Source organism: Pogona vitticeps, chromosome 4, assembly GCF_051106095.1.
Source record: "Pogona vitticeps strain Pit_001003342236 chromosome 4, PviZW2.1, whole genome shotgun sequence".
NCBI lineage: Eukaryota > Metazoa > Chordata > Lepidosauria > Squamata > Agamidae > Pogona > Pogona vitticeps.
In genome coordinates this window covers 36,857,697-37,001,875 of record NC_135786.1, presented here as the reverse complement: position 1 = coordinate 37,001,875, position 144,179 = coordinate 36,857,697, and the positions used below count along the sequence as shown (strand labels likewise).

Below are 144,179 nucleotides of genomic sequence, written 5' to 3'. Positions count from 1 at the left end.
TAGCATACCAGTCTTCTGCACCTGTGTCGACATTAGCCCTTATCTGAACCCAAACAGGAAACAAGGAGGACTAGGAGATTCCCTAAATGACAAAGACAGGAAGGGAGGGGAGAGCACAGAAGAAGGGTTACAATGCTTCCCACCATGCAGAGCAAAAAGGATAAGTAGTAAGGAAACTAGCAAATACTGAAGCTTGGGCTGGAGCTTCAATGCAGCAGGAAGTTCATACAAGTTCTGTGGAGATGGTTCTGGCAGGCCCAGAGAGGAAGAATTTTGTTGTATCATCTCTGAAAGGTCTTCCTCAGGTGCTGGGCTGTGATGGCTGTGGTGGGATGTAGGGTGGAGGAGCTGTCAAAGGGAAAGACTGACTTTCAGAAATTGGCTGAAGACATTTAAGAATTTCAGAGAGCTGCAGATAAGATTTCCCCACCTCTTAGAATCAGGGTCCTTCAGTCCTTTGTGAAAGCATCCTGAACCAAAATCATCCGGTTACCCAAAAAAACCCAAAAACCCCAAACACCGCCCTTCTTTTCCATCTTGGTAACACTGTAGGACTTTGGAAAGTACTGTCACAATGGCCAGGGATACCAGCCAGACTTGTCTTACCTGAAGGGTTGTAGTATGGTGGCCCAGGTGGATACAGAGGGTACTGTGCAGCTGGAAATGTAGGGGGGTAGCCAGCCACAGGTGCATATCCAGGATGAAATGGTGCTGGTCCTGCTTTGGGATCCATAGGATAAGCAACTGGAGGCTGTGGTGGGTACCCAGACAGTGGGATCTCCTGACCTGGATCAAAGAAAATAGGCACTGTGGACATGTATTATACTGCACTGGTGCTGCTTCTCAGGAAGAATGCTAAAAGGGATGCCCCCTTCTACTCTATAAGAGGTAGCTACATTTCAGAGAGGCCGTTTTTTTCCCCTCCAGTTAGAGGATTGTCCCATCCTCTAAAACAAGCAGAATCCAAGCTTATGGGAGCTACTTTTCCCTAGAATCTCAAGGTTGACCACTCAGAACCTGCTATTAAAGATGTTGACAAAATTATTATTTTTTTGAAACTAGCATAAAAAACATCACATTGAATTTAAATTTTCTGACCCAGTTTATTGTCATATTCTTAAACAAAAGGAGTCAAAATCCATTCTCCAACCTAAGGCCAATCTCCCTAAGTGTTATCAGAAGGTCCAGCTCTACCTTCTGTCCATCCATGTTCTGTAATGTGCTCCTGGTGCTTATTTACAAGGGTAAATTCCCACATATAGTCTGACATCTAGTCATCTTACTGTTTCCAAAGACATCCCATGCACCTCTGCAAGCAATGCAACTGCCAAGTCACAAGGCTCTCTGGGCTGTAGCCAATAGTAGGCTAGCTTTAATGGATGGCTTAATACAGTTGTTCTCAATTGGTGTCACACGTACCACTAGTGAAGGTGGAAGGCAACGGAGATTTCTATACCGATTGCTAAAATATTTCTCTCCCTCCTATTCTCCAGCAAGTATGATATACACTACAAACAGCCTTCTTAGAAAAAGTGGACTTTTTGTTCCTATTCTGATGGGACCCAGATTTGTTGACCGAGTGGATGATGTGATGAAAGACAGCAAAGGCTGAGAACTCTTGTGGCTTTGCATTGAGTGCTTGATTTTCACTGATCCTGACCAAACAGTGAAGCCCCTCTCACCCAAGAGGCGAGAAAAAGCTCGGTGCCCAAATGTGCATAAGAAGATCATTGCAGAGGAGGTTAGAGAGCACTTGTAAGGTATGCAGTGTGCTGCAAACCAACTTCCAAAAAAGTCTTTTAGCCGATGAGTGCTCTAGGACTCCAAAGGAGGCAGGATCAAGGCCTGAGCCAAAATTTATAGGAGCTTTGTCCTCCTGGATCAGAACAAGCATCCACCAAGTCTGGCTCTCTATCACCCTATTTTGGTCTTCAGCCTCAAAGCATGTAGGGCTCAAAGGGGGTGGTAGAGACAGCAGCATGCATTTATGCCCTGCAGACTTTGGTGTGCTTAACATGAAGCTCTGGAAGCTGAAGAGCTCCCTTTTCTAGGCTGACCACTGAGGCTGTGGAAACATTGAAAAATATTTCTGGATTCCCTCCACAATTAGCAAGGGTGAATTCAAAGTATTTTTTTAATGATCACTCAACACAAAGTCCTCAGCTAGGACTTAAAGAGGGCGATTAGGGCAATCTGACCCACCAGATTAGTTCCAGAAGGCAATCTAGACCCTAGTGCCAATCCATTTCTCCACTCCTGTTCCAGAGTTCAGAAATCTGGATGGACTTTTCCCAGAATTATTTGCAATGCCCTGCATGAGTCTACACATCCAGTTACTGATCTGTTTTTAATTGCCCCAGATGTTAATAGTTTTCTCCACAGCTCAGCAGGGCACTAGCTCATTTTATTTATTTCTTTATTTTTATTTATTTACATTTCTCTGCAACTTTTCTCCCAATTACAGGACACAAAATGGGTCACAAGTTATTAAAAAGCAAACCAGCTAAAACCACAATACCCTATGACACTATAAAACAATTAAATATACAACAAAATTAAAACAATTAGAACTGTTAAGAGCACCTTAAAAACACATGGATACAGATACATGGTACCTGCATCAGAAATCTAGACATTCCTGATAGCCATAGCAGGTTTCACTGGGGCTTCCTTGGTGAAAAAGGTGTTGGCCATCACTGCAGGACCTCTCTTACCTTGATAAGGAGTCTGAATGTGATGCCTCCGTTGATACAAATAGCAACAGGAGCACAGGAAACAGCAGACAATGGTGGCAACAATGGCCACAAAGAGTATCACAGCTGAAGCGATGCCAGCAATTGTTCTGGGGCTACAAGGCACAGAAAGAGACAATAACTGGGCCACTTATACATCAGCATCTGACACTGAACAAGTCACTAGTGATCCTTCTAAAATGTATAGTTTTAATGACATAGAAATGAATAGATTAAGTGATAATGGGAAGAACTTGTATTCGCTGCATAAAAGAGGTGAACTAGACCAGTGGTTCTCAAATTGGGATCCCCAGATGTTCTCGGACTGCAGTTCCTAGAAGCCTTCACCAGTATCTGTGCTGGCCAGGATTTCTGTGAGTTGCAGTCCAAGAACATCTGGGGACCCATTTGAGAGCCACTGAACTAGACGTCAGATTAATTTTTCTATCCTTAAAAATCAACTCAAACCCCCCCCCCCTGCTCACAGTGACGTGTGTAACAACCACCAACCAGAAACTTATTCACGTTAGCTTTGGCTGTTTGTGACTAATTGATGAGGTTCTGAGGTGTTCCTCACATCTGTATGGTCACGTGCCTTACTGCACATCTGAGCTGTGCAAAGTATGGCTTTCTTCAGTTAGTTGATTAACACACAGGAAACACTTCCTTTTCATCCCAGCTCTTTTCAAAACTACACTAAATCTCCCCTGCATGGGCATCAAAGAGAGGGGACTCCACTTGCACCAATGGAGCACTCCTCTACTTTTTCAGCCCCAGTTTGGGGGGGGGAGCAAAATTAAGTTTAAAAAAACAGGTGGGAGAGGCTCAAGACTTTTGAACCCATTATCAGTCGACTGAGTCCACCAGAAGCCTACCTGACAGTAAAAACAAAAGTTTGAGCAGCCCCTATGCATTTAATGTAACAAGTAATTTATCCCATCTTGTCATCACATGATAACAAGAGGAATAGGTTGGTGTGAAGTCTTCTCCTGTCCGTCCTCTTCCTCAACTACTTTGGCCTTTCAAATGTGTCTGTAAGTCTCAATGCACAGCTTTCTCTCAATTCCCACCAGCCCTCTGTGCTTCTGGCCTATTCTTACCCAAATGTTCTGCAGCGGTTTTGCTGCCACTCCGTGAAGCGATTCCTGAATTCCATACAGCAGTATCGATTATAGCAGTCCCCGCAGCAGAATTTGGGAATGTAGCAGTCGAAGCCAGGATGAAAGGAATTGTTTCTGTCCAGGTACCACTTGCAGTCCTCATCAGCGGAGACTGCAGGGAGATAGTGCGGAAACAGCTGCTCAAACGACCACACACAAGGGTAGAGGCAAACCTGTTAAGAACACAGTGCTAGGACTGACTGTGGCCATCCTGCAGCTGTGTCTGGAGAATGTACCTGCGGACTGCAGTCCTCTCACAGTCTGCAGAACACACAAAAGCATTATATTTAGCCTGCTTTTCAGCCAGAAGGTCATAGACCAGTGGTGGGAACAATAAAGTCCTCCAGATGTTATTGGACTGTGACATTCAGCAGTCCTTATCAGTACACTCAGTGATGGAGGATGACAGAGGCTGCAATCCAATACTGACTGGAGGGTCAAGTTTTACATCATTGCTGTACCTTTTTTTAAAAAAAAATGTCAAGGTGCAGCAGAAGTATTCTCAAAGACATTCCTGGTTGGGATTATCTAAATCAGTGGTTCCCGGCCTTGACTAACCCAGGTGTTCTTGGACTGCAACTCCCACAAGCCTGCACCAATATCTGTGCTAGTGGGGGATTCTGGGAACTGCAGTCCAAGAACACTTGGGTTACCCAAGGTTCGGAACCACTGATCTAAAGCTATAAATCATTACCAGAACATATTATATTTGATTTAACTTTAATTTTGCTGCAGATACTGCCTATCAGGTAGTTTTAAAAGTTATACCTTTTAAAAGAAAATATGTTTTCTAAACCTTGGCTTACTAGCTCCTTGTCAGAGATGACAGCGTGTCTGATTCTCACCAACCAGTTCACTGGCTTGTGTCAGTGCTATTGCACTCATTTGTTCTGGAAAATAATATAAAAGTGTACCAGAAATCAACCCAATCACCCAGAATGGAAGCTGAGTCTCATACAGGGCTTTGTGGCGCAGTGGTTAAACTGCTGTACTGCAGCCAAAACTGTGCTCACAACCTGGGGTTCAATCCCAGGTAGCGGCTCAACGTTGACTCAGCCTTCTATCCTTCCGAGGTCAGTAAAATGAGTACCCAGCTTGCGGGGGGGGGGGGCAATGTGTAGCCTGCATAATTAACTTGTAAACCGCCCAGAGAGTGCTTGAAGCGCTATGGGGTGGTATATAAGCAGCACGCTTTGCTTTTTTGCTTTTATACATCCAAGGGATCAGGATCCATTTCTATGGCAACGAGGATATCAAGATACATATCAAACCTCCCTTCTAAGTGCAGTGAAAATTTCCTGTATGAGTACATGCAACTGGGTAAGAAATCTGCTCCCCATCACGCCCCTCATTCCAAATGTGTTATTGTAAATGCGGTGATCAATGGGGGGCCCTGATATTTTAAATGCTTAATTTTCCTGTCTAATCCAAGCAACACCACAGCTCCAGTTGTGCATTCAATTGGTTTGGCATGAAATATGAAGGGATCTGAAGGTTTGGGTGCCAGTCTCTCCCCCGACAATATCTTCATCCCTAATGGCTCTATGCTGAACCTTCCTGTACTGAGCAGACAGATCTAAAGGGGGATTCTACTTATGTTCACCTAAGCATGCAGAACCCCAATAATGCAGGGTTCCTCATGAATGGAAGAGCCATCCAAAAATGCAGACAATCATCTCTCAAACCTTCCTGCTCCATATGGGGCAGGAGAGGAATCAGTAAAGATATGCCAGGGAAGACACACACCAGGATATGTGTGGTACCAGGTCTAAAATATATAGTGGTGTCTCGACTTATGACATCCCAACTTAACGACCATTTCGAGTTACGACCAGCTCCGGTCACAAAATTTTGCTTCAACTTGCGGCCGGAGCTTCGAGTTACAACTAAAAAACCGCAGGGAAATTCAAATTGCTAACTGTTGGTAGGCGAAGAGGCTTCTTCTTTGTAGCTCTTTTGCCCCAACGGGTAGAATGAGTGCAATTGGAGGAGGCTTCGGACTGCCTGGTAAGGTAAGGTGCTGCTTTCTGCTTTTTAAAAACTGTTCTGGGTGGGTTTTGCAGCGTGGTTTTGGGCCGGGTGGTGGGATTATGTTTCTGTGCTGTGATGGGTCGTGCAGGGCTTGTTTGTTTTTTGGAGTTTTTTCCCCATTTCCGATGGGTCTTGAGGGGTTTGTTTGCTTTATGCTTTTTGGGTTTTCTTCCCATTTCTGATGGGTCTTGGGGGTTTGTTTGCTTTTGGGGGGTTCCCATTTCCGATGGGTCTTGGGAGTCTGTTTGCTTTTTGGGTTTTGGGTTTTTTTCTCCATTTCCAATGGGTCTTTGGGGGGTTGTTTGCTTTTTGGGTTATTTTCTTCCCATTTCCGATGGGCCTTGTGGGGTTTGCTTTTTTTGCATCTTTTCTTTCTTTTTCTTTTTCTTTCTTTTTCTTTTTCTTCTTTTTTTTTGCATTTCCGAAGGGTCTTGGACGGTTTGCTTGCTTTTTTGCATTTCTGAAGGGTCTTGCACGGTTTGCTTGCTTTTTGCTCTGCTTTTTTGCATTTCCAATGGGTCTTGCATGGTTTGCTTGCTTTTTGCTTTGCAATTTTTGCATCTGTCATGGGTCTTGCATGGTTTGCTTGCTTTTCTTTTCTCCCCCCCCCCCCTTCAACCAGAATGGATTAATTGCATTTCCGATGGGTCCTGCAGTGGTTTGTTTGTTTTTTGTGATTTTTTTCTTTGGCTAGAATGGACTAACTGCATTTCAATGCATTATTATGGGAAATGGTGCTTCGACTTATGACCATTTTGAATTATGACCATCTTCTGGAACCGATTAAGTTCGTAAGTTGAGGCACCACTGTACTGGCCATGTATATACACCATTTCCCACTTTCCTGGATCCATTAAAGATCTCATAAAATCTAGAACTGAATGGGAGATTATTTCTAGTTTCTAAAAAAATGTAGGTCCAACCCCTGTATGCCTCCTCGCCTACATTGTGTGAAAGCACCAATACTGCTTGTCTTTCATGTATATACCAGCCATTCAGTGTTTGAAGAAAGACAATATCAATTAAATAAATTAATTAAATAAATGTATTTATTTGACTGATACTCAGTCCTTTCCCAAACACTAGGTGGATAACAACAAGCTCAATTTAAAAGGGTATAGATTAAAAACACAAAAGATTATATATTAGAACACAATTAAACAAAGTATAATATTAAATATAATCAGATTAAAATAAATTTAAAAATATAGCAATAAAAAGTGCAGCATCCACTCGTTAAAAGCCCCTTTTCAGCAGCCAAATATATTTATTGGCTATTGAAAGCCCAATGTTCTTTCAAGAAATACCTTCGGCATCGTTTAGTCGTGTTCAACTCTTCGTGACCCCACCTTAGCCCTACCTGAAGTGTATCTCTCCCCCCTCCCCGGTTGCCACCTTTTCCTAAGTAGGAGAAGCAGACTAACAGCAGCAAGCTCACTTCTCATCCCTTTCCATCTTGTTTTTATCTCTACAACAGTTAAGTGAACCATTTTGCTATTTTGTTTATATTATCAGTTCCCTCCATTAATGGAAAACCTATGCTCTTATCACTATTCTCCTCTACTGCCTTATAAGGGCACTCCACTGCCTTGACTATGATTAACAAGCTGGAATTACTTGTGCTGCGATCCCTTGAATTTAGAAAGAAGTATTAGCTCCTAGGCCATCTCCATTGGTGAGACAGCAATCTGTCCTCAGACATAACAGAGCCACTCAGAAGACCTTATTCCCTGAATATAAGGTAGTAGCCTGCAGGTATGCACAAACAAATATTCCAAGCAAGTGTGGCAACCACTGTTCACATCTCTGTTCCTAGACCTAAACTGTTTTTCTTGCTAGACATCATGAATCACATGCCATTAAACAGATGCAAGGCAAAGATGTTAGAGACATCGACATGCCCAGTTCATGGAAACATGGCTTAGCATGCACATATGAAAGCTGTCACAGGAGAAAAACACAGACACATGGCGATCATGTTACCTTAGACCTAGCCATGGGTCACAGCCGTTGGTGGGAGGGCAAGGGAGAAGAAACTGGAATGCCTGTGTTCTCTAGATGTAGGTTGGGCAGCTGCCGTGGTTTTATATTGCCACCTAGAGTATCATGTGTTGGAAATCATACTCATGTTCCAAGTTCCTGCTCTTTAAAATGGGATCTTGACTTATGGAACATGATCAGCTGCCTTGGAATGGCCAGAAGTGCTCCTTACTCTGCTCCGTAAACAAATTGCAGTTTTACTAATGAAACCTGCATTGGCCGGCCAGCCCTGGCTCTTTGATCAGATGTCCAGTCTCACACTGCTCTCTGTTCATGACCTTTCAGCCACATTGCCAACCACAAACAATTTGGGGAGCTTACTTATTTTAGACACAGAATGGAACCTTAGCATGCAGGGTTATTCATTTATTTTACTAGTGAGGGATTCTGCAGAAAACTGCCCTCACATCAATCAAACTATACATATCTGGCTGCCAAGCTAGGCATTCACACCAATTACTCTAAAGATTATTATACACAGTTACACACCATATGTTGTGTATTAAATGAACATTAACGAATTTCATTTTTAACCACTGAACTTCTGAAGAAATTGTCATAGAAACCTGGAATACTCAAGTTGTTTTTTAATTTGCTTCATTTATCTCCTCCTCCTCCTCCTGTAACTCAGAGACATGTATACAATTCCACCCTCATCCCGCTGCACCTTTACAACAACCTTGTGAGATTAACCTAGATTTCAACATAGCAACTGGCCCCTTGGCTCAGTGAAGTTTATGACTGTGTGGATTTGAAGTTCCATCCTCCCAAGCCAAATGCTACTTTTAATTACAATTGGTCCAAACTTATTAGACATCATGTGCAGTTCAAAAAAGCAGATCCTGCAAGTATATAAGGATTCCCCGTAATCAAGCAGGGTGGTGTTTCAATACTGGACAGCATCTCAGAATGTGCCCGTAAGCTCTGGCAATGCATTCCAAATCAAACAATAATCATATGCCATCAAGCCAATTCTGACTTTCCAGGTTTTTCTAGGTACAGAATATACAGAAATGATTTTCCATTCCCTTCCTCTGGGACTGTGTGGCTTGCCCAAAGCCACACAGGCTGGCTCTACTTGCAGAAGGCACAGTGGGGAATCAATCTCCCAACCTCTGGTTCCGCAGCCAGGTATTGTACCTAAACCACTGAGCTACCTGTCAGAGTATAGAAATTTTATAAGCCTGAACCTGTATATGTGTTTCATTAACGAGCTGCCATTGTACACAGATGTGAGAGTGCTGAATCACTCTGGACATGATGTAATGACTTGAAACCAGGAGAAGACCAGGTGCAAAGCATGAAGTCACCTGCATTCTGATTGGACAAAATATGCCATGTATATGTATATAAGTAGACTGTGTGTTTGCTTCTTTCTCTTCCTCCACTATCACTTGCTGCCACGCATGCTGCCAGATTGTATAAAGAGTTCCTGCTGTGCTGTTAAGATACCTGCCTGTATATAACTGTAAATACGTGTAAATACAACTGTCTTGCAACACAAGAAGAACTGGTAAAGTGTCTTCAATAACTCTGCGTATTTCTACTGTTGCCAAAACCCTAACACTACCTAAGTAAAATCAAGGTCAACCTCAAAAGTAATGAACCATAATGAACACAATAAATAATACTCCCGTGCAAGGTGTTTTATTTCTCTTCAATGTGTCAACCCAGTTTCTTTTCCCCATAAAGCAAGCCTCTCCACCTTGTCTCACCCTCCTTCTTCCTGTTGGCACCCTGCACTGACATCTTCAGATGACTACTGACCAGGTGAAAAAGGAGAAATCACTTGTGTGGTTTTGAATCTTGAAGGCTGGGGAAGACACGAGACACCCAGAACATCAGGGCTGAAAAAACTGGGTGATCACAAGTATAGGATCCAAAAAGGGATATGGAAATAATTACTGAGGCTTCTGAAATGCCAAACCCGTGGGTTCACATTCACTTTGCTTGCTCATTGAGTCTCTCTCTCTCTCTCTCCTTCTTTTACCCACTTCTTGCACTTCAGATTGCCACTGCAGCATTCTGGAAGATCACAAGGGAGAAATGGTGCACAGAACCACCATTAGCACTGTTTTGTTACTGATTCTGCATTTTTAATGGGCTCCAACATGAAGCAGAAATCGTATCATCAGGAAAAGACTGAAGACAGGGCAATGCCAGCCTCCGCTTCTGACATGTAAGCTGTCCGTATGTGGAAATTTCAATGCATGGGCATCAGGAAATTATTTCTTGTGTGCATTCCAACCACAGAACTGCACATATGCCCATCCATCTGCATCTGCTCTCACAACTACTCATAAAACATACTTGCTTCTGTTGAGACTGTCAATTGCCTAGTTTAATCACTCTTTAGTGTCTTATATGGAGATACTGGCAACCACGAGAGAGGCTCCCTTGCAACACAGTCTGAATAATTCAGGCTCCTAACTCTAACTTTATTACTGCACTAAAAAACATCTGTCCAGAAAAGCTATTTCCATTACTTTAGTAATGGAAGGGCAGGGTTTCCATACAATTTGTTATGAGGGGATATATGTGTGAGGGCTCGACTTTGGGCTCCTTACTCTTTTCACACAAAAAAAAAAATCAAGAGATTTCTGTAGTTTCGAAACAGGTGAAATATTTATCGGATTATTTAACAAGTAACTAGTGTCCATTAATGTGATTCCAATGCTTTTCTCCTTCTGACAACGGGTTTTGAAGGGGTTTCCAATCATCACGTAGGAACGGGTTGCTTTCACTGGTATTCCAGACCCGGCCAGTCTCTAAGGATGTTGTCAGCTACATTCTGTCCCGTCTCACTTTCCAACAAGGGCATGGTCTCGTTGGCCCAGCCATCATTCCACATGGGGCTTCCTTCAGGTATGGAATCCTTCCAGGATCCTCCCTGTAACCCTTCCTCCTCATCTCGTTTATCCTCCATTCTAACCTTTTTTCCCCTCTCTCTCTCAACTTTCTCCTTTTCTTCTCTTAGCCTCCTTCTCCACTCTCTTGCCTCAGTCTCTCCCCAGTATGATGGTCTGGGGGGGGGGGAATCTCTCTCCTCCTCCTATAATCAACCTCTTCCCTGGGTACTCCTAACTGCTCCCAAGCCCCAGTCCAGGGATCCTCCATCCATATCCATTCCCAGCCTGGTGGTAACTGCTCCTTTTTTTCTTTTTATCTCTGCTGTTCTTACCTCAAATGGCACCCTCTTTTTCTGCTCTTTTCCCGCTGTTTCTCCATGAGTCTTTTCCATCTCTCTTTCTAGCCCATCTGTGTCCGTCCCTCACTGCTCTGTCTTTTTTTGGGCGTTTGGATAGGTTGAGTCTGTATCTCCTTCTCTTCAGTATGGAGCAGGGATGGCTCTCCAGCAAATGGGGTATCCCTCTCGCCTCCTGTCTCACAATATGGAATAGCATACACAGAAACAAAACATGTTTGCTGACCAGCAAACATTACTTTTGAGGAGATTTGCAGTTGTAGTCCAAAGGAATATTTTTTCTAAGTTCTTTCAGTTTGATAAGAAACATTCCAGGAAACATTGCTCTCAGACCCTGACATTCCACAGATTCACAGAAGCTTTAAAGAACATAGATTTCAGATTATGCCTTCTATTGGCCTCAAGACTTAAAGTGGGATTTTGTGGCATCCCCTCAAAAGACTGAACATACTTCTTTGGCGGCAATCAGGTTGATGTCCTTGTAAACTGCTTACCACTCTGTCCTCCAAATGCAAGCCCAAAAAGAAAATTTGGACCATGTATCCTCCTGTATTGCAGGATATAATAATGGTGGAGCTATTGGGAGACAATCAGCCTTATATTAGTATTTGCTATGGGCACCAAGGAATTACATATAAACTATTAAAGCATTTAATCAATTTGACAGATTATAAAATCTAAGAAGTCTTCCATAATCCCTAAGTAGTTCCACTGTAGGCGGAATTTATATATTGATATGGATTACTGTTACACTGCCTCCTACAGTACAATGGCACTTGCCTATAGGTAGTGAAGACTGAAATCACAAACAATGCTACAAAATTAAGGGCACGTATGGGCATTTTCATTGCCTGTCATGACACAGACATGTTTTGCAGGAAAGTTATTCCTCACTCAGTTACTTTGGGACTTGTTTGTAAAGGAAAATGTCTACGTTTCGATTATCTGTACCACTCATTTGGTGGGGGAGCTGGTAAAGACAGGGATACAGTTATTTTGCTGTTTAGTCATTAAGTCGTGTCTGACTCTTCGTGACCCCATGGACCAGAGCACGCCAGGCCCTCCTGTCTTCCACTGCCTCCTGGAGTTGGGTCAGATTCATGTTGGTAGCTTCAGTGACACTGTCCAACCATCTTGTCCTCTGTCGTCCCCTTCTCCTCTTGCCTTCACACTTTCCCAACATCAGGGTCTTTTCCAGGGAGTCTTCTCTTCTCATGAGATGGCCAAAGTTTTGGAGCCTCAGCTTCAGGATCTGTTCCTTCCAGTGAGCACTCAGGGTTGATTTCCTTTAGAATGGATAGGTTTGTTCTCCTTGCAGTCCAGGGGACTCTCAAGAGTCTCCTCCAGCACCACAATTCAAAAGCATCAATTCTTTGGTGGTCAGTCTTCTTTGTGGTCCAGCTCTCACTTCCATACATCACTACTGGAAAAACCACAGCTTTGACTATCCGGACCTTTGTTGGCAAGGTGATGTCTCTGATTTTTAAGACGCTGTCTAGGTTTGTCATCGCTTTCCTCCCAAGAAGCAGGCGTCTTTTAATTTCATGGCTGCTGTCCCCATCTGCAGTGATCATAGAGCCCAAGAAAGTAAAATCTGTCACTGCCTCCATTTCTTCCCCTTCTATTTGCCACGAGCTGATGGGAGCAGTGACCATGATCTTAGGGGTTTTTTTATGTTGAGCTTCAGATCATTTTTTTCCACTCTCCTCTTTCACCCTCATTAAGAGGTTCCTTAATTCCTCCTCACTTTCTGCCATCATCTGCATATCTGAGATTGTTGATATTTCTTCCGGCAATCTTAATTCCAGCTTGGAATTCCTCCAGTCCAGCCTTTCGCATGATGTCTTCTGCATATAAGTTAAATAAGCAGGGAGACAATATACAGCCTTGTCATACTCCTTTCCCAATTTTGAACCAATCAGTTGTTCCATATCCAGTTCTAACTATTACTTCCTGTCCCACGTATAGGTTTCTCAGGAGCTAGATAAGGTGATCAGGCACTCCCATTTCTTTAAGAATTGTTCTTGTTCTGAGTTTAATTCTGGTTCTGTTCCTGGCCTCTGAAGAGCAGCTACTTCTTGCTTCCATGCTCATCTTTAAATTATTGTCTTGTTATGGAAAGACAGAATTCTTTTAAATCAAGGGTTCTAAAACTGTGGGATGTGACCCACCAAGAGGGTCACAAAGTATTTTTGGGGCCCCTCCACAGTTGTTGTAGACTGTGGTCACCACGGCAGCTACAGCAAAGTCTCTCTCTCACAACCTGCTGCTTCATCCATGGGAGCAGCAGCAAATCAGCAAGGAGAAATGGCATCCAACGCTGTCCACTGGAGAAGAAGGGGTAGCAACAGCTGGGCAAAGCTTCACAAGAGGTGACAAGAGTACCAAAGCAAACCGTGCTACTTTGCCACAGTTTGCTGTGCACAGAAAAGACTGAGCTCCATCCCATTACCCATGAGGGGAGGAACTGCCTGGTGGTGATGGTAGGGCTGAAGTTTCGGGGTGCGCCGGTCACGGCTTGAAAAAGGTTGGGAAACGCTATTTTAAATATATACAAGACTTTCATAATTGCGACTGGCAGAGTGTAGCGGAGACCGTTACCAAAATAAATCCTTTGCAAATTTTGAAAACAAAGTAATTTAACTTTGCAACAGAGTACGGCACACAGATACTACATGTATACTCAAAACAACATTGTTATCATCTAGCTTGCTCCCTCCAAAGCTTTTTTTAAAAAATCTTAGTCAAACACCAAGGGCCAAAATAGAGCCAGCCAGCTTGATTAACTCCCACACATATCACTTGGAGATTTCCGGTGTATAGAGTATAACCACCATTACCAGGGAGTGGGACCTCTGTGTGGTGTTCTGTTTGGAGTAGTAAGTATTTTGGACTAAGGTTCAAGAATTCTGGTCAAATCCTCACTTGGCTATGAATCTCACTGAATGATCCTGAATCAAGCAGGCTGGCCTACCTCAAAGGGTTGTTGTAAGTATAAAATAGGAAAGAGCCATGTATACTTCATTGTGTGCACTGAAAGAAAGGTGGGATATAAATGCAACTAAAAAATAAATAGATGTGAACAAATCTGGGCAAATCTACAAATTGTCTCTGAAACAGTTTCTCTGAGTAATCAGCCATAAAATCGGCACTACAAGAGCGCATGGGTGGCTGCAAACAGCCTTACATTAAGTCCAAGAGCAGACCAAGGCGGGGGGGGGGGAACATAGCCAGCCTCAAGCACCATGAACATGAATGAAAACACTCTTGACCATATATTTTCAATCAAGAGCCACCTTGGGAGTCATTAAACATGATCTCAAGTGATGTTGCTCATGGACCTAGCCAAGGTTCTTCCGCCTCACTTTATTATTCTGCAATCTCGCCCCATTTTATTATTCTGCAATCTTTTTTCTGACTTGCCAAGGCTTTCTTCTCACTATCAGAACTGTCTTCACTGAAAGCAGTGGTTCCCAACCTTGGATCTCCAAATGTTCTTGGACTAAAACTCCTAGAATCCTTCACCACTAGCTGTGCTTGCCAGGATTTCTGGGAGTTGTAGCCCAAGAAAGGTTAAGTACCACTGGCTTAAGGGTTCCAGAATATGACATGCTTCTCAACCCTGTTCCCAAGCAATTTCTTACTCAATCCTTCACAAGGAGCTAACTACAAGCAAACCATGCTTATGGCTGCAAGCAACCACTGCCAATTCTATTATATTCACCATGGACATTCAAATATTTCTTTACCTAAGAAGGTGATAAACAGTGCCTTGACTGTTGCAAGAGGAACATTAATTATTCTATTAACAAACACACATAAAGCCCTTTTGGCTTAACAAGCTTTCTCAAGTGTTTTCCAGATTCATACAAGCTCCAAACCACTTTTTTTTCTTTATGTACATGGTTCAAACAGATGATTCATCTGTTATTAAAATGTTTTTGAAATGTTTTCATGTTTTTTGATCTCATTTGTTCTAATTTATTATTATTATTATGTGTGGTATTGTGAAAGACATTGAAAAATCTGAATAAATCTGTTATGGAAGGAAAACAAGAACCCTAGGCAAACAGCACTTGACTTCAGATGGAATTTCTTTTACCCAGCCACTAAAAACTTATGCTGAGTAGATGAGTACTCATGTCGTATATAACTTTTAGGAAATATTTCAATTAATTATTTGGACAGGAAAAGACATTTCTTTTAGAACTTGTAGGATGGGCCTATATAACATAGCATTTAAGATTAAAGTAACTAAGAGAGGATGAACCAACGAAAGAAATGGGTTTATGAGAAATAGGAAGGGCAATATAAAATGTTAGACTGTATATATGTTCACATTACCTAAAGTGCTGGTTCTTTTATGAAAAACTACCACAGGAGGATACAAGTCTAAGGAGAGGGGTAGGAGAGGGAGGCTCATTTAACCTGTTCTCTGTAGCCACCCTTTTATGTACAAAATTATCCCAAAGAGTTTTTTTTTTGTTTTGTTTTTTGTTTTGTTTTGTTTTGCATCTATGGAGAAGAAAAGCTTTAAGCAACAAACTGCAAGTTATAAAATGTATCATTACTCAGGTCCTATCCTGAAGATGCCTATATGTCAGGAACAGGGGGCTCAAAGGGGGAACAAGTCAGAAGGAGGGGCAAAAGGCAGGTCTGGCTCCCATATAGGACAGGAAATGTCAGCTGCCCGGAAAACAGGATGCTGGGAACAACTTCATGGTGCTGACACGGCTTCTTTGAACTCAAAACAATGGGCCAGTATGGAGATGGATACATGGTGCATAGACCCCTGAACAGTTGTTACTCTGTGAGCCTGGGATGTTCCTTATGCAGAGTTATGGTGCCTATGGTTATGTCACCGCCTGAAAAACAATAGAGAACTGTTTCCACAGTTGTTGGCCCCACCATGTTATTCACTTCTGCTGTTCTTCAGCTTCTGACCAGCGAATCTCATGACAAGTACATATGTATGCATGTAGGTAGGTATTCAAAGGCAGAAAAACACATAGTACATACTTCTGTCATATGTGTACTTTGGCCTCAAATGAACTTGAAAGAAGATTAGAAGGAGAGAACCAATGGTAATCATCAGTTTGCCAAAACAACAAAATTTAAGCACACAGAAGAAAGCACAGGAAGCTATGTAAATGAGTCAGAACAGCCATACTACAATTTACTTTAAACACTGCTGTGGTGAATTGTTGTATTAAAATGTCCTAACTGCAACTCTGCGCGCACTCTCTCTATCTCTCTCTCACACACACACTCTATCTCTCTCTCTTTTTTTACAGACTAATGTCTGAGGAAGCTCCATTAGAAGCATTTGGATTAAGTAGCAGGGCATGAGAATGGGCGGCAACACACAAATGCAAACTGATTATTTGTTAGATCTTCCTCATCACAATAACAGAGATCCTTCCAATGGAACAGTAGGTAACAAGGCCTTTCACTACAAAATGAAAGTTGTTCAGTAACTCATTCCCTTACTCCTTCCCATTTCCACTAAAAGTGTTATGAATATTTTTAAGTCTTTGTTTCTGACACCTTCATTATTTGTACAGAATGAAGAAAAAGACGGCTTTAGGAAAGTTAGAACAAGGAATAGGCATTTTCAGCTGGCGACAGAGGCACTATATGATCTTACATATTTCTTGATCCATGGCAAAGTTCTAATAGCTCTCCATCTGGTCGCCAAATGTGACATTTCACATGAGATGTGAAAGTCAAAATTGCACACTGACCTATTTGTTTCTTAACGAACTACAACACGAAGAGACAGCTTGCAAGCATCACAGATCACAGCCAACAAAGATGCTGAGACAGATGTCTCAAACTCAATGCTTTTCATTAGAGGCCATTCGGATAGTCATTTGTAAGTCACTGAATGACAATTCATTCAGCATGGACAGAGTTCCTACTCCAGTCCTCTGAAGATGCCGGCCACAGAGACTGGTGAAACGTCAGGAAGAACAACCTTCAGAACACGGCCAAAGAGCCCGAAAAACCTACAACCATCAGACAATTCATTATATTACACAACATATAGCAATGTGCATTTATGTGGGAATCAGTCCTTTCAATGGAGCTAGGACTGAAACCTTGGCAGTCTCTTATCTTGCTACCAACATTTCTGCCTCCTGCAAAGACCAAGTATCTTTGCCATGTTCATGTCTGTTACGCATATTAAGCAGAAGTACTAAGACTGTTCCACACGTTATTGCTGTGACTCTATCCTCTGAGTATTTTTTACCAGCAGGACTGTGATATATGAAACATGGCTTGTAACCTCTGATTGATTTATTTTTTTAAGAAAGCATATGATAACTCAGATGGCCTTGTAGTATACCTTAATTCCTGGGGAAAGTGTTCTATAAATTCATTGATCCAAAGATTGACTTGGAATATATTTCTACAATCTGGTACTCTCCAGATCTTTTGGACTTCAAAACGTATGATCCCTCAACATTGTCCATGCTAACTGGGGTTAATGCAAGTTGTCAACTAAAGTATCTAGTGGGCATCATGTTGTGGAAGGCTGAAGAGGTGAATATACTTGCATACACCTTTTGCTCTATAGGCTGATCTTCTCTCCTGTTTTATGAGCCATCGGGACACACCTAGGTTTTTTTTTTCAACTGATTGATCTGCCATCATTTGGGCAACTGAAGTCTTGGTTACACAGATACATATGTGGTATTCTTTCCCACCACACTGGTTCAATTCTGCAAGTTTTTCTGCTTGATTTCTGACACATCTGTTTGTCAGTTGTATGTTCTATGCCAGTATGATAGGAAGGCCAACACAACCTTCTCTCTGTGGCAACTCAGCCCGCCTCCACACAACATATAAATGGAATATTGCACTAATTGTGGGTACACTGAGTCTTGCAGAAAACAACACTTACAGATTAAAACAGAAGGTTTTTAAACATTATTTGGAATGTGGGGAATTAAATCCCTCTTTTGAAGTCTAAGGCTGAATGGCTCAGTAGCTTAGGTATCTGGCTGCAGAGCCAGAGGTTGGGAATTAATTCCCCACACTGCCTCTAGGGAGACAGACAGATCAGCTTGCACACACATGGGGAAGCTGTACAGTCCCAGAATGCCTCCCAAAAAAGGGAAAGGCAAATGCCTTCAGAATAATCTTTATCAAGAAAATGTTGAAAATGGTTGCCATAATTCAGAACTGACCTGATGGCACATAATTATTATTATGTTTGAAGTTCAAAGTACTGGAAAGAGACTACAGCTAGATTAAAGCACTGTCACCTGACATGTATTAAATTACTCCCTGACAGAAAGGAGCTACTCTTACCAGCTAAAGTCAACAGACTGTTACAGAGAGAATGCATACATTCATCACGCCAAACCAGTGGTGAAGGCTTTTCCTGACAAGACTGCACTCTGCACTTCTCTCTCCCCGAAAAAGCAGGAAAAACAGACTATAGTAGAAGAGCGGGAGAGCAATCAGGTTGTTTTTGCTTCTAGGATATGGAAATGAAGAAAGAAATGGGGGGGAAATTAAAGTGCAAAACTAAGACATTGTGGTCTTAAATACAATGGGTAATTAAAGGATCTTAAGAGATAACTAATTACACAAAGTGAATTTGAGTAGGCAGTCTGGTACAGCACCCTGGGGAGCGATGATTTTCAAGACTTGGGAATCAATTTTTTCATCACTGAGTTTTAGTGTATGATAATAGATCTATTATAATATTCTGCACAGTTATTAAAAATGGCAAGCAGTGGGAGAGCCAAGATTTACTTCACTTGTTTGTCAAGTATATTTTAGGATTACCCTACTGTTTGATGAGTCTCTGAGGCCAGAAAGCTACTTTTTCAGACTGTGGCTTTCAGAATCCAGTAGGCGCCATAAGTGGGTCATACTGGCCAAGGGGTTCTGGGAGGTGTTTGGCAAAAAAGTAAATTTCTAAATGGTGTTGGAGGCAACATATAAATACAGGTAATAAAAAGAATGAAATGGTTCAAGTTACAAGGAGCTGCCAAAGGCAAATAACAAGAACTCCATTACAATTGTACAACGAGAGTGCTGCCACACAAAATGCCTTGCCTTGAGTGCCTTAAAATCTCACATCTCTAGAAGATGAGAGACACAACAGGGCTTCCAATGATGAACTGACATTCTGGGCGCATTCTTACAGGGAGAAGTGGTCTTGCTGATCCTCTGGCGACAAGCCACTAAAGGCTTTATAGGTGAGAAACAACACTTTGAATGAGGCTCATAAACAAACCAGAAATCCATGCCACTCTTTCAAGACTGATGTCAAGTGGTCAGTAAAAGAGATGCCAGATAACAATTTGACCGCCCTGTTTTGCACCAGCTGTATTTTCTGCACACATTTCAAGGATACTTCCAGATAGAGAGAATTGAAATGTGAGATAATTAAAGCATAGATCACTTGACTGGATCCATTTTATTCGCGAAGGCTTTCACAACCGGGATCTAATGGTTGTTGTGGGTTTTTCAGGCTCTTTGGCCATATTCTGAAGGTTGTTCTTCCTAACGTTTCGCCAGTCTCTGTGGCCGCCATCTTCAGAGGACAGCACTGAAGATGCCGGCCACAGAGACTGGCGAAACGTTAGGAAGAACAACCTTCAGAATATGGCCAAAGAGCCCGAAAAACCCACAACAACCATTGGATCCATTTTCTTCATGATCTGGTGCATGAGCTAAAGTTGGGTTGAGGCACACTTGACTACTGCTGCCACCTGACTATGCAGGAGCAGCCCTGGATCCAAAATACCCCCAAACTGTACACCTAGTTCTTCAGAGCAAGCATAATCCCAAGACTTCACACAAGATGCCAAATGCACCTCCAAGTCTCTTTCATAGTATTTTCCCCAGACAAACATGGTTAATACAGGACAGTAAGTCTAGCAGGGATCACAGACTTTCCGAGAGGTACTCGTTTTACACTAAAGTGAAACTAAAGTACTGTATAACGGCAACTTGAGAATTCATTTCAGTGTAACCTTTCATGGATTACAACCCACATCTTCACACACACACACACACACACACACACACACACACACACACACACACACAGAGAGAGAGAGAGAGAGAGAGAGAGAGTATAGATGATGGGTGTGAGACTAAATGGAAAAGAAAACAATAAATGGCAGTGGCAGGTTAACACCTGGTAATAAATCTCCACAGTGACAATGGCATTAGAAAATTAAAGTATGATCTTGCCAATGGAGGCTCTGCAATTTACATTAAATAAAGGCAAATATAAATAGCTACTGGGAGGGGCATTTGCTTTAGTGATAGAGCACATGATTTGCACAGAGAAAACCTGCAACATTTCCAGTTGAAGACAACAGGAAAGGTTTCCCACCTTAGACCCTGGGCACCTGCTATGGGTCCAAGTAGACAGTACTGGGACAAATGGACCAATAAGAGCAAAATGATGTTCTCTGTTCATAAAGGTGCCCAATACAGATTGAGAACAGGACAGTTAATCAGACCGTAGGTGTTTATCTGCCAGTGTTAAACCTCTTCATGGATGCAAGACAAGGCACAATTCCAAATAAATATCTGACTAACTCCACGGTATGATCAGATGATCTCACTTTTCCATAAAAGAGCATTAAACCACTGCAAGCATGCAAATCAAGGCACAATTTTACATTTCTACAAATAGCACATATGTATTTTAAGAAGTCATCCAACAGGAAACATCACTTGGATCCCCTGTAATTATGGGTTAGCGTAATGCTCTAACCACAGACAAAAATAACTTAGACAGAACTGTCACTGACACACATGTCATAAGAAAAGCCCTGCTGGATAAGGGCCCATCTAGTATCTCACAGTGGCCCCACCACATGCCTCTGGGAGATACAACTAGATACCTGTCTCCTGATACCTCTCCCCTGCATCTGGCATTTGGTGGCACCTTCTTTTTAAACTGGAGGTTATGCATCCCTATCATGGCTTGTAACCTGCAATTGACTTTTGTCTCCAGGAATCTGTCCAATCCCCTTTTCAAGGAATCTAGGCCAGATGCCATCACCACATCCTGTGTCAAAGAGTTCCACAGACTAACAACACACTGGGTACCGAAATATTTTCTTTTGTCTGTTCTCACTCTCCCAACACTCAATTTGAGTGGATGTCCCTTCATTCTAGTATTGCGTGAAAGGGAAAAGAGCTTCCCTCTATCCACTTTATCCATCTCCTGCATAATTTTATACATCTCAGTCTTCTCCCCCCAGCGCGCCTTTTCTCTAGACTAAAGAGACCCAAACAGTGTAGCCTTTCCTCATAAGGGAGGTGCCCCAGCCCAGTCATCATTTTAGTCACTCTCTTCTGCACGTTTTCCAGTTCCACTCTGTCTTTTAGGTCAACTAGGTCAACAAGGCTGTGGCAAGGAAAGCAACCACACGCCAGCTATAGGTAGATGTATCTGCATCATTAGTGGCTCTGGAGAGTCAAGGTGGTGCTGAAAACAATGCACTAGACTAATGTCAAGTATCACTATAGCTGCATGAAAAGAAATACTCCCAGGGAAGCCATGGTCCATTACACACCTCAGGGAAGTTTACAAGCAAGATATGAGCACATTAGCATCATGCCACCTGTGTTTACCAGCAACTGGTACAGAGATCTGTGCTGCCTCTTATACCAAGCAGGTACTATATAAACTGCAAATATCACTGGAAGCTTTTCCCCGCATAGATTCCACTAATATGAATGAACACCATATTCTTCTGTCATTCACATTCATTTCAATTAAACATGCTCAGAAGTTTCCTGTGGCTTGCAAGATAGACTTCAAACCTCTGGCTATTTCCTGGCTGCTGAGCTCCTAAAACTAATTCTGGGCTTTTAAAAAAGCCAACTGAGTGACTCATGATAATTAAGTCAATTTACTAGTAAGCAAGTTAATCGATTCTCATTGATTCTTGCTCATGGTTCTGTTTATGTAATCCCTGGGTGATCAATCGACCAAGGCTGTGTCTCTGGTATCTGCTCCCATGAAATCCCATCATGAGCATCTCCATGTGAGCAAAGAGACAGACCCCAGTCCAGATTTGGAGGACTTTCCCGGAGCTGAAAGCCTGGAGAATCAAGTCGCTGTGCCAGCTTCCAAAACAAGCACACTGCAGTGAGTAGGCAGCAAACGGAAAACACCCGCCACCTACCTCCTCGGATCTAATGGGAATTAGAGCCTTGGAGGCGCATTATATCAAAACCCATGCGCCCCGCGCCCCGACAATCCCGGCTAAACCGTGTTAAATACTGGAACGGCAGGCTCAGAGGCACTCTCGGTGATTCCGTTACTGTGAAAGCTGAATTGGGGGGGGGGGGAGGCGGGACACTATCCGGCACTAACCCGGGATCCTTCCCCTTTCGCACAGCAGAGAGGGGCCCGCACGCGCCCCCGGCTTCCCAGCGGTGAGGCCCGAAAGGCAGCCTCTGCCGACGTCGCCCCGCCGCCTAGACCCCGGGCGGGAGGCGTCGGGCGGAGCAGCGCGCAGCCAGTCGGAGCGCCCCGCGGCAGCGCCACATCCCACCGCCCGCCTGGCCCGTCCCCGTCCCCGTCCCCTCGCCGGGCGCCGCGTCCCCTTCCACCCGCTGCCGCCCGCCTTACCCAGGGTTGCGGCGGCCAGGCTGCAAAGCACGACGCCCGCCAGGGCCCGGGGCCCCATCGCGGCGACTGCAGGCGCCTGGCCGAAGCCCGACGTCCCTCCTCCAAGAGCGGCGCCGCCGGAGGGAGCGAGGGAAGGCGGCCGCGCGGGCACCGAGAAACCGGATCCGAAGGGCCGGGGCGCCTCCTCCTCGTCCTCGTCGTCGTCTCCCAAGAAGGGAAAGGCGACGAGCGGCTCGTCTTCGCCCACTCGCTGGCGGAGCGGGGCGGGGGGGGGGGAGACGCCAAACCGCCCCTCTCGCTGGCACGGCCGGCCTCGCCGGGCTGTGGGGGCCCCTTTGACGCCCGCGGCACTCCCACCACCTCCGGTCCTCCCCCTTGGCGGACGGGCTTGGCGGAGAGGAAGAGCAATCGGGGGGCGCTGCCTTTCGCGGAGAGCCCCAAAAGGTGCCAAGCGAGCGACTCGGGCGCAGAGAAGGAAACAATGCCCCACTGTAGGATGGAGGGCTGGTTTGTTTCCTAACCACACAAACTCTCTCTCACTCTCTCTCTCTCTCTCTCTCTCTCTCTCTCTCAACACAGCAGAACAATCTGCAAAAAACAAAAAAACAAAAACAAAAACCCAATTACAACACCCACCAAGCTTTTGCAACAAAACATAATTCAAACCATGTGAGGTTTTCAAATAATCAGCACTGAAAAGCGATCTAAAGGACAGGGCAAACGCAGAAGGGCTTCACCGGCTGTAGGGTGCCGCCCCCAGAAAACCCGCCACAGCCGTTTCTTCAGCCCAGGCAGATACTTACCAGTGCTTTACTCAACTTAGAACTTCACAGGCAACCTAAACAAGGATCTGAATTTTATGTACCTTTGTACCCATAATATTTGGGCTACACTCTCATCATCAACAGAAATTTGACTTTGAAGTGTCTCTGTAGTGGTTTTGTGCAAATTGCTTCACCCTCCAGAAGGTGCACAATCTTGGCTACCTCCACTTTAGTCAGAGCATCTTACACCTAGACAATACCCCATATAGGATACCCTAATTAAATACCCTAATATAGCATCTGGCCCAGCATTATACACTGAGGCACTCATGATCTTCTGAAAACAATCATTTTATCCTTACCTGTAGAATCTTGAATAAGAGATTAACATTTCCACCCGTATTTCATTTACAAGATTCTCTAGTCTTGTGTCTAGCAAAGTCACATGAGAATCACTGCTGATATATTCATGAGTGAATGGCAGGGGCTCCTTCATGGATTGCTGCCTTGTCGTGGCGAAGGGGCTTGAGTAACTCAGAGAAGCTATGGACTATGCCGTGCAGGGACACCCAAGACGGACAGGACATAGTGGAGAGTTCCGACTAAACGCAATCCACCTGGAGTAGGAAATGGCAAGCCACTCCAATATCTTTGCCAAGAACGCCCCATGATCAGAAACAAAAGGCTAAAAGATATGACGCTGGAAGATGGGCCCCTCAGGTCGGAAGGCGTCCAACATGCTACTGAGGAAGAGTGGAGGACAAGTACAAGTAGCTCCAGAGCTAATGAAGTGGTTGGGCCAAAGCCGAAAGGACGCTCAGCTGTGGACGTGCCTGGAAGTGAAAGGAAAATCCAATGCTGCAAAGAAGAATACTGCATAGGAACCTGGAATGTAAGATCTATGAACGTTGGGAAGCTGGAGGTGGTCAAACAGGAGATGGCAAGAATAAACATCGACATCCTGGGCATCAGTGAACTAAAATGGACAGGAATGGGCGAATTCAGCTCAGATGATTATCATATCTACTATTGTGGGCAAGAATCCCGTAGAAGGAATGGAGTAGCCCTCATAGTCAACAAAAGAGTGGGAAAAGCTGTAATGGGATACAATCTCAAAAATGATAGAATGATGTCAATACGAATCCAAGGCAGACCATTCAACATCACAATAATCCAAGTTTATGCACCAACCAGCATTGCTGAGGAGACTGAAATTGAACAATTCTATGAAGATTTACAACACCTTCTAGAACTGACACCAAAGAAAGATGTTCTTCTCATTCTAGGGGACTGGAATGCTAAAGTAGGGAGCCAAGAGATAAAAGGAACAACAGGGAAGTTTGGCCTTGGAGTTCAGAATGAAGCAGGACAAAGGCTAGTAGAGTTTTGTCAAGAGAATAAGCTGGTCATCACAAACACTCTTTTCCAACAACACAAGAGGCGACTCTATACATGGAAATCACCAGATGGGCAATATCGAAATCAGATTGATTATATTCTCTGCAGCCAAAGATGGAGAAGCTCTATACAGTCAGCAAAAACAAGACCTGGAGCTGACTGCGGTTCTGATCATCAGCTTCTCATAGCAAAATTCAAGCTTAGACTGAAGAGAGTAGGAAAAACCACTGGGCCACTCAGGTATAATCTAAACCAAATCCCTTATGAATACACAGTGGAAGTAAAGAACAGATTTAAGGAACTAGATTGGGTGGACAGAGTGCCTGAAGAACTTTGGATAGAGGCCCGTAACATTGTCCAGGAGGCAGCAACGAAAACCATCCCAAAGAAAAGGAAATGCAAGAAAGCAAAGTGGCTGTCCAACGAGGCCTTAGAAATAGCAGAGAGGAGAAGGGAAGCAAAATGCAAGGGAGATAGGGAAAGTTACAGAAACTTGAATGCAGACTTCCAAAGAATAGCAAGGAGAGACAAGAGGGCCTTCTTAAATGAACAATGCAAAGAAATAGAGGAAGATAACAGAAAAGGAAAGACCAGAGATCTGTTCAGAAAAATTGGAGATATTAGAGGAACATTTTGCGCAAAGATGAACATGATAAAAGACAAAAATGGGAAGGACCTAACAGAAGCAGAAGACGTCAAGACGAGGTGGCAAGAATACACAGAGGAATTATATCAGAAAGATTTGGATATCCCAGACAACCCAGACAATGTAGTTGCTGACCTTGAGCCAGACATCCTGGAGAGCGAAGTCAAGTGGGCCTTAGAAAGCCTGGCTAACAACAAGGCCAGTGGAGGTGATGGCATTCCAGTTGAACTATTTAAAATCTTGAAAGATGATGCTGTTAAGGTGCTACATTCAATATGCCAGCAAGTTTGGAAAACTCAACAGTGGCCAGAGGATTGGAAAAGATCAGTCTACATCCCAATCCCAAAGAAAGGCAGTGCCAAAGAATGCTCCAACTACCGTACAATTGCACTCATTTCGCACGCTAGCAAGGTTATGCTCAAAATCCTACAAGGTAGGCTTCAGCAGTATGTGGACCGAGAACTCCCAGAAGTACAAGCTGGATTCCGAAGAGGCAGAGGAACTCGAGACCAAATTGCTAACTTGCGCTGGATTATGGAGAAAGCCAGAGAGTTCCAGAAAAATATCTACTTCTGCTTCATTGACTATGCGAAAGCCTTTGACTGTGTGGACCACAGCAAACTATGGCAAGTTCTTAAAGAAATGGGAGTGCCTGACCACTTTATCTGTCTCCTGAGAAACCTATATGTGGGACAGGAAGCAACAGTTAGAACTGGTCATGGAACAACTGAGTGGTTCAAAATTGGGAAAGGAGTACGGCAAGGCTGTATATTGTCCCCCAGCTTATTTAACTTATATGCAGAATACATCATGCGGAAGGCTGGACTGGAAGAAACCCAAGCCATTATTAAGATTGCCGGAAGAAATATCAACAACCTCCGATATGCAGATGATACCACTCTGATGGCAGAAAGTGAGGAGGAATTAAAGAACCTTGTAATGAGAGTGAAAGAGGAGAGTGAAAAAAACGGTCTGAAACTCAACATCAAAAAAACTAAGATCATGGCCACTGGTCCCATCACCTCCTGGGAAATAGAAGGGGAAGATATGGAGGCAGTGTCAAATTTTATCTTCCTGGGCTCCATGATCACTGCAGATGGAGACAGCAGCCCTGAAATTAAAAGGCGCCTTCTTCTTGGGAGGAAAGCGATGACAAATCTTGACAGCATCTTGAAAAGCAGAGACATCACCTTGCCAACAAAAGTCCGAATAGTCAAAGCTATGGTTTTTCCTGTCGTGATGTATGGAAGTGAGAGCTGGACCATAAAGAAAGCAGACCGGCGAAGAATTGATGCCTTTGAATTGTGGTGCTGGAGGAGGCTCTTGAGAATCCCCTGGACTGCAAGGAGAACAAACCTATCAGTTCTAAAGGAAATCAACCCTGAATGCTCACTTGAAGGACAGATCCTGAAGCTGAGGCTCCAGTACTTTGGCCATCTCATGAGAAGAAAAGAGTCCTTGGAAAAAACCTTGATGTTAGGAAGGTGTGATGGCAAGAGGAGAAGGGGACGACCGAGGATGAGATGGCTGGACAGTGTCTGCGAAGCAACCAACATGAACCTGACACAACTCCGGGAGGCAGTAGAAGACAGGAGGGCCTGGCGTGCTCTGGTCCATGGGGTCACGAAGAGTCGGACACGACTAAACGACTAAACACACAAATGGCAGGGGAGGCTTGAAATCAGGAAATAAAATTTTAGTCATGCCAAATCATTTTATTTCATTTATTTATTGGTAGGATATGGATCCTGAATTTCTTCCCATGAGCTCATGGTGATTTGTATGGGAGACAAGTCAAGTTAACAACAGAGTAACTGACCTTTTTTTTGTCAATAGGGGAGCCAATCTGGACTTGAAAATGGGTGCTGGATGGAACTGTAATCCTTTCCAAAGATTAGAGGTGCTGCTGTGTGTGGGGTGCTACTCTTTATGTCAAGGGGGCCTGCTAGTGGGCCCTAGCTGATAGCTGAAAATGAAAATGCTTTTGCTTGACTCACCAGCACCACAGGGTGCAGAATGAAGGCTCTTATTTTGTTTATGTGCCAGTTCAGGGCATTTGCTACTACAGTATCTTTAATGACTAAGATCCAGAATTGACGAAAGACTGCTTGCTTCCATAGGCTTCTGCCTTCATATGATAATTGGGAGGGTTTCAATATGCATCCTACTGCTTTCTGAGATAAGGTTGATGAGCACATGGGATTTGGCTCTTTGTTCTTGGGGTCAAACTAGACAAAACACACCTCATAGTTGGAAGCATTGCTTCCTTGAGTGCTGAGATACATGTATTTCTCATAGAATTTGCTTTTCCTCATCTCCATATCTTGCACTCTAGCATATTTTGTTTTGTGATGAGTCACTGGTAGGTATTTTGCAAGTCTAATTCCTCAAGCACAGACTTCTGAGAAACTCCTTACTGGTGAAGCAAAAATGTGCTGATAGCATGAAAATTACAACAGCTTGCCATGTTTTTTTATCCTTGATTTTTCTTTTTCTCTGCCCTTATCCCAACTCCATGGTCATTATACCCATGTTATGCATGTATTTCCTTACAAAAAACGGTGTCTCTTTCTCCATTATCCTCACCTCATTGTGGGACCATGTATAACATAAAAGTCATCTAGTCTCACTCTTATGCCTGAGAAAATGGACTTAATCCACCAAAGCTCATGCTAAAATATAGAAATTAATAATTAAGGAACCACAGTGTTTTGGGATTGTTGTTTTCTTGTTCTTATTCTGTTTTGTGTTTTTATGATATGCTTGCACAGACTAAAATGGCTACGCCTTTGAAAACCATGAAAGGCCCTAGATTGTGCCAGAGTATCCATCAATCTCATGAAGAAACCTGCCCAGTTACAAATTTCTCTTATCAAATATACATGACAAGACTGCATTTCCGAGAAACTTTCAGTGAAGAACTTCCTTTCAGTGAAGAACTGCCTTTCTGAAGGTTCTTCATTACTCATTGGTGGAGCAAATAGGAAATATTTTATAGCCTAGATGGTTTCAGCATTCCATGACATATGATTTCTCAATAATATTTGTATTGTTTAGGTAGCTTTTTCAGTAATGTAAAGATACGACATATATATCTACTAATGTTTTTATAGTTTTGTAGCACTGGGAACCTAGATCAAACATATGGCCCTTTGGACACTCCACGGTGCACATCCAGTCTTTGACACATGTGACATACTGTACATTGGTGGATCTGATGACTATGAAAAATTGCTATGAACTTTGCTTGCACGTTTCTGAAATCTCTTTTCTTGCATTTTAGTAGGAGTTGGAGACTGCATTAAATACTACACTTTCTGAACATAGTATACATACATTTGTGCTCCAATGTACAGTATTTGAAGTATCAATTTTAATAAAGATATGTACATTTCAATGCACTGATTTCATGGGTTGCTTAGCTGAAGTTGTCAACATGCAGTCTCCCTTTCAGCCATTTTCTCCTCTTAATGGAGGTAACCTGCTTACTCTTTAAGATTCAGATCAGAAATGCAAACAAATGTGAATAAGCCCCAGAGGTGCTGTTGTTTATTTTCTTAACAGTCACTAGTACATTGTTATTTAGATTATGGAATCCTCCACATTTTGATGCCCTTGGACAAACCCACAGTAGCTCTGTCCCCCAATTACATTCCTAGTATATAATATAAATGTTAGAGTACTTGTTAAGAATGTAAAATATCTGAACACAGGGCCATATTAACCCATGCTGGGTCACTTGGCTTTCAGATATTCTGGGGGCCCTCCAGCACTTCAGCCTTTCACCCCACTAACAACTGGCAGCCTGACCCAAAATCTTAACAGGCCCCTACTGGGGCCCTAGGCTTCAGCCTAGTCAGATGTATGAACCCAGCCTTGTGTGAACATTAAAATTAAACTGGAAAATTCTGCTTCTCTTCAGTGGCTGATTTCAACCGGCTTCTATATATTATTCATGATGATACTTTTCATGATTCTTAGGCATGAAAAATCTTCCTTGAATAGTACTGATCTTCCACTTTTCCCTTGGTGTTTAGGTACCACCTGGTATTGTGTTCATATATTGATAGACAAGAGTTTTTTCAACTTTGAAATAACCATTATTTTTTATTTATTACTTATTAAAGCAACAAAAAGCCAGAAAAGTGATCATTTAATGTGAGAGAAGGCCCACAGCTGGAAGCAACTATAGATCTCCTGGACAAATTTTTAATTCTTCAGAGTAAATGCACTCTTTCTGAGGATTTCATGACAGAGATAAGCTTATTACATTCAGCTTTGTTTTTTACAATGCTAATCCATAAATCAAGGTTCAAGTGGTGGACCACATTTGCCCTGGGCAATAATAAACACCTGATTATATGGGCATTTTTTAAGCTTTGTTTTCCCATTAGAGCAAGAGTAGTATTTTTCTGGGTCTCTTGGGTAAGGATAATTTCCATCAGATTTGTCTTCACAAAAGTCATCCTCAAATAAACCAGATTGGCCAACTGTAAGGGACGAACTTGGCTGCTCACACCTGTCTAGCACGGGATTGTAGACTAGACCTGCTGGACAATCCATGATATACGTGTATCCATTGGAACAAGAAATGAATTTATGTGGATCTGGGGGGTATTCGTAATTTCCATTTGGTTTGTCTTTGCAAAAGTCTTCAGTGGGTAAAGGGGTGGTGGGTGGAGGAGTCGTGACTGGTCCTGGAGTTTCAGTGGGCAAAGGGTTATACGTTGGCACGATAGCTCCAGAGCCGCCACATACTGAAAGAGATATGAAGATCAGATCATCAGTTTTCTGTAACCAACCTATATTTCCTAACAGCCACTACAGCCTATGACAACAAACACACAAGGGAATCAGCTTCACTATAACTGCAATATAACCAATTTCTTTCAAGCTGCACAATATTACAGAAATTGTTTTAATTACTTGCTGTGGAGATAAAGGCTAGAATCCTGCACTTGTTTATCTAGGAAGTTAAGCTCAATAAATTTATGGAGACTTCCTTCTGTTTTAATGTGTTCAAGTATAGGCTGAAAGCCAAGTATCCCATATGAATGATTTTTCTGTTGATATATATATAGTATTGTACAGAAGGAGAACTCATCCTGGGGGTTATTTTTCAGCTACAATAAAACAGAGGGAAACAACATTTAATGTGTATCCTCATCCATGAAAGAGTTCCCACGGTGTTGCTTTCGCATTTACCTGAAAGTGCATCAATTAGAAAAAAGGAGTAGCAGTAAGATGGTTAGTCACACAAATTGTGGCAGACCATTTTGGCTTGGGGATTCTGAGAGCTGTGGTCCAAAACAGTAACATTTCTAAGATATAAACCTCCCATAATTACACTTTAAAAGATGACAAAAGTTTAAAACATATATGAAGGAACCACTGGAAAATCTGACACTGCCTTCAGCTGGCACGTAATGGTACCTAACTCATATAGAAGGAATGGGATACATAAAGTAATCTCCCAGACATCAGCCCAGAATTGCTAACATAATTACCTGATTAATCAGAGTTACTACAAAGGAAGTACAGAACAATTCTAAATGAGTAATATGACCAGATGCCTTGACTTCTCTTTCTCTCTGCAAATAGTCCCTTGGTATCCTCTTACCATTGCCTGAAAGCAGTTTCTTCAACTCTGTCAGAAGAGGGTAAGGTCCATCATCACAGAAGGAGCCCACAAAGTCATCCAAGTCCACTGCCCATATCAAGGCTCCGGCAAGGCATTTGTCCTTCAAAAGCTGAGCCTACCAACAAAACCAACCAAGAAATATACAGTATGTGTATTATGATTCCACTGTTCCCCAAAACATGCCCAAAGACCCTATTCGACAACTGTAATTCCTATTTTTGAAAGGAAGCCTTCAGTTAAAAGTGTCAGCCACTGGCCCAAAGTGACATTGGACACAATCTAAATCTTACATACCAGCTATCATAATTGAGGCCTTTACCCGACTCTGTATGCCACTGTTCTTGCATAGGTATAAAGTGCTGTAAGTCTTTTTCCTTTTTTCTATTTACAAAGTTGTATCAGTGGTTGGCATTACTACTCTCAGATGCCAGTAAAAGACTGTGCTAAGATCATCAGGGAAGGCCTTTCTCTCTGCCCCCTTCCAAGCTGCACTTGGTGAGGACAGGAAGAGGGTCTTCTCTGCAGCTGCTCCCAGACTCTTGTATTCCCTCCAATGGGAGGTCAAGTTGCCCCATCGTTGCTGTCGTTCCAAAAGCAAGAGAACTTTCTTTTCTGGCAGGCTTTTTCTTAATGACTTGCTGTGCAGGAGAGGTTTTTAAATGAGATGATTTACATTTTGTTGCTTTTTTTTCGTAATACTTTACCTGACATTCTTAATATAATGTTATTCATTTATTTAATGTTTGAATAATTCACTATTTTTAGCTTTAATATTATGTTTTCATGATGTAAGCTGCCTTTGGTCCTTTCTTATGAGAAAGGCAGAGGAAAATATTTTAAATAAAATAAATAAAAATAAAAACTTGATTTTCAGTGGTCAGGCACTGTTGTGGCTTTGCTCACCAGGAGTCTACTAGCTAATATTGCTAAGTCAGCAGCATCTCTGAAGTTTCAAGTCAAAGCCTGGGAGTGGGGGACACGTTCTTGTATTGTCACAGAGATTGGGCAGGCATGTGTTGGAATAAGAAGCTAGAACATTTTTCTGGGCCAACAAACTGCAGAGACAGGCAAGGAAAGAATCTAGCTACACAGGCCCCAAATAAAACCTGACTAATCAGATAAGTCAATCTGCAGCTGGGGGGTGGGGGGGAAGCCAAATTTTTAGCAGCAGGGCAAATGGTAAAATGTGCCCAGCAGCTGCAGTTGTTGCTACTAGTCTTCTGAGCGTGTATGACACACTGGGACTTTTTTAAAAAACACTACACTACGGCTGGATCTTTTGGAATGCTCGTCAATTAGCCCACATAAACCTTTTTCTTCAGCAAAAAACACATGCATGGGGCACCAAAAAGTCTCACAAAATATCCTGCAGGCATTCTAATCCCTAATTTACTGTAAACGAGACAATGGGCCTAAGTGCAGGCGTGGACTGGCTCTCTCCATTGCTTTTTTTTTAACCCGAAGGCATCGCAGAAGTACAAACCACATGCAAACACCCTTCCCTTGAGCTACTGAGGCCTGGTGTCCACCAGGGAAGGGTGGAGATGGCCATCCAGGCTTTAAAACAACCTCTCTCACAAAAATCAATTTTTCTGTACAATATTTATAAATTTGATAAGTAATGTTGCAAATCAAAGGCCATATTGGAAAGAAAAGTGAGCTAAATAGTAAATAAAGAAGAGCTTACTTTGTATCGAAAGCTAACTTTGTTGTCGTAGCCAACCCAGTCAGAATCTTTGTAGGCGTAGGGGACTGCTTGGTCATCAATCCACTCAGCAGTAGCACCATTTTTCAGAGCATCACAAACCTACAAAACAAACATACCATATTGTAATAGTCAGTGGGAGTGGGCATATATTTTTGATTTGATGGACCCCTTGCAATATTTTTAATATTAAGTAAAAAAAATTTAAAAAATTGTCTAGCTCATGAAATATACCTCTTTCAGGTATATTGGGCTATTGGTGGCCAGGGTGTGTGTATTTCCGCAAATAATTGTGAATCATTGGCTATGAAGCATGTCTAAGACTCAAACCAAAGGCCCAAAAGTGTTTTGAAGCACATTCAATTAGCAATGAACAGTTAGCAGTCAGCTGTTCATATTTTTTTTTTACTTTTAATATGAAGGCTGAGGGATGCGTCACAAAGAACTGGAAACAAATCTCTTACATATTCCTTATAACGACACAAAAAATACAGGACCAGCAACAGTTAACAGAGGAAGTATCTAGTGAGCATGAGTTATATTGTCCCCTCTGTATATGACAGGATGGAAAGGAGCCAGGAATGACATGGCATGAAAGCACCACCTCTTCTTGAGACCCCAGAGGGAATGCTTGACTACAAGGAAGGATTCATGAGCAGAGAAGTTCTCAAAAGTATGGGATGTCTTTGAGAGAAAATTCTTCCTCCCAGCAAGTCCAGTTCTTCAAGTTCTAGCAGCTGAGCTCTGGGTGGGCCCAAAATCTCAACAATGTAAACCCCAACTTTAGGACTGTAAGGTTCCTGGAAATTATGTATTTTCAGAATTCCAGACCCTGTCTGCTTTGTTCCTTACATCCTAACCCTTGCTGTGACTGCCATGCTATGTGTGACTTTGGACTGTCATGGCTACTTGCACATTTGGAATTGCCTTGCCTATTTGTTGTTTAAATCAAGACTAGCTGAGCCTGGAGTCCTATTGGACTTTGCCTTTAGATCCTCCTTACAATATTGTCTGGGAAGATTTTGTTTTTGTCTTGAGTTTGGCTAAATTCCGGGGATTCTCCTTCCCTGGCTTATTTTTTTGTGGGGCAGCTCCTTGCTACTGAGGCCTCACTTACCCAGGAACAGATGATAGATCTTGAGAACATGGCGAATGTTCAATTAGGCAGATTGAGGCAGTGACCTCTGAGGCATTGCCCCATCACCTAGCCCTCTGGTCCTGAGCCCTCTGGCATTTCCTCTATTGTTGGAGGGCAGAGCCATGCATACCACAAACCCTGTCCTGTGCTCCTTACATTGATAAAGGGACCTTGCATGTGGTAAAGGGCTCTATTCCATTCTCAGTATTAGATTAGTTGTCAACCCAGTATTAAATTAATTGTCATCATGATCAAACTCTGCACATGGAACAGAGAGGCACCATCTTGTAATCTGCAGCAAAATGTCTTGGACAGCCTCTGCCTCTTATTGAGTGTGTAATCATGTAGACCAAGATTAGGTGTCAACGATGCATTTGACAGCATGATGTAAATAACAGACTCTGTTGGCTGGGAAATTGGTTGATAGGTCAGGCTTGTCACACAAGAAAGAAAGAATGAAATTCTGAGGAACAACAAACCATAAGTAGTGATCAGAAAGAGGAAACACTGTGAGTACAAACATCAAGGAGGCACTATGAAAGAATCCAGATATGTCAGCTCCTCAAAGTCAATTTTAACTGACTACTTCTTATTTGTCGTTCAAAATTCCCAACAGATATGTCAAAACATCAAAAATATAGTGTTTTCACACACGTATACACACACACCTCGGAACTGAAAAGAAAAATGTTAGAAGCATGTTAAAATCGAGCACATCTAGCATGATAATTAAGACAATACTTAGCTATAAGAAGTTAAAGAAGAAAAAACGGAAAACATTGCATAGGGGAGTTAGTGCTGCAGTAGACTTGTTTATTACCAGAATGATTTGAATTCTTGTCACTCTTCTGCATTCCCTCTTGTTCAGAGCTTAACTTGGGTAGGGGGTAAATTTTCCCGGCAGCAATGGCCAGAATCCTATTGGTGGTTGAGTAAGATTTGCATATCTTGCTGCAGATAATTTTGGCTAATTGATGAGGTGCTGGGTTCTATCTTGGTCATTGCTTCATTAGACACCTGATTATGCCACTGAGTGACACTACAGCACCTCATCACTTAGCCACAGCACATTAGTCAAACCTTATGCAAACATTAATAGGATCCCAGCTAACATATTATTAGGAGTTATTCCTTGTATAATACAATTTTTTTCAATGGCTTGACCTGGACTTCAATGCCAATCAAGACCTATGAACTATATAAAAAGTATTTTTCTTTGGGGATATGAAAACTGCTAGGACAAGTTGGCTGAGATGGATTGATGCAGTCGATATTTATCATCTGGGGATCTTCCTTGAAGATGCGGGCATGGTGACTGTTATGAGGAGCACCTGCACTACACCACTGGCAACAATAACTTTCAAGCCAAATACTTGCCTACCTTCCACCCCAAAAGAGGTCTCTTGAATCAGATCAAAGTTCTCTTTAGTCCAGCATCCTGTTCCCACAATGACCAACCAGATACCTCTTAGATGACCACAAGCTAGATATCCCATGAGGTAATAGTCCTCCTCTATTTGGCACTGATTAGGCCTCATGTAGCATATTGGGTCCAGTTTTGGACACTTAAGAAAGATGGTAAAAAAAACTAGAACAAGTTCAGAAGAGAGCTACAAGGATGATCAGAGGACTGGGAACCAAACCCTAAGAGGAAAGACTGAAAGAACTGGGCATCTTTAGCCTTGAGAAAAGAACATGGGAGGCATGATAGCACTTTTCAAATATTTGAAAGGCAGTCATAAAAAAAAGAAGAGGCAAGATCTATTCTCGATCATCCCAGAGTTCAGGACATGTAATAATAGGCTCAGGTTACAAGAAACCAGATTTCAACTGAATACCAGGAAAAAAACTTCTTAGAGCAATACAACAATGGAACCAATTACCTCGGGAGGTGGTGAGCGCTCCAGTGCTGGAGGCATTCAAGAGAAAATTGGACAATCTGTTGATTCTACTTTGATTTGGACTCCCGCCTTGAGCAGGAGGTTAGAATTGACGGCTTTATAGCCGCCTTCCAATTCAGTTATCCAATAATTCTATATGGGCATTCATACCTGTTCAATCAAGTTCACCAGCAACTGGTATTCAGAGTTGCAGAGTCTATGGTACTAGAGAATAATGTATAGATTTAATAACCAATAGCCATTGGCAGCCTTATCTTTCGCAAGCCAGGCCATTTCCCCTTTAAAGACGCATTATATAGGAGGAAATTCCCTAGTTTGTCCCTATGCTGTGAGACATGCTTCTTTTAGGAAGCTTGGGATGGCAAAGTAATCCATGTCAATGCTGAGAAGCAGAGGACTTCTCGTGTCCTTTGGTTTCTTTACCTCATAGTAAGACCAGAAGCCTCCCTCTCTTGTGTACTGTCCAGCAGCAGGCTCCTCAGAGGCAGGGGCACCCACGGATGTGTCAGTGGTGGTAAGCTTGAAAGTGCGTCCATATGTGGGGAATCCCATGAGAAGTTTAGAAGGAGTAGCACCATTTTTGATCCAGTAGTTTATGGCAAATTCCTACAAGGATAAAAAAAATCTTATACCAACTGCTTAGTACCCATCGTTTAGTGAAGAAAATAAACATGGTTCCATGTTCTTACACAGTTGAAACTTGGGTCTTCTTCAGGGTGATCACCAGCATACAGAGGGCTATTGTGCCCTGTGACTTTATCAAAAGTACCACCATGGAAATCATAGGTCATCACACTAATAAAATCTAGATGTCTGTAAGAAAACGTAACTTAGAATTAGATGATCTTAAGCAATTTAGCAACAATTTCCTCATTGTTCTATTATATTTTTAATGTATTCCAAGGGTGCTTCCAGAAAGACATTTCCTGTACATTATCAGTTAAAAAGGATTGCACAGCTATGCTAGATTTCCCCTCTTCAAAGGGTAGTGTTTTGTTTTGCTGGCAAGGAAAAGGAGAAAAGAAACAGTGGGAAAATTTAGAAACAGGGCATATGGAAGAGCATGGCATAACTGGAATTCTTGGAAAATTTCAAGAATGCTAGTTGTATAATAAATATGCCATTGCAAATCCAATCTGAGGGAAACACAGTACAGTATTTACCTATGGTAATAATATATGAAAATATGAAAATTTAATTAAAGCTTTTCATATATTTTTTCTGAATATGAGAGAAAAATGTGATCATTTGACCTTCAGTGCTAATGTTGTGGCCTGAAAATTGTGACACTATTAGCGCCAATATGAAGCAATCTATTAAAAGATGGGTGTTTCTCAGAATTTGAGGAATGCCTTTTTTCACCACTAAATAACCTCAGAGAGTGACTATATATCTGAAATGAGGAGTTCAGGTTTCTAGAGTAAAATATGGGGGTTCTGGCTTGACAGGTTCCACATTTCATATACATATTAGTGTGTGTGTGTGTGTGTGTGTGTGTGTGTGTGTGTGTGTGTGTGTGTGTGTGTGTGTGTGTGTGTGTGTGTGTGTGTGTGTGTGTGTGTGTGTGTGTGTGTGTGTTGCTGAAAATGCATTTCACAAAATATGTTTTTCTTTTAACTTACTCATTTATTTCTTTAATTTCATATGCAGCATCAATGGTTGATTTGCCAGCAGCAACAGCTGCAGTAAGCAACAGCCTCTTCTGCCCAGTTTTTCTGCTCTCTTTTTCAAAAGCTGCGTGCATTTCCTAGGCAAACAAAACATTTGTGAGATTTGTCTCTTAAGTGATGCATAAGAGGCTGCAGCATAATTCTTTTCATGGAAAGCATTATTCCTTTTTTTCTTTTTTCTTTTTCTTTTTGTTAGCATGCATTTCATTTATCAATTTCCAGCGGTACACATTTTTTTCCAATGGCACACCAGTGGCATACTAAAATACTCTTGAAACAATGTTATACATAGCCAGCGATTAGAGGTGGAGGCCTCTTTTGGGGAGGTCATGACTATGTCTGTGAAATCAGACTTCATGAAATCTCTGTGCTAAAGTCCCGCAGACAAATCACAAAATAAAGAAAACTAACTTGCAAATTACAGAAAGTGACAAAAGCTCTTGCTGTGCACGCAGACTCTTTCGGCAATTAAGGAATTCCCTCTTCTAACTGTAAGCTATCTGAAGCATTTATTTTTCTCTCGGGTAACCAATAAATTACAAAACAGCTTAACAACATACCTGTACCAGCAAAGTGAAACGATGTTTATCCTCAGGGGGACTACCCCGAGCACCTGGATATTCAAAGTCCAGATCTGCCCCATCAAATCCATGACGCCGCAGAAACACCATTACTGAGTCGATGAAGATCTTGCGATTGGACTCTGTAGATAACATTTCGCTGAATCTGTGAAAAAGTAACTTCCCTTATAAGCAACAATATCAGGCAGACATTGGAAGTTTACAAATATGATTACCTTTACTAGATATTCCATTGTGGATCTACGATCACAATTGTTTGGATTGAAGCAAAAACTCCCAAATCTGTTCTCAGGAAAACCAAGCCAAGAGGAAAGGGACAGTAATGAAGGCTTCGCTGATACACTTATCTAGGTATGCAGAGTGTTTATTAGTAGATTTGAACTCACTTCTGTCCTAGTTAGCTATGCAAAAAGGGTTGGATAATGGTTTATAAAATATAGATAATATAGAAAATTCAACACTCTATACATGTTTGTCTGCCAAAAAATGTTTCCCCTTTTGTTCTGGAGATGGTACAGATAGCAGGATAGATTGAGAATACTTGCATTTCATTCCCATTGAAATTAATGGAACTTTACGTAGGCATGATGACTGATTATTCACACTAATTTCAATAGGAACTAAGTGCAATAGGACCCAAAATATAATAACACAGATTTTGTGGATGAAATATCACCTAGAAAGCATATTGTTGACTTTTTAACAGGTGGAGAGTTTAGGGTTTGTGTAGATGAAGTCTACAATGAGAAAAAAATAGATATACTACGCTACTATTTTTGAGAGGGCTGTGGTAAAACAAAGTATGTATTTTTTTTGTTCATTTATTTAAACATTTAAAGATGAAGCAAAAGAACTTCCAATCCTTAAGAAGATTAATGTAAATATCTTACATAAACTGAAACTTAATCCAGCCAAGGGGGATGCAGGCTGGATTAAGCAAACAGTTATCCAGTTTGGAAAAAAAAATTATGGAGTTATTAACTAATTCTGGATGGAATTCTGCACTCCAATTTAAAGAACAAGCTTACTGCTTTGGGATGCTCTTCTGTCTGTTCTTACCTTTACAGGGCCCATATAAACTCTGTAGCACAGAGTTCCTTTCACAGCCTTGCTGATGCACTGTTCCCAGCCACAGCCATTTTTATATCAACAAAATAGCTATCCATGCTGCAATGCATTTTGTGTAGGACTGCCTTTCAGTTTGAATGTTTTTGTCAGTTCAGAAGGCATTGCCCAGAGTTTTCATTGATTTTGCTTGCTTGGACCATAAGTGAATAGGCTACCACTTACTGCCCAAAATCCTATTACATAATGAAGGCTGCATAACTGTTTTCCAAACAGTTGCACAATTCATGCCAAGATAAAAATCATATCCAGCAAACAACTAGGTGCGCAATAAATTGTGCAAAATAGGCAGATTTCACAGTAAGTTGCACAATCAATTGTACAAGCAAGCATGCAATATGGACTGTCTGGGAGTAACTCCCTGAGAACTTCTGCAGCTGTAACTTTATGCCATGCCAAATGCAGGAGGATTCCAGCCAAATTGTTCCAGCCCAGATTTGTACCTAGCCTTGGATGAATTCATCAGAAAAACTGAACTTCATCACTATGTTAACAACACAGTATCTTTTTCAGATGAGTCAGCAAAGGAAGTACTGATCCTTTGAGAGCTGTAAAATACTGCATCTAGATCCCTACCTAGTTTTGCAGTTTCCAAAAAGCCATTCCTGAAAAATCATTGATTAAAACATGAAAAATTGCACTCCAGTGAGTTAAATTGTCAGGCAAGTTAGGCACATGGCCCCCAAACATACCTTGCATATGAAAGTGGACTGCAGAGTACGTTCAGTTTCAGTGGGGGGGGGAAAGAGAGTGGTTTGTGATGGGTTTGAGCCTTGGAAATTTGGGTCCTAGACTCTCCAGAGTTGACTACCTGATCCTAAAGGATCAGATGCTCCATATCGAAATGCTATCAGGACCTCAGTTGATGAGAGTAGATCTCTTAGAAGCAGTATTTAATCAAGTCACAAAAATATGTACAGTAATTGTGAAAAAAACTTGAAAAGAAGTGTGCCTGTTGTTGGAATTATAATTGGAATGTAAACATCTAGTTTCTTTTCATTTCTAATTGCAGAGGCATGCATCATAACAAAAATTATGCTTTTAGAGGGGAAAGTTGCAGGAGCTAGAAAGATACAATTCTTGAACTTGTGTTTGGGTCTTTAGGTTTGTTTTTGACTCCTTGAGGCTAATGGAGCCCCATTAATACAAAGCACATTCTGTCCTTTGACTAATATAATAACTGCAACCTCTGCTGGATTGAGAACAATCCAATCACAATTATCCATATTGGTATGGGGTGTGCAAAGACATCACCTTGCTGACAAAGGTCCGCATAATCAAAACTATGGTTTTTCCAGTAGCAATGTATGGAAGTGTGAGCTGGACCATAAAGAAGGCTGACCGCTGAAGAATTGATGCTTTTGAATTGTGGTGCTGGAGGAGACTCTTGAGAGTCCCCTGGATTGCAAGGAGAATAAACCTATCCATTCTAAAGGAAATCAACCCTGAGTGCTCACTGGAAGGACAGATCCTGAAGCTGAGGCTCCAATACTTTGGACATCTCACAAGAAGAGAAGACCCCCTGGAAAAGACCCTGATGTTGGGCAAGTGTGAAGGCAAGAGGAGAAGGGGACGACAGAGGGTGAGATGGTTGGACAGTGTCATCAAAGTTACCAACATGAATTTGACCAAACTCCAGGAGGCAGTGGAAGACAGGAGGGCCTGGCATGCTCTGGTCCATGGGGTCATGAAGAGCTGGACATGACTTAACGACTAAACAAGAACATGGGGTGTACAGAGGAAAAAGTTTCCAAGTGGAAACAATATAGCTATACATGTCACCTAACTCCTCCCGTGGCCTCTTAAGTTTTTAATCATGTGCCATCCCTATGATTCTTCTGTTCTCCAAAGTACAGTATCTTGATCGTTATAACTGTCAGTGGTAAAGCTTACCCTGCACCAAAGTTCCATCCTCCAATAGCTAGCAGAGTCAATAAGGCTGGATTTCTGTAAAAATCAAAATTATATTTTCTGTTTTAACATGAATCGGAAACAGATATGTTGCATGACATCTATATCTAGTGTTTAGGTACCCAGAACACAAGTGAAAGAGCTGGATTACTAATAATGACATATCTGGCGGGACAGGAACACGGTGGATCTGTGGCCATTTTTATGTGCTACCCAACACCCCCAATCACACCAGACATTCAATTTTTGCGTTGCAGAATTATTTTTCCCATATTTTGTGGCCCCTCAACATACCCATATGTACTCCAAATTTAATTTATTTAAAAAATATTTTGGCCACTAAAGTGTATGAAGGCTTTTTTTTTCCAGTTTAAAAAGACCAGGTTTCTTAAAGTTAAACCTATTCTTTTCAGTTAACAAAATCTTTGTATCAACCTTTATTTGTATTTACATTAATTTATTTACTTAATTTATATTCTACCCTTTTCACACTGAAGGGATTCAAAGCAGTACAATATATATCCACTGGATTAATTTTTAAAAATAAAATATAAGTAAGTATGCTAATCAGGAAATGTAATCCTGAGTTGTTAACCTTAAGTTTATTATTACGGTAAGTTTTCTCTTTTTCTACTATTCCTTGGAGGCTTGTTGTCATGCAGAAAGCTGGGATAGAATTATGTTTAAGAAGCCAAGAAAACAAAGTATAGTTCCTCAGCCTCTGATTATTCATCTGTCAGGTTATAAGCATACTCAGCTACTCAGTGCTCCTTTAAATCACCACAAGAAGAGCCAACACCATTGTTCCCTTCCTTACAAAGTTCTAAAGCAGCAAAGGAGGATCTGTGGCTCTCTGGATGCTATGGCACTGAGCCTTCTATCAGCAGCAGCCAGCATGGCTGATGGGATGATGGTAGTTGCAGTCCAAAACAACAAGTAAGGCTTAAGATTGTACCACCCTTGTTTCAAAGCTGCACCAAAACCATTACCAGATGTTTCCTGGACATTTGACTGTCTCACAACCATCTGCATCAAGCAGTTAAAACCAACAACACCCGTTTGTCTAATCCCACAGAATCCTCAAGAGATTCCTGAATACCATTAAAAAGTTTAAAAAAACATTCCTGCATTTGTATATTTCTGTCTGACCTCTGCTTAAGTGCTTGTGTTTCAGGGTAAAGTTGACTTTCATCATTCCATTCAAAACTTTGGATCTGATTAGACTTTATAACTGCAAAGGCGAAGATGACATGAGTGCAGAGATTTGGATCTGTATTTTTAGGGAAAAACTTTCCAGGAGCAGGACGGTACTGGGCCCAGTTGGTGATGTAACACACAAGATTGCAAGGAAAACCTGCAAAGAAAGTACAGCATATGTAATTATTTTAATGAAGCCACACTAGTTTTTCTTTTGAGTCAACACTTATACAATAAAAGTACTTCTAGATAGAAGTATTTGTAGTGTTATGTAATTTGGTAATTCTGACACCTATTAAGTGTGAGATAAACTAGAGTAATGATGCCTTTGTGTTGATAACTCCAACTCCAAATGCTTACACAAGCAGATAAAGAATGTTTGGCCTTCTGGATGTTTTAGCCCACAATTCCCAAAAGCCTCAGCCAACTTGGCAAATGGTAGAGGATTGGAGATTTGTAGTGTAAAATATACGGAGGGCAAAACATTATCTAACATCCACCTGGCTTACATGATCAGAACAAATGGCACACCAACTATGTACAGTGCAAAGTTGGTGCTTCAATCCTAATTCTTCTCTCTGAAAAGAAAAAAAATAAAGGTAAGAGTGGGTGATACTTTTATTAAACCACTAAAAAGAATCAAACATTACCTAGCTTTTTAGTCTTCACCAGAAGAGTTGTGCACAGGGGAGAAAGTGCAAATGTCTCAAAAATCATGGCCAGATGTGCATGCCAGATTATTTTATTAAAAGTAAGGTTTGAAATGGGGGTTACAGACTCAGGTCAGAGATGTAGGTTTAAGATTCCATTTCTGATACAGTAGTCCCGATTGGAATAACAATTGTCCCTCTCTGGAAGGGGATACGTTGTGTGGTGTGGTATAGTATAGTGGATAGAGTGGCAGACTAGGACTCAGGAGGGTTGAATTTGAATCCCTCCTCAGCCATGGAAACTCACTGGGGATGTAGAACTGGTAAAAGCACCCCTGAAATATCTCATTCCTTGAAAGCCCTATTAAAGTTGCTGTAAGTTGGTTTCAGCTTGATGGCTCTTAACAACAACAATTCTCTGGAAGAAGACAACAGAAACTCTTTCCTTTGTGTTTGAAAGCTGAGGGGACAGCCATGGCTCCCTGTATGTCTGCTCTACTTACCTAAAACAATCCTTCCTATTATCCTTCCTATAGCAATGTATTTCTGTAAGAAACACTACATTTCTTAATTTCCCCAAATGAAAAAAGTAGATGAGATTTTATTTTTCTAGAGTGGCAAGCTCTGGAGATTCCTGGATGAAGTGGATCATCTATTACTGTCTGGCTTCAGGCCTGGTTATGGAACAGAACAGCTTTGGTTGCCTTGGTGAATGGCAGTGGCCCCTCGCCTCAGGAATGACCTGAGATAACTTGCTGCTTAAAGGCCTTTAAGCACCAAGTTATCTCAGAAATGCAGGTTTTCAGCTTTCAGGTTTTTAAATGTTTTTGAAATTTTAAATCTTAATATGTGTTTGATTTCTTTTTAAAATATTTATTTATTTAATTAATTTATATCCCACCCATCTAGACCGAAGTCTACTCTGAGCAGCTAACAATACTCAAGAATAATAATATAAATTTAAATATAGAAGAAAAAATAAAAATAGCATAAAAGACATGAATAATAAAAGAATATGATATTTATATATTTTTTTTTAATCTGTTATTTTATCTGTCGTGAGCCTCCTTGGGTCTCCTATGGGGAGAAAAGCAGCACAAATGATTTAAATAATTAAGTAAAAGTGTGCTATGCTAATCATTCCAATATTCAGAACCTACACAAGTTAACTTAAGGTGCTGCTTGCAGCTGCTAGCTCTGGTAATATTTTAAAGCTCTATTTCCAAGGATCCCTATGTTCCAGGAAAAATAAAAAAGATGATTTGGATTTCTTGCCTGAAGCACAGAAATGCTAGTATTAACAAAACCTTGTGAAAATTCCTAAAAATACACTTGGTCGCCTGGTAACTGTGCCGTCAGACCTTGACGTGGGGGAGCTTTAGTAAAAAATTCTGCTTCATAGCAATGCAGTAAAATGACCATTTTAATTGAGCAAAAAAGGGGGGATAGAAAATAAGAGAAGGCAACAGTCACAAATAAATAATACAAACTAATTTAGATATTTACACAATGCCTACTCAATAGAGTCTTAATATTTATATAGTATCTACTTTATTGGTCAAACCATATGGAGAGTTCATTGCTGCAAGAGCAACCCAGGACCTGGATTTTGAAGGACTTGATCAGTTCTAGACAATCAACCCATTGTGCAAAATATTGTACATTTTGGCTGTGTATTGCAGAACAGAATAACTGGTCTATTTAGTCAGCCTTGCAACATGTAAACTTACCAGATGTTCCAGAGACACAGTTGAGCTACATCAAAATGAACAGCATGGTCATGGAGACAATGCATTTTATTAATGCAGTAGACATTTTAACAATACATTGGTGCCAGTGGACAATTTCCTTCCAATGCAAATGCCAGTTTAGAAAAGAACTTCCTTCTTAAAATGGCAGCAGTGGAGAGAATGGTCGCCTTCTCCCCTCTACATCTGCAGCAGTCCAAATAATTATCAACTCCATTTCCAAGCAGCTACTATTTGAACATATTAAATTTAGCACTAGAAGTTAAAAGGCATGTGTAGCATTCACCCTAAGTTATGTAAGAAGATATGTAATATTCATAAGATATATGCTAATGTGGTTGAGAGGTGGGGCCTCAAGAGATGTTAAAAGGCGGAGCCTGAGAAGAGAGAGTCAGAGGAGTCTGTGTTAGGAATCTGAGAGAAGGGTAGTTTGGGGTCTGAGGAGTGATTAGTCTGAGGAGTGATTAGTAACCTGTGATATTTAATATAGAAGATTAATATTGATGCTTTGTGAAATTGAAAGAATATGCTTATGAATTATCCTAGAAACCATCTGTAATCAATAAACCTGTTCTGTTAAAAGTCAGTACTGAATGGACCTTTATTATTTCTAAGTAAAGTAAGTTGATAAGGAGATCAACTGGTGGCAGCGTGTGAAGAGAGGTTTTGGTCTGGCTTTGTGAGCTTTGTTTGGGGAGACAAGCAGGGGCCGTGAGGGCAAATGTCACAGCATGTTACTTCACGTCTAATCCTGCCCTTTGTGCTATAGATTTATGCATTCAATTAGGGATGCAGTCATTGTGAAAGTGAACAAATAGTATCAGAACCTCATCTACAAAATTCTCATCTTCAGTAGGACCTGGAGGTTCTCACTATATAATCACATCCACATACATTTTTAAGATTAGCAAAAGAATGTACAATAGACAATGTATGATCCTAGTTTTATGGTACCATACAAAGTCAATTCCTCACACTAGCAAACTTACTGTAGAAAAAAACAACAAAATAATAGATCTTTCACCAGGAACATCTAGTCTGATATAGTACCTTTGCACCATTGCAATCCATATCAGATTAGAATATAACACCAAAGATTAATATGAGAGGCTGATAGAAAATAAGTCTTGTCATTCATCATAAAGGAAACCATGTGTTAAAAAATTATCTTGGGATTGTGGTTGTTTAAATAATCTGATCTGATGATTAAATTTTCCATTGGGGAAATATGCCATATTCTATTTCTCCATACATTACAGTTTCCCCCTTGTTTGTGGTAATTTCCAAACATCTGGACAAAACAATAAATTGTTTATGAATTAGCTGTTTGTTATTGCCTGAAAATAAGGACAGAAGATCAGATAACTTTTTGCCTTGCAATTAGTTCTATTTTTGTAAATGCCCTGGACCAGAACAGCCAGATTGGGGGGGGGGGGCATCTCCACTACATATGAAAATACATACTGTACCAATATTCCCACATTTCCTCCAACAGGTCAAGCTGTCTTCTTTATTGATACAACTTAAATGGAGAGGTGAAAAATATCACCTGTGCAGAAGCTTAATAGAATGTTCTTTAAATTTGGAGGGGATTGATCTGAGCAGAGCCTTTTTCCATTTGTCATCTGATATGGTGAATAAAGTTCTTTTTAAAAAAATAGCAAACTTACCAGTGTCAGACTTTTGCCTCAACTGAACAGATGCACTTTCATCAAGCATGACTTTATGTGGATTCAGAACAAGGATATCTCTAGAATGCACATGGAGATCAGTAGTCCCAGACACAAAAGTTCCTGCATCTATACCTAAAGGCACACACACACACAGTTTATTATTGTAGCACTATGTTATAATGATAGAAATTATTATTTGCTGGCAAGTTGATTCCTGCAAGAGTTTCCTAAGTATAAAGTGTATTCAGAAATGGTTTACCAGTCCCTTCTTCTGGGAGCATTCTGAGATCATGTAGCTTGCCCCCAGACCAAATAGGGCGGCTTTTCTCCTAGAAAGGCACAGTGAGGGAACTGAACTCCTAACTCACAGCTCTGTGACCAGAACCAGAACTTGTTGATCTATCTAGCCAACTCTCAGAGTGAATGTATGTGCAAGTGGAAGTGGAACTATGTTAATTCTATTGTTATATCTAAGAACATGGCTACGTTAAACAACTGAGGGAAAAACACAATTTCTGCTATATTTACATGGTTCTGGATCAATATGTGATATATTAAGTTTTGAGGTAAAGGAAAAGTTGAACAAACGTGTGGTTTTGCTGGATATACAGCTGTGCTTTCTTGACTCAGTTAAGCACAATTACACAACTTATAATTGTTCAAATCTTCCAGGAAGACAATCACATTACCTGGATGTGATTATTCTTTTGGGACAGGGTATATCCATTTCTATATGTATGTGTGCATGTCTGTATATCAGTGTGTCAGTGTCTATAGCTTGCAACTTCTAGCTTGCTAAAATGAATACAAACCCTTAATGCTTTCCCTCCACTAATAGTTATACTCCTAGATTAAATAAAATGATTGCTTATGAAGACATATACAGTACTCCTTAGATTATTTGACTTGTTCAGCAACAGCTTGAAACAAATTCTTGGAATGTTTCAGGTGGTGTAGTAGGAAATTGACACTGTCTTGGTCCCTTTCTAACACCAGGCAAGAAGTACGTTTTTACAAATCCTGTGACTTCAACCATAACCACAACCACTTGTCCTTGACCATGATAGGTTCTTTACCATCTTAGAGCTGGCAAGTCTAGTCAAGGATAACATAAGGGGAACCCTGCATATCATCCCTTTGGAGATACATATGTGCTCCAGATGCAGTGCCAGGACAGGCATTTCACTGTGGGGAAGATGCACGTGTTCCCTTTTCTTGCACATGACACTAAAACCTTCCCCAATCTGCTTAATTTTGCAATATGTACATGTAAAATTGTTTAAAGTAAACATGATTGCATTATTTGGATGATGATCTGAAAATGTAAAAGAAACAAAGAACCAGAAACTGAGATGTTTCCACATTGACATATAAATCAATAGATGGAGAAAGAAACTGACGGATTATAGTAAAATAGCTGTCAGGATCGCAACTAACTGTTGCCTAGCCAGGGTAAAGGCTGCTAGAAGATCTTACCTCGCTGACCGGATAAGCGAAGCTTCCAACCAGCAGGCGGAACTTTTCCGCATAGTTCGCGATCTATCCGGAATTGGTCAGGGTGAAGGGCCTCCCACTAGCATCTCACCTGACCAATTTGCAGCATTTTTTAAATCCAAAGTGGAGGCCATCCGCCGTGACCTTTCTCCTTTTTTAAATACAATGGATTGAGCAGAGATGTCCAGCGCTCCGTCCTGCCCGGTTATTCTCGACTCCTTTCAGCCTGTAACACCAGATTTGGTAGGGAAGGCGCTTGATCGCTATCGGGCCACCACCTCTTCTCTCGACCCTTGCCCGGCCTGGCTAATCAAAGCAGCCAGGCCGGTAACAACTGAATGGGCCACTGCAATAATTAATGGGTCTCTCCAGGAGGGCAAGGTCCCCCTCACCCTCAAGGAGACACTCATTAGGCCCATTAGGAAGAAACCAAATTTGGCGGCGGACGAAATTGGCAATTATAGGCCCATCGCCAATGTTTCCTTCCTCAGCAAAGTGGTTGAGAGGGTGGTGGCAGATCAGCTTCGGGCGCTCTTGGACGAAACCAATGCTCTGGATCCATTTCAGTCAGGCTTCAGGCCGCGCTATGGTACAGAGACGGCACTGGTCGCACTGTTGGATGACCTGTTGAGGGAGGCCGATGGGGGCAACATGTCCTTGTTGGTCCTCCTCGACATCTCAGCTGCCTTTGATACCGTTGACCACGGTATCCTCCTGGGGAGGCTCTCCGAGCTGGGAGTCGGTGGCCTGGCACTTGCCTGGCTCCGTTCCTTCCTGGAGGACCGCCCCCAGAGAGTACAGCTTGGGGAGAGGGTCTCGGCCCCGTGGAATCTCAATTGTGGGGTTCCACAGGGGTCGATCATCTCCCCAATGCTGTTTAATATCTATATGAGGCTGCTGGGTGTGGTCATCAGGGGGTGTGGGGCATCGTGTCATCAGTACGCTGATGACACACAGCTCTACATCTCCTTTACACCAACTTCAGTGGATGCCGTCCGGTCCCTCCAGCGCTGCTTGGACACTGCACTGGAATGGATGCAGTCAAATGGACTGAGGCTGAACCCGGACAAGACGGAGGTCTTGAGGGTGGGCAGCCCTTCCGTCAGCGGCATAGGTGACTCCCTCTCCTTTGGAGGGACGACCCTTGCCGCAAAGAGTGAGGTCCGCATCTTGGGAATACATCTGGACCCGGCGCTTACCATGGAAACCCAGGTGGCGTCCGTGGTCTGCTCTGCCTATTTTCACCTATGGCGGATTGCCCAGCTGCAACCATATCTTGATCGGGGGGCCCTCACTACTCTAGTCCATGCGCTCATAATCTCGAGATTAGACCATTGTAATGCACTCTACGTGGGGCTGCCTTTGAGGCTGACGCAGAAACTTCAGATGGTCCAGAATGCAGCAGCCAGGCTCCTTAGTGGGGTGAGAAAACACCAGCATATCTCACCCACCCTGGCTGCTTTGCACTGGTTGCCCACCGTTTCCGCGTTGACTTCAAAGTGCTAATGATCACTTATAAAGCCCTAAACGGTTTGGGACCTCAATATTTGGCAGATCGTCTTCTCCCACCCAGATCTACCCGGATCACCCGATATAGCCAGCAGGGGCGGCTGAGGGGTCTGACACTGAGAGAGGCCCGGAAGGAAAAAACAAGAAACCGGGCCTTCTCGGCGGTGGCCCCTCGGCTGTGGAATGCCCTCCCAACAGAAATTCGGCTGGCACCCTCGCTGGGTGTTTTTAAAAGCCAGTTAAAAACTTGGTTATTCAAGAAGGCCTTCCCTCCAGTCAATTAAGTCTTTCTCTCTCTCTCTCTCTCTCTCTCTCTCTCTCTCTCTCTCTCTTTTGGCTCTTCCATCTTGGTAATCCTCTCTTTAAATTAATTGTTTTAAATTGAAATTTGTAATTTTATGATTTTATATATTTTTATACTGTTTTTTTTTTTTTTGTAAGCCGCCCCGAGTAGACATGGTCTAGAGGGGCGGGGTAAAAATCAAATAAATAAATAAATAAATAAATATGGATCGTTACTGATATAGTTTGGTTTGAACCAAATAATGGTGTCCACATGTATTTCCACTTGGATCAATCCATTCTGCCCCTTTAAGATCTGTTGCTGACCTTTCTAGACCAGCAATAGGGCATGTATTATTTTTGGTACAATTCAATGTGATCCTGTGACAACCCCAGACCTACTGGAGTATGCCACACTTTAACTAAGCTGCCACCAACCATTCCCTATAAGGAGTCACACAGACCAGGAATGGATTTTTAACAAACAAAAGAACAAGGTTTATTTAAATAACAAACAGGGTAAATAAAAAGATCAAGTAAATAAGATACTGTAACGTGGCTTAGTCTCAATCATACATACAACAGTTTGGTTCACACAGAACACTATAAAGTAAAGCACAGACCCTGAACCTATCAGTTCTGGCTACCTATAAAGAAACCTGAACCTATCAGGTATGTACCAACTGACACACAGTTGTACTCAGTCTGACACACAGACTCCAACTCTTCTCTCCTCACACCAGCTCCAAATATATATACAGTACAGCACCTCCCCCCTGATGTCCCGCCTTCCACTCCCCATAGGATGTAACTTTCCCTCCAAACCCATGACAGACAGGTACCATCAGTGCTGTATGTAACAGATCCTAATTAGGTTTGTTGTGTACCCTGTGTGGACAGTAAGACCATACCCAATTGGAACGGTGGGAAGTATTAACTGAGAGACAATCCTGTGACATGTTAGGTAGGTTATCAGAATGGGAGAATGGAGAAACCTCTTCTCTATTTTCATTTTCTTTTTTAACATTTCCCTAACTGACACAGCACAATTCTAATACCATGCTAGATTGATGTATTACACTTTTGATATGCCACTAACTTTATTTAATAACAACAATCAAAAAGGACAGTCACCCCAGCCCCCTGAATGATGGCTGCTAGAAAAGACAGGGAAGGGGGCTATGTTGACTCCATGGGCTCCACCCCCACAAGTAAGCATAGTAGCAGCACAGCTTTTGCTGAGGAGAAAGGTGGGAAAAGGGGGGTAGGCCAGAGACAAGCAATCATGAAATAATTTTGCTTATTACTACATCATGCTCTCCAATACACATAGGATTTTTATGCTAGAAAGCTAAAATACCCAGTGTACATGCACTTCTTTGCAAACTCTGTTTAGTGAGCCTTGCACACTTTAGAAATGCTGGCCGGCAACAATGAGAGTCACAATGCAACACATATGGTGGGCATCAAGTTAGAAAAGTCTGGCTAAGTGCTGATCGCATATTTCTACAGCCGAGTCTCCAGGTACAATTGCATCTGCTTGGATCCCATAAGATAGAGACTACAGTGGGGTCTCTACTTAAGAACTTAATCCGTATTGGAAGGTGGTTCTCAAGTTGAAAAGTTCTTATGTTGAATCTGCATTTCCCATAGGAATGCATTGAAAACCATTTAATCCGTATCTGCTCTTTTCCGTCCATAGAACCTACAGTACAAACTTGAGAATCTACAAAATGCATTTTTCAGAATACAATGCCTATCAAATATGATTAAGGAACAAATTAACAGGGCCAGATGAATTCTAGAAGCAACAGACCCAGAAGAGAAAATGACCAAACACTATTTGTTGTCACATACAGCGCACATCTGAATCAGTCACACAAATCATAAACAACTTTCAGCCCATCCTTGACAAGAATATTCCACTCTCTCAAGCCCTTGGTGGCAGACCTATGCTTGCTTACAGACAAGCCCCCAGTCTCAAGCACCTCTTGACACACAATGGAATACAAAATGCTCAAACACAGATGGGGAATAAACCTTGCTACAAACGCAGATGCTAGTTCTGCCCCACATTTATTCTGGCAGCACAATTACAGGACCTAAAAATGTCACACATAATATCAAGGACATTTTCACTTGTTCCTTTGCCAATCTGATTTATGCCATCTTTTGCCCAAAATGCCCCTCTGCAGTCTACATAGGACAAACTGGAAAATCTTTGCACAAAAGAATTAATGGACATATGTTAGACATTAGAAATGGAAATGCACAGAAACCTGTTTCATATCATTTCAGTCTACCTGCACACACTTCACAAGATTTGAAACTTGTCATTCTGAAGAATAAAAATTACAGAACAAGGATTCATCAAGAGACAGCTGAGATAAAATATATGTGTATGCGTAGTACCAATTTCAACAGATTAAATATAAGCCAAGGATTCTTAACCTATTATCACATATAAAATTCTACAATAAATTTGTTGTACCTGCTGTAATTTTCCAGTAATCCACATTTCTTTCCAACTAACCACAGCCGCTTTTAAAAAAACAGCTTCAAAGACAGACAAAAACTTATTACCATATGTTGTTTCTGCTATGTTATCTATAGCCTGGAGTTAATTAAGCCACTAACCATTGCCATTGTTTATAAAACAATGCTTTAAAGCAGTGGTACCCAACCTTGGGCCTCCAGATGTTCTTGGACTACAACTCCCAGAAGCTTTCACCACCACCTCTGCTGACCAGGATTTCTGGGAGTTAAAGTCCAAGAACATCTGGAGGCCCAAGATTGGGGACCACTGCTTTAAAGGAAAGGAACTGAGTATCAAACAGAAGTCATTAACAGCTTTGGAATGCCAAATTGACTGACACAATCCACAACTTGTAACTACTAACCACAACCATCTCCTTGTTTTTAATCTTCGTGCTATCTTTGGAATTCTATTGTTATTGCTATGCTTTTTTTAAAAAAAAGTCCATTCTGTATGTAACATTTAAAAAATGATGCCATTACAGCGAGATGAATAAGGAGAGAAAAGCATGGAGAAATCATGGCAGAACACAATGAAGGACACAAAGACAGAAAGTCTTGTTGGCAACACTCAAAACTGAAGGAAGAAAGTTAGTCCTCATAAAGATTATAGATTATGACATTTTGTTCCAGTTATCTGACATTTTCAGCGTCTACAACACAAAACAGATGCGAATTTAAAAGATATATCAGATAGGCAGTATCTCATCTACAGATGGTACATATAAGATACCTGATTATCATAACATCTACATCCACAGAGCCCACTTCTCCATAATTCTCTTGTTCTTAGTTTTAGCAATATTACTGAGCTGATTACCTTGTGTTTTGTGAAGTTTTTCAACTGCCCATACTCCAATATTCACCCTTTCTTTAATGCCAATGTCATCCCAGATAGGATGCCGTTTTCCTTGTATTAACACAGCTTCATTAACACACCTATAGAAATAGTGAGTTTAAGATAAATTATTGTAGAAATCAATTTTATTCAAGTATTTGAACATCTTCTTCAAGAAAGAATTTTGGAAATATGTCCCATTACCCTAGCTGCATTGGCAGCATATATTTGTTTCTGCTAATTTATTGTTTTTCTAATTAGATTATCACATCACATAACCCAGGCAATGGTTTTGATCCATGGTTGACCACAAAAGATTAAAAACCAAAGATGTCTGAGTTAAAATGATTACATTCAAGCTAGGGATAAGTGGAATTTCATGGTTTACATAACTGAGAATGGAATCTGCAGTCCATTCTTGGCACACACAGGGAGAAGCCTAGAACTGCCAGGTTTTCCTGTGCATCCTGTGAGACAATCAGTATGTTCCAAGACAAGTGACTTCTGCACTCTCGCTGCACTAAAAACATTCAGGTATAGAAGGTAAGAAACAGCACAATCCAAGACACATACAGCATCACTTCATGCCCTCCTAGGTTTCTACCTAAGGCTTCTGCCAAAACAGACAAGCCCCCCAGTCTTAATTACGTTATTACTGTAATTCTGAATAATGTAAAAACTGAGTTTCATTACTCTTTTTAAGAGAGTGAAAGGGAGGGTCAGGAAAGAAAATCAACCCCACTCCCATTTCTGTAAGAAAAAATGAGGAGACATCAAGGCTATGAGACCATGTGCAGAACTCCAAGGTCCATGGATGAGTGTGTGCAGCCTCCAAACCTCTGCTGATGGATCACACCATTTTACTTTATTTGTGCAACAGCAGTGAAGGGAGAGGCAATCGGTTTCATGGCTCATTATTTATTTGCAGACTGTGAACAAAGAGATGTGCATAATTTCTTTTTTCTAAAAATGGAAGTACAGTATGGTAAAACTGACATATTTTTAAACAAGCTGATAATTGATCATGGTTAGTTCCTGCCACTGAAACTGTTGTCTCTTGGTTTTTAGTGCATCTTTTCAATGCTTAGCCTCTTTGTTACATCATTTAAACTGCCCCATAGGTTTTCCACATACTGTATGCTTTTTCCGTGTAATAAACAATAACTATGTTCAATGAATGCACATCCTTTCAGTGTATGGGTCTTAAAGCTTTACTTCAGCTTTGCACTGAATCTTTAAAGGGCCACATGTTGTTAGATTCCTCTATAGAATCACCCCATCATTCAATTTTCCCCCCTAAAAAAACATAACTTAATTAAACAAAGAGAAAAAAGATAGTGGTCTGCACTTGCATGTAACGGTGCAGGTCAGGTAGTTGCTCAAAGCCTTCAACAACAATATCCCCCATAGCTTTAAATCCTTCTGGACAAACCATCTCATAAACTGTAAATCCATCTTTTCCTTCATTTGGAGATCTCCAAATGTGCCTAAAAATTAAAAAATAAATAAAGCAATTACATTGTTAGAAAGAACAATAACAAACCCTCACTCATATTTAAAGAATTATTCAATCTAGAGCAGGGAAGAGAAAGAACAAGGGACATCGACTGCAATATTTAACATCTACATGGAACCACTGGGAGAGGTCATCAGGAGGTTTGGGCTGAGGAGTCAGCAATATGCTGAGGAGTCAGCTCTACCTCTCATTTCCCACCAATTCAGGTGAAGCGGTTTCTGTGCTGAACTCGTGTCTGGACCTGATAATGGACTGGATGAGGGTTAATAAATTGAAACTCAATCCAGACAAGACGGAAGTGCTGTTAGTGGGTGCTTCACCGGACAGGCTGGAGGGCCATTTCCCTGCGCTGTATGGGGTTACACTCCCCCTAAGGGACAGGGTCCACAGCCTGGGGTTGCTCCTGGACCCTAGTCTAACTCTGGAAGCCCAGATGGACTCGGTGGCCAGGGGTGCCTACCTGGATGAGCGGAGTCTCATGACAGTTACACACGCACTGGTAACATCTCGTATAGATTATTGCAATGCACTCTACGCGGGACTGCCTTTGAAGACAGTCCGGTGACTGCATCTGGTCCAGAATCGAGCTACGCGGCTGGTGAGTGGTGAGGCCGCTAGAGAACACATCGAGCCGATTCTGATTAAATTACATTGGTTAGCAGTCACTGCCCGGGCCCAATTCAAAGTGCTTGTTTTGACATATACCTGTAAACCCTAAACAGCTTGGGCCCTGGATACCTGAAGGACTGCCTCCCTCCATATGAGCTTACCCGGCAGTTAAGATCTAGCCAGGGGGCCCTTTTGAAAGAGTTGTCACTCGAGGAGGTAAGAGGGATGGCATGTAGACAAAGGGCCTTTTCGGCAGCTGCCCCCAGACTATGGAGTGCCTTCCCGACGAGATTTGTCTGGTGCCAATGCTGATAACATTTCAGCGCCAGTTCAAAACCTTCTTGTTCCAGAAGGCTTTTAATTGAAATAATATCAACCTTGGGTCCTGATGGCAATTTTTAGAGCATCTATTTTAATTGTATTTTAATTGTTTTATCTTTTTATTGTATTTTAATTGTATTTTAATTGTTGTAAGCCGCCCAGAGACCTTTTGGTAGAGTGGGCAGCATATAAGTTAAATAAATAAATAAATAATAAATTTTGTGTGAGATGAAGGGTCAAACTATACAGTACAGTACAGATAGCACATTATTAGAAGCAGAAATCACATTAGGATTTGAGGGATGTCATTCCAGCAGACCTTCATGTCTGAGCAATCATACTTGCAAGTGAAGGTCATGTTTTCCTCCCCAAAACCAATCAAGCAAAGCAAACCAATTCACAAGCTGTGTGAGTTGTGAAAAGCTTATGCTGAGACAGTCAGGAAGCTTCCTTAAAGAATTCCTTCTTCTAATGCTATCTGCTTTGTATAATTTGGTGGCAAGATAGCTGAGTATTTGGAGTTGCAAATATTTAGGCAGCTGCCTTTGTATGGAGGTTTGGTGTGGTGCTGTAGGTTGAACAAACTTCAAAGGTTGTAGAATATTTCAGTTATTCTTTTATCTATACCTGTCAATAACCTCAACCATTACAAACAGTATTTAGACCTCTTTACAAACAAAAGAATAAAGTTAATGTAAAAAATACTGTAGATTCTCTTTCTTAATTCCATTGGCGTGACCCTATGCTGTTCTTTAAGCCACATGACATCTTTTTAAGGAGAAAAGTGGCATGCATTTTAAATAAATAAATGATAAATATTTGTTCACATGAGGGGAAATGCCATCAATCATTCCCAAGGGCTCCCTTAATCCCTAGGAACAGATTTTATAGAGGCACAGGAAAATTCCTTCTAACTAAAGGCTCAACCTTTCAATAGCTTAAGATTTCCTGGTCACCAACAGGCATGGAGAGAGATTTCCATTTTAATCACATCCATAGAGTGAAGTACCTGGCTGTTGTGGGGCGATGAAGCAAATTATTCTCATCCTTCACTAATACAGCCCTGTGACGCGGCGGGCGAGTGCCTTGTTTAACCATATCTCCAACAGAATAATAGCCTAGAAGACAAAAGGTTGTTGCCAGTAGTTACCACATGCTCTTTAAAAAGTTTTTTTTTAAATCATAACAGCATAATGAGTAGCAAATGACAGCCGTTCTTCATGTTACATTCCAAAAACTGAGATGCTTTACTGTGCCCAGCATTCAAGTTTGCCAGTGCAATAAAAGAGAAGTATGTCGTATCAACAGCTAGTTCTAGAAACAAGTTATATTTGCATATTACCCTTAAATGATCAGGACCATTCCATCATCATTATGTAGAATAGCCTTCTCCACTCCCGCACATATACTTGAAATGTGTTGGATAATGGCTCAATCACCACCAGGCTGCATTTCAAGGTATCAAGTTGAAGAAATTGGATGTCAAGAGTGAAGGATGAGGAGACAGAGCTGCACCTAATGCTCTTGATCACATAGCCCATGCAGGGCATGGTACATGCATCCTACTAAAGAGGGTTGGATGCAAGTGACTGTACTCAGGCAGTGATAATTTCATGCCTTCCTATTGTGTTCATACTCATCCAGGACTTCGGACAGTTAAGTTCATTTATTTAACTAAACTCAGAAAAATCTTTTTCTTTTCTTTTTTCATTTGAGAATCCAATGCAACAGCCCTGCTGCTGGAAGTCTCTGGGAATCGTAAGCCAAAAGGGAAAAATTCCAAACTCTGGACTTCATTGAACATCTGCAGCTATCCTAGAGTGATGCTGTATCCGAGCAACATGAAGGAAGTATCATACTTTATGGACTTAATACCACTCCTGGTTTTATTTTGTGGTGACCAGAATAATTTCACAGACAAGATTTCCAGTTCAGATTATTGGATTTCCCTCCCACAAGGACAAAATGAGTAACCAAACCTTGAATAATTCATATGCATAACAGGGGAGCAAAGGAATGTCAGGTTTAACCTGACCAATAGCAGAATTATCTATCTTATAGCCAAAACTTTTTATTAGTTAACCAGATTAGTCAAGTATAAAGATTTGTATAATGCAGTCCTTTTCATACGTACTCAGAATTAATTCTTTGTGGATGGAATCTTGTCATACAGTTACACAATGATATTTTTGAAATAAAATATTTCCAATCTCCCCCCACCCCCCGCCACTGCCCCCAAAGCTCCCATGGAATCCCTTTCGTTGTGGATAAACTGTTGAGCTGCAGAACAGGGCTGCAGAACAGGGCTGCCGTTTGGCTGCAGAACAGTATTTCATTTCTGAAAGTGGCTACTAGCATGACTTTACCAGGAGCTGTGGTTTTCAGAAACTAAAAACTTCACTCAGCCCATGGGCCCCAACAGCTTCTCCATTAAAATATAGAACAAATAGTACATCAATAGACAAGGACTCAAGATGAAAGAACAAAATAAATCAAGAGGTGGCTGGAGGGAAAGCTTGCCTAAATAGCCGTTACAGCCAGGTTTTCAGTTGGACTTTGAAAATGCCCAGTGAAGGGGCCATATGAATCTCAGAAGGGAGGCTATTCCAAAGGCGAGGGGCCACTGCCAAGAAGGCCCAGTTTCTTGTTTTTTCCTTCCAGGCCTTCCTCTGTGTTAGGCTCCACAGCCTCACCTCCTGGCTAGATCGAGTGATACGAGTAGATTTGGGTGGGAGGAGGCGTTCTGTCAGATATCGAGGCCCTAAACCGTTTAGGCAGGGCACCCTCTCTCTCCTCCCTGATAAAATCGATCCTGATCAATCTAAAGTGTTGTCATCTTGCCATATTGGCACCCTGGCATCCTCAAGTACATTTGCCTATTACACATGAATCTGCAGATATGATCTTTATTTGTAATTAACTAAGAGCTAGTATAGGTTCAAAACTATGCTTTGCTTATTTTGAAATATGCCTGTTTTCTCTTTCAGCCTTTGACATATCCTTCTCCATCAATAAATCCTCTGGATTTGCACTGGAGGTTTGGAATGTGGGTTTTTTGAACAAATCTATGGGAAAAGATTCTCTCTCTCTCGCTATCCCTTTTTTCCTTTGCCTCACTTCCAGACTTTATTATGCTTCACTACCAGACTGACTGGTGCTGCTCCTACAGGGATATGAACTACCTGGCCTGTTGGGATGGGAAATCTTTAAGGAGCTATCATCATTACCCAGATAAACAGCTGTCTCATTGCCTTGGCCAGCCTCTTGTCCAAGAATTAGAGGCATGCAATACGAAAGGTGGTGGCACACAGGAGCAGACCTTTGCTCCATCTGCTTTAAAATGATTAGTGCCCATTTTTATTGAGAGCTTGCTTTTGGCAGACTCCGTCCTGGGAGAAGCATTCCGCATCCATCCTTCCAGGAAAGAAGGAATACATCTCCTAGGAACAGTATGCCTGCTATGATAACAACAAGCAGAGACACAACAAGATAATGATTTTTTTCTTTCAGAAGTCATGCTTCAGTCATAAGATTTAATGGATGAATTTATCGTTTGATAAACTAAGAGTTCACTTGATCATATGACTAAAATTTCTTTAATTAGGTGGCAGCTCCTTCAGAAGAAAACATGGGGTTCCTATGTTTTTCTAAGAAGACACAATCAGGGTGTAATGCAGGAAGGTGATTCTGAACTTTTTTCGTATCCACTTATTATCTTCAGTGTCTCTAATAGGGATTTGTCATTTTCTAGAAGTGAAAATATGCCAACGCATTTATTATGCTAAAAGGATACAACCAATGATCGCATAAGGACCTGCCTGACCAGTTTGGGTAAGTCAGTCTTTCTCACAAACTTTTATTTAATTTATTTAAACAGGCTCTAAAGTTCAGGGTGATTGTTTAGAAGGATTTCTTGCCTTTTGGTATAATGCTGTCAGGGCCATACTTGAAACGTCAGCTGTCCAGTAGTAAAAACTGAAGTGATACAGTCCTGGCAAAAGGACCACTCACATGCAAAAGGCTTATTTCCTTCTCAGACATTAGGGTGACCAGATGTAAAAGAAGGCAGGGCTACTACGCTTTTCAGCAGTTCTGCCATTCTTCCACACAGCAATTAGTGGAGCGGCAGTCTTTCCTTGCACTTGACCACCCAAAGCTGGCCATGTGCCCCACTCTGTGGAGGACCGCCTTCTATTTGCAAGTGTTGCATGTTTGAAGTATTGTCCACTCTACATCGATTTTAAAGATGCAAGAGCCAGAAACTGAGAACAGGAGCTTCGAACTTGGATAATAACAATTTGGACAAGAGCAAGCACACAAATCACAGTTTCCTCCACTAGAGTGAGATATATTGAATTTCTGGAAATCTGTGTTGTTGTTGTTTCCTTTTTAGGGGGAAAGGGTCTGGTTTTCAATGCCTTTATAACAAGACACACTGAAAGAATATTGCTGCAGCCAAGAACTTTCTTCTCACCTGGATAATGACAGTTCACATGCCAGAGTGTCATAGGCTTTAAATCCCCAGCAGTACGTCCAGTAAGCACATATTCATCACAAAGTCTATACTTCAGCTTTGGTTCAGCTCTGTCTTCTGCTGGAAAGATCAAATATATAAGAACATATGAATTGGTTCATGTAACCTGCTACTGCCTATTCTGACTGATAGTACACTACTACAGCCAAAGACTTCATCTGCTTTGCTATCTGGCTAATTTTTAATTAGAGGCACTAAGGAAAAGCCTGAGAAAGGTTCTAAAACTTCCACTATCCTCACAGTATTTAGTCTGTGTCTTCATATACAGTCAACCTGCATGTTTGTAAACAAACTCAAATATTACAAAATGCCACATGCCTCCAATGGCTTCTCTCTAAGGAAAACAGCATAGATAGGTGCTGTACTCCTTGAAATTTTCATCACTTAGCAAAGTGCGGTAAGTGTTAAAGTGCTGTATATTTTAGATCTAAGATGTTCACATAGATGTTTAATAAGTCAATTTAACAATATGAAAATTACTTACGTTTCTGGCAGTTAATGCATCCTGCAATCAATAAAAAGCATAGCACTAAGAAGCCTCGTGAAAAGTCCGCCATCACCGCTGAGCTTCAAAACAGGGGGAAATTCTGCAAAGAAATTAGCAAAGTAATAAATACTCATCAGAGAGAGAGGGTGACATTAGGACATAAAGTTCAACCCTGGGATCATACTATTCCCAACAGCAGGAATCACAGGACAGTTATGTCCAGAAGAAATTTGCTGGATAAACTTAGCAGATTGAAGATGCCATAGTAGCAAACATGACATGATTTTAAAGTTTGACATGACATGAGTAAAGCAACGTCATGCTGGCATTACTGTATTTGATTGTTCATGATTGTGTTAGGAGGAAGAGAAGGTGGGCTAAAATTCTATATAGGCACAACAATGAAAATGAAGATTAATGTCACATGTTATTGCTGAATCTGTGTTGGTCCTTGGATTCAGTTCCTGGCAAAGGTGTGCTTGGCTCATCTGTCCTAACATTCAGAAGGCTTCTGAAGATTTTTATGCCACGCGTGCAACCCTATAATTGGAATTATGTGGTTTCTGTGCTGAACTTGTGTCTGGACCTGTTAATGGACTATGAGGGTTAATACATTGAAATTCAATCCAGACAAGACGGAAGTGCTGTTAATGGGAGCTTCACCAGACTGGCTAGAGGGCCATTTTCCTGCCCTGAATGGGGATGCACTGGGAGTGCTCCTGGACCCAGGTCTAACTCTGGAAGCCCAGGTGGACTCAGTGGCCAGGAGCACCTTCCTTCAGGTGCGGAAATTATACTAGCTGTGGCCCTACCTGGACGACCGGAGTCTCATAACAGTTATGCATGCACTAGTAACATCCCATATATATTATTGCAATGCGCTCTACGTGGGGCTGCCTTTGAAGATGGTCTGGCAACTGCAACTGGTTCAGAATTGAGCTGTGCGGTTGGTGAGTGGTGGGGCAACTAGGCAACACATCAGGCCAATTCTGTTCAAATTACATTAGCTACCAGTTGCTGCCCGGGCCCAATTCAAAGTGCTTGTTTTGGCATATAAAGCCCTAAACGGCTTGGACCCTGGATACCTGAAGGACTGCCTCCTTCCATATGAACCTACCCAGCAATTAAGATCTAGCCAGGGGTCCCTCCTGAAAGAACCATCCCTCAAGGAGGTAAGAGGAATAGCTTGTAGACAAAGGGCCTTTTTGGCAGAGGCCCCCAGACTATGGAACACCATCCTGAGGGACAGTCATCTGGCACCAACAGTGATGATGTTTCAGCACCAGGTCAAAACCTTCCTGTTCCTGAAGGTTTTTAATTGAAATAATATCAACTGTGGGTCCTGATGGCAACTTTTAGAGCATTGTATTTTAATTGTTTTTATCTTTTTATTGAATTCAAATTGTTGTAAGCCGCCCAGAGACCTTTGGGTAGTGTGGGTGGCATACAACTTAAATCAATCAATCAATCAATCAATCAATCAATCAATCAATCAATCAATCAATCAATCAATCAATCAATCAATCAATCAATCAATCCTCTTGTTGCATCTGATTTTATCTGTTGATTGGTTTTATTGTAATTTAATTGTTGCTGTGTTTTATTCTTTTGCTTAGCCACCAAGAATTAGTACTTCGTACTAATGGGATAATATACAAATCAAATCAGATCAGATCAGATCAGATCAGATCAGATCAAATCAAATCAAATCAAATCAAATCAAATCAGATCAGATCAGATCAGATCAGATCAGATCAGATCAAATCAAATCAAATCAAATCAAATCAAATCAAATCAAATCAAATCAAATCAAATCAAATCAAAGCAGCATCTCACTATCCTTTTATACTCAATGGAATTGGAGACAACCAATATTGGCTTCAAATTACAGTATACATTTGGACAGAAGACATCTTTGGCAGCAAGCAGGGAAAGTTCTCTATCTTAGACCTTCCTTGCTAATTAAGGTTAATACAAGTCCCCTTCCATACTGTATAGCAGAATGGTAACGCACTCCTACAAGAAAACCCATAGCAGCCCCTTCGGACAATGCAAAAATACCACATTCTACTTCTGTAACCTTCTCATGCAGAAACTCAGCAGGTCAGAGAGTACAGTACTGCTGAGTTTAGCACCCTTAATAGGATACTTTTTTCAATCTGTACTGAAGTCATTCAACAATGTAACCTTCTAACCATCCAGAATGGCCTTGGCTGCCAGATGGGTGGTATATAAACGAACAAACAAACAAATATAGTGAAGTGATATAGTCCAGGTAAAATATCACCACTTGCCAGTACAATGGTAGTATAATATCATCCTCCATTGGCCACCTTCTCATATGGGAAAACAGACTGCCTTTTGTGCTGCTTGTGGACTGGTCGAGGGCAATCTATTTCACGGTGACCACATGATGTATGAGCAATTTTGTTCCAGTTCAATCCTGATCCATGCCAAAGCTGACCTTTTTTTGGTCCAGCTCTACAGCTACTGCTGTTTTGGAGCAGACTGGAATGATTTCCTGACAGATAGAAGAGTTGCTTTAAGAGACATCGCTCCCTTCAAAGTGATGATTTCTAGTGCAATTGAATGTATGCTTTCCCAAAAGGTACAATTTTTTTTTGCTCTTTTGCTGCAAACATAACTGCCCATTACATTCAGGGTTCCACCTATTCGGCTACTTTTACAAGTGATAATCCGCCATCACCTTATGTAAGTAGAGAGACCTTTTGGTATCAATACGGTGCTCCCTGATTTATCTGCAACTTGGAGATTGCACAGAGCCATCCACCTTCACAACCATTATGCACTGATATTGCAAAGAGGACTCTACATCTCTAATTTCTTTTTTGATAATCTGAATTCTACATACTCACCAATGGTTCCTGTCAGAGTCCCTTGTTTTCTAGTAAGAAGTGTTGCCAAAATGGAAATAAGTGCCTAACAAAAGGTCCTTAAATATGTGTTTTTACAGAAGTATGTAAATTTTGATTGGTTGCTGCAAGAACAAAATAAAAATGTAAAGGCTTCCAAGGTGGCTAAAGTCCAGATCAGATTCAAGGACAAAGAATAACATGATTATTCAACAGTTTCTGACTATGCAATCAAAACCAAACAAATTGTTGAAAAATCAAACAAATTGGCAGATTTTAACATGTCTGCATTTTGTCCAAAGGGCTTTGTGACCCTTTTCTTTAATCTCAACCAAAGAGCAGAGGGTTCCTGAATGTTACAGATTCATTGCTGGTTCTTGGCAAGCAAACAACTTCCTCACACCAAAATTCAGCATTGATTGACTTTTCATGCACTAGAACAGGATCTGAGCTGGCACCAACTGACCACAGAAAAGATGTTGGGGTTGCAGTAGATAGTTCAATGAAACAGATGCACATATAGAAGACTGGTAACAGCTGGCTTGGCACTTGTACATACTGAAAAGAATCTAGAGGTGTTTGTAAACCACAAGCTAATATGAATCAACAGTGTGATGTAGTTGCAAAAATAACAAAAATAACAAATACAACCATAACAACACTAAGTCACATTGACAACAGTATAGTGTCCAGACCAAGGGAAGTACGTAAATGCTTGTATGTTGTTGTTTAGTCGTTAAGTTGTGTCCGACTTTTCATGACCCCACGGACAAGAGCATGCCAGGCCCTCCTGTCTTCCATTGCATCCCGGAGCTGGGTCAAATTCATGTTGGTAACTTTGCTTACACTGTCCAACCATCTCACCCTCTGTCATCCCCTTCTCCTCTTGCCTTCACACTTGCCCAACATCAGGGTCTTTTCAAGGGGGTCTTCTCTTCTCGTGAGATGTCCAAAGTATTGGAGCCTCAGCTTCAGGATCTGTCCTTCCAGTGAGCACTCAGGATTGATTTCCTTCAGAATGGATAGGTTTGATCTCCTTGCAGTCCAGGGGACTCTCAAGAGTCTCCTCCAGCAACACAATTCAAAAGCATCAATTTTTCGGCAGTCAACCTTCGTTATGCTCCAGCTCTCACTTCCATACATCGCTACAGGAAAAACCATAGCTTTGACTATGCGGACCTTTGTTGGCAAGGTGATGTCTCTGCTTTTTTAAGATGCTTGCCTAGGTTTCTCATCACTTTCCTCCCAAAAATGCTTGTATACAAGGCCTCAATTGGTGCAGGCTAGGACAGGCTAAATAGGGTTGGCTAAGGTCAGGCAGAGGTCCAGTATGCCATTTGATGTGATCCTTGCACCCAAATAGCATAGGCATCTCCAATAACACTATTTGGTCTGCTTCCCTTAGGAAAAGGAAAGGAAAGGTGGAGACTCCTTGCCTCTCCTGCTTGCAAGAGGACTTTTTAATACAGTATTAAATTTTTTTCATAAGAGTAGCATATTGGCACTGTCTTAATAAGAGTAAAAAAAACCTTCAACTTCCTTCCTCTGCCTCCCCGAGAAGAACAAAAGGAGTGTTTAATTTCTGGATATCTCGAGGTGACTAAGCTATCTACTTAAGTCGCTTAACAATATTGGGAATTGAAAGTGGAAGTGAAATATAAAGCCACAAACTCCACTTTGGCTCATTACCGATGACCACTAGTGCTGGAAACGAATCAAAATACTGTAGAGCTATCTTACTTGCCCCCCACAAAACAGTAGCCCCTGACATGGGCTCAGAAAGGTGTGGGTACGAATGCTCTGGGGGTGCGCTAGTTTACTCTAGCAATTATTTCATCTGATCACTAGCAAAAAAGAATGAATCAGCCCTTTCCTGCAAGAGACCAAACAGCAAGATAAATCTCGCTGGATCATATCCTAATATTATCATTTTATCCTGCTTTGGTCAAACCATGCCTGAAGTACTATATCTAATTCTGGGCTCCACAGTTTAACAGGAATATCAACAAGCTAGAATATCTTCAGAGGGTAACCAAGATGGGGCGGAATCTCAAAACTAAAGCTGTGAAGAATGGTTGAGGGAGTTGGGTATTTTAACTTAGAAAAAAAAAGGCTGAGAGATAATATAAAAGCCAGTTTTGAATATTTGAAGGGTTGTCACATGGAGCAACCTTTTTTTTCTACAGCTCCATTGGGTAGAAACTGAAGCAACAAATTCAAATTACAGGAAAAAAGACTTTGACTAAACATTAGGAAGAATTTCTTGACAACAGAAACTGTTCATCAGTGGAATGGGCTACAATAGAAAATAATAAACCCTTCTTCACTGGAGTTTTGTCTAAAGTGGCTGGATGGCCACTTTGAGAAGCTTTTTCTGTGAATTTCTTGCTTCATGAAAGCTTGGATTTGATGAGTCATGGGATTCCTTCCAACTGTAGAATTCTGTGATTCTGTGAAAATGTTAATCCAGTCTCTGTTTGCTGTAAAAAAATTGTGTCTAATTAGGAACTGAACTGAAAATAATTATTGAGAGGGCCACAAAAATTAACACACCTGGGTGGTAATGGATATCATTGAGGGTGTCCTATATTTCTATCCTACATTTTTTATACAGCTACTAATTTTTACTAGATACCAATGTCACTTCTGCTGTTTAGGCCCAAGCTGACCACAATACACTATGAAACAAGCAAATCTTTTTAGTGATTTCTATTTTGTTTGGGGAACTAACTGTGCAACCTGGATTGTATAATCTGAACATATTACATAATGCTGCCATCTCATCAAATGTGTCACAATATACATACCAGAAATGTGGCATTTTTCCTTTTCTTATTTTTTTCTTATTCTAAGGGATTATTTCTAAAAAAATCAAGATGTAGAGGAACAGAATTAATGTAGAACATGGTAAGAAATTAGCCTGCAAATGTTCAAGCAGCCTTAACTTTCTGAAATATTTCACAATATTTCTGAAACCTGGGTGGCCTTAACGTGACATATTGGTTACAGGCCAGAAATTGAAATTGTGACATTGGGTGTTGAGATAAGGTACTTGGTGTCAGGGGTCACAATGCCCTGTGCCTTGAATTCTGCAACATCAGGCAGATCACACAGAGGAACTTAAAAATCCAGATAGCTCCAACATTGTAGAAAAACACAGAGTACAAAGCAGACATCAACAGCATAAAAATGTAATTTTAATGTGAAATGGGGGGTTTCCCCAACATTTCCTGGCTATCAGCCACCATTGCGGAATTCTTACACATATCAATGCATCCTTAACCTGCAGTCCAGTATCCAATTATGTAAAAAAAATAATACCCTTGAATTCAAAGCAGTTTACTTGTATAAATATACAAAACTGCACTGTTAAAGCAGAAACAGGCATTAGAGATAACGTGATTAGAGGCATAGTAATATTGGGGTCTGTTGAGTTGGTTTTCTAAAGAATCCTGTGCTTGTCTTGAAGACCAATCCTGAAAAATAATGTAATCTAATTTACATTACCTCAGAAGCAGCTGAAGCTACTAGTGAGATATTCAGGCAGTACTTTCATTAACTAAGGATCTTCCTTTTCTACTCATAGGTGAAGACCTTTCTCTTCAGGCAAGCTTGAGTGAATGGCTACTTAGTCGGGGTTTTTTTAATGGATTGCTGTACCTTACTGCATTCAATGTGTTTTGGTGCTACTTATGTTTTTGGCATTGTATTCATTGATACTTTTAGTATTGTATATGCATTGTTACTAATATTAAACACTGTATTTTAATTGTTGTAAGCCACTTGGGTACTTTTTAAGGAGAAAGGGAGGTTAGAAAGAAAGAAAGAAAGAAAGAAAGAAAGAAAGAAAGAAAGAAAGAAAGAAAGAAAGAAAGAAAGAAAGAAAGAAAGCCCATTTATCCCTTAGCAAAATACTCATTTTTTGAAGTACATCTTCTTGCTTCTAGTAGCTTCTCTAATTCTGCTCATTAATTATGCCCATGGATTTAGTACTATATTTCTTGATTAGCAGTATGCATTCCAGTGGAATTACTTTACTTCTTTGACTCTCATTACTTTCCTTTTCAGTCTCCTCTTTAGCAGTCCATTTAGTTGTTGAACGTTTTTCTTTTTGAAATCAAATGCTACTGTGTTGGAGCTCCTCTCCACATAAATTTCATAGTATGTACTTCTAATTGGTTCAACAACACTTCTATCTCATTGTTTAAGATTCGGATCATTTAGGATTAACTCTTGGATTACCTTTCTTTTCATCAGTCCCATAACAACTCTTTTGTTGTTCAGTCGTTAAGACGTGTGCGACTCTTCGTGACCCCATGGACCAAAGGACGCCAGGCCCTCCTGTCTTCCATTGCCTACCGGAGTTGGTACCTTCAACGACACTGTCTAACCATCTCGTCCTCTGTCGTCCCCTTCTCCTCTTGCCTTCACACTTGCCCAACATCAGCATTTTTTCCAGGGAGTCTTCTCTTCTCATGAGATGGCCAAAGTATTGGAGCCTCAGCTACAGGATCTGTCCTTTCAGTGAGCATTCAGGCTTGATTTCCTTCAGAATGGATAGGTTTGATCTCCTTGCAATCCAGGGGACTCTCAAGAGTCTCCTCCAGCACCACAATTCAAAAGCATCAATTCTTCAGTGGTCAGCCTTCTTTATGGTCCAGCTCTCACTTCCATACATCACTACTGGAAAAACCATAGCTTTGACTATGTGGACCTTTGTTGGCAAGGTGATGTCTCTGCTATTTAAGATGCTGTCTAGGTTTGTCATCGCTTTTCTCCCAAGAAGCAGGCATCTTTTAATTTCGTGGTTGCTGTCCCCATCTGCATTGATCATGGGGCCCAAAAAAGTAAAATCTGTCACTGCCTCCATATCTTCCCCTTCTGTTTGCCAGGAGGTGATGAGACCAGTGGCCATGATCTTAGTTTTTTTTAACGTTGAGCTTCAGACCATTTTTCGCGTTCTCCTCTTTCACCCTCATTAAGAGGTTCTTTTATTCATCCTCAGTTTCTGCGATCAGAGTGGTATCATTTATTTATTTAATTTATTTATTTATTCTATTTATACCCCACCTATCTGGTCAATATGACCTCTCTAGGCGGCTTCCAAACAGGTAAAAATACAATAACATATACATATAACAAAAAATAAAAATATACAAAAATAGACATTAAACAATAAGCAATGAACAGTAAGAAATAAACATCATCTGCATATCTGAGGTTGTTGATATTTCTTCCGGCAATCTTAATTACAGCTTGGGATTCATCCAGTCCAGCTTTTCGCATAATGTATTCTGCATATAAGTTAAATAAGCAGGGAGACAATATACAGCCTTGTCGTAGTCCTTTCCAATTTTGAACCAATTAGTTGTTCCCTATCCAGTTCTAACTGTTGCTTCCTGTCCCACATATACATTTCTCAGGAGATAGATAAGGAAGTCAGGCACTCCCTTTTCTTTAAGAACTTGCCATATTTTGCTGTGGTCCACACAGTCAAAGGCTTTTGCCTAGTCAATGAAGCAGAAGTAGGTGTTTTTTCTGGAACTCTCTGACTTTCTCCCCAATCCAGTGCATGTTAGCAATTTGGTCTCTAGTTCCTCTGCCCCTTCAAAATCATACTTCTGAGAGTTCTCGGTCCACATAGTGCTGAAGCCAGCCTTGTAGGATTTTGAGCATAACCTTGCTAGCGTGTGAAATGAGTGTAAATATACGGTAGTTGGAGCATTCTTTCGCACTGCCCTTCTTTAGGACTGGGATGTAGACTGATCTTTTCCAGTCCTCTAGCCACTGGTGAGTTTTCCAAACTTGCTGGCATATTGAGCGTAGCACCTTAACAGCATCATCTTTTAAGATTTTAAATAGTTCCACTGGAATGCCATCACCTCCACTGGCCTTGTTGTTAGACAAGCTTTCTAAGGCCCACTTGACTTCACTCCCCAGGATGTCTGGCTAACAACTCTATGATGCAGTAATTGAGGTTTCCTTTACTATTATATGAAGATTCATTTATACTTAGGTAAAGGTAGCTCATGTCACTCATTGCTACAATACTTTCTCCTTTGATGCCTCCTGTGTTTCATTCTCCCACACTTAGGATTACCCTAAGTGTGGGAGCATAGCTAGCAGTCAATAACGAAGGCTTTCCATCTCCGCCTGGCCTGATTACCTTAAGATGAAGGATTACATGTTTTATTCTGCTTACCATAGTACTTTCTTGTGTATTTTTGTGTGTCTGTTCCTGCCATGTATATTCCTAGGCACAAGATCTCATTTAAAAAAGTAAAGCAGAGCATAACTAAATTTTAAAGCATAAATGAATCCTGGGTATTTCAAATGGCTTGCTATAAGAAATGTTGAAATGAGTTCTATGAGGTTTTTTCATTCAGGAGGAAACATAGGTTACAAAGTAAAAAAGAAAAAAAATTAGGGATAAACTGCATCAACATGTTTCAGCTGTCAGAGAATCATAAATAAATAGAATATAGAGAGACACTCTCCAATCTTACAAAAGAAACAGCAGAGTTGTTTGCTCTAGATATTGATAAAATTCCAAAGTCCCACATTTAACTAAAACAGTAAGGGCTCTTATATGTTGGCAAAAGGTCTGAAAAAAGAAAGCAAAATGAACTGCCTTGACAATTAAAGATTTTCAAAGAGTTCTTCACACTTCGTTAAACAGAATTTCTGAAACATTAAAACATTTATTTGTATAAATTCAAAAAAAAAAAAAAAAGATTGTGGCCACTGGTCCCATCACCTCCTGGCAAACAGAAGGAGAAAATATGGAGGCAGTGACAGATTTTACTTTCTTGGGCTCCATGATCACTGCAGATGCTGACAGCAGCCACAAAATTAAAAAGAGGCCTGCTTCTTGGGAGGAAAGCGATGACAAATCTTGACAATATCTTAAATAGCAGTGACATCACCTTGCCGACAAACATCTGCATAGCTATGGTTTTTCCAGTAGCGATGTATGGAAGTGAGAGCTGGATCATAAAGAAGGCTGACCGCCGAAGAATTGATGCTTTTGAATTGTGGTGCTGGAGGAGACTCTTGAGAGTCCCCTGGACTGCAAAGAAAGCAAACCTATCAGTTTTGAGGGAAATCAACCCTGAGTCCTCACTGGAAGGACAGATCCTGAAGCTGAGGCTCCAATACTTTGGCCATCTCATGAGAAGAGAAGACTCCCTGGAAAAGACCCTGATGCTGGGAAAGTGTGAAGGCAAGAGAAGGGGACGACAGAGGACGAGTTAAACAGTGTCATCAAAGTTAGGAACATGAATTTGACCAAACTCCAGGAAGCAGTGGAAGACAGGAGGGCCTGGCATGCTCTGGTCCATGGGGTCATGAAGAGTCGGACATGACTTAACGACTAAACAACAATAAATCAAACTAAGTCCTGATTTTAGAAAGGATGATTTGACTTTCTAAAGGGTGATTTGATTTTGCATGATAAGAAAAAAAAGACTCAAGAAGTAGCGTAAAAACACAGGCTACAAAGGAAGACTATGTGACCTGGTACTCACCCACTAGCCATTAAAACTCCATAAACAGACCAGGATTATTATACAAAAACCTATCTCAGTTAATCACTGAAGTGTTTTCAACCACCACAAATCCAAATATCACACACTGGGGTCAATCTGCCATCTACAGGAGAAAAAGATTCCTAGATGACAACAGACCCTCAAATGTCTAACCTCCTGCATTAGATACAATACTGAAGGCAGTACTGTGGAGTATTAACAGACTATAAACACTTAAAAAACGAAACCAGATACTTGAGTTCTTAAAGTTGGGCAAAAGGCATTGTGTTTTATTCACAAAATTCACATGTTGTTGACAGGTGCTGGTAATCTCAGTAAGACTCAAAGGTCTGTGTCTTTGGTACAGATGACCAGACATGGTGGAGATGTGGCTCAGAAATGCTTAATACTGTATGCCAGTGCTTCATTCAGAACACCGTCATTCTCACAGCTGTATAACTTTGTTTGCAGAATCTGTTCCATATTCACTATTGAAATGTAAATGTAGTTGCAGTCAATCAGAATGAACTAATCACTATATTTATTTATTTATTTATTTATTTATTTATTTATTTATTTATTTATTTATTTATTTATTTATACCCCGCCCATCTGGTCTAAAAGACTACTCTTTTAGATTTTTAAATCTTATGATTTCTGTATCCATGTGCTAATTGTTAAAAAGGACATTGACACTATATACGAAGAACAGACAAAGTGCTAGAGTGGGGTGAGACAAATTTATTTATTTATTTATTTATTTTATTTATATCCCGCCTATCTAGTTGATAGACTACTCTAGGCGGCTTACAGCGAGGGATGCAACAATAAAAACAACAAAATTACATAAAAGAAAACTTTCGACAATTGGGTTAAACATTAGGAAGGAAAAGAGGAGGGGATCAGGAATTAACTAGGGGGGAAGGCCTGCCGAAACATCAATGTTTTTAATTGCTTTTTGAAAATACCCAGCGAGGGGGCCGCGCGAATATCAGGGGGAAGGTTGTTCCAGAGGCGAGGAGCCACCGCCAAGAAGGAACGATTTCTTGTCTTTTCCTTCCGGGCCTCCCTCGGCGTTAGGCTCCTCAGCCTCACCTCCTGGCTCGCGCAAGTGACACGGGTAGATCTTGGTGGTAGAAGGCGTTCCGCCAAGTATCGAGGCCCTAAACCGTTTAGGGCTTTGTACGTAACCATCAACACTTTGAAGTCGATGCGGAATCGGATGGGCAGCCAATGCAATGCAGCCAGAGTGGGTGAAATGTGTTGGAATTTTTTCACCCCACTAAGGAGTCTGGCCGCCGCATTCTGCACCACCTGAAGTTTCCGCAGCATCCTTAAAGGCAGCCCCACGTAGAGCGCATTACAGTAGTCTAATCTTGATATTACGAGCGCATGCACCAAAGTGGTGAGTGCCCCGACATCGAGATAGGGCCGCAGCTGGGCTACCCGCCTGAGATGGTAGAAGGCGGTTCGGACCACCGACGCCACCTGGGATTCCATAGTGAGCGCCAGGTCGAGATGGATCCCCAAGCTGTGGACCCCATCCTTAGCAGGAAGGGTCACACCCCCAAAAGAGAGGGAGTTTCCCAAGCTCCCGACTGTGGGGGCGCCCACCCTTTGTACCTCCGTCTTGTCCGGGTTCAGCCTCAGCCCATTCTCCTGCATCCATTGCAGTACGGTCCCCAGGCAGCGCTGAAGGGACAGAACGGCATCTCCTGCGGAAGGTGGAAATGAGATGTAGAGCTATCATCAGCGTACTGATGACACCGAGCTCCACACCCCCTGAGGACCCACCCAGCGGCCTCATATAGATGTTAAACAGCATTGGGGAGATGATCGACTCCTGTGGAACCCCACAATTGAGATTCCACGGGGCCAAGACGCTCTCCCCAAGCTGCACTCTCTGGGGACGGTCCTCCAAGAAGGAGCGGAGCCAGGCCAGTGCAAGGCCCCCAATTCCCAACTTGGAGAGCCTTCCCAGGAGGATACCGTGGTCAATGGTATCAAAGGCCGCTGAGATGTCGAGGAGGACAAGCAGGGACACGTTGCCCCTGTCGGCCTCTCTCAGTAGGTCATCACACAGGGCGACCAATGCCGTTTCTGTGCCGTGGCGCGGCCTGAAGCCCGACTGAAACGGATCCAGGGCATCTGTTTCGTCCAGGAGCGCCTGAAGCTGGTCGGCCACCACCGTCTCCACCACCTTACTTAGGAAAGAAACATTGGCGACGGGCCTATAATTGCCAATTTCGTCCGCCGCCAAACTTGGTTTCTTCCTGATGGGCCTAATGAGTGTCTCCTTGAGAGCAGATGGAAATCTGCCCTCAAGGGAAGACCCATTAATTATTGCAGTGGCCCATTCCGTTGTTGTAGGCCTGGCTGCTTTGATTAGCCAGGCCGGACAGGGGTCAAGGGAGGAAGTGGTGGCACGTCATTCTTCTTACACAAGTAGGGACTGGGCCAACGCCGTATCTACCTCTACCTGTGATCACAGAAATATTTTGGGGGCCCTCGCTGGGAGGGCAGGCCTTCCAATCCATCAAAGGGAAGGGGGAGGGAAGGAGGAAAAGTATAGAGGGCTTATCTATTCCAGATCCTAATCGTTATTACAGCCTTGAATTATTACCAGCATTATTACAGCTGACATGGAATTTGGAGGACATGTAGAGGCTTATGCATCCCAATTATCAAAGACTATATTTTCTTGTCTTGAGTGGATGGGTGAAGATCCAGTACAAATTAAGATTTTTGCCCAGTCAGAACAGGTGGTTTACTAATTGTGCCTTTGAGTCTCTTTTAATTTGAGATTTATACCTACCTGCATATCTAACATCCTCTGGGGACCCTCAATTACAATTAAACCTGTATTAAAAGAATGAGTTGAACAAAATGCACAGTCAATAAATGGCTTTCTTGTTCACTTTTATAAAATAATTTATTTGTGAGTCAGGTGTACTGTATTAACTGCAAGCTAATGAAAAATAGACTGACATCTTAATTTATTTATATTTTCTTTTCTTTTATTTGTTCGATTTATATCCCGCCCATCTGGTATATTCTACCACTCTGGGCGGCTTACAGAATATCAAAAACAATTAAAAAATATAAAAACATTAGCATACAACAATAACAAATAGTGCAGGAATAAATAAATAATAAACAGCAAACTTAACTGTCATTGAGCAACAAGACTGTTCCTCAAAGGAACGAAACAAAACCCCAAATAGATGGACAGGGATAGATACTGATACAGATAAATATAGATATCGATATAATCTCAAATGATCTGTCAGTGAGCACATCAAGTAACCTGGTCTATTTGCAGTCTTCTTGTAGAAAAGAGCAAAAACTCCACAATTCTCTGAGACCCATTAGAAATATCATGCTCCACCAATAATATCTGGACTTAGACAAACTGATAGCCAGAAAAAAAACCCACTAATAAGTCAATTTGTCAAGATTGCTAAATTGGACCATTGAACAACAGAGAAAACGTACAAGTGAGACATCATCACACTCACCTGAGGAGGGGCTGTAAAAGTTTCTAATTTTGTATGTGTAAAATGTTGTAATGCATAAAAGGGTTATGCCGTAGATGTAACCTTGAAAATGGATTTTGACTAGAGATGGGCACAAACTGCTGGTTCAGCAGTTTGCTAGTTCATTTATTGGCCAAACAGGTGTTCAACCCTTAAAAGCCCCACCTCCTCCAGCGGGTGCTCACTCAGAGGCAGCACCTGGAGGAGGCAGGGCGGGGATGCCAGGCCACTGCCTCCAAGAGGGCATCTGCTGGAGGAGCTGGCACTTTGAAGCGACCAACAACTGTCCAGCTGATAAGCAAACCAGCAGCTCCTATCTCTAGTTGTGACTAAGTAACCTTATAAATTGCAATGTAGTGAATGTCCAATAGATGTCACTGCAGAGTAATTAACTAATTCCCTTATTAAGTGGCTAAGGCAGTGGTTCTTAACCTTTTTGAAAGAAACGCCCCCTTGAGCCATTGAGGAAGTTATCATCGCCCCCCTCCCCACTGTGATGATATCTTGTTTGTTTGTTTGTTTGTTTGTTTGTTTATTTAAGACACTTAAATCCAATGACCCCTGAAAACAAAATTAAATTCCAAGAAAATGAAATGCCCCCCAAAAAGTAGCATTTAATGATTTAGTTGCAAGTGAATTTTAAGATGCAAAAAGAAATATAAAAAGGGCATAAAAACAAATGCAGGAACTAAAAATTTCAAGACAAAAAGTCTGAAACTAAATTAAAATTGGAAAATATATATTCATGCACACTGTAAAAAGGCTGCAGCCATCTTCACAGGTTTGGCTTGCTCCAGCGCCCCCTACCGCTCCCCTTCTGCTCCAGCGCCCCCACACCGCCCCTTTTCATTCTACCGCCCCCTTGAAAAATGAAATCGCCCCCAGGGGGCATTATCGCCCACGTTAAGAACCACTGGGCTAAGGCATCTGGCTGCAGAGCCAGAGATTGGGAGTCTGATTCCCCAATATGCCTTTTTCACAGATGCTGGACTCGATGATCCATAGGGTCCCTTTCAGCTCTACAGTACCAAGATTCCAAGTTTTTCCTAAGGACGCAGAAGTATGTTGTTTTGTTACTACGTCTGCTTATTCTGCCAGCAACCATGTTAAATCAATGAGTTCTCTGCTGTAGCAAACCCCATAGCAAAAAAACATTTATTTTGCAAGGTTTTTAAAAAAGACCTTGCAAAATAAATGCAAGGTTTTTTTAAAAAAAAACTTGCATTTATTTTGCAAGGTTTTAAAAAAAGGAGAGGAAGTTGAACAGCTTCCATATGCGTTGCCTTTGACGGATTTTTGGTATCACCTGGCAGGACAAAGTTCCAAATAGAGTAGTCTTAGAACAAGCTGGAATTTTCAGCATGTATACATTACTGAAACAGTGACGTCTACGTTGGCTTGGGCACGTCGTGAGAATGGCTAATGGTCGGATTCCAAAGGATCTCCTGTATGGAGAATTAGTACAGGGAAATCGCCCCAGAGGGAGACCACAGCTGCAATACAAGGATATCTGCAAGCGGGATCTGAAGGCCTTAGGAATAGACCTCAACAGATGGGAAACCCTGACATCTGAGCGTTCAGCCTGGAGGCAGGTGTTGCATCACAGCCTCTCCCAATTTGAAGAGAACCTTGTCCAGCAGGCCGAGGCAAAGAGGAAGTCACAAAAGCAGCAAAACCAGGGAGCTGGACATGGGACAAACTGGATTTGTCTTCAGTGTGGAAGAGATTGTCACTCTCAAATTGGCCTCCTCGGCCACAGTAGACGCTGTTACAAGTCCTCCATACAGAGCACATTACCATAGTTTCTCGAGACTGAAGGATGCCTAACCTAACCTAAACAAAAGAATTGTACTTTCTGCTTTCTTACAACTTAAGATTTATTTCTTATTCACAGCTTTATTGTTGTAAGAATTTTAATGACTTTTATATGATTTAAGTATTTAAACCTAGAGCTTTTTCTCCTAGCTATAAGGATGTTTTTGAAGTAACATGCATGTGACTTCTCAAAGTTACATGTTTTCAACAACTTTGAATTAACTGTATACAGTACATATGGAACACAGAAGCAATGTAGATGAATGAAGGTTTTAGAAATACACAAACCACTGTTGTCTGGAATCATCTCAAAAATGAAACAACTAATACTTTGGTAACCAGATGAACTTTGGTATGATTGAAAAGTTTATCTGATTTCACACCAGATTCAAAGTGCCAAAGGGGGTTATAAATGTTAAAGTGCTCTGAGGACTTTGTTCAAGTGTTATACTTTTGACCATGACAAATTCATCATAGAAAGACACATGCCTTGTATGCTATAAAGCTCTGGCATAGTTCCCGAGAGCCCTGTTAGCAGGCTTATATAACGAGTCACTCTGTACACACACTTTTAATAGTTACGTGCAATAAGTCAGTTCCAACGTATGTCAACCTTTTGGGGGGTTAGAATTAAAAAGTACTCAGAAGTGACTTATGTCCACGCTTCTGCACTCAGGGATCCTGCAGCTTGCCTAAGACTCCACAAGTAGCAGCCACATGTGTCCCATCAGCCACACATAACCTGTGTGAGTTTACGTGGCTTCTCTGTCATGGAGCACAATACGAATTTATTTCCGAGCTGTGCCTTTGAGCCAGACACTCCAACGGTGGTTGCATGATATATGAAACAGAATGAGGCAGAAAAAGTCTACTAAGTGATGTGATTGTTTTAGGTTTAACCTCTAGGAAAGCTGGGAACAAGGAGGGGATAATATGGGTTTGTTACACACATCTACATAAAGGCCCAGAAGTCCAGCATACTCCTCTTCTGCGGAATCTGGGTTTTCTAAGTAACACAGTTTAGCAAACCACCAACAAAAGAAGGCGCGGTGCGAATTCTATCTCCTCGTCAGTCCGCCTTGCCGTCCACCGAAAAGACTTCCGCCACCACGCGGGGTTTGCGACAGCGAATCTCGGTGTTGCTTAGCAACCACGTCTAATCACTGCGTTTTCCTCGAACCTCCCCACAAGACCGGAGGCTTTTTTTCACGTGGGTTGAAAGTGAGAGAAGCAGTTCCTGGAATTCTATGGCTTGGCGTCCGTTGTGACGTCATCTGTGTGCGCCTGATGCGAAGGAAGAAGGAAGGAAGGAGGCCCAGTGGGCCGGAGGAGTTGCGAAGATCTCCCCTCACGGGGAGGGCGCGGCGGTGGCGGCGGCGGCGAAGAAGTTGGGCGGAGGTGGCGGCCGGCGACAGATATGCGGCACTGCCGGCCCGCTCCCGCGTGCGACTGAGCAGAAAATAGAAATTTAGAGCGTCCCCTCCCACTCGCTGCATGCCTTGAGGCGTCCACTGCCCCAGGGCAAATACCTGGAGGTAAATAAAGCCGTAAGGAACTGCACAGGATAGCTTCCCTTTCCATTACAGCCTCCTTTTCTCACTGCTGGGCTTGAAAAGGCTAGTTTCTTTAGAAGTTGGCTTTTCCGAGATATCTCCCATTTATTAATGTATAGCTAGGTGCCCCTTGCCGAAAAATAAGTGCACTGCCCTACTCTAGAGTTTGATGTCCGTATTGTCGGTATAATCTGGGCGAACAGCTGGTTCTTGAGTTCGCTCACTCGTTGCCTGAGTTGGGTGTATGTGCCTGCGTGTGTGTTCAGCTCTTGAGTTGAAGATGACTCTTACACAGATAGTGGCTGTATCCTGCATCAGGCAAGGTCATCCGCTATTTAACACTGCCGCCGAATGTATACGAATGGCAATAATTAGTTCTTAAGTGAATTTTCTGTGCTGCCATGAAGTCAGGTATAGGACAGAAAATAGCTAAATAAGTAATATTTGCTTGTTGCAAATGCCCATATAGAGTCTGCTAGTTGTGAATGACATAATGGCATCTGTTATTTCAGATGTTGATAATGCCTGCAAAGTGGGGTCCTCTTGGAGTCACCATACCACATCCTTAGAAGAATACAGTTCTTGGGATGCTGGGGAGTAGCGTTTGTTAATGTTTAATTATTTCAAATTAACTATATATTATTATTAATGTTTGTGGTGCAGATATGGGCTCTTACACTGTTTATTTGCAGATTCTTCTGTCTTTGAGCTTAGTTACAGTACTTAGTTGCAGTCAGACACTAAGTGAAATTTGTGTACACAGTAAGGAAGGGCTGAGGAATCTTTAGCCCAATAGATGTTTTGGATTTCTAGTCCTAGAAGTATTGGCCAACATCGCCAGAGACTGAGAGAGTTGCAGTTCAAAACCTTGAAGGCAAAAGGTTTCCCTGCAGTAAAAGTTACTTGCCTGAATACTGACAGACAAAGGAAGACCAGGTGTTGTGGTCGTCTTATCAACCATGTAGTTTTAAAATTGTAAATGAAGCCTGTGCAAAATGAAAGCAGGAAAAAGGAAACTGCTAGATGCTGAGTAGTGCAACTATGTGTACACTTGCTGTGGAATAAGCCCCATTAAGCTCAGTGAGTCATGCATAAAAAGTCTGTTTAAGTATGAATATTAGTAAAGATTTCATAATATTCAGAACATGATGGTGGAGCCTTTCATTATAGAAGTCAAGGTTTTAAGAGTATTGTGAAGCCTGAATGTGGAGAAGTTGTGCTTTTTAAGAGTGTGCATTTTGTTCTAGATTATTACTATGCCTGGCTAGATAAAATATTTAAATTGGCTTGCATTTCTAATATTATAGTTATAGAATAGGTAATCTGTGCAGGCATATTAGGCAAAAATAAAAGAGAAATATAAAATAAAAATAAAAAGAAGAAAAGACAAATAAAAAGACAAAAACATTGTGGCACTTTAAAGACTCTGTTATATTGTAATGTGAGCTTTTGTGGATAAAATTCACTTCTACAGACATAAGAGTGAGATAACATGGCAATTTTTTATACAGTACATTTAAACATGGTATCAAAATACAGAGACAATGGTTGGTTGGTTGGTTAGAAAGTTGCAAATTGTGTTAGTCAGTTTCATATTTCACACTGGGGTGGGTGATGGCCTCCGTTTGGTATTTAGATCTATTCCATTTAAGCTTTGTACTGTAAAAGGGTGTAATAGCCTATGCCAGGAATTTTTAATCATAATTATTTATAGTCATGAGGATTTATGGTGGAAATGCCTTCTACAGTGTTACAAACCTCCTTTGTAATACCGTGCCTAAAAATGTGAAATGTAAATTAAAGTTCCTAGTTCAAATCTCATTTCAGCTGTAAACTAAGTGGCTCTAGGTAAGCAATTCCTAGACTAGGTTCCTCATATGCAGTTCAGGATGGCAACATTGATTTGCATTACATGGTTTTTGTGATAATTATTAATGCAATTTCCATAAATGCTTTGAATAAAAACCATGCAACATGGACCCTTTGGGCATCTTAGAAGCAGCTGCTGTAGTCCCTGATCATGCTGGCTGTGACTGATAGATGTTGTAGGTAAACATCTGGAGGGTGCTGTATTTTCTACTTTAAATGACAATAATAATCATGTGCCAAGTCAATTCTGACTTGTGGTGACCCTTTTCAGAGTTTTCCAGGTAAAGAATATTCAGAACTGGTTTACCATTCCCTTCTTCTGGAGGTGCCCTGGGATTGTGCAGGACTTTCCCAGGGCTAGCACCACAAAAATATTGGGTACTTCAAATTGTAGATAGTCTGAGTTCTACAGCTGTGCAATCTGATGTCTCTCAAATGGGATTGTATCCCCCTTCTCTGTTTACTGGCAAACACAGCATTCCTCCAACATAGTTTGTTACCATTATAACTTCTCAGTTAAAGCCAGGTAACTGATAAGGTATCCAGTATGGTATAGTGGATAGAGTGATGGACTAGGACTTTGGAGACTAGGGCTTGAATCCCTGGTCAACCATGGAAACTCACTGAGAAACATGTATAACCACTCCTTAAATATCTCACTTACCTTGAAAGCCCTATTAGAGTTGCTGTAAGTTGGTTCCGACTTGACAGCACATGAAAACAACAAAACTGATAATAAGGAGAATGAAACTCCAACCCTAGTTGAGTTGAGGTAATCTTACATCTCTGTCTAGCTATTATCTGTATTTCTGTTCTCATTTTCTATTTTATGTAGTTTTACTGTTGCTGAGGCATCCTCTGTTTTTATATGGTTAAATTTTTAATGGTTTTATTACAGTAACTATTTGATTGTGTACTTTATTGTCAACTACCCAGGGTAGTGCTGGAGCACTAATGGGAGCAGTATGTTAAACTGGCTTAAGGAAGGAAGGAAGGAAGGAAGGAAGGAAGGAAGGAAGGAAGGAAGGAGCACTGGAACTGTATGTCTGACTTTGGCTATATTCTGAGCACAAGGGTTGGCCTCTCAGATTCTCTGGACTAGCATTGCTGCACTTTTTCCTTGCCTTACCTTCCTTACCTAATCTTTGTATTGTCTTAGATTGAAGTTTTGTATTACTTTAATTTCTACTAGCTTTTATGTGGTAGTAAATAAATAAGCTGTACTATGGTATGAAACTATGGTATTAGAGCATTATTTCTCCTTTGAAAAAGTGGGCTGTTAGCAATGATCATTAGTCAGAAAAAAGCAGGTTTGGCCACAATCCAGCTATATCATTTAGAAGAGTACACCTTTTATCTTAAATTTGGCCTCATGTTTACTAGATGGCTCAAGTGAAGCAGATTCTTCTCTTGGCAGATTGCTCGTATTCTGAACTGCTTTCTCAACAGCTGGAATAACTCACCATGGCTCCTAAAGATATAATGACTAATTCTCATGCCAAGTCCATTCTCAATGCAATGAACTCTCTGCGAAAAAGTAATACACTTTGTGATGTGACCCTGCGTGTGGAACAGAAAGACTTTCCAGCTCATCGTATTGTGTTAGCTGCTTGCAGTGACTACTTCTGTGCTATGTTCACCAGTGAGGTAAGCAAGGTGCTCAATAGGTACACTTTGTATTTCTGCTGGTAAGAGAGTTGTTGCAATGCTGATTTAACAGTGCAAAATTAACATTGAGACCGAAATTCTGCACACACACATTTCTGGGAGTTCTATCAACTTCAGTGAGGCCTCATTCTGAGTAAAGAGATATAATATTGTGCAACATAAGTGCAATTCTGTGCCCATGTGTATATAAGACAGTGGGATTTTCTTTTAAGAATATATGTCTAAAATTGGGATTGAAAAATTGCTGTAAAATATTAATATACAAGAAATGAAAGTTGCCAGCAAGAGAATCATCTTAGTCCATTAGTGGAACAAAAATTAGCCTTGTTTGTTATTTTGTATTCATTTACTGTACATGTCATGTAACTTTAATTCATATTTTGAAGCTTTAAATACTATGGTTTTTTTTCTTAAGAACTCATCAGAGATTGCACAAGTCAAAATAAGAATTATAGGTGAGATAACTTCAGTTTCCCCAGTATTAGTAATCTGTACATACAGATTTCCACCCAGCTGCTTATTTGCAAGGAGGGCTGTCTTCAGATAGTCTGAGAGAAAGTTTTACAAATCTTACAAAACATTCCTTTGAAGTTTGGGCCAAAAATGATTAATGTGGGCCAATTTGGGGGTGGGGAAAGTAGAAAGTAACTTCATCTTTGAAAGATTATGCTGATTTGCCATCTTAACTTTCAACATTGATGTGTGTTTTTCCCCTTATAAAATAGAAATTCATTCACATACACTGAGCTCGGAGTTGCTATTTAACTGATAAATGGTGACTCCTTCCCAGATTATCCCTTCACCAAATGAGGAAAACAGTGGCTAAAATCCTGTTGCTTAGTATAGTAAATTGCTTTAGAGCAAGCCCATTAATTCAATAGCAGTTTGGTAAATCAAATCCTCCATAAGTTCCATTGATTCAAATCATCCTATTTTGTGACTTCAGCATAAAGTAAAGAGCACAGTAAGTCACAGTTAGAGTGGGCCTAGACCTGTTTGAATAAATGGAAATTGTGTTTTTTAAATGACACGAATACAAGTATTTTTTTCTGGAATAAACTAAGGCATTTGTTGTATTTTCCATTTGCTGAAATCTGTTGTGAGGTCTTTTTTTAAAATGTTTCCTGTTGTTAGTCACTGCTTATACTTGAGCTTTCCAGATTAGGCTTCCACACCCAATGCAAACTATTAATATAATACACATTAACTAAAATATTAGTTTCCTGACTTGTTATTTGCAGCTTTCAGAGAAGGATAAACCTTATGTGGACATTCAAGGGCTAACTGCCTCGACTATGGAAATTTTGCTGGACTTTGTTTATACAGAGACTGTTCATGTGACAGTGGAAAACGTTCAGGAGTTGCTCCCAGCAGCCTGTCTGCTTCAGCTGAAAGGTATTGCAAAAAATAGCATTTTAGATTGGGGTGGACAACATGGGACCTTCAAGGCTCCTTTTGCAGCCTTCCAAGACTGTTTTTATAGCCTCCGCATTCCTGTTTTTCCAGCAGAAATGGTGACTGCCTGTTTACCTTTAAAACAGGTTACAGCATCCTACACCTTTTAATACTCTCTAAATACCAGTTTTTCAAAACTGGAAGTGGACTTCCAGTCACATCTGTTTTTTCGGTTTTAGTATTTTGGGTACCCTATGCAACATCTAGAGGCTCCCAGGAGCAGAACATCGACACACCCACACACCCACAAGACTTGCCAAAGTTGTTCAGCTTAGTCAGAACAAGGAAAGCCCCCTTTTAGAGTCTTTCCTTTTAGAGTCTTGGAGCAATATTATTGGCTTACATGCCACAATAGAGAAACCAGAGACCTAAACCACTCTTGCTGCAAATGAGACCAATAAGCCAGCATGTTCTAGCATGCTGGATAGCCTTCAACAACCTTAAATTCTCTTGAATTCAAGATGGCCATTATGTCCATATATAGTACAGTGGTGCCTCGACTTACAAACGTCCCGACATACGACCATTTCGAGTTATTACCAGCTCCGGCCACAAAATTTTGCTTCGACTTGCAGTTGGAGCTTCCAGTTACGAACAGAAAAAGGCAGGGAATTCAAATTGCTAACCGTTGGTAGGTAAAGAGGCTGCTTCTTTGTAGCTCTTTCGCCCCAGCAGTTAGAGTGAGGGCGATTGGAGGAGGCTTCAGACCGCCTGGTAAGGTAAGGTGCTGCTTTCTGCTTTTTAAAACTGTTCTGGGTGGGTTTTCCAGCATGGATTTGGGCTGGGTGGTGGGATAATGTTTCTATGCTATGATGGGTCTTGAGGGGTTTGTTTGTTTTTGTGTGGTTTTTTTTTTCCATTTCCGATGGGTCTTGTGGGGTTTGTTTGCTTTTTGGGTGTTTTCCCCCCATTTCCAGTGCGTCTTGCAGGGTTTGTTTGCATTTTGGGGGTTTCCCCCCAAAAAGCAAACAAACCCCGCAAGAGCCACGGTTTGTTTGCTTTCTGCTTTGTTTTTTCCCCATTTCTGATGGGTCTTGCACGGTTTCTTTGCTTTCTGCATTGCTTTTTTCCCCATTTCTGATGGGCCTTGCAGGTTTGATTGCTTTCTGCTTTGCTTTTTTTTTTCATTTCCGAAGGGTCTTGCATGGTTTGTTTGCTTTATGCTTTGGTTTTGTTTTTGTTTTTTTTTTGCATTTCTGAAGCATCTTGCACAGTTTGTTTTCTCCCCTCCCCCTCAGCCAGAATGGATTAATTGTGTTTCCAATGGGTCTTGCAGTGTTTGGGGGGTTTGGGTGATTTTTTTTCTTTGGCCGGAACTGATTAATTGCATTTCAGTGCATTCTTATGGGAAATGGTGCTTTGACGTACGACCATTTCGAGTTATGACTGGAGTTCCAGAACCAATTACCGTATTTTTCTGTATATAAGACGCACCCCAATTTGTAACCCAAAATTAAGAAATCTAAGTGGGGCTTAGCAAATGTAGGGTAAAAAGGATGAAGTGCTGCAGGATGGCTTTGATCCCTGCTTTCTCCCTTTGTGCTAAGCCCCGCATGGCTTAGCAAAAGGAAGGGAAAAGTATCAAAGCAATTCCATGACTGCACAATTATTTTGATCCCTTTCCCCCTTATACAGCCATGGGATTGCTTTGATCATTCCCCCCTCCTTTTGCTAAGCCCCATGGGGTCAAAGTGCTGCGATCATGCAGCACTTTGATCCCTGCTTTCCTTTTGCTAAGGCTTAGCAAGTGGAGGGGAAAGCAGGGAACAAAGCCCTGCAGGATCACTTTGATCCCTGCTTTCCACTCCACTTGTTTTTTTCCTCCTCAGCTATGTATAAGACGACCCTCAATTTTTAGTCTAAAGTTTTTAGATAAAAGTATAGTCTTATACATGGAAAATACGGCAAATTCATAAGTCAAGGCACCACTGTATCTCACTTTTCTCCCATATAAAAACAAAACTTGGATCTTTGAAATACTTTTCAGAACAATGGCTTGGGCACCTGTCATATAAATTGCAATCTTTTTTTTTCACAGGAGTGAAACAGGCTTGCTGTGAGTTCCTGGAAAGTCAACTGGATCCATCCAACTGTTTGGGAATCCGAGATTTTGCTGAAACACACAATTGTGTTGACTTAATGCAAGCAGCTGAGGTCTTCAGCCAAAAGCACTTTCCAGATGTTGTTCAACATGAAGAGTTTATTCTTCTAAGCCAAGAGGAAGTAGAAAAGCTAATCAAATGTGATGAAATTCAGGTAGAATGCAGCTTGTTACTGTACAAAGTAATGAGGGAGATGACGCTCAGTTCTACCATGTGACAAGTCAAAATCAAACGCAAGCCAGGGAATAAGTAATGAGATACTTGTTCAAATCTGGAGTCTCCCAGCTTTCATTAGAAAATAAAGGCAAATTTCTCATGTCTATAGTTAGCAAGTTAAATTCAAATTAGTAGTGACAATTTTTAAATTCATTCCAGAGTTTTATACATGTAAGCCAGTTGTATTTGTTCTTCTTCTAACTATACTAATGTATGTTTCCCACCTACTTACCCACATTGTATGCAATCGGTCAAGCTGAAAACTCTTGTGGAGTGCTTTCTTTTCTTAGAGTGATGTCTTGAAGAATAAATTCCTTTTCCTAGTCAGTAATAATCTTGTAATAATGTACTCTTAAGGAGGGATTTCCCAAAAAAGCAAAATAAAGTTAACCAGTTTAGCCTGTTTGGTTTAAATTTTATATTTAAACACATTCAAAGCTTTATGTGGAAATTCTTTTATTTGACTATATTTAATGTAATGAGAATGCCAATATTTCTCTTATATTTAATGAAAAATAAGTACTCCTGAAAGAACACAATTTTTAGGACACATACCTGAAGAGAGCTGTACCTAATATATCAACAGTCTAACTTTCTTTTGCTGAGATAGTATTGTAATACTTTCAGCTTCACTCACTCAATCTCTGGATTATTTTTCAGTTCTATTTCAAGTCAACAAAAATTTAATTCAGTATAATTAGTTGAACATTCTGTTTCTCTAAAGATGGATGTGAGTCTGTGGACACAGACAACTTACCACATTTTGTCTTGACTACTTGTGCTTGTAACTGATTGAGAAGCCAGAGATTTTGTGAAATACAAACAAGCTGAGCAGTATATTTCTTAGTCAATTGAGGACAAAGACACCATATATAGGTCTGGTCCAGAAGCTAACTCCATTGTGCACAGGAAGAGGTTGTCTTAAGTTATTTTGCAGTTCCCCCATAGGCAACTGAGCACTATGTCAATACTTGTCATCTTGTAAGAATCATTTATAGACCTTTACATTAAGAAGTTTATGTTGTCAGAATACTTTACAGAAGTTTACATTAAGGCCATTTAACATGATCAATTGCAGCATATCAGCCTAGAGAACTTTGGATAAATATATAGATATTTGGATATATATATCACAAGCTTTGTACCCTGAACATGTTCTCTCTCTTCAAAAAAGACATTTAAACTTTCTGTAGAAAATGAATACTCTTTTGCAGCCAGAGATGCAAAATGGACATTTTTGGTTGGAAAATTTTCCAAAAGGGAACATTTCCAATAAATTTTCCAAAAGAGAACATTTCCAATGGCACGTGTGTGTGTGCGCGCACACATACACACCGTTTCCCTGAAAATAAGACCTAACCTAAAAATAAGCCCTAGTATGATTTTTCAGGATGCTCATAATATAAGCCCTCCCCCCAAAATAAGCCCTAGTTAAGTGAGAACCCACCCTCCACCATTGTGCAGCAACCAGAAGATGACATGACTGTATTTGAATAAATGTAGATTGTTGTACATGAAAAAATAAAACATCCCCTGAAAATAAGCCCTAATGTGTTTTTTGAAGCAAAAATTAATGTAAGACCCTGTCTTATTTTCAGGGAAACATGGTATATATATTACATATATAAAAATACTTTTCTGTGGAAAAATAATGGCATTTGAAAATGTTCTGTTTTGAAAAAAATTCCATTAGAAATGTCCATTTCATTTTCTACAGAAAGTTTAAATGTCTTTTTTGAAGAGAGAGAACATGTTCAGGGTACAAGCTTGATCTTTTGCCTTCAGTAATATCACACCTTGGGTGTTTCACAGTAGCTGCTTGTGACAGTTACACAATAAAGATATGCTTCTTTCATTAGAGATCTGCTTATACACATTAGAAGAGGTTCATGTTACTTAATCAACTATAGCAGCTTTCCAGTACCAGAGAGGTGACCTGTGCGTTGTCTCTAAAGTATTCTTTCCTAAACCAGAATAATTTGTTGCAAAAGATTAATTGATATCATGCTTTCTTTTACAGGTAGATTCTGAAGAGCCGGTCTTTGAGGCAGTCATTAATTGGGTGAAGCACTCAAAGAAGGAACGTGAAGCCTCCCTACCAGAGCTTTTGCAATATGTGCGCATGCCACTTCTCACTCCCCGTTATATCACTGATGTCATAGACACTGAGGTGGGATTCATTAAGTTTTATTAAGCAGCTCACTTAGGATGCATATTTGAATTACAGTTAACAAAGAGGTGGAAAACGTAGTACACTAGAAATATTTTGGACTGCTATAATCCCTGACCATTTGCCATGCTGGATGAGGCTGATGGGAGTTGCAGTCCAGAACATTTGGAGGGTACCATGTTGGCCGCTTTTAGTGTGTTCTTGTGTTGAAGAATGCAACTTAGTGATTATAGGTGCATTTGTTTCACTGCTAAATTAAAACCTGATATTTTTCTGAATTAATTAGCCGTGATATATGTAAAACATTCTTCGGACAAATACTGCTTCACAGTATAGGAATTCCATAATCTGAAACTTGTCAATTGAACCCTGTTTCATTAATGAAACAAATACAGTGGTGCCTCGCAAGACGAGCGCCCCGTTTAATGACGAAATCGCATTACAACGAAGTTTTTGCGATCGCAAAACAATGTTTCCTATGGGGGAATTTCGCTTTGCAATGATCGGTTCCCTGCTTCGGGAACCAATTCTCGCAAAACGACGATTTTCGGCCAGCTGATCAGCCGTTTCAAAATGGCCGCTGGGTAAAGAAAATGGCTCCCCGCTCTTTTCTGGGATGGATTCCTCGCTGCACGGGCAGCAAAACTGGCCGTGCTATGGAGGATCTTCACTGGACGGTGAGTTTCAAGCCCATAGGAACGCATTAATCGGGTTTTTATGCGTTTCTATGGGCTTTTTTATTTCGCATTATGACGTTTTCATTCCACAGCGATATCGCTGGAACGAATTAACGTCGTAATGCGAGGCACCACTGTACCTTGATGACATTCCTTGCTTTTCCCTGTTAACACACATTGGCCAGAATCATTTTTGTCTAGGATCAATGTAACATTATACGTACATGCATAAATGTGCCAGACATTCCACCCAGGCAACAAAGATTCTGTAAGTTGATTGTGCAGTTGCAATTTTGACTACCGTAACTCCACAACAGAGTGGAGTTGAGTCGAAGTGCTCTGTGAATAGCATCTCTGCCTTGGTGCAAAGACCACTCTCTGTTCAATCTTGATGCCAAACAAGCATCAAAACTATCCGCAGTGACTATAGCAGTGTTGGTCTACCATCAGAGTTATTTCCTATTAGCAAGAAAGTAGTCATGTTTTTGGCAAAATTCCACCTGGGTCCTCAGAAAATAAAGCAATAAAGTATATTCATCAAAATCCTATTGATGTTTGCATAACTTGTGGTGAGTAATGAGGTGCTGGGATGCATTTCAGATATATATCAGATTTTGTTTAACTGAGATGTTCCTTGGCACCTTGTCAGTAATCCACACTGAACAGTAGTATGTTAGGAAGAATTTAGGATTCCAACCATTGTTCTGAATCCTGAAACCTGTACAAAAGTTTGCTTCTGGAAATAAACTTTGTCATCCTTTTTTTTTTCATGTCTTGCAACTTTTTTGCCCCTTAAAAAGAATTCCTTCAGTGTTTGGCTGGGGCACAAAGCAGCGATAAAGGAGAAAGAATTGGCTCAAATGAATTTAACAAACCTGTCCTGAGTACAGTTTCTAAGTTCATATTCATTGAGCTGATAAAAAGGGCTCCAGAACCAGAGTTACATTTTTAGTCATGGGAGTTGTAGATTTCTTTTGCATTCTCTTCCAGCATGATTTCTTTTTGTATATGATATATATTGTAGCACCATATACATCTTTGATCTTGTTAAATCAGTGCAATCTCCAAGTGAGTTTTTCACATGAGGTGGAATTAACCTGGTGCAGACATCATTGAATAAACATCATATAAATGTCAAATAGTAACTTTTGAAACTAAGGAACTTTAAAGTAAGCCATGCTAGATTGCTTTCAGCTTTCATGCCAGCACGGAACAGAGTACTCTTCATAGATCAACCTCTTTCCTAACAGTACAGTGTAAGATATTGTTTGGATAAGGGCAAGATTGTATTTATTTATTTTTTGCACTTTTATCACTATTATAGACAGCATTTTCAGTGTTTTAGTAGTGATAGCGGAGGTGAGGAAACTTGGGTCCTCCAAATGTTTTGTACTATAGACTCTACCATTCCTTATCTTATCCATGCTGGATTAGATTGATGAAAGTTAATGCACCAAGTATCCGAAAGGCCAGATGTTTTCTGTCCCTGAGTTGTATGGTTGCTTTCAAGAATTGTAAAACTTGTGTAAACATCATAAAAAATGTATAATAGCTATATGTCTCCCCCCCAGCCTTTTATTCGATGTAGTCTGCAGTGCAGGGATCTTGTAGATGAAGCTAAGAAGTTTCATCTTAGGCCAGAGCTTCGGAGCCAAATGCAGGGCCCCAGGACCAGAGCACGTTTGGGTAAGTGACGGAGGAAGGCACACCTTAATGATTGGGCATGGTACAGTATTTCTTGTGTTTATGTATTCTGTTGACGGTTTAGTAGGGTCATTATATTTTGTTGCACTTCTGCAATTCTTTGGGGACTTGGCAAATTAAAGGTTGTGCCTGTTTCTGTAGCAAAGGTGTCACTCATTTAGAAACAGGTATCTTACATGGATTATGGATGAGAGTTGCTGATCATCATTATATATTCAGTGTCTCATGCATGATTACAACATATGGGGGGCCATTTCCAGTCTATGATTAACAGAGCTAATAACAAGAGGAGCTTGTTGAGTTACAGGAAGGAGTAAGTCTTTGAAACAAACAGCTAAGTATAAAGAGGAGACTCACAGTAAGAAAAGTGAAATGGAGAGAGAGGACAGTGCTAGCAGAATGTAAGAAAATAATGGAGAAAAATTACTTGGAGCTTAAAGAAGGACTTAAAAGTGAATTGGATAAAATAAAAAGGGAAAATGAAAAAAACAAATGAAACAAGTGGAGTAATCAATTAAAACAAATAGAGAAAATTGCGCAGAAGACAGTAACAAAGCAGAATCACTTCAAACAATATCAGAGGTTAAAGATCAGATAACACTGAGCTCAAAAGTGAAAAAATGATAAAATGGTTAAAGCTTATGCTGGAAAATGATATTGGCATGAAATCAGGTTTTCTGAAATTGTTAAAATATGATTGATTTGGAAGATAGAGGACAGAGGGAAAATGTAAAGTTGTGTCAATTCCCAGAAGGTGGTGCTAGCAATGGATTAAATCTTAGAGATGTGATATTGGAATGGAACAAGATAGTGGCTTCAAATTTAAGTTGGATTCAAGAATATTTGGAGAAGTTCCACTCAGTGAGACTCAAGTGAGGGAGCAGGGGAAGCCAGTGACTCCCCAATATATTATTAGGTTTACAAATTTCTTCAAGAAAGAAGTGTTCATGAAAGTGACTAGAGAAAATGTTGGACAGTTGCTGTATAAGGATGTACTGATCCAGGTGTACCAGTATCTTTGTCATTAAATGGTATCATGGCGGTGGAACATGAAACTGGTCACCATCTTCCTTGCAAAGAATAAAATAAGATACAATTGGGAGTACTTGGTATATGAGAACAATATATGCTGGAAAATACAGCAAGATGATAATGTATCAAGGTTTAAATTTGTTTCATGGTTTGATGGATGATCTACAATGGGAAAAAGAGAGGGCCAATCTGGATGAGCAAAAGTAAGACCAGTCTAGTACTTCTGAAGGAGAGATTCAAGAGGATCAAGAAGGAGCTGTTGGTAGAAGATTGTCAGATCAGTCTGTTAACCCTAGGGGAGATTTATTTGAATCTTTCTGTCAAAAAGATTTGTTCGTGAATTGTTTAAACTGGATTTTTCTCTTTGTTTTTTGTTTCAAAAATTATCTTTTAGATAAAATATAGATTGTCAGTAAGGTTTTAGGATTTGGATAATAGAGTTAATTTGGAGAGAGGTATGAAGCAGATTGAAAGAAAAAATTGCCCAGGTGCAAACACAGATACCAGATACTTGGGACATGCTTGTTCAGCTTCAAAAATGACACCAGAATCACAAGTGGGAGGAGAATGTTAATAAAAACAACAAGTTAAGCCAGAAAATAAGGGGGGGGGGGGAAGAAGCCAAAAGCCAAGCAAGGAGGCGAGGAGTTGCAGGAAGGCTGGGGAAATGTTAATTCTTTGGTGCAAAGAGCTGGTTAGGCTTGGAGAACTCTACTAACCCACCAGGATGTGAGATACTAGTGGGAGTACCGACTGAATCAGTAGTTAACCCTGATAGCTTTGTAGAAGAACCTCTGCCTAGCTGTGACTAGTGGATGCCAAGAGATAAAATGAATAATGGGGAAACTTTTCCTTTAATTAATTCCATTGTGGCTTATCAGCTTTAGAAGTGAGGCAAGTAGCACCTAACTGGAAAGGACCTTCATATGGCTAGGATCGGACTTGAGTGCCATGCACTGCAGCATGACTTATTTCCTGCTAGGTACTACAGTAAGCAACCACCATCCCTGCCTAGATCTACTCTCTACATTTCATCTTCCCACTCTAGAACTTTCAATCAACTGTTAACAGTCTTCTCTAAATCACTGGATGGTGCTACCAGGGAACGTTAAATCTATGATGAAAAAAAAGTCATATTCTCAAATTTTGTGACAGTACCTGAGTATGCAGATGCTGTTTCTCATGGCATGTGCAACATGTAACCCTGTTCTTCATATCTGGAAACTAAACAGTTCTCTAGCTAAGAGAAAGACAGAAGAGAGATTATTTTGTTTTCTATGTCGTCTGCAAGCAATAATTCCTTCTTGGCAGTGGCCCCTCGGCTTTGGAACAACTTAGCTGCTGAGATCTGCCTGGCTCCCTCGCTGAGGGCCTTCAAGACTAACTTGAAGACATGGATATACAGGCAGGCCTTTCCTACAGCCATTACCTAGCCTATCTCCCATTTTCTTCTTTTTCTTTTCTTTTCTTTTCTCTTCTTCTTCTTCCCCTCCCCCTTTCTTTTTTCCTTTCCCATCTTGGATTAATCTGGATTTTATCTTAGTTTATTTTTATATTATATGTAAACTGCCCAGAGTAGACCTGTTCTAGATGTGCAGTATATAAATCTAATAAAATAAATAAATAAACAAACAAATAAATTTAGAGTGATTTTCAGAATATGGGATCAAAAGGAAGAAACAGTGGTAGATAAATGTGGTTAAAAGACTACCCTGTTTCCCTGAAAATAAGACCTAGCCTGAAAATGAGCCCTAGTATGATTTTTCAGGATGCTCGTAATATAAGCCCTATCCCAAAAATAAACCCTAGTTAAGTGAAACCCACCCTCCACCATTGTGCAGCAACCAGAAGATGACGTGATTGTAAAAGAGAACATTCTCTGAAAATAAGCCCTAATGCGTTTTTTGGAGCAAAAGTTAATATAAGACCCTGTCTTATTTTGGGGGAAATACGGTAAGAATATCAGTTCTAAATGTAAAAAGCTTGGTGGATGTCATAAAGAAAAAAAAAGTGTTATTAAATAAAGATAAAGTGGACATAATATTTTTAAATACTCATCAAACAAAAGGAGTAAATGAACTTAAATTGAGCTGGTCTGGTATTTATTGAAAAGTTTATGGAAATTCAAGGTCAAGAGGGTTTGCAACCATTATTTCTAAGACATGTGATTTTAAAGTGAATAATATGAAAACACATAATAAAGGTAAATATGTAATATTACAAAGAGTAATGGGGAGAGAAGAATATACTTTGATTAATGTTTACTCTCTGGGTGTAAGTCAAGTTAGTTTTTTAAAAGAAGCATTTAAAGAATTGAAAGAGATAATGAAAAGCTTTGTAACAATGGCAGGGTTTTTTATTATGGTTATGGATAAAGAGAAAGATAAATAAAACTACTAAAATTGAGACAAATAATAGTGTTATAAATAATAATGTTATGGTTTTTACTAGAATGATAAGGAGATCTGATCTGAGAGATGTTTAGAGACAGTTCATAAAAGTCCCTCTAGGATAGATTACATATCTGTATCTAAAAATTTAATTTTGGGAATGATTAATACAGATGTATGTATTATATAAGCAGCTGGTCACACATTATTGAATATGGACATTAAAATTAAATGTGATTATAAAGAATATAATAGATAAAATAGAAAAAGAAATGTTGGAAATACGGAAAATTAATGACAAAGACTGTCAGGGCAATATATAGGATACTATGAAAGTTGTAATGAGAGAATTTAGTATTAGGGAATCATATGATTTTTTTTTAAAAAGACAGAAAAACATGAAAATGGTTGAGGAAGAAATAAGGTTGTTTGAGAGAAAATATATGATGGATAAGGATAAAAAAAATCACTACTAGAAATACAAGCAAAAAAGAAAGATGTAGATAATATGTCTAGTAGATGAATAGTACTGCAGCACAACTAGAACCAGGATAGGGTTTAGACAATACTCAGCAGAAAACTGGAAGACCCATTGGAAATGTAAAAAAAAAGCAAAGCAAAAAGCAAACAAACCATGCAAGACTGATGGAAATGGGTAAAAAGCAAAGCAGAAAGCAAACAAACTGTGCAAGACCCTTCAGTAATGCAAAAAAAGCAAAGCAAACAAACCCTACAAGACCCATTGGAAATGGGGGAGACTCTGCAAGACCCATCACAGCATAAAAACATAATCGCACCACCCAGCCCAAACCACACTGCAAAACCCATCCAGAACAGTTTTTGAAAAGTAGAAAGCAGCACCTTACATTACCAGGCAATCCGAAGCCTCCTCTGATTGCACACTCTCTAACCGCTGGGGCGAAAGAGCTACAAAGAAGCAGCCTCTTCGCCACCAAGGGTTAACAATTTGAATTCCCTGCCTTTTTTCCCTGCCTTTTTCTGGTTGTAACTCGAAGCTCCAGCCACAAGTCAAAGCAAAATTTTGCAGCCGGAGCTGGTCATAACTCAAAATGGTTGTATGTTGGGACGCCCGTAAGTTGAGGCACCACTGTATTCTTGTTCATGTACTGGGAGCATTAACAGTTCAGTGGTCTGTTTTTATTCAGGTGCCAATGAGGTTCTGTTAGTAATCGGGGGCTTCGGAAGTCAGCAGTCACCAATCGATGTGGTAGAGAAGTATGACCCAAAGACACAGGAGTGGAGTTTCTTACCAGTATGTAATTGTTTTGTCAAATGTTTTACAGTAGAGATGGGCATGAACCATTAGTTTGGCCAATGGCTGAACAGATGTTCCACCCTTCGGCATCACACCCACCCCGGGCAGGCACCCACTGTTGCGAGCACACTGAAGCCTCTACCAACTCAGGCCTCCAGGAGTGCTCACTCTTCTTCTTCAGTTGCTGCCACTAACTTTATCCAATATTTTAAAAAGACAAGTGTTGTTTCAAAACAAAAACGGGTTTATTGGTTTAACAAAATAAAGTAAGTAAATCACAAAATGTTAATCAAGGTCTCTCACTCAATGGCACACACAGACTCTTCCCTCACTGACTATTTGGCTCACAGGCCCATTGACACACTCATCACTAACGCTCACAAAATCTCTCCCTAATCTCTCTTCTCCCTCATCATACACCCCTTTATATATTCCAGCTCCTCCCCCTTCTGCACCACCTTCCGTCCCCTCATTGGCTGATGTTCCACTGCCCAGCTGTGACGGACAGGTGAGGGCAGGGCTGAATGCTACACCCACTCAGAAGCAGTGCCTTGAATTCACTTGCCCTGCCTCCTCCAGGCACTGCCTCTGAGTGGGCGCTTGCCAGAGGTGGCAGGGCACCAAACCGTGGAACCCGTTTGGCCACTTGCCAAACTGGCATGAACCACCGAACCGGTGGTTCATGCCCATCTCTGCTGTTCGTGCCAAACATGTTTGGGCAGCCTGGTTCTTCTTACTAGGATGCTGTCTGTAGGTTACTGTCTGTTGCATGTAACAGGTGCCTTGAAGTCCCTTAGGCAGGAGGGAATTTAGAGCAGGGAGCCAGTAGGTGAAGCAGTACTTGACCCTTGTCTCTGTCCATTGTTTGTTCTTTCAGATTTCTCTTTCCTTGGTACCTGCCCCACAGCAATAGAAAGGATATGTTTTGAACCTTGTGGGTAGTTAATCTGGCATAGGAAGGATTTTCAGTGATGCTTCTCTGATTTAAGAAGGAAACAACAACAAAGCAGTTTCCTACACATCAGCTCTAGGATATACACAATGGAACATGCCTCTCTCACTCTGTCCCTAACTGTAATCACCATAGAAATGGAAAATAGAATTGCCTTCAACTCCCATCATCCCTAGCCAGCATAGCCAGTGTTGAAGGACTGTGTGACTTGCAATCCAAAAAAAACTTTTTTTAAATTGCAAGTCACACAGTCCTTCATCATTGCTTTTTTAAAACTTCTAAATTTGAAAAAAAATGAAGTATAAATTGGGAAATCCTGAGTTCAAATTTAAGCTCTGTCTCCCAGTTTTGCCAGGAGATTTTAAGTGAATCTATTTCTCACCTCAGCCCCCAAGGCTGAGCATCCTTCCTTATAAAGTAGCTTTAAAGATTATTGAGAGAATGTATGTCAAATGTGTTGTAGCCATACAAATAATACCCCTGTAGGGAAGATATTTTGTGTACTGCAGTCTGAGATGAAGGATCAGAAATGTCCCACATGCAGCTTTAATCTGCTTGTACTGCCAGGACAGTGGCAAGACAATCCAAAAAGTCAAATACTTTTTCGCTTCCTTACGGATCCATTCCTTTCTGTTGGGGACTTTTTTTAGTGCATGCAGGATAACGTGACAGAACTGTTAACTGTATGTTGAAGCAGATATTTGAAATTTAGTAGCTCTGTTGTTGATGAGCTAGATACATAGAAATAATAAGCCCTGTCACTTTTTTCTGTTTTGATTTCCAATACCTTGTCTAGAGTGATAGCTTCTTTATATTTCTCAGTAGTGGCTCAAGGAAATTGCAGGAGACAATGATGGTTACAGATGACAGCATTTATTAGTTTCTTATTTTTCTCTTTTACCTTGCATAGAGTATCAGCCGTAAAAGACGCTACGTTGCCACTGTTTCCTTGCATGATCGGATATACGTAATAGGTGGTTATGATGGTCGTTCTCGTCTCAGTTCTGTAGAGTGCTTGGATTATACCTCTGATGAAGATAGTATATGGTACTCTGTGGCTCCCATGAATGTTCGACGGGGCCTAGCAGGAGCAACCACTATGGGAGGTAAATGTTTTCTAATAATTTATCGTCTCCCTGCTAGTCAGTATTTTAAGCAATCTAGGTTCATCAAGACAGGTTTTAAAAGAATTAATTTATACTTATTTGGAAGATACAGTGGTGCCTCGCTAGATGATAATCTGTTCCACTGAAATCACTGTTTAGCGAAATCATCGTCTAGAGAAAAGCATTTTCCCCATTGGGATGCATTGAAACCTGTTTAATACGTTCCAATGGGGAAGAATTGTCGTTGTCTAGCAAAGATCAGCCATAGGAAAGCCGCTTTGCGAACCGCCGATCAGCTGTTTAAATAGCTGTCTTGCGAAGCTTAGGTCCCGAAAACACCCATTTTGCAAGCATGGAGGGAGCTGTCAAAATCGTTGTCTAGTGAAAATTGGTTTGCGAAGCAGGGACCAAACATTGTTCAGCAAAATTCCCCCATAGGAATCACTGTTTTACGAATCGCTATAGCGATCGCAAAAAGTCAATGTCTAGCGAAAAAACTGTCACGCGGGGTAACTGTCTAGTGAGGCACCACTGTAAATACTAAATGAAACATTGTCATCCTTCTTCTCAGTCTTGTAAATGATCCAGTTGCATTAAGATAAAACTTGAAGGAATTGATACGTCTCTCTTACTTGGCTAAGAAATTACGTATTTCTAAAATACTATTTTTAATACTGTGATATATATCACTACTACTGGAGCATGCTCCACATGAGGCTATACATGCAGCTACTCTTCTAAGATGTTTAGAAGCTGCACATATGTACTATAAGCAGACTTATAACTACAATTTATTTATTTTTTAGAATATAACTTGATTGTTAGGTCAGCTTTACTGGCTTCTTATTTTCTTCTGCTCAGTTTAAAGTACTCTTGAATTGTTTAACCCTTTGTCTTTATTGCTTTTATAGTCTTTTAAAACTGTATTTAATTTTTATATTTTTATGATGTAAGCCACCTTAGTTCTTTGGAAATAAAGAGGAATCAAATGACATCTAGCCAAAGGCAGGCCTTGTAATTCAATTCGACGAATCTAGTTCATAATCTGGTATGTGTTGCAGACATGATCTATGTTTCTGGAGGTTTTGATGGAAGTCGACGCCATACAAGTATGGAAAGATATGATCCTAACATTGATCAGTGGAGTATGTTGGGAGATATGCAGACAGCACGAGAAGGAGCCGGATTGGTTGTTGCTAATAATGTTATCTACTGTCTTGGTAAGTATAACCTTAATGTCTTTTCTGATTTGGTATGTACCAGCATTTGGGCTATAGTCTGGAGAAAAGGCTGTAGAAGAATGTTATGATTAGGAAGTATATTTGCAAGTATCCCATTAGTTGTAGGTACTCTTCTGCTCTGAGTTATCATATAAAATAGGAAAACATTATTCTCCAAAATACTTCTAGTTTCAGAATTCCAAGTTTAAGATTGGCTTGGTTTTGTTTTAAGAAATGCTATCTATCCTATCAATTTTTAATTTTTGTTTACTTTTTTGTATACTTATGAGTTTATCATCACAATAAGAGCTGGCCTGATAGCTGAAGATAGCAATATCCAAATTAGATTGTGGACAGAATTATATCGCTAATTTATCCTTGCATAGGAGAATTCACGTAAGTCTTGGCAGCAAACTGCTGCTCATTAAAAATGTGCTGCCAGTTTTCTTGGGCATAAAATTTGGGTGTGTTCCCAAGGAATGCGAACAAAACCTTTTTAATGAGAAGGAATTTGCCACTGAGACTTCTATGACTTATCCTACATAAGCATAAACTGGCAGTGGAATTCTAGCTTAATAGTTTCATAGGAATATCTACTTCAGGTTTTTTTATATTATTTTTTTTTAACTTTTTGGAATGATTTAACTAATATATTCAGACCCTATTTAAGTAATTAAGAGCTGTGTTAGTTGTGTATGTGTTATGTGCTGTCAAGTCAGAACCAACTTACAACCACCTTAGTAGGATTTTCAAGGTAAGTAATATTTAAGGAGTGGTTTTACTAATGGCATCTTTCCACTAGTGAGTATCCATTGATGAGCAGGAATTCAAATCCAGGTCTCCAGAATCCTAATGTGTCTCTGTATCCACTGCACCACACTGTGTACCTCCCATGAGCAATCATTTAGAAGAAAAAAGCATTGAAGTGCCACCTCCTTGGGTCATTCTGGCTTGGGTTCACTGTGGTGTTCATGACCTGACAGCCTTGCTTGTAAAGCATAAAGCTTTCTTTCTGTCAGTTGTAACCAAGTATCTTTGTAAGCAAAAATAATTCCTTAATTCCATATTATTGAGAACTTAGTTCATCAGAAGGAAGCTGAAAAAAGGAGTGGGCTCAATTTTTATTTCATAAAATCTGCATGCTAGTGAGATTGTAAGTTTGCCTCTTTATCTCATCTGTTTTGTGAGTCAAAGTCTTTCACCCCACTTGAGCCAGATTGCATCAGAGTTCCCTTTCCTTTTCCTGTATGGATGTTGCATATACCAATACATTTATTTGTTGACTCTCTGTGTGTTTTCAGGTGGTTATGATGGTCTGAACATTTTAAATTCTGTGGAGCGATATGATCCTCACACTGGGCATTGGACAAATGTCACTCCAATGGCCACTAAACGCTCAGGTGAGATTTCCTATCAGGATGGGTTGCTATAGAATGAAATCCATAAATCTGGTTTACAGCTAGGCTTTACCAGCAGTTATAGAGATTTTGTTGGTAATCTTTAGGTAACAGAAATGTCAGTGTAGTAGTGATTAAGAAAAATAATTATTTGTTTTTTCCATGCAACCTTACTCTTCAAAAGCAGCTGCATTCAGATTTTGCCAGTCTTATCTGTAACAAGCCTTTTATTTCTGACACCATTCCTAGCACCGTAATATTTTAATAATCCTCATCACATAAACTATGTCTTCCTTCACATTACTTAAGAACAATAAGAAGCAGTTTGGTGGGACATTTTAACTGTGTATTTTTCTTTAACATTTTAAATCAGCATTGCTGTCTTGTTCACAATTATAGTTCAGGTTCAGGAATAGCTGTCGGTTGTGTTATACTTCCTCTGTCACCTTAGCAGTAGGATACTAAAGACACGGGAGTTGCAACAGTACACTTCTCCTGTCAACATTTCTGGGGTTGGGGCACCAGACCCCTGTGTAATTTAAAATCCATGTATAACTCCTATAGCCCCAAAATGTAACTACAAAGCATAAACAATTGATTAACACACACATACATACCCCTCCCCCAACCTGCATCAGCCTCCTGGCATGCCCAAACATCCTCCCTGGTCACCATATGGAGCCACTATGCCAGGGGAGCAGGGCCAGCTGGGCTGCCACACCAACAACAGAGATCTCAAGAAATCCAGGCCACTTCTTGGAGACAAATACCGTAGTAGCACCGTGTTTACTGAATGTTTTTTTTTGTTTGTTTGTTTATAAAAACACATGTATGACTCAAATGATGCTGCTCAGCTATGTGTAATGCAAGGAAGAATGTATGAGCACAAAAAGACCACTAAGATGTTTGCAAACATGCCTATCTGACTGACACTCACTTACCTTAGTGTCATTCTCTGTGGTTTCTCTTGGTAGGAGCTGGCGTAGCCTTGCTGAATGATCATATTTATGTGGTTGGAGGGTTTGATGGAACAGCACATCTCTCCTCTGTGGAAGCTTATAATATTCGCACAGATTCTTGGACAACAGTGACCAGTATGACAACCCCCCGCTGTTATGTGGGTGCAACAGTGCTGAGGGGAAGGCTTTACGCCATAGCAGGGTAAGCAAACTAAGACTCTTCTGCTGGATGAGGCCTGAATATCCATATCTGAAGCTTTCTCCACTATGCAGGCATGTTAACTCTGGGTCAAATCAGATGCCTTACTTTGCAGACTATTAGAAGTGAGCAGTCCCCTCCAAGCTTTATATCTGAGTAGTCAGAATGCAGACTAACCCCAAGTTTATTTCCTAACAACCAACCACGAAACAAAGCTAATGTGTGAGCTATGAGGGAACAGAAAGACTCGGGTTTTTTGCTGCATCCTTCCAGGCTCCTCAAAGACAGTTTTCTGAAGGCACAGATCAGAAGCAGACTGTGTGCATTGTGTAGTTTTATCCAGCCTCTGTTTTCATTTTTGCTCTGATATTGGCTAAACATTTCACCAAATTGTCTCTGCCATGAAATCAACTGGCAAGCTTTTCATGCTATGCATATCCTGCACATTGTATTGTTCTAGTCAGATTGCTTAATGTGTTTCCTTTTACTTCTTTCTCAGAGAAGAGCTGGAAAGACCATCTTATTTATGCAGTTACTTCATTTTCTGCCCAGTCCTGTTCTTAGGGATTATACTTGAGTCATTTTCATTGATTTTCTTTCATATTCAGGTATAAAGTTATGTTCTGTAATGTTAGAATGACTACTTTTGTGCCAAACACATGCAATTTATTTTATTAATTTATTCATTCATTATATTTTTATACTGCACCATCTAGTGGCCTTTCCACTACTCTGGGCAGTTTCAGCAGTACAGTGGGGTCTTGACTTGAGAACTTAATCCGTATTGGAAGGCGGTTCTCAAGTCAAAAAGTTCTCAGGTCAAATCTGCATTTCCCATAGGAATGCATTGAAAACCATTTGATCCGTATCTGCTGTTTTCCGTCCATAGAAACTAATGGGAAGCTGCTATTCTGCCTTCGACCACTAGAGGGGGATATTTTGTTTCTTTTTTTTCTTAGGTCAAGAAAGGTTCAGGGAAGGCAGGGAAAATACAGTCCAGGCAGTACCAATCCACTCTCTAAATGCTGGGAGGAGTGAGGAAGCAGACAGGCACCCTTTTCACTGGCCAACAGTTAACTGAAAGTTCAAATTTTGCACTTTCCCTGCCTCCCACGTGGTTTTTTTCAGTTCTTAACTCAAATCTAAGTATGTAAATCAAGTCAATATTTTCCTATGAGAGCGGTTCTTAAGTCAAAATGTTCTTAACTCAAGCCGTTCTTAAGTCAAGACCCCACTGTAAAGTAAACATACAAAGAAAAGCCAAACTCCATCCAAACCAAAAATATAAAATAAGATATATCTATATAACAAAATAACAGATCTAAAATCAGGATGGCCACAAACAGATGAGATAAAGGATAAAGGGTATAATCATCAAAATAAAACTGAATGACCAACAATTATAAAGGGAGGCTATCATGAAATGCCTCCCTGAAAAGCAAAGTTCTAATGTGTTTCCTGAATATTAGAAGGGAAGGACTGATATATTGCCCCATTAATGTGATGCACTATTCTGTGCAATTAACAGACAATGAAATCAAGCAAACAATAGCAAAGAAAGCACCAGTGAAAATCATAAAAATAAAAGAAAAATCTAGTCAACTTTCAAAACCACTACAGTGCAGTGTTTTCTTAATAAGACAGCAGGGCACAAGGCAAAGGAAAATAGCTTGCTGAAACACACAACAAGGTGAACATTCTGGTACAATTTCTGTATTATAGAAGACATTTGGCCTTGTCCAGACATGGAGGTTTGCCATAAAAATATAATGTGGCCTTTGTTTGATTGTCCTAGCATCAGCAAAGACAGACATGGCAGTTTATCTTGCCTTGATCTCTTAAAGATACAGGAGCTGTACTTCATCTTAATTAGCATAGGTGGTTTTGCTGTCCCTCCCAAACTACTGACATTTATTAACTGATAAAATTAATCTCTTCTACATCCAAAATTCCTAAACTCCAGTTATGTTTCATCTCTAACCTTCTGTTACCTATAGGTATGATGGGAATTCACTCCTGAGCAGTATTGAATGCTATGACCCTATCATTGACAGCTGGGAAGTGGTGACATCACTGGGGACCCAACGTTGTGATGCTGGGGTTTGTGTGTTGCGGGAGAAATGACATTTTAGGGAGAAGCCTTGAAAGAGCACTTCTGTGGATCAGAGAGTTGTGACAGAAAGCACCAACTTTGGAGTTCCTGGGCGTGTGGCTATGGATGCAGTGATTTTCAGCGCCAGCCCTGTGCTGCACATCCTCCAGCTCACCATTAAAACTACTGATTCCAGTTTGGAAATGAAAGATCCCAACAAAACCATATAAGTCATTTTTAACTGAAAACAGAGAAGTAACATGCTCATATATGCTACCACCGTAAAAGTGAGTTTTTGGAACAACAAGGATGTCTGCTGAATGGCTGAAATTAAGCAGCTTATCTTGGTCATCTGCAAAATATCAACATGCACAAGAAAATGTAAGCATGAGTCTAAGGGTTGGCTTGTGCCTAAATATTTCCATGTACCTAACCTGCTGAAGTGCAGACATACTATAGGTTAACATCATGTCTTTTTGAAGTTTGGCAGAATCTTGTGGTTGATGCTTACGAGAAGATCCAGCCAGAGTAAATCAGACAACTGCAAGAGTATGTTAGTTTAAGGAATCTGACCTTAATGACTAAAGAGAGGAAAGTGGAAATTATTGCCAATTGCAATAATCAGTATGTCTGCTAGGAAGGAGGGCAGGCAGCAAGAGAATATTGCATCTTATGTTTTCTGACAGAGTCAGGATACCAGTGTTTCTCTTCTCATCCCCCACGTCCAGAAGAGCACATTTTGATACTTTGAATGAAAACATGTTTGTAGTTTACATCAGCCTCCTAGGGTAGAAGTTCTTACTGTTAGCAGTGCAGTAATATGTCTTGATGGTGTGTTCTTGGGAGCCTGGCTGTAACAACAGGATGCAGACATATGTTTTTAAGGAGTACATCTGTCCAGGGTCCTTTTCAGGCTGGACGTGCTGTTACAGTACAGTTAGTCCTCATGGATTTCAGAGCACCTTTTAACCCTACACAGACACCTCTAAGTCTGCACTATAAATAAGGTTGAAGCAATGCAATTCCTGTAAAGAATGCAATTCTTTACAGCAATTGCATTCTATATATCCAGCATGTGTAGTGTCAGAACAAGTTGAGTTTCACTTCATCATCTCTGCTTTTCAAAATATTGAATATTGCACTCTGGTTTTAGCACTAACATCCAGATTAGGAGCATGAGAAGTTTTATATCCTTAAGAACATGCAAATGTTGCCAACATACTGTAGCTTTTCCTGCCGACTCATCTCTCCGGAAGCAGTTACAGTAAAGATTTTGAACATCTATCATGTGAACTGGAGCTCTTAAATTTTGTTCGTGACATTTTGTAGTTACATTTAGGATTCCCTTTTTTCCTGCCAATTCAATAACTCTTTGATGTGTAATGCATTGTTATTAAATATGTGAATATTAAGTCGCATTGCTGAAATGGACACTTGAGCCTGTGGATAATTCAGCTCCATCTCTCAATTATGTGCCGGAAACTTTCAGCATGACCCTGGAGCTCTTTCCCATGAACTACTGAGCCTCTTCCTGTGTTGCCCAATCAGGAACCAAGGGGTGAATGTATTTATTTTCTTGGGTGCTGTTGACTCCTTGCTTTGGGGATACTGTAGCATGGGATAATGATGCACTTTCAAACAACACTGAGTTTAAAAGTCTGTCTTTTCACACCAGTGTTTGTGATCCATTTCTTTTGTATTTTTTAATAAAAGTATAAAAATACCAGTCTTTCTGTGCAGGTTGGCTTTGTATTTGTATCCCAGGACCCTACGGCCATTTTGAAAAGTCAGGCACAACATGGTCAAGAGCACTTTCAGAAGCTCTTTAGAGTGTCGCACATGAATTGTAGATTTGCTGTTTAGACGTTAAGTCATATCTGACTCCTGACCCCATGGACCAGAGCACGCCAGGCCCTCCTGTCTTCCACTGCCTCCCGGAGTTGGGTCAAAGTCATGTTGGTAGCTCCGATGACACTGTCCAACCATCTCGTCCTCTGTCGTCCCCTTCTCCTCTTGCCTTCACACTTTCCCAACATCAGGGTCTTTTCCAGGGAGTCTTCTCAGGAGATGTCCAAAGTATTGGAGCCTCAGCTTCAGGATCTGTCCTTCCAGTGAGCACTCAGGGTTGATTTCCTTCAAAATGGATAGGTTTGTTCACTTTGCAGTCCAAGAGTTGCCTAATAAGTAACATGGATTCTGCATCTGCCGACTTCTTTGCAACATATTCTTAAAGATGCAAGTTATTACAACTTAAACAAAGTGAAGATTAATGCCATAATAGCATTTTAAAGGATTGTCATTAGATCGGCAAATGACACTATATAGTATTAACTTACATTTTGACAAACTACTGCACTCTTCATTGTATACGAAATTATTGTTTGGTGTAGCTGGACTTTGTACATCTTAGCATCAGCTCTTGAGATCTGAAGATATAAATGCCAGTAAGTAGAAGGTAATTTACCAAGTAAGATACAGTATGTCTATACAGTACAGTAGTGTGTTGATTTTCACAACAAACAATATCATAGGAATTAAGAGTAGGGGGATCTATTTAGGTAGTTAAATTCCATCTGGATAGTTATAATTGCATTTCTGACTTTCATTAACTAGCGAGTCATCACAGTTAATGGGTGCCTGTTCTGCTTGCTTTGATTATCTACAATCAACTGGGAATGAACAAAGTAAGGAAAGCTGCTCATGTTGAAGCAATAATCTGTTGCCCAAATTTAATTAGGTGCTTTAATCAAGTCTTATTTTGACAGTTAAATGTGTCAGCCACACTATTCACCTGAAGCTTTAATGGAAAGTCAAGAGGGTGAAGAAAAATAAGGACATACTGACATGGACATTGCAGTATTAACCTGTGTACAGAATGGAATACGAATAGATCCATGGGCTGATAGGTGAAATGATAAAAGCCTCTGAACGAATGCCAGTGTCTGTATGCTTTTTAAGAGCTCACAGCATTAATGCCCAATTCAGTTTCAGAACCTATCAGTCAACAGTCAAGGACGACTGTCTGGATCAGCTCACAAAGCTAAATTGGGATGCACGATAAGGTGCTTGCTACTGCAGCTGTCATCCCAGGAAGCTGCTAGCCAGGCAGGAGGAATGTTCCGATTTTTTCAGCCCATAATTTTGGCCATACCTTCACAACCCATCTGATGAATTCAGCCGGTATCTGCGGGGATGCATAGACAGCCTATTCTGGAACCTGCTTGCCTTTCCAGTCCGCTCCTGCATGACCGTGAGAACTGTTTTATCAAATGCGTGAAAGGCGACGTTCACAACAATGCCGCCGGAGCAACTTTACCTGTGAAGACAGCAAGTACAGTATCACTGTGCCTTCTTTTCTGAAGCTGCTGCTGCCGCCGCTGCCTAAGCGTCGCTCGTACGCCTGCCGAAGGCCGATGAGGCAAGGGGAAACGGGCCAAGGAAGGAGGATCTTTCCCGATGGCTCCGCCTAGGTCGTGCTCTCTCCCCGTCCCTCCCGCGTTGCGCTTGCGTAGCTATGGCGGCGCCCAGTTCGCAAATGGAGGCGGCCGCTTCGGGACTGGAAGAGCTGGTGTGTGCCCAAGGGCGGAACCGCAAGGCCGTGATGTGCCAGCGCTGCGGCTCCCGCGTCCTTTTGCCTGGGATGGCGACCTTCACCCGCAGAGAGGTAGGGGGGGGGCGGAATAGGAATCTTGTGCCCTCACACACACACCCCGTCTGTGCTTTCTGCTACTGCAAGGCGTGATAGCCAGACCGCGAGTTTTCCCCTTCCAAATATCTTCTTCCATTCACCAGACACCGCTTAATTAGGCAGCGTAGTGTAGTGGTCAGAGCAGCATTTCATCCCCTCACGACCGAAACCGATGCGTTGGACTATAATTCCCATTTTCCGGAGGCACCAGGCTGGAGATGTCCGGGTTAAGAATGTTACATTTAATTATGTGCCGTCGGGCTTAGAGCGACCCTAATAGAGTTTCCAAGATAAGTGAAATTTTGGAGGAGTGGTTTTATGAGTTCTACTCCCCCAGTGAGTTTCCAGGACCAGGTGGGGATTTGAACCCTGGTCTCCAGAGCCCGAGTCCGTCACTCTATCCACTACATCACAGTGGGTCCTCCCTCAGATGTAGAGAGACCCAGTTTTGTATCTCTGGTTAGCCTTAAAAATAGATTTATGATTTTGAATCAATCTGGGCCTCTCTCCCCCACCTACAGTATTTCACAGTCCTGATATAAGAATAGAATGGACTGAAGTAGGAAAACTACTGCTTCCTCAAAGTGTGTGTGGTTGTCTTTGCCTTGTTCTTAAGTAATCATTCTGAAGGCAGGACTTGAAATTTTTCTTCTTTCACATTTGCCTTATGTTTGCGGCTACTGAGTGGGGAGACTGAAAGAGGGCTGACCTCAACAGATGCTCAGAGGCATGACTGTTGCTGCTCTGCAAACTTTATGGCAAAGCCCTGACAATAAAAGTTAACTGTAGTGCTAAGTTACACCTGTCACTCAGCCTGGGAACTCGGGGAAGGGCCTACTTTATGGCTGGACAAATATTTAATATTGGGGTTTATCAAAGTATTCAAGACAGCAGTGAAAATAAAATGTGTTCCATGCATGTGTGTGCTATCTGCCAGCTAGTGCATGCACGAGTTCTATGTTCAAGAAAGGATAGAGAATTCCCCCAATAATTTCTGCCTCAAATGGTGCCATTCACATTATTCCTTTTGTAATAACAGCAAATGACTGCTTATCTTATTGGTCAACAGCTTTTCCTTCCTTCTATGAAGAAGAAAACAGCACTGGTGGGTAATAGTGACCCAGAAGGGGATGTCCTACAGGACCACTGGTTGGTTGATGACATGTTCTCTTTCGAAAATGTTGGCTTCACCAAGGATGTTGGAAATATAAAGTTCCTGATCTGCGCAGACTGTGAAATAGGTCCTATTGGCTGGCACTGCTTGGATGATAAAAAGAGTTTCTACGTGGCCTTGGACCGGGTGTCTCATGAATGACTGGGGACCGGAAGATCAACTGTGGGCCTTCTGTCAGCCGGTGAGGCCAATACAGATATATTGCTTTTCCTCTGGGGATCAATGTTGTGACGTCAACATGCACATGTGTGCTGCCCTAACATGGTGCATAGAAAAAAGTATCTATTTATATTGTTTGTCAAGTGAGTTATAGCTCCCTGGAAACTCTCCATGTGAGATATGCCATGTCCTGACTACCATTCCTGTATAATATTGTGGTTTCATTTGGATGTATTTTGGAAGAAAATTATTCCCATGGAAATGGATGGTTCACGTTTTTAAGTACCGAAGAAAAGAAAACATCAGGGTTCATTGAACTGTTACCTTCTAAAAAATGAGCATTATACTGTAAGAGATCTATCTTTTTCAGTGTCAGATTTTAATTTACGGTTTTCTACCATATTTTGGACCACCAGGTGTATATCATTTACTGGCACGAAGTATATATTAATAAATATTCCCACTTAATGACTATAATCTTGTTGAAAACCAAGCTCTAGTTGCAGGGGGATATTTTAAATGGTGAGGGGAGGGCATGCAGGGACAAATGAATTTCAAGGGTCAAAAGTCATGAAAAGGCAAGAAGAGAGTATTGCTGCACACTCTAGCCCTCTATGAATATTTATATTTGATTAAAAAATTAAATCAAGCTTCTCAGTTTGTGTATTGTGATCTTTCCATAAATGGGATGAACTTTGGCTAATGAAAACAGTAGAACCGTTCTGAAGGGAGAAAAATTCCATTGGTAGAACATCAGATTTGTATCGATGGTTTTTGTTTTTAACCATTTTTCTTTCCTAAATGATTCGAAATCTTTGTAAGAAATGTATGCTTACACAGAAACAAAATCCTGATATTAAATCAAAATAGGTTACGTATTTGAGATACAAAATATATCAATACACAGCTTTGAAGAAAGGGCTACCCTCTCAGTTTTAGGTAATTTTGAAAGCAATTCATTGTTTTTAACCATCACACTTCCATGTGTCCGTCTGTCTTGCATATTTGAGAAGGGCTAGAGAAGCAGCATGTCAAAGTAGCTCTGGGATTATCATTTTCGAAATGGTGCTGTTTTACTCAATGGGCTGTGGTTTGTGGAACACCTCAGGGTTTCATCTTACTTTGCATGCTTTTCAGCATTATATGAAGCCATTGGAAGAAATGTGGATGTTTGGGATTTTATTACCATCAGCATAGGCCTGCTGGAGATTGCCTTACCCGTTCTCTAGATTCCCTTCAAACTGGACACTTCAGAAAGCTCTTTTTTCTCACATGTCACTGGCTACCTGGTTATGACACCGTTCCTACTCCAGATGCACAATACCGAGTTCAAAGGGTTTGCCAATTAAAGACATGTAGGTTTTAGCATGTATAACAAATATAAAAACAAAAGAGTCATGGAATCTTAAAAAACTAACAAATTTATTCCACCAAGAGGTTTCATGGGTTACAGTCCACTTCCTTGGGCACAGGAAGTCTGAGGAAGTGGATTGTAATCCATGAAAGCAGTTTTGTTTTTATACAATTCCTTGCACAGGTATTAATTCTTAAAGCCCAGAGCACGGTTGACCAACTCTGGCCAGCTCTGAACTGCAATTCCCTCAATTTCCCACCATTGGCTATGTTGGCTAGAGCTATTGGGAGCTTTAGGCCTAAAACATCTGAAAGGCTATAATTGCCCACTTGGGCCATATACAGTTTTATACCTAAGCATTAGAGGCCTGCGTCTTGTTTCTGCTAGAGAAAGTATTCAAGTAGGGGAGAAACACAAAACAGGGTTTTCCCAATGGTAGCTGTGTAGTTCTGGAACTTCCTTTTGATTAAGATTTGCTTGATTCCTTCACATTCTAGCTTTCAAAAAAGGCTTTTTCATTATTGCATTTCCTCATGGAATTATGTCATTGAAAGTAGTTTCTCTGATGTTAAATTAACTGTGCCCATTTCATACTTGCTTTATCTAATGAACCCTTATTTTGTTCTTGTCTCATGAACATGCATTGCTTCGTGGGGGCTTGGCCCTTAAAGGCAACCAAAAAACAGCTGGAATAAACGAAACAGATTAAATATATTTCTGACAAGTTCTGTAGAACTGTAGATTGCATACCAACAATAATGAATGGTTCACCAAATAAATAGCATATGATGCTAATGAAGAAAACTGGAAGAATTATTAGTAAATCAGAATTTTAAAATGTTGCTAAGAGGTTTGATGAAGATAACAGCTTCACAGTTTTCCTCAAGTACTGTAACAGACTGTAATGAGCATCTCTCTATAGGAGTTCTACATAATCAACATTTTATTCCACCTTTCTCCATTATAGCACTCAAAGTTGGCTAAGATGGAGGCCCAAAGGCTTCTAATTTTCCAGGTCTAAATTTGTCTGTGGGCTGTACCAGATTATATCTAACACCATTATGAGCTGGTCAAACCCAGCTTTTTCTCTGGAGCAACTCTCCTGCATTGCCTTCTGTAAAAATGTGCAAATAGCAAGGATGTGAGATCCAGTTTTCTTCCTTTCCCCTTCCCTTTCTCTCTTGTTACTGTTTACATCTGCCTGATGAAGAGAGGGTTCTCTTATGAAAGCATCCACAGTTGTTTGTGCACTGTTTGTGGGGTGTTTTTGTTTTTTGTGTTTTTTTTGTGGTAGGCTTAATAAAGGCATCACATTGGTATGTATTTTGTGAGAGAACCTGATAGTATTTGCATTTCAAATGTCCCCCTCATGGTGGCACCACAGTTCCAGGATTTCATTTCTTTTATTGCTGTGAGATTCAGCATTGCCCCGTGGAAGGAAGGACATCCTGGTAATCCCATACTGTGCAACAGCAACGATTTCCTTCATGACCCCTAACTACCTTATTAGTCTCCCTTGAAAAATTTATATTTCAAACGCCACTTTAAAGAAATTATATCTCTCTTCTTATTTTTCAACTGACAAACAGCCATGTTGAGGGGGCAAAAATGCTGTGCAAGTATGTAACCTTTTATAGCTCTTAAGATTTCAGCCTACATAGTACAAAATTACAGAGGAGGAGAACAGAAAAGTGCAAAAAAGGGGGGTGAGTATGGGAGGGGAGGCCAGATGCTATTGGTATGAGGTCTGCAGTTAAGAAGAGTTAGTCTCAAGATGGCTTTCACAGGCTGCATGAGTTAGTTACTGGCAGATGTTGCAGGTTTCAGATTACACCTAGCAATGCAATCGGGGATAAAGGATTAATGGCTGATCTCCATTTAAAATAAAATGCAGCTGCAAGTCAGACCTGTCTTTTGTGTTGGACAAAAAGCACAGATCTGAGTCAGCCTAGAGCAGCGATACAGTGCAGCACTTCAGCCTATATCATAGCAAAACTAGGGATTAATTTTAAGGAATGCCTTATGTTTAAAAAAAGTCTGTTAAAGCAAAAATGTGACTATTACATAGTAGCTGGAGGGACCAGAACTTTCATGCAAAATCTGCTTCATGAATTACAAATACTTTATTTCATGGTACATTCTACCCAGAGTCTCTTAAAGCATTATTTTCCAATGCAAATAAAGCTACCGCAAGAGTCATCCTCATCTGCCAAAAAAGAAAATAAATCCATGGTTAAGAGCTTTATCAAAACCCACCAAACTGCTACAGTTACTGTATTACGTTTTTCTGTCTGATCGTCCATTTTTCCTTTATTATTTATTTTATTTAATCAATGTGTGTACTGTTTGTCATACCTAAAACAATACCTCAAACCAATGTATCGAATGATCCACTCAAGATAAGCAATGAGATGTAAAAAAGCAAATTATCATTGCACTTTTAAAAAATTAATGAGACAAACCTTGATCAATTAGAATACTTCTTTTAGAAGTTTAAAATGAGGCCCTAAAAATATTTTTCAAGCTAGTTAGTGCAGTATGGCAGGCAACGCCTGAACAGAAAGGTGTGCCTGTTAATAAACACCTAAAGCGCACTGCACCCGGTGTTATAGGAAGGATCAGAAAACACCCCACTCTAGGTATGTAGCAATCTAAGATTACTAATGTGGCTGATTATCTTCTATAATGTCTCACCACTGTTCTTTTTTCCAAAACGAAGAGAGAACCTGAAGCCAAGCCCAGAATTTGAAGTGTTACATTTTCAAAGCAACAGCTTATTATGTTGCTCCTTGTTGTTGTTGTTACCTGATGTCATTATTTCTCAGCAATCAGGTTGCTGTTACTGTAACTCCTCGAGTTGCACATTATTAACTTGTATGCCATCAAGTTGTCTTCAACCTATGGTGACCCCATGAACCAACAATCTCCAAAATGTCCTCATCTCAACTGCCCTGCTCAGCTCTTGCAAACTCTAGCTTGTGGTTCTTTTATGGAGTCAGTCCATCTTATATTTAGTCTTCTTCTTTTCCTGCTGCCTTCCACCTTCCTCAACATTATTGCTCTTTCCATACAGTGGACCCTTGACTTACAGATGCCTCGACTTACAGACTTTTCGAGTTACAGACTTCTCTGGCCGCAAAATTTAGGTTCAACTTGCAGCCTGAGAATCGACCTACAGACCAGAAAAAAATCAAAATGGAACAAAAATGGCCGGTTACGAGATTAATCGGTTTTCAATGCATTGTAGGTCAATGGAGACTCGACCTACAGACTTTTTGACCTGCAGCCACCGTTCCACTACAGATTAATTCCGTAAGTAGAAGGTCCACTGTACAATCCTGCCTTCTCATGAGGTGCCCAAAGTAGGACCACCTCAGTTTCAACATGTTTGCCTCCAGAGATAGTTCAAGCTTGATTTGATCTAGGACCCACTTTCTTTCTGGCAGTCCTGGGTATCCACAAAGTTCTCCTCCAGCACCCCAAATATTTTTTTCCTGTTGGTTTTCTTTACTGTCCAGTTTTCACACTCATACATGGTGGTTGGAATTACAAAAGTGTCGGTGATCTTGGTCTCCAGTAACACATCCTGACACTCTAATTTTTTTTCTAATTCCTTCATTGCTGCCCTTCTGAGTCTCACTCTTATTCTGATTTCTTATTCTGACTTTCTTGGCTGCAGTCTCTATTTGGATTGAACCAAGGTATGCAAAATCTCTAGCTGTTTAAAATTCTTCAATGTCAGTGTGTCTTAGTAACTTATCAGCAACACAGAAAAATACATGGAAATGTCTTCTGGTTCTCTCTAGTGGCCCATTCTGATACAGCATCTTGAAAATATTTCATGTACTACCTTTGTCACTTAGGATTTATGACAGAATGGCATAAAACAAAGATTTGTGTCAATATGCCACTAAACTTCCTTAGAAAGCAATGTCTTTAACATACACCACAAAATTGACTATTTTCCTCCGAGTGCCACCCAAGACCCCTTCTCAAACATGGAAAAAAGGGAACCTTCTTGTGGAATAATGATTAGTGAGTGGAGGTATGTAATTGCAGCCTATTGTACTTTCTCTGAAAAAAAGGAACACTTCAAAGGTTTGTGCGTTATTCTTGTGCTAGAACGATGCTAGTTTACTCTGTAACATTTCAATTTTTGTATATACTGTATTTCTGTCACACATACCATGGCCACATCAGAAATTAAAAGGAAGAATTACCATAACTTACAGTGTCACTTATAACACAAATTTCCAGTCAAGTTAATTATGCAACAGACCCATAGATAATTCTTTGCCTCATAGAACTATGGTGCTAAATCTGCTCTTCTCCAAAGCAAGAAGTCTTGAAAGCTGCACTGATTTGCATTAGGAAGAAGGATGTCACATGAATGGTCTCTGCCCAGGCATATTTTGCCTGTTAGAGAAGGCTTTCTTCTTTTGATGGAACAAAAGGCGTTCCTGATGTCTGCAGTCCAGGGCAGGCTACAGTTGTTGGTTAGAGAATGTTGCTTCACAGGAAACAATGCACTGAGTGCCTGGAAATTTTTGCATTTCCTTTCATCTGGAATTTTCAGAGATAGCCATGTTCCAGCATTTATAATCAAAAGTGAAAACAAAACAATTGCAGCACCTTAAAAACTAACAGATTTATTTCAGCACGAGTTTCATGCATTACAATCCACTTCCTCAGACACATGGAATACAGTATAAAAATTTGCATTCTGTGTGTGTGAGTGGAATTTAACGAAATATATTTCTCAGTATTCTAAGACATTCCAACATTCTGCTTAAATTTAAAGTGATAACTTCTGTCCTCCCACCCACCCAGGTAGTTTTATATTTCAGATAGCTTCATTTCTCAGCATGGGCTGCAGAGTTTTTAGTAGTTTTCAGAATAGTAGTCATATCAGCAGGGATGGGAACGAATTGTGAGATTCACTATCAAGTCAGACTTAAGTCGCACCAGGGACTCACCTCAGGTGGTTTTTCAATGACTCGGACTCAATTTGTAATTTGAAACCCACCCACCTCTTCTTTTTTTTCTGGGAAAAAAAACACTTATTTTTAACAGGTACTTAGGGCTTAGGACTAGGTACCAAAGACTTGGATTCGGACTTGGGATCGTCAGATTCAGAGACTAGCCAACATCCCTGCATATTAGTCTGTTTCAGCAGAAAATAAAAATACATGTATTTTGGCATCTTAAAGGCTAATAAAGCTAATGTGAACTTTCACAGATTACAAATCCCTTTTTTAGACCCATGAGATTGAACTACTGAATCTTCAGGTGGGAAATGTCATCAACTGGGTTGTCAAGTCAGCACAACTATTCCCTCAGATATCTGGGCCAAAATCCAAGATAAGGCTCTCTGCATTTATCTTGTGCAGAGGCAGGTTCCTGGAATATTCACAAGGGCATTTGGAGTGAAGGGTTGGAATCAGGTATAACTGCTTTTGGGACACCAAACAAGACATGCAGGAAGATTTTTCAGGCTTTATGCTACTGCTGGGACCTGAGGAATGTTATATGTATACCGTGTTTTCCAGAAAATAAGGCAGGGTCTTATATTAATTTTTGCTCCATTAGGGCTTATTTTCAGGGAATGTTTTATTTTACAGCCTTGTCATCTTCTTCTGGTTGCTGCACAAGGGTGGAGGGCAGGGTTTCACTTAACTGGGGGTAGGGCTTATAGTAACAGCATCCTGAAAAATCATACTAGGACTTATTTTCGGGGAAACTGGGTAATATATTCTCTATTTTACCTTGTACATCTGAAGAAATGGGTGAAGTTCCACTAAGGTTATATTACATTATAACAGTCTTTAAGATGCCACATTTTTGTCTTTTTTTATTCTTTTATTTTTCTTTTGTTTTTGTCTTGTATATATTTTCCACCTAGAAAATCATTAAAATGGCTGTAAGTAAGTCAGAATCGACTTGATGGCACACTATTTTATATAAAATTATGTGCCATCATGTCAATTCTGATTTTATTACAACCATTTTAATGGTTTTCTAGATGGAAAGTACTCAAAAGTATTCGCAAAGGCTTTCACGGCCGGGATCTAATGGTTGTTGTGGGTTTTTCGGGTTCTTTGGCCATGTTCTGAAGGTTGTTCTTCCTAACGTTTCGCCAGTCTTTGTGGACGGCATCTTCAGAGCACAGAGTGTTGTCCTCTGAAGGTGCCGGCCACAGAGACTGGCGAAATGTTAGGAAGAACAACCTTCAGAACATAGCCAAAGAGCCTGAAAAACCAACAACAACCATTACTCAAAAGTAGTTTACCATTCCCTTCTTCTGGGGGTATCCTGGGACAGTGCAGCTTGCCCAAGGCCACACAGGCTGGCTCTTCTCCCTGGAGGCACCTTGGGGAATTGAACTTCCAACCTCTGGCTTCGCAGACAGAGACCTAACTCACTGTGCTATCCAACCAGCTTTATATGTATCATTTAAAATTCAGACTCCAGGAACTGACTCTGGGTAGCATTACTGAACAGCACTGTTCTTCTGCTCAAATTCCATTCCTGCCGTGTTTCCTCAAAAATAAGACAGGTTCTTATATTAATTTTTGCTCCAAAAAAAGTATTAGGGCTTATTTTCAGGGGATATTTTATGTTTTGATGTACAACAATCTACATTTATTCAAATACAGTCATGTCATCTTCTTCTGATTGCTGGCCAATGGCGGAGGGTGGGGTTTCACTTAACGGGCTCATTTTTGGGGTAGAGCTTATATTACGAGCATCCTGAAAAATCATACTAGGGCTTTATTCATTCATTCATTCATTCATTCATTTTATTCACACATACCTAACATACAAAACTAAAACACTAAAAACCTAATAATAAGGGAAAAAAATCAAAACTAAACATCCCTACTACACCTACAGATCAGAGATTTCGCCATCAGCTGGTCATCTGAATATCATCAAAGGATTCTAGTGAGCACTGATTCACCATAAACTAATTCTTCCCCTAAATTCCTGTCTTTTCCTGGGCCCAATTATACATCAGATTCCAGATTTGCTTTACAAAGTCTCTTGGTTGTTCCCGTAGTGTCTCTGAAAGCAACTAGTGTATCTAGTTACGCAATTTCCAATAGCTTCTTTAATAGCTCATCCATCATTAGTGTCTCTCCATTCTTCCATTTCTGGGCCCAGAGTAACCTAGCTGCAGTAGACTACAGTGGTGCCTCACTAGACAGTTAACCCCACATGACAGTTTTTTCCCTAGACATTGGCTTTTTACGATCGTTATAGCGATTCAAAAAACAGTGATTCCTATGGGGAAATTTCACTGGACAATGTTTGGTCCGTGCTTCGCAAACCAATTTTGGCTAGACGATGATTTTGACAGCTCCCTCCACGCTCGCAAACAGGTGTTTTTGGGACCTAAGCTTTGCAAGACAGCGATTTAAACAGCTGATTGGCGGTTCGCAAACTGGCTTTCCTATGACCGATCTTCGCTAGACAATGACGATTCTTCCCCATTGGAACGCATTAAACAGGTTTCAATGCATTCCAATGGGGAAATGCTTTTTGCTAGACAATGATTTCGCTAAACAGCGATTTAAGTGGAATGGATTATCATCGTTTAGCAAGGCACCACTGTATATTTTGTTTTCTTCTCAATAATTTCTGCCATTATATTCCAATAGTAACATTTCAGGTTTAAAACTTAATTTTTGCTGAACAATATCTTGTGACAGTTCCCAAACCTGTGACCAAATATATTTTTTTGCCTATGCTAGGGCTATTTTCAGGGAAACAGGGTAGTTACCCTAATTTTTCTTCATATCAGCAGTATAACTGGGGATGGTTACTTTGTTTTTACTAACTTTCTAAGATATATTCATAATTTCTGTTCAGTCTTTTGCCTACCCTGGCTTGATGTGAAAAGAAACTGAGTTTTGAATTAAACAAAAATGAAAAAGGCCTTCGAGACTGGAGCTGTCCTGGATTTTTTTTTTCTCCATCACACAGGGTAAGCATCGCATTACGTATTTTGTATCTTGACAGATACAGCAGGTCAGGTTTCTTTGGAAGCCTTTTTGGCATATATGCACATGCCATCTTTATTCTACCTTAACTTAAGATTCATTCGCCGTAATTAAGAAATATGGACAGGTAATTCAGCATTGATTTTAATACAGGCTTCAACCAAAAGTGCCCTGAGGGCCCGTTCTAACCTGAGAAATTTCTCATGTCTGGAATGGATTCATCCTGATGTAAGTGAAGACTTCATATTAGAGCACCAGAGACTCATCTATACGATAGGAGAGTTCAGCCCATCATCAGTGTAACCCAATAGATTGTAGCTGTTTTAGCAAAAGTAGGAAAATGCATTAAGTAAAATGTCTTTAATTAGCATAACAAAGGTCTTTCATGAACCAGTGTCCAATTTCATTGCACATTTTCTTCTATATAAATCCACGTTCCAGAAACTAATGTATTCCAAAAGAAGCACAACCATCATCTATGTATGTGGTGAACATAGTCACATAACTGATTGTCACCTTTAACCTCAGAGTAATAAAGGGATTATTGCCCAAAGATGTGCAAAATAAGTAGAACTCACATTTTAAAACAAGGCACATTTTCAAAAAAAGTCATGGACCCTGTTATAAAGCCTAATGTTATGTGAATTGTTCCACATAAATAGTGAGGTGAAATCACCAGGTGTACTATGTGGGTGTTTAAAGTCTGCAACCTCACCTACTTCATGAAAGAATGTGATATCATCTCTAGCCTATCTTGCACGACCTGTCTGACTAGATTATAAATGAGTTAGGTACAGCAATTATAGCAAGCAAGCAACTCCTAGAGCAGTAAATAGACCTACAGTCTTGTGTCGTCTTCCTTCTACACCCACTATTTGTATCTGGCCAAGTTCATTCCTTCCATAAACCATCCACGGTGAAAGAATTAATTAAACTCTTCTTGCTGGCAATGGTACAAGTGTAAACTTGTTAACACTTCAGGTTTGTTTTAATTGGGAAATAGTACAGTATCTGAGGGATGTAGAAGTACCCTCTTTCTAAATTATTGCAACATAGCCGAATACATTCATTGTTGTTGTTGTTTTTACAAAACCCAAAAGCAGAGCAGATCTTATCATCTCTGATTAAAAGTATGGGCTTTAAATGAATGTCTATGACTTTGTTACATCTATAACTTCATTAGGTGATTTTAAACAGTACCTTATTATCTTATTCTCCATTCTCCTTCTATAATAAGGGAATCATTATTCCTAATGCAAGGAGGATTATTAAGATAATGGTCTACATGCAGAATGCCTGAATAGGGCTTAATTTTTAATATAATGCCTATGTGTCTGCAGGGACCTTCTAAACATTAAAATGGTGGTATATAAATATGTACTACTATTGTTAAATCATCATCAGTATGGCAGAGAAACAGCTGCCATTCTCACTGCTATGTCCTCGAAGTAAGAATGGTCATAAATTATTTATTTATTTATTTATTTTATTCTGTATTTCTCCATTACAGACTATGGGGCGAATTAATTAAATAATAATAATTAATTATTTTTTAAAAAACAGATGCAGCTAAAAAAATTGCATTATTAAAATGTTGTTAAATAAATCACCTAATTGAAACAAACACTATATTAACATAATTCAAATGTTTTTAAAAAGACAACAACAACAAAAAAGCAGGGGACAACATTAATCATTAAAAGGCCCATCCTCATTTGTCAATCTGTGGTTAAAGTCCTATATAAATGAAAATGTCTTTGCCTGCCAGCAGTGTACTTCCTCCATGTATTTTTTTTTCTTTTAACCTAGATAAGACACCAGGGAGTATAGTGACAACATTTAGCTGTAGCCCTTTAAAGAAACTGTAACTAGATTATGGATATTTTAATTAAGTCACAGGATGTTTCTTTCTCATTTGGTGTTCAAAGGTTATTTGCAGCTCCAGGCAAGCATAAAACTGAACACTATTCAGTGACTAAGAATCTTACCTGTTCATAAAAAAGCAAAGTGGAAGAGGACAACAAAATCAGTAGATACTAATTAATACCTAGGAAGACCTACCAAAAGATACAGATGAGTTAATCTGTTTCAAGGCTCAGCCTGCTGGTATCACTTTCTAACACCAGAACGAAATCCTTGGAGATGTAGAGCAACCATTGTAAAAGGTACTTATTTATTACATTTAAAGTTTGCCTTTTCTCCAAGAGGTTAAAAATGACAAGTTATCTTCATCCCCTTTTAATTTGACCCCCAACAGTCCTGTGAGGTAGGCTAGGTTACAAGATTGTGACTGCCCAAAAATCACCCAGTGGGACGGATAGTTTAGTACGGATTTTAGCATTAATCTTGGGAATCGAAGTCTAACACTACCTGTTATATCCCACTGGTATAATAAAACTAGCCATGTGCATAAGGAGGAGATGCTCAACTAACATACATACTGAGAAACAATCTGTCCTCACAAATGAAGATAAGCATTGCCTCAAATACATGAAAGTATATCAAAGTATGGAAAAATACTTCCATGTAGGAGTTAACAAATGATACCTCCCCCCCCAATAAAAATAGCATCTCCTTTTGGGGGATTGAAATGTATACAGTGGTGCCCCGCATAGTGACATTAATCCGTTCCAGGATTAACGTCGCTATCCACATTCGTTGCTATGCGGGGGGGACCCATAGGAACACATTAAACTCCGTTTAATGTGTTCCTATGGGGCAAAAACTCACCAGTAAGCGAAGATTCCCCCATCCGGCTGCCATTTTCGCTGCCTGGTAAGCGAGGGCAGGGCACGAAAACGGAGCGGGTGGCCATTTTATTCTTCCGGCAGCCATTTTGGAACCGCCAATCAGCTGTTTTTAGAACATCACAATGCGAAGATCAGTAAGGGAAACACTTACCGATCATCGCAATGCGATTTTCGCCCATTGGAATCATCGCAATGCGATCGCATTAGCGATTGCAAAAACCGCGTCACTATGCAGATTCGTCGTTAAACGGTGCGCTCGTTAAGTGAGGCACCACTGTATTTAACATTTCCATTGGACCATTGTTTTATTTTCTGTATTTGTTGGCTTATTCATGTTTGGATGTTAACAGATTCCATTTCTGTGTCTTGAAATTGTCCTACTGGTATTCTATCTACCCCTAGTGATTTATTTCTTCACAATGCTTTCAGAGCAGCTTTCATTTCACTTTCTAGAATTGCAGGTTCTTCACCATAGGATTCCTCTTCAAAGGAGTCTGTCATTCTTTTATCTCTACTGTATAGGTCTTCAGCATAGTGTTTCCACTGCCTCTTTCTTTTCTCCTTTTCAGATAGTGTGCTTCCTTGTTGGTCCTTCAGCCCTGATCTTTATTTAAGTGTTTAGATGCTCACTAGAATTTATGGATGTGACCCAGCTCATATGTCTCCCTCTCAAACAAATCTTAATTTTTTTCATACAACAGACAGATTAGTGATAAGAGCATACTGGGAGTTCCAGGTGTATTTTTAAGATATTCTGTTTTAGTCTATATATTTAACACTAGTAGCTGCCATTGTTTCTGTAAGTGGGCAAACTAGATACTGTAGGTGCAGTCACTTCTTGACTTTTGCCATATTGGATTCTATTCAATTTACTATTTACTCTTTGATTTTGCTTTACTGTAATTTCATGCTATTTTTAACAGGAATATACCTTGAGGTACATATTAAGTCAAAATCTTGTTCTCTTCCTCAAGGATCAAAATGCCGTGAGTAGGCTCTAGCTCTGAGAAAAAGCAGCTGAATGTTTTAGCAAATACATGCAAAACAGCTACATTCTCAGCAATATAAGGAAGTTAAGAAGCCTGTTAAAACAGCATTTCTAACATCAGGAAAACAGCTGTTTCCTGCACCTGTCTTCCAGGGGGTCGTAGGAATATGGAATAAAAGAAGTGGTCCTCCGAGAGTACAAGTCTGTGAGAGAGATTGGGGGGTTCTAACGAGAACAGGGGAGTTGCTCCATCCTCTTACATTTGGCGGGAACTTATATTTCATCTGTGCTCCATTACGAACTACCCTATGGCTGTTCGCGAAGGGACAAATTCATAGCTGTTGCCCAATGACGACGGAGAAGAGGCGTTTCCTCTTCGCTCGCTCTTCAATAGCTCATAAGGGGAGGTGCCCGGAGGCGGCAGCATTGCCCAATGCCCTGCAAGGAGAAGAGCGCTCTTTTTGCCCCCCGTATATAAGGGCTCTCCGGCCAGCGAAGCAGCTGTTTTCGCGGTGCTGCTCAGACCCGTAGCGCGTCTGCTGTAGCCAGTGCACCGAACCTCCCTAGCCTCATAACCTGCCAGAGACATGGTAAGTGCCTTTCCCCTTATTGTTATTTTTTTTCCTTGCCGCCCTTCACCGCTTTCCAGGCATATTGTTAATAACATGCGTGCCGTATATGTGCGCTGTGTGAAGCAACCGGAACGCCCTGCGAGCCGGGGTCTTCCGAAGGTGTCCCGGCTTCGCGCGGATCGTAAGCGCCCCGTGCACGCAAGTAGCCCGGAGGGTAGGTTGGCTTTTTTTTTTTTTTTAAGTGCCCTTGGCGGCTGCCCGCGCGTCCTTGGCGCTGAGGGAGTCCGGATGGAAAGAATCGTACCGTTTTGCACAAGAGCCCCGCTGGGTGGTTGCAAAACTTGGAAAGGGCGAGGGTTGAGCCAAGAGGCGACCGCCGTGATGGGCATGCGATTCCTTGCGACGTCGGGGACGGAAGCTCCTTCCTGCGCGTCTGGAGTATCTCGAGGTCCGCAGCCCGAAGTCACATAGGTGAGAGAAGGTAGTATAAGAGGATCATACGGGACTTCCCTTGATTCTCGGCCGACGATCACGCGCCCTGGTCACCCCAGGCAAGTCGGTTGTGCTCTTCGTCGGTCAGCATTCAAAATCGTGCGTGAGAAGTTGCGCTTCCGCTTCTTACCCGTTTTTCCTGTCCTTCTTTCCTACGGGCTCAAACCTTTCGCGGTTGAGATTTTGGATCGCCTCTGTTTTTTTGTGTGTCCCGCTGGATCTCTTGTACCGGGAATAGGTAAGATGCCTGTATGACGAGAATCAAAGGACAAACGAGATGCCATGACGTCCCCGCTCGAAATGGCTCAAATATGACTCATTGTCTGGGACGCGCAACAAAACAAAAGAGCCCACCACCCTTTCTGTCCCTTTGTCTTGAGGGGGGGAGGGGGCGGCAGGGGTGTCTGAGAGAGTTTTGGATCCACCTCCCAAGTCCCCTCAGCTTCCCTTCCAAAGTCGTTCAGACTTTACTGATGCCTCGCCCACCACTTTGCGAATTTATTAAAAGAATCGTGGCATCTAACTGTGGTGGCGTAACTGGCTGGTGCACTTTTTGGTCAATCTGTTTTCCATTCTTAAGTTTGCACAGAAGCTTTGTTGCAAAATGGTGGGAAGTTTCTAAAGAAGATGGCTGCCTCTCAAGGTTCTTTCCTTCTCTGGTTGTGCTAACAGCCTATGCCAAATGAATGCAAAAGCGTTGTTTTAATTCTCTGATTTTTTGGCACGAAGTTTGTGTTGCTTAAGTAGTTACCTTTATGTACTGTATTGCTTCATCCTGTTTCAAATTATATTGCAGTTCAAAAAAAACAGTTAAACTGGCTACAGGACTTCCCTGTTACATTCTAGCCTTTATGTTTGCTACAGTAATTTCTCCTGATACAGATTTAGCCTTGAACAATAAGCAAGCCAAGTTTGCTTTAATTGAGGCACACAGTGAGTCTAGAAAAGACTAATGACACAATTGATGCCTTAACAACAATTTTGTAAGCTCTGGATAAAATCCTGCTTCCCTGGCCATTAAAATAATTTTCTTTCACTACTTGGAAATGAATGACTTGCACAAAATACCCAAACTTTGTGTGTCTTAGAAGTACGAATGCTTTCTTATTATCAGATTAAACTAAGTTGAGGAATTTGATTTCTCTGTAGAGTCTAGAATAATTCATGGAAATTATTCCACTTCTCCCCACAGCCAAGCATAGAAGCCTCTGAGCTATGGCCAGCTATTGTTTATAATTGTTCATATAGTTTTCTAAAATTCTTGCATCAGGAGAGCAAGAAACCTCCAAAACGTTTAGGGTGTATTTCTGGCCTATCATAGCAATCAGTACTGGTCAATTTCCATTAGGACTTGATACAGGTCATCAGCTAATTCATGGTAGTCAGACATTTCCCTTAGTTTTCTTACAGAGCATCTTTCTCCCTGTACTTCATTTCTGTTGTTCTGACTTAAAGGAGGTCATGTCGTTTGTTTTATCCAGTTTCATCTTTTTTTGGTTGGGAGGCAGTGACAGGTGATGTTTCCTGGGGATAGTGGCTAAGGTCACTAGAGGTGTAACCAACTAGCTCTACTTCGCTACACAGTCTATGTGTAATGGCCCTGGCCCTGCTGCTTGGGTGGAGCATTGGGCAGTATGTCCTGACTTCAGAAAGAGTAGGGCCACCCACCATTCAGGGTACCTTGCAGTACACAATACTTGGAATATACTTGCATCTGAGATAAACTGCCGCTCAGTATCTCTTGCAGCTGTGAACTCTGGCAGGATGGGTGAAATGTTCTGAGAATTCCTACAGATCTTTACTACATTCAGACTTTCCTGGGCTAGACATCTGCACTTCCCTTTTTTGTTCCCAATCAATATGGCTAATAGTGAAAGATGGTAGTAATTGAAAATAACAAGGGGACTACTTTAGACTTGTTAGATAAACAGTAAGACAGCAAGTGCAGCCCATAACTTGTTGTGGGACTAAGGAGCCATGTCCTTGACATTCATATCAACCAACCCTTTCTTAGGGAAGAAACAGGTGAACTTTGAGCATTTTTACACCAGGCAGGTAATTACGCAATTGTACAGGTAGTTGAACATGCCAAGGCTGGGTGGGAAGGAGCTATTAAATTAGACCTTTATCCACTACATCTTGGCTGTTTATCCAAAGAAGCCATGGATGCAAAGGAAAAAGAGTGGCTCTGAAGGGCAGAGATTTGGTTAGTAGAACTGATAGGCTTACAGAAACCAGCAGAATGAGATCTTAGTGAGAAATATCTGGAATATTCATAAAATTGCTCACTGACCAGAAAGTGAAATACCATTACCATAGAATGTATACATAAGATTGCTGCATATGAAGAAAAAAAATGACCCTTTTCAAGTAACTGAAGGAAAAAAGAGGAATAGCCCAAAGTAGTTTTAACTGAGAACACCCTGAGCTCAAGGGGCAGATCATACTTCACAAAGTAGGACAGCTAATTAAGCAACAGAACACTGACAATAACTTAGCCTGATTTTAAACTGAGGGATGCTTGGGGGAAATTAAGTCTTTTTACATCAAAAACCCATAATTAAGATAGGACAAAGATCTATTGGTTGATGGATGATACAAAAGGCAAGCATTTATAATTTAGAAGTAGAGGAAATCTTGTCACAAATTTTGGATTTGCCCCAATTATCTGAAATGAAACTGGCTTCTTTTGCATGATGATAATATGACTTGTGGATAATATGTGAGCATTGCTATATATTTGCCTTATATATCTTGTTCATATTGCATAACTGCAAATGACATGCGCTTTAGTGAAAGGATTCCTCCATTGAACTGGAAGTTAGACTCAATGGCCTTATAAGCCCCTTCCAACTCCTTCATTCTATGAAATCTTATCCATGTATCAGGCTTATGTATCTTTGGTTTTGAAGCTGTTGGACTGAAAAAAGGAAAGCACTGGACACACTGTGATTGGTTCTGCAAAAGGATGGGTATTTTGGTGTTGTAGTTAAATTAGGTCTATATTGGTGAATTGACTAGATGGTCAAGGGGCATACTGTATCTTCTGTCCTGAGTGAGATTGGAATCAATGCCTGGAATATGCTGTGCCAGGAATTATGTGATTATTGTGCTGCTGATTATTGACATAAAATATAGGTTTGTTTTTTTGTTTTCAACTAAAATGTTAAAATTTATATACTGCATACTATGAGTGCTCAGCTAGCAATACTAGGTTTGTTGTTAGTTGGAAAAATGTTGGGTATAGAGAGACCATTAATTGCTTTTGTTAACCCTCAGTTGGCAACTATTTAAAAGATATTTGAAACTGGATTTTCATCATAAAGATTTAAGGATGCAATTGTATTAACTACCCTGTTGCCTTCTTCTCCACAGCGTGAGTGCATCTCAATCCACGTTGGCCAAGCTGGTGTGCAAATTGGCAATGCATGTTGGGAACTCTACTGCTTAGAGCATGGCATTCAGCCTAATGGCACAATGCCAAGTGACAAAACAATTGGTGGTGGAGATGACTCATTCAACACTTTCTTCAGTGAGACGGGTGCTGGAAAGCATGTCCCTCGTGCTGTTTTTGTTGATTTAGAACCAGCTGTGATAGGTAAGTACATCTCAAACTGTAAGAAGCAGGTGCAAGAAATGTTGTGGAGGGATTTGTTCACAGAACCTAGAAGACCATTTCCCTTGTTGCCTTCTGGATGCAATAGAAAAAGTCTACATGAACTCATCTGTCTTTAGTCCAAAGCAAGGCACAAAAAGGTTTTGTAAGACGAATAAATAAGTAAAATAAATGAACCTGTGTTTGGAATCTATGGTTACATGGGTAACCTGTTTTAATTTTAGGCTTGGCTGAACAATGATCTTTGATAGTATTTCTGTGCCATGTACTATGAAGTGCTATCCCCTGCATGTTAGTTCTTGAAAGATTAGATTTTTGAAATCCAAGATTGCAAAAGCAGTACCTACGTTTCAGCAGCGCAACTAACTGAATACAGCTAGATGAACACTGTTGTGTTTATATATTTTCCAGGAAATAGAAAGTGACTGGTGGGACTTCAAACATACACAACACTTATTATTGATCTTTTATAAGAAGTTAAAAGAGTTTACACAAGCATATTTGAAGGAAAGATAGCATGTTCAAATTGAATAAAAGTATTTTTGATTATTTTTATTGACCTGTTTACAGAATACTATAGCTGTTACAGCATGGCATTTTTATTACAGAGTAATATACTTTCTGTTGCAGATGAGGTGCGAAATGGGACATATAAACAGCTCTTCCACCCTGAACAACTGATTTCTGGCAAGGAAGATGCTGCTAATAATTATGCAAGAGGTCACTACACTGTGGGCAAAGAAATAATTGACCTCGTATTGGAGCGTGTCAGGAAGCTGGTATGTTCTAGCACTTGCACTGTTATATTTTGGCATATTTGCATCATTGGAAAACTAAAAAGCTTTATATTTATATAGCAGTATGAGTTAGTCAAAACTTAAGCATCTTCAAGTTCCCCAGAATCAAGTAAAAAACCTGCACATTTCCATGGAAACTGGCTATGGCTTCAGACTGCTTTGTGATTGCAGGTCTGATGTTACACAAACACAGGCTGAGCAGACATAGCTTCCACTCTGCTTTTGTTAGTATGGGGGCCCTGAAAGGGAAGGGAAGTAATATTTCACATTTGCTTATGCCACTTTTGTGGCTTTAGTCTCTTTTGTCATTTGGAATCAAGCCAAAGAGGAATAATAAGCTCATAACAAAAATAAAGTTTTAAAATTATATTCTGAGTATTTTGGCATGCTCAATAGATAAAGCAGGTAATGGAATCTGCCTGTGGCTTCCATGTAACATGAAACGAGTGCCTCTTGAGCAGTACACTGTTGCTTAACTAATTGAGAATTGTTTATAAGTCTTGCTGTAAACTGTCCTATTCAGAAGATTATCAATACATTTAGTGCCGCATACAATGGACTCTGCCTTGTCTATAGCCAGTCCCCTTTTTCCCTTGCAAATGCTCAGTGAAGTCCACTATACATTGGGATAATGGTGGACTAGAACAGCAAAGATGTTGTTTGTTTACCATGTGAATGTCACTCGATCAAGCTGGACCGGACGGCTGAGGGTCTTAACCATGAGAGAGGCTCAGAAGGAGAGAACAAGAAACTGGGCCTTATCGACAGTGGTCCCTCATCTTTGGAATACCTTACCACCACCCCCGGGAGATCTGACTGGCACCCTCGCCAAGAATTTTTTTAAAAACAAGTTGAAGACTTGGTTCTTCCACCAGGCTTTCCCCCCTCCCCATTATATAGCTTCCTTATCCCATCTTGGATCCTGTTTTCTTTATTGATCTTTATTGCTTTTATGAACCAAGTTATTTGAATGCTGTTTTTATCTTTATATTCTGTAAGCCGCCCAGAGTAGATTCCTGAATCTAGATGGGTGGAGTAAAAATGGAAGAAATAAGTAAATAAAATAAATAAGCAAAAGAAGAAGGCTAAATAGACACCAGAAACCCCATAAAGATTGAGTGTGTCGGCTTGCTGTAATACTGTTGTATACCTATTCTTCTTTCAGGCTGACCAGTGTACTGGCTTGCAAGGATTCCTGATTTTCCACAGTTTTGGAGGAGGCACAGGTTCAGGCTTTACTTCTCTGCTGATGGAACGCCTCTCAGTTGACTATGGAAAGAAGTCAAAATTGGAATTTGCAATATATCCAGCTCCTCAAGTTTCAACTGCTGTTGTTGAGCCATATAACTCTATCTTGACCACCCACACTACCCTTGAACACTCTGACTGTGCTTTCATGGTTGACAACGAAGCCATCTATGACATTTGTCGTAGGAACCTGGACATTGAACGCCCTACCTATACAAATCTCAACCGTCTGATTGGCCAGATTGTCTCCTCAATCACTGCCTCTCTTAGATTTGATGGTGCCTTAAATGTGGATCTGACAGAATTCCAGACCAACCTGGTGCCTTACCCCAGAATCCACTTCCCACTGGTAACATATTCCCCTATTATTTCAGCAGAGAAAGCCTATCATGAGCAGCTTTCTGTCTCAGAGATCACCAATGCTTGTTTTGAACCATCCAATCAGATGGTGAAGTGTGATCCACGTCATGGCAAGTACATGGCCTGTTGCATGTTGTATCGTGGAGATGTTGTCCCCAAAGATGTCAATGCTGCTATTGCTGCTATCAAAACAAAACGTACCATTCAGTTTGTTGACTGGTGTCCTACTGGATTTAAGGTAGGTGCTGCTGACTGAATTCAGAATAGCTTAATGCTCATTTTAGAACTGTAGCTTACTAGATATATACAAGTTATATAATTCTTATAAATGAGGTAAGCTGACTTAAGTAACTGACTTTCACAGGGACCAAGATAATTCAAGATTGTGGTTCTCATACAGGTATTGCTACTGTGGACTTAGTCTATTTTTGCAACTTTAAAAGAAAAATGCCAATCATTGCCGCCCCTTTTATTTTAGGGGCAATTAGGTATGTACCAGCAGACCAATCTGCTCATAATTTTTTCTGCGTGCATTTCTTTGCTATTGTAGGAGTTAGCTGCAGGAGGTAAAGTACGTAGTTTGAATTCAGCCACAAATATACATACTATAATTAAAGTAGAGTAGGGCTGTTTCATATGATGAAGTGAATAGTTACACTACATTTAGTCTACTGCAGTGGGGGTGGGAGTGAGAAAGGAAAGCACTTGTTCCTATCAGTTCTTAAGGTACCAGCTGATACAGATATACAGAGAAGGAAGGATTATGTTGATAACTAGTGAAAACAGTGACTCCGGTATGTGCCTGCAAGACTCACTGACCCATTCTCTGCATTTTATTTCCAAGATTAATCAACTGTGCTAGCTGGAAAGAACAATAAAGTGTAGTGGTTAAGACGACTGATAAAAGTTATGCCCGTAACAGAAATGCTACCTGAGCCTGGGATAACCCTGAGTTAATGGATATAATTATTTACACTGCTTAAATCAATATGGGAAAGAAACCAGATTAAACTAATTTGAAGTTTTACCAATCCTGATTTCCATTTTTTAGAAATGCAAAACGATCTTGACTTGTGTGCTAATGTGTTGAGGTACAGCTTCTTTTTGAATGCAAACATTCCCATGATATAAGAAAGTCTTGTCAAGGTTGTGTATCTATTGCTTTCTAGGTGGGTATCAATTATCAGCCTCCAACAGTAGTTCCTGGTGGTGACTTGGCCAAGGTCCAACGTGCAGTCTGCATGCTCAGCAACACGACAGCCATTGCGGAGGCCTGGGCCCGCCTGGATCACAAGTTTGACTTGATGTATGCCAAACGTGCATTTGTCCATTGGTATGTTGGAGAAGGAATGGAGGAAGGAGAATTTTCTGAGGCTCGAGAAGATCTGGCTGCACTTGAGAAGGATTATGAAGAAGTGGGCACAGACTCCTTAGATGGTGAAGATGAAGGCGAGGAGTACTAGGCTTCACAAAAGCCTGCTGTCTGGCTGTTACTTTTGCTACTTTTCCTATAATAACAAGTAAAGGGGAAGTACATCTCAAATGTAAACTGTACATTTAGCACTCTGCTGAGGTGCTTGGAATTAACTCTTATAACCAAGATTAATTTGCCAGCTCATAATGATGCAAGCATTAAAATACTCAGCTGGACACAAATAAAATATTACTGTCTTAGTTAACTAACATGGTGTGCGTGTCTTATTACTGCATGCCCTCAAAATGCTCCAAAGCAAGCAAATTTTACAAGACAAGTTGCATCCATAAAAGCAGCTGAATTATCCTTGTTTTCAGAAACCATCAATAAAAAAGTTATCTTTAATGATGAAACTGCAACATCATCTAGTAACAGGTGATAACACACTTAAGCCTTAGACACATTCACTTGGAGTTATCCCAGTGGATAAACAAGTACACCTCCTTTCCAGAGTGAAGGTTTGACAGTAGGATTGACTTAACATAATATAAAGTATATGATGAATGCTAATTAATCAGCATCTTAATTTTTATCATAAATGCTCAGAACCAGACCATCCCATCCAGTACTGCAGAAGTTACAACAGCATCTTGGTTGCCAAAACAATTGAATGTTTATGGAACATGCAAAGAATTTGAACATATGTGAACCATAATCAGTTGTGCCAGTATGAACAAGTGTGAGTTTCAAGTTGATAACAGAAATTTGAATTATTTTGCTAGCATAGATCTTGTCTCCTCTGGAAGTTCTGAGAGTTAGCTGTGAAGCTACATTTTGCACAGCCTGATTAATTTTATGCATAATAGAATTTAGCACCATGTCCATGGTCCTAGAGACTTAAAATGTGAAAGAGTAAAATGCCTACTTTTTCTAACCTAGCTATCTTTAACCCCAGCCTACAACATGGAAACCAATTTTTGTTCTAAACATTATACTTTCCTTTTTCATGGAGAGAAGAAAAATGGACACCCTGTGGGTATCCTTTATATATACTGGTCAAAAAACATAGTTTTAGAACTAGTTTCTCATATAACAAGCTTTTGGATATCAATTTCCTTTCTTTGATTGAAGGGTACTGTTTTTCTCTGTCATTGATGTTTGGTGGGAAGATTGCTAAAGCAATGTTAAGCAATTTGGTGATGCTAATGGTACAGACCTCACGAGAGTAGAGGATCGCCAAACTCTTCTGAGTTCAGCTGACAAATAGGCAGGATACTGGCTGAATTCTGTTCTGAATCAACAGATTCAGTGTTCTGAATCTATAACTCAACTGGTTGAGCACAGGTTTTCCAAAAAAGTTTGATAACAATTGAGTGATACCCTTGTTTATCTAAATACATTGCATTGTACATAAGACAGTGCTGGCTGGGTAGCCAGTGAGCTTAAACACCTGAGTCAGGAGTTCAGTTCTCTGCTGTGCCTCAGTAGAAAAGTGTTGCCATAATTTAAAATTGATCGATTGGCCCATAATTATTAGAAAAAACATTGCTTAGTGGATTCATCAAAACTTTGTTTTAAAAAATCAAATTAGTTAATAAACTAAGGTGTAAAATTCATACATTTCTTTACATTTTATTTTACTTTTATAAAGCCTTGTTCCCTTCTTATTCTAGCTGCTAGGAGTTCACTCGGGCACTCAGTTCATGCAATCAACATTTTGTTTGTGCAAACAATATAAAAAATACACAATGCTACATCAATAGGTTCTTATGCCAGTGGCTCCCAAACGTGGGTCTCCCAATTGTGTTGGGTCACAACTCTCAGCATTCTTGATGATTTGGCATATTAGATGAAGATTCAAGTTTGAAAACCACTGGTCTAGTTTGTTGTGGGTGGGTGCCATTCAGATAACCTTCAGTCTTCTGACCTTAGAACTACAACATATTGTCTTCCATGGTGCCTGTGACGCCTGAGAGTTGAAGTCTAAAGCATCTGGAGGGCCAGATGTTCCCTATGCATGCTTTAAAATAATTTTGAAATCATGCCAAATTGTAATGTCCTCTCCTAGCAACTGATAATGTCTAAGAACAAATGGATGTGGTCTTTATTACTGTTACTGAGCTAATCCTGATATTTAAAAATAAGTTGCAGTATTTTATATTGATTGGTGGGGCAGCAAAAAATCTGTTTACTGTTTTTGCGCCAGTTCTGTTTCATATTCAGGGTTACTGGTGTGTACTTCTTGTTTTTACACCTCATAGAACTATGACAGGAGATGAGGAGAGTCTTACTTTATTATCAATGTTCTCTGTCATTGCCTAAAGCAGCCAGGGTCCTTTTTAATATGTCACTTTCCAGTCACAAGCTGTTCTAGGCTGGAGCTGGCAATGGGAAAAGCTCATAAGACTTCTGAAAATAGGTCATGTTCTTATTTACACAAGCTGTGGTAGGGTAGGGGCACTGAACACGATAGATTCAATATATATTCAGCCTTTATTGGTAACACAAATCTTGCAGAAAGCTGTGGAACATTTTTAATGAGTCAATAGGTTTATAGTTATTTTCCTTTAAATTCTTTTTTTTTGGAACAAAGAACTGAGGTGCCTCTCTTTGACAATAAAGTGGGAGGTTTACTTGTGCAAAAGTGCCTGGACTACACTGACACGCACTAAGGCATCTTGATCTTAAGACTTGTACTTCAGAAGCAAAACAACATGAAACAAAATCCTGAGTTGTGTTATTAATTTCATTGTATCTGCTATAAGTATTCCAGATGCTACGCAATTCTGCACCTTTCTGCCCACACTTTTGTGAAGCTATAGGGGCTAAGGAGATGCTTGAATGTAAAATGAATAACAAAGTAAGAAGAATGCACTAAATTTTATTGTGATATCTTGCTGAAAGCAGTCTGTATCTTTAAAATAAATAGATACATAGGTAAATATCCCAGTTGAAGGAAGATAACTGCATTCTATTTTTCTGTACCGCCTGCAAATGGATGTGGACGGCTCAGCCGGAATGCAAAATTTCAAAGCTGGAATGTAGAACCGCATTCTTGGCACCACATTTCATTAGTAAATATGTTACTAACGAGCAAAAACAGACAATGCAATGCACTGAGCTGAAGGTCTCACTTTGCTTAGCCAATGAAATAAGAATCCTGTTCTAAACAAACATGGCAGCTCTGTGTTTAGTTCCTTTATTTGCTTAAACAACATGTAGCCTATCATTAAGGGCATACTATCATCACAAACCAGTTTATAAAGGGAATATCCATAAACACATCCATAAAAGTGTACCTCAAAACATACTATTTATTAAAACTGCAATTAAAATCAGCTGTAGTGTCTAGCTTCTGTGATACCGGTTTAGGCTACTATATTAAGTACTTAGAACATGAGCTCTAAAGCCATTAGAATAGAAATTGGGAACGTGGCAATCCAGATGCACATGGTAACTCCCACCATTCCTCTCCAATAGCTGTGCCAGATAGGGCTAATTGCTATCCAGCAACCATCTGGAAGGACATACATTCCACAGCCATCCTCTGGAAAGTTGCTTAACTATTATTCTTCAGTCCTGCTTCTGTCAAGCTCCTTCATCCTTTTGAGCTATGAAACACTTGATAGTATTTTTAGTGCTTCCTTTGTTATGCTATGCATTGAGGGGATAATATAATGCTATATAATGGGTAATACAATGCTCAGAAGAAGTCCATGTGGACCAGCTTATTTTGCATTATGCAGCCATAATATTCCTGTTCCAAACATGTACTAAATGTTAATATGTACACAATTTTGTACTTCACACTAGACCCTAATGAAACACCTTACTGAACTGCCATTTCCCTGCCCTGAATGGGGTTACAGCTTGGGGGTGCTCCTGGATCCCAGTCTAACACTGGAAGCCCAGGTGGACTCGGTGGCCAGGGGCACCTTCCTTCAGCTGTGGAAATTATACCAGCTATGGCCCTACCTGGATGAGTGGAGTCTCATGAAAGTTACACATACACTGGTAACATCCCACCAGAACCTGTATGCATAGCAGTTATCATTTAGAGATTGATGGTGCATCTAGACCAGGGGTCTCAAACTGTGGCCCTCCAGATGTTCTTAGCCTACAGCTCCCAGAAGCCTTCAGCACCACCTCTGCTGGCCAGGATTTCTGGGAGCTGAAGTCCAAGAACATCTGGAGGGCCACAGTTTGAGACCCCTGATCTAGACAGTCATGTTATTCCAGGCTGGATGGGGATAAATAAGGTTGCTTCAAAGTGTGGTACTATGCCATTTAGAGCAATCCTTGCAGCCACACACAAGCACTGGGTGGTTTGGGGACAAGAAACCACACTAAACCTCAAAATGGCCCAATGCAGCCCACTCTTCTTTCTCTGCCTTCATTCCTGAACATCCTTTCCTGAACATCCTATATTTATAAATATATATATAAATAATAAGGGTGAACGCAAGGCTATGGCTATGACAGGATATGTTACCTATTTATATTTATATATAAATAGGTAACATATCCTATCATAGCCATAGCCTTGCGTTCACCCTTATTATATTAAATAAATCATGCATTGGTGGGATGTGGTGGCACTGTGGGCTAAACCACAGAAGCCTGTGCTGCAGGGTCAGAAGACCAAGCAGTCGTAAGATCGAATCCACGTGACGGAGTGAGCGCCCGTCACTTGTCCCAGCTCCCGCCAACCTAGCGGTTCGAAAGCATGCAAATGCAAGTAGATAAATAGGGACCACCTCGGTGGGAAGGTAACAGCGTTCCATGTCTAAGTCGCACTGGCCATGTGACCATGGAAGATTGTCTTCGGACAAAACGCTGGCTCTATGGCTTGGAAACGGGGATGAGCACCACCCCCTAGAGTCGAACACGACTGGACAAAAATTGTCAAGGGGAACCTTTACCTTTACCTAAATCATGCATTATTCATGTTTTATGCTGATGTGTTTGAGAGGTGGGGCCACTAGAGATGTTAAAAGGCGGAGCCAGAGAGGAGGAGTTTAGAGAGTACAGGTTCAGTCAGAGTTAGAGAGAGAGAGAGAGGAGAGTGGGAGATCTGAGAAGTTAGTCTGAGGAGTGTATAGTAACCTGTGATTTAATATAGAAGATTGATACAGATGATTGATGAACTTGAAGAAAATACGTAGGAATTATTAATGAAACATCTGTAATCAATAAACCTGTTTTAAGAAAAAGTGAGAACTGAATGGACTTTTGTCTTCCCTAAGCAAAGTACGTTGATAAAGAAATCAACTGGTGGCAGCGAGTTAAAAGATGTTTGGTTTGGTTTGCTGCATGTGCTCTGTGTTTGTAAGAGAAACAGGGGCCCACAAAGGGGCAAACGTCACAATCCTTTCCTGTCTCTCTCTGCTGGGAGCAGGAGAAAACAGGAATTTGAAATATATATATTAATAGGTAACATATCCTGTCATAGCCTTGCCACCAAAGTGACTCAGTACTGGATTGTAAAGAAAAGGAAAAAAGAGAGATCCTGCTGCTGCTGCTTCTGTCTCCCCTTCCATGAGGAATGAGAGAAAGCTGTGTTTTCCCTCTTTAATGTATTGGTAAGTGGCAGGCATACCACTTCATTGCCTTGCCATCCAAGTGATATAGCACTGGACAGTTGTGAGGATGAGGGCAAGGACACTATGGTCCCTGCTGGTGGACCGTCTCGCCTCCAAATGGCCATGGGAGATTCTCCCACATCTAGCTCTCCTGCAGATATGCAGTGGGGGCAGAAGCAATTTCAAAAACAGAATAAGGAGAAGGGACAGAAAAGGCGGGAAAAGAGACAAGAGGGGGAGAAGGAGGGGGAAGGAAAAAAGGATAAAAGGGAGGAGGGGGATGGAAGGTTCCAGAGAGGAGGGAGACAGAAGCCGGGGAGGAAAGTATGGTCTGGAGGGACACTAAGGCAGAAATAGAAGTGGAGGCCTGTCAGGCTGAAATGGAAGTTCTGAAAGTGACGGATTTTCCAAGAGTATTGGGAATCCATGGAAGACAAAGCCCCCTGGAATGGTGAGCTGGTCACATTAAGAGTCTCCTAAGGCAGAGGCAGAGAGACTACACCAGTAAAGAATACCCTATAAACTTTCCTTGTGGGATGGGCAGGAGAGGTGAGAGAAGAGGAAGGAGCTGCGAGAGCAGGGAGTGAGAAGAGGGTCAGTTAAAAACCCTTCAGCCTGGCCTAGTCATCTGGAAGCAGTCTACCAAACCTCCATGAGAAAGAGAGGAAAGGCAGGGTAGCTCTCCCTTTCAGACAGTAAAACATATATAAACCATCACTGCTGTGACAGCCCTTGCTTAGCTTATCTCAAGCATGCTTTTCAGGTTCTGGAGGAACAAGGCAGGGTTCAACAAAGACACCGTGAGGAAAAGTAATTAAGGCGGCCAGTAAGGAGACTTGGTGTAATTCAAGTTTGGAAGAAACTGTTTCTTCACCTATTGTCAATGTTCCTGTTTTACAAGTATGTTTGAGTTTAATAAATACTGTTGTTGATAAATATACTCTGTCTCAAGGGGTGGATTCAAACATGGAAAATAGTAACTTTGAAGGTCTGGGGTCAGCTGGGGGCATGCACAATTGTAAGGAAAAGGGGGGGGGGTAATGCCCTCCATGTCCTTTCCTGCTATATCCTCTGCAGCAAGCAGAAGACAATGAGATTTTTTTATTGTTAAGTCACATATCACTTTATTGGCTTGCCACCCAAGTGACATAGCACTGACTCTTTTTTTTGGGAAACACCTATCAATGCCACTTTGATTCAATATGCGCAATCATACATGCTGGAGACCAAAATAAAACAAAGTGATCCTACTCATGGTTAAAAACAAAAACAGTAGCCTCTTCCAGTGATCCAAAAAGATGCAGATAGCCATGGGAAAAGGTCAGGCTGGCTGGCGTGACCTATATGTTGCATACTCTCCAGAAAACAGATCAAAACTGACCATGCCAAAAGCAATCCAAAACATTTGATAAAGCACTGGCTGATTGAATCCCGACTTTTTTGTATTACTTTACAAGTAGGAACATCTTGACTACCATTATCCTAGACTTCTGGTACAACCTAATTCAAAATTATTAATGTGAAATCTAATTTTATTTTTTCCTAATATTACCATTTATGGACACAATTGAGTATGACTTGGCATGCAATTATTGGGGCTCACTTAAAATATTTTTTTCCTGAGATAAACAAACTGTGTCCCCTCCTGAGTTTATGCACAGAAATTAACTGACCTTGAAGCAGATTCATCAAGGGCAAGAGAATAATGTCTTCCCATCATATCTGAAACAGCAGACTACTATGAGTGGTCAAGGAAGGTTCTGTGGCATACACACCTAATGGTATGACTCCCAAAAGAGAGGAAAATCTGAAACATTGTTGATTATGGCAAATCTAAGAGGCTACTATTACTAAACTGAAGCCCCTGCTGCCCGAGGTAGTTCCCTTACTCTACTAATGTTAGAACCAGTCCTGGATATTACAGTATTAAGATTATCTCTGCTGGCTTTCTGACAGAAATATGACAATATAAATTTGACAATGGAAATGCTGTCTTATGCAAGTTTTCCTAATAAATATAGTATTGTGTTGCAATGTTACCTATTCACCTATATATTTCTGATAGGTTTCATAAAATCCTATACAGTAGTATACTACCAGATTATACTGTACTGCTAACAAATACAGTATGAAACAAATATGGAAAACAATGCCCCATTGACTGGAAACATTCAATTTACTTTCCAATCCCCAAGAAAGGAGTTGCCAAGGAGAGCAGCAAGTACAGGACCATTACAGAACCAATTTCTCAGGTAAGTAAAGTGATGCTGAGGGTGTTGCAACAAAGGCTTTTATCTTATATGGAATGAGAAATGCCTAATGAACAAGCTGGATTCCAAAGAATCTTTGGAAATATCTTTGCAAATATCTACTGGCTACTGGAGCACACTAAAGAATTTCAGAAGAAGACCAGCCTATTCTTCCTGATTAAAGCAAAGCTTTTGACTGTATGGATCAAGAGAATCTACGGGTTGTTCTGAAAGAAACTGGTGTACCTCAGCACTTGATTGTCCTGATGTGTAACCTGTATTGTAGACTAGAAGCTACTCTTAGGACAGAAGAGGGAGAGACAGAATGGTTTTCTATAGCCAAAAGTGTCAGACAAGGATGCATTTTATTTCACTGTGAAGAATACATAATACAGAAAGTTGGACTGAGTCTGATGAATGAGGTGTGAAAATTAGTGGAAGAAACTGTGCTGTCCTACTTTGGCCACATCATGAGTAGGCAGTATTTGCTGGAAAAGACAATAATGCTTGGAAAAGTTGAAGGAAGCAGGAAAAGAGGAAGACCAAATATGAAACTGACCGACTCCATCATGGAAGCCACAGCCTTGAGTTTGCAGGAGCTGAGCATGGGTGTAAGGACAAGACATGTTGGAGGTGACTTATTCATCGGGTTGTCAGAGGCAAATTGATGGCACATGACAACAAATAATTTATTGCTAAATGGGTGTGAATATTCCAACACATGAGGCCCAAAGTGTCACACATTCCACTTCCTTCCAGCATAACATTAAAAAAATTATTTGAAATATTTTCTGGATAAGTAATTTCTAATAAAACCCACAACAACCATTTAATAAATACTTTTTCAAGAGTATGGATCTGAACTCCACACCTTTTATTTACATTAAAGCTTCAAAGTTTTCTTTTAAAGGAAACACTAAACCCTTCTATGTTACTTCCAGAAATGGTATTGTAGCCTTTAAGAAAGTTAGTAAATTCTTTCAAAGGTGTGAAAGATCTATTTTCTCTTAGGTTTTTAAGTTCTTCTAGAAAGAGCACAGCCAGAAACTATGAACAATTCCTTCCTTTGTGAATCGTTTCCTGGTAGTCTTCTTCTTCTTGCTTTTGTCATATGACCTATGTGGTTTTCATTTCTTTTGACTAATATTTATTCAAATGCATTTAGGCTGCCATGATAAATAGCTGTAACTAAGCTTTTCCCAGACTGGCATACTAAACATTTCCAGAGCTTAATAAAGAAACTGAACCAGGGCAAGCACTAACTTAGTCTTCCTTCATTTATTGACTCGATGAATGGCTACAGAGAGCTTGAGATGCCTACCAGTAAAAGCTCTAGTCTTCCCAGGGCATTTACAGATCAAAAGGCAATTTAAAAGCTTTCTGTTTCCTTGTCTAGCAAAACTTAGAAGTAACAAATCAGATAGTCACCCACATCGAGTTAATTTTGGGGATAATAACAGTGCAATAAAGTTACACTCCAGAAATAATATAATATGCAGAGACAAAATTATTTTACAGGTGTAATAGGGAATGCTTTCTAGATTCTTTAAAAGTTACCTTTAAAGGCATTTTTAGAGGCATGTCAACAGAAAATTTTCAGATCTTGTGCTATTCTTTTACCAAATGTAAGTGACAAAAATTTATATTGTTCTATGTAGCCTTTTGTATTTCTGCATTTTAGTACAAAGTATCAAAATTGCCAACTATAGGGAGTTAGAGACTATTTCTATGTATTTTTCTGGTGCACAAGGAAGAACAATACAGTATACCGTATTAACAATTAGGCACTTTTAAAAAGTAACATTCCAACTTTTGCAATTTAGTCAAGTTTGTCAGTTTGCATGATTTCAGTGGAATTGCACCAGTTCAAATCAGAACACTTCCCTTCCATTTGGGTACATGCACAGGAACAAATTCCATCTGCATACTTAATACATTTAAATATATAAACATTTAAGTAATGCAAATATAATGCTGCATGAGGCTGAGTGAAATGGACAGTCAAAAAGTAAATCTATTTGGGTTGAGACTGAAGACTACATACTTATCCATAAAAATTCCCACAGAATCAACACTCCCCAACAACAGTCCAGGTAGAGCAGCCCCAGCAAATTACTGGGATCTTGGAACAGCACAGTGTAAATACTGTGAATCAATTCCAACTCTAATGCAAATGGCAAAAGCCAAAGTAAGGTCTGGCAAGAGAAGAGGGTACACGAGAGTGAATATTAGCTCATTATGACCATATACTAGGGGACGTGGTGGCGCTGCGGGCTAAACCGCAGAAGCCTGTGCTGCAGGGTCAGAAGACCAGCGGTCGTAAGATCGAATCCACGCGACAGAGTGAGTGCCTGTCGCTTGTCCCAGCTCCCGCCAACCTAGCGGTTCGAAAGCATGCAAATGCAAGTACATAAATAGGGACCACCTCGGTGGGAAGGTAACAGCGTTCTGTGTCTAAGTCACACTGGCCATGAGACCACGGAAGATTGTCTTTGGACAAAACGCTGGCTCTATGGCTTGGAAACGGGGATGAGCACCGCCCCCTAGAGTCGAACATGACTGGACAAAAATTGTCAAGGGGAACCTTTACCTTTTACCTTTATGACCATATACTAGTCTGCTATGCAACAGTCCCAGCTCAGATCTCCAGACATAATGGCTGAAATCCTAAAATCCATATTAGAGCTGACCCATTGAAGCTATGAGAATCTGGTGATCTGAACTCCTTCATAATTGATTTAAATGGCCTTGCTCTAATTGTGACTTACTATACTAAAGTCACAACTAGAGTAGGTTCATTTGAGTCAACAGAACTTGTCAAGGAGTGCTGGTTTTTGGTTATAATAAATAAATTATAACCTAGCAGAATTTGCGTATAGCAGCTGGAAACATTTAGCTATTGCGAGTCACTCTGCATCATAGACTGTGAAAACAGAAGAGAAGTGACCGCTCTAGTTCATGGCACAACATATTGTTAAGGCATGCACAGGTTAATAGTCTGCCTAGCAAAACAGGTCTGGCTTGATCAGAAACAGATGCTTTCCACTTATAAATTCATTTGCTTCCAGGAAGCTTTTGGGCAGAATCTATGCATGCTGTGACAGTGGAATCCCCCTTACTTACAAACTTGCTGAAGCCGGCAGGTTAATAGCAACCACAGGAATGCTATCATCTTTTAACTCCATTAGTTGCTCCAAGAATTTTAATCTCATCCTCATCTCCTGGTTTCTTTGTCTCATGCAAACTCTCCTTTTCTCTTCTCTTGATTCTCCCTCTCTCAGTTGCTAAAATAACTCAACTGGCCAGCTGTAACTGCAGGGATTAAATATACTTTTTTCATTAGTTCTAGTATTTTAGACAAGTGCAGGTGCACCAGGCTACACTGGTTCTCTCTCACACATCTAATGGTGATTAACATGGGATCAACATAAGCAATGTGTCTCCACAGTGTTAACTCCCTAATGAGGACAAACATCTCCCATAGATAGAGGAATCCACTTATTATGGATTTTAAAGAACTCTTGGAGAGTTTCTGGAAAAAAACATTGCAAAGAGTTACAAAATTACAACTGGCATAATTCCACCTTGGCTGGGGGATTTTTATACTCCCCCAAAGCTTTTTTTCCTTTAATAACATCACCTCAAGTGGAATGAAGTTGTCACTTATGTTCCCATCTTTTGATCTAATACGCCTCTCTCTCTCTCTCTCATCTTCTCATTAAATGATTTCACCTACTAAAAAAACCTGGTCCAGTTCAAACTGTGAATATTTCTCATGTCACTCCTGGTAGTATAGCCAACATTTTTTGGCAGAGTCCAGCTGTATAGACAGGGTCCCCCCTTGCATGGAGCCAATTTCACCTGCCAATTTTCTTCAGCCATGCTGCCATTAAATGCATGGGATCCATGCCAGAAGAAAAAAGCTGATGACCCAATAGGTTTTTAATCTGGCTTCTAGAAGACCTTCCACTGTTGATTTAGATTTACTACTTGCACTGTTAAGAATGATATACATCAGCAGATGACTCTGTTTATCTCTGTACTGTGCAAAGCTTCACCTGCTGATCTCAGCAGATCATGATGCCATTCAACGCATGTGAGTATACCTGCTTAATGACACAAAATTGGTTTTAGTTTCATTGGCTAGCACACTGCTTGCAATAAATAAACATATAATATATATGACAAACACTATTTATGCATCAGGGTATTTATACAATATATTCTTGATACAGTAACATCTCTAAGTGATTTTAAACTTTAAAATAACAAACTATTAAAGGACAGCAATCCCCAAAATATAAATACTGTAGAATGAAGTCATCCATCTGTAAAGGCCTATGTAAACACATTCTTATAGTTTTCTTAAGCTGTTAAGAATAATTGTTATAATTGCAACATCTCTGTGCCAAAGCCGAATAAGCATTATAGGGGTAAGCCCACCCCCACCCCCGAAAGAATGGAGAAGGAGAGACTAAAAAATCAGTTCCAGATTTTATTTTAGTTTTTTGTAAAAGATAACCCATCCCTCTCTTACAGTAGTGGCAAGGCAGAGCCACTTTAGCAGAAAGATTTTTCAGGCAATTCTAAGAGGTACCTAGCAAAACAGAAACATTTAGAATGGGGTGGGGATTGATAAAGGATCTATTTGCATGAGAAAATGTATATAAAATGTATATAAATCAGAAAAATATATCTTGCATTCTGCCAGAACAGATATATTTCTGGCTGCAACTAAGAACTGAATCACCCGATCCAGTTATTGTTGAAGCACATGAAAGAGAAGTCCCAGAAATCTATCTATATATTTCCTCTTCAACTGACAGCACATCCAAAGCCTTAGAGTCAGATGTAGCAATGTCCCATTTTATCCACTGCCATCTAGTGGAACACAAGGAAAAAGGCAGCAAATCTAAGATGTATGGTGGGTTGGCTAATTTTCCAGAGGCTCCATGCTTGATGTGCACTACACATGGCTGTCACTGGATGTTTTTATTGCACATCACTTATCAATATTAGTATCTTCAAGAATCCTGGAAATAAATAAAGAGAAAATGGATGATGCCCATCAACATGGAAGAAGGAAGTATCTATAGACTTATGGCAACCTTGGGTTTTCTATTTAAAAATAAGAGAAAAAATCCTGAGAAGAGGAGTAGAGGAGGAAAACAACCGTTTAAAAACTGTCCAGTGAACAATACTGGCTAGAAAGCTGGCAGATTTCTAGAAGGGAGGAGACGGGCTGAAGAGCAAATTATCTTGTAAAGGGCATGACTGCTTTACTGTTACCTTTAATTCTATTCCGGTATAGGTCCACATGTCACCTTTACTGCAGGCCTTTCCCTAGATTCTAAGGGCACATTTTGTTCAGTGTGTCATTTCCTGAAATATATCATAGGGCTATTGTTTCAAATATGGGTGGTAAAGTCCTATTCAAAACATGTAAATGGTTTTTATGAACTTTTCTTAGTCTTTTATTTTATTCATTTTGGCCTAAATCCAATTGCTACTCTCAACTCACTGAACTGACTGTTGAACGTTATAGTTAGGAAAAAACCAGCAGTTCAGTGGGCCTACTCAGTTGGGACTAGCAATTAGGTTCAGGTCTCTGACAACTGAACTTTTTAAAATCCTGATGGCTTCGTTACACTTCTGGCTTCAAGTTTTATGGAAGTCACCTTGTAAGAGCTACGATGGTGGCTTAAATAGATAATACACAAAGAAGCAAACGATGGCATTTGGCACTGCAGTATTTCATTGCATATCCCACTTAAACATATAAAACCAACATCATTACACCATATGCTGCATATACTAGACCAGTACACTAGTGATTGCATTATAGGGCAATGGTTTCCACACTTGCATCTCCAGATGTTGTTCTGTATTACTGCCAGCATCTACAAACATTAGTCATACTTGCTGGGGATTCTGGGAAGTGAAATCCAATAGTATCTGGGGAACCAAGATTTGGAACCACTGCTCTAGGGTTTGGTCTGAAGGCATAGAATGTAGCTGGTCTCCTTGAGGACACTAGGCACATCTGTATTTTACCTATGCCTGTATGAGAGATTGCCTGAAAAACATTGTGCATGGTTTCTTCTGCCCAGGAAGAAAACTGGGATAAAAATGTAACATCAGAATTCACATTTTATACAAAGGATGGGCTTGATTGAGAAAAGAGGAAAACCCAAAATTCATATTGACCAGATGATTTTTGGATTTTTCTTTCCTCCTCCTCACAAGCTCTGCCACATCCACCCTACAAAAGAGTAGAACTTGAAAGCTTATCTGATTTTGATATTTTAATGGTCTAATAAGGTATTGCTCACCATTGGTTTTCAATTTTGCACAAAGACCACTTTTTAAAAAATCTCAATAAGTGTCTTCCATTTCTCTGTATTTAACATCTGCACACTGGACACCAAGATATTTCTCAAAATTCAGTGGAGTTTGCAATACTTTGTTACACCTCCCACTTGTACAAGATTTCAATTTGATACTGCTAGTACTGTATTGAATATTGGGTTAAAACAATTCATATATAATATAACAAATATAATGAACAAACTACCGTATATACTTGAGTATAAGCCGGGTTTTTCAGCACAATTTTTGCTGAAAAAGCACCCCCCTCGGCTTATACTCGAGATAGTGTCAAAATTACACGTTCTCCCCTGCAGTGAGGGTGTTCTCTGAACTCCCCTGCTCATCTACAGGCACCTGCAGCCTCTGTGGGTGGTCCGATGACCCGGGTTGCGTACACTGCATTTTTCAGACTCCACAGGCAGACACCGTGCTTGGAGGATAATAACAGTCTATGTTCAAATGAAGGCACTGCAAATGAAAACTTTTTCCCGGCAGCGTGTCAGTACGTATTTCAAAGACCACTCAATTAATGTAATTTAATTGGTATCTACTTTTATTTCGGAAATTTACCAGTAGCTGCTGCATTTTCCACCCTTGGCTTATACTCGAGTCAATAAATTTTCGAAAATTGGGTGCCTCAAGTTACTTTACTTTACTTTACTTTATTTAGATTTATACCCCGCCCCTCTAGACAAAATCTACTCAGGGCGGCTTACAAAAAATGATAAAATACAATAGAATAATATAGTTATTAAAACTTAATAATACAAGCAACTAACTAGTAGATATATACATTATGAAGATGGGAAATTAAAGAAATGAAACAGTTAATTGACTGGAGGTAAGGCCTGCCTAAAGAGCCAGGTTTTTAAATGGCTTTTAAAAAGACCCATCGAGGGAGCCAGGTGGATTT

General features: G+C 40.5%; 5 protein-coding genes, 1 long non-coding RNA gene and 1 pseudogene across 9 annotated transcripts in view; 3 read left to right on the top strand and 4 right to left on the bottom strand.

Moving 5' to 3' along the window:
• The window catches only part of SHISA4 (shisa family member 4), a 25,716-nt gene extending 2,359 nt beyond the window's left edge, over positions 1-23,357 (bottom strand). The window contains exons 1-5 of the mRNA XM_020782367.3: positions 22,792-23,357; positions 3,833-4,004; positions 2,715-2,848; positions 607-786; positions 1-348 (exon numbers count right to left, since the gene is read on the bottom strand). The exon at positions 1-348 is cut by the window's left edge and continues 2,359 nt beyond it. Of these exons, the coding sequence (XP_020638026.3) occupies positions 302-348; positions 607-786; positions 2,715-2,848; positions 3,833-4,004; positions 22,792-22,849 (591 nt within the window). The 5' untranslated portion in view covers positions 22,850-23,357 and the 3' untranslated portion in view covers positions 1-301. The remainder of the gene's footprint in view (positions 349-606; positions 787-2,714; positions 2,849-3,832; positions 4,005-22,791) is intronic.
• Positions 23,358-27,628: 4,271 nt separating this feature from the next.
• Positions 27,629-63,585, bottom strand: LOC110073322 (acidic mammalian chitinase). Of its 2 annotated transcripts, none has more exons than XM_072997080.2 (16): positions 63,541-63,585; positions 60,662-60,764; positions 60,118-60,237; positions 56,653-56,761; positions 54,550-54,684; positions 53,180-53,298; positions 46,537-46,671; positions 42,421-42,625; positions 41,254-41,307; positions 38,215-38,380; positions 37,607-37,731; positions 36,674-36,797; positions 36,408-36,590; positions 32,928-33,047; positions 31,220-31,355; positions 27,629-30,356 (listed from the first exon to the last, which is right to left on the bottom strand). In XM_072997080.2, the coding sequence occupies exons 2-16, from the start codon at positions 60,732-60,734 to the stop codon at positions 29,905-29,907; spliced, it is 2,256 nt and encodes a 751-aa protein (XP_072853181.2). In that variant the 5' UTR covers positions 60,735-60,764; positions 63,541-63,585; the 3' UTR covers positions 27,629-29,904. The 2 variants fall into 2 exon arrangements, with proteins under 2 accessions (XP_072853181.2, XP_072853182.2); XM_072997081.2 differs by having other exon boundaries at positions 60,118-60,234.
• Positions 63,586-77,807: 14,222 nt separating this feature from the next.
• On the top strand, positions 77,808-104,177 carry KLHL12 (kelch like family member 12). Of its 2 annotated transcripts, none has more exons than XM_020782489.3 (12): positions 77,808-77,949; positions 81,254-81,483; positions 82,746-82,899; positions 84,998-85,215; positions 87,298-87,447; positions 89,696-89,810; positions 94,417-94,523; positions 96,389-96,584; positions 97,646-97,804; positions 99,106-99,204; positions 100,176-100,362; positions 102,357-104,177. In XM_020782489.3, the coding sequence occupies exons 2-12, from the start codon at positions 81,301-81,303 to the stop codon at positions 102,481-102,483; spliced, it is 1,695 nt and encodes a 564-aa protein (XP_020638148.2). In that variant the 5' UTR covers positions 77,808-77,949; positions 81,254-81,300; the 3' UTR covers positions 102,484-104,177. The 2 variants fall into 2 exon arrangements, with proteins under 2 accessions (XP_020638148.2, XP_020638150.2); XM_020782491.3 differs by having other exon boundaries at positions 77,810-77,949; positions 81,286-81,483.
• LOC140706543 (uncharacterized) lies at positions 102,672-105,955 on the bottom strand. The gene is made up of 2 exons (XR_012086219.2): positions 105,768-105,955; positions 102,672-104,877 (listed from the first exon to the last, which is right to left on the bottom strand). It is a non-coding gene; the product is annotated as an uncharacterized LOC140706543 (long non-coding RNA).
• Positions 105,930-108,121, top strand: RABIF (RAB interacting factor). Its single transcript, XM_020782587.3, has 2 exons — positions 105,930-106,115; positions 107,209-108,121. Exons 1-2 carry the CDS (start codon positions 105,966-105,968, stop codon positions 107,452-107,454), a joined length of 396 nt encoding a protein of 131 aa, XP_020638246.1. The 5' UTR covers positions 105,930-105,965; the 3' UTR covers positions 107,455-108,121.
• Positions 108,122-112,902: 4,781 nt separating this feature from the next.
• On the bottom strand, positions 112,903-113,003 carry LOC140707216 (U6 spliceosomal RNA; annotated as a pseudogene).
• Positions 113,004-121,013: 8,010 nt separating this feature from the next.
• On the top strand, positions 121,014-129,335 carry LOC110073375 (tubulin alpha-1C chain). Of its 2 annotated transcripts, none has more exons than XM_020782488.3 (5): positions 121,014-121,157; positions 125,007-125,229; positions 125,878-126,026; positions 127,210-127,890; positions 128,822-129,335. In XM_020782488.3, exons 1-5 carry the CDS (start codon positions 121,155-121,157, stop codon positions 129,113-129,115), a joined length of 1,350 nt encoding a protein of 449 aa, XP_020638147.1. In that variant the 5' UTR covers positions 121,014-121,154; the 3' UTR covers positions 129,116-129,335. The 2 variants fall into 2 exon arrangements, with proteins under 2 accessions (XP_020638147.1, XP_078248850.1); XM_078392724.1 differs by lacking the exon at positions 121,014-121,157 and adding an exon at positions 121,364-121,869.
• The last annotated feature ends 14,844 nt before the right edge of the window (positions 129,336-144,179 follow it).

Coding starts and splice junctions, on each gene's coding strand:
- LOC110073322 (XM_072997080.2), bottom strand. CDS start 60,734: ATGGCGGACTTTTCACGAGGCTTCTTAGTGCTATGCTTTTTATTGATT. Junction 56,762..60,117: donor TGTGAACTGTCATTATCCAG/GTGAGAAGAAAG, acceptor TTTGTCTTCTAG/GCTATTATTCTGTTGGAGAT. Junction 30,357..31,219: donor GAAACTGCTTTCAGGCAATG/GTAAGAGGATAC, acceptor TATCTCTTTCAG/TATGTGGCGGCTCTGGAGCT.
- KLHL12 (XM_020782489.3), top strand. CDS start 81,301: ATGGCTCCTAAAGATATAATGACTAATTCTCATGCCAAGTCCATTCTC. Junction 82,900..84,997: donor CTGTCTGCTTCAGCTGAAAG/GTATTGCAAAAA, acceptor TTTTTTTCACAG/GAGTGAAACAGGCTTGCTGT. Junction 94,524..96,388: donor AGGAGTGGAGTTTCTTACCA/GTATGTAATTGT, acceptor TACCTTGCATAG/AGTATCAGCCGTAAAAGACG.
- RABIF (XM_020782587.3), top strand. CDS start 105,966: ATGGCGGCGCCCAGTTCGCAAATGGAGGCGGCCGCTTCGGGACTGGAA. Junction 106,116..107,208: donor CGACCTTCACCCGCAGAGAG/GTAGGGGGGGGG, acceptor ATTGGTCAACAG/CTTTTCCTTCCTTCTATGAA.
- LOC110073375 (XM_020782488.3), top strand. Junction 126,027..127,209: donor TGGAGCGTGTCAGGAAGCTG/GTATGTTCTAGC, acceptor TTCTTCTTTCAG/GCTGACCAGTGTACTGGCTT. Junction 127,891..128,821: donor GGTGTCCTACTGGATTTAAG/GTAGGTGCTGCT, acceptor ATTGCTTTCTAG/GTGGGTATCAATTATCAGCC.